This window comes from Aegilops tauschii, chromosome 1, assembly GCF_002575655.3.
Source record: "Aegilops tauschii subsp. strangulata cultivar AL8/78 chromosome 1, Aet v6.0, whole genome shotgun sequence".
NCBI classification, from domain to species: Eukaryota; Viridiplantae; Streptophyta; class Magnoliopsida; order Poales; family Poaceae; genus Aegilops; species Aegilops tauschii.
The window spans coordinates 283,478,923-283,617,298 of record NC_053035.3 but is presented as its reverse complement, the minus strand read 5'-3'; positions in this window follow the sequence as shown (position 1 = coordinate 283,617,298).

Genomic DNA, 138,376 nt, shown 5'->3' with positions numbered 1-138,376 from the left:
CTTAGCTGCAGGCCAGTGCTCGCCTAAGTTTGAAAAATCCTACCGAGTGGTGAGCAACCCTCCCACTCGGGGGCTTAGCTGCAGTCCAGTCCTCGCCTAAGTTTGAAAAATCCTACCGAGTGGTTAGCAACCCTCCCACTCGGGGGCTTAGCTGCAGTCCAGTACTCGCCTAAGTTTGAAAAATCCTACCGAGTGGTGAGCAACCCTCCCACTCGGGGGCTTAGGTGCAGTCGAGTACTCGCCTAAGTTTGAAAAATCCTACCGAGTGGTGAGCAACCCGCCCACTCGGGGGCTTAGCTGCAGCCGAGTGCTCCCCTAAGATTGAAAAATCCTACCGAGTGGTGAGCAACCCTCCCACTCGGGGGCTTAGCTGCAGTCCAGTACTCGCCTAAGTTTGAAAAATCCTACCGAGTGGTGAGCAAACCTCCCACTGTAGGCTTAGCTGCAGTCCAGTCCTCGCCTAAGTTTGAAAAATCCTACCGAGTGGTGAGCAACCCTCCCACTCGAGGGCTTAGCTGTAGTCCAGTACTCGCCTAAGTTTGAAAATCCTACCGAGTGGTGAGCAACCCTCCCACTCGGGGGCTTAGCTGCAGTCCAGTCCCCGCCTAAGTTTGAAAAATCCTACCGAGTGGTTAGCAACCCTCCCACTCGGGGGCTTAGCTGTAGTCCAGTACTCGCCTAAGTTTGAAAAATCCTACCGAGTGGTGAGCAACCCTCCCACTCGGGGGCTTAGGTGCAGTCGAGTACTCGCCTAAGTTTGAAAAATCCTACCGAGTGGTGAGCAACCCGCCCACTCGGGGGCTTAGCTGCAGCCGAGTGCTCCCCTAAGATTGAAAAATCCTACCGAGTGGTGAGCAACCCTCCCACTCGGTGGCTTAGCTGCAGTCCAGTGCTCGCCTAAGTTTGAAAAATCCTACCAAGTGATGAGCAAGCCTCTCACTCGAGGGCTTAGCTGTAGTCCAGTGCTCGCGTAAGTTCGAAAAATCCTACCGAGTGGTGAGCAACCCTCCCACTCGGGGGCTTAGCTGCAGTCAAGTACTCGCCTAACTTTGAAAAATCCTACCGAGAGGTGAGCAATCCTCCCACTCTGGGGCTCAGCTGCAGTCCAGTACTCCCGTAAGTTCGAAAAATCCTACCGAGTGGTGAGCAACCCTCCCACTCGGGGGCTTAGCTGCAGTCCAGTACTCGCCTAAGTTTGAAAAGTCCTACCGAGTGGTGAGCAACCCTCCCACTCGGGGGCTTAGCTGGAGTCCAGTACTTGCCTAAGTTTGAAAAATCTGACCGAGTGATGAGCAATCCTCTTAGTCGGGGGCTTAGCTACAGTCGAGTGCTCCCCTAAGTTCGAAAAATCCTACCGAGTGGTGAGCAACCCTCCCACTCGGGGGCTTAGCTGCAGTCCAGTACTCGCCTAAGTTTGAAAAATCCTACCGAGTGGTGAGCAACCCTCCCACTCGGGGGCTTAGCTGCAGTCCAGTGCTCGCCTAAGTTTGAAAATTCCTACCGAGTGGTGAGCAACCCTCCTACTCGAGGGCTTAGATGCAGGCCAGTGCTCGCCTAAGTTTGAAAAATCCTACCGAGTGGTGAGCAACCCTCCCACTCGGGGGCTTAGCTGCAGGCCAGTGCTCGCCTAAGTTTGAAAAATCCTACCGAGTGGTGAGCAACCCTCCCACTCGGGGGCTTAGCTGCAGTCCAGTCCCCGCCTAAGTTTGAAAAATCCTACCGAGTGGTTAGCAACCCTCCCACTCGGGGGCTTAGCTGTAGTCCAGTACTCGCCTAAGTTTGAAAAATCCTACCGAGTGGTGAGCAACCCTCCCACTCGGGGGCTTAGGTGCAGTCGAGTACTCGCCTAAGTTTGAAAAATCCTACCGAGTGGTGAGCAACCCGCCCACTCGGGGGCTTAGCTGCAGCCGAGTGCTCCCCTAAGATTGAAAAATCCTACCGAGTGGTGAGCAACCCTCCCACTCGGGGGCTTAGCTGCAGTCCAGTGCTCGCCTAAGTTTGAAAAATCCTACCAAGTGATGAGCAAGCCTCTCACTCGAGGGCTTAGCTGTAGTCCAGTGCTCGCGTAAGTTCGAAAAATCCTACCGAGTGGTGAGCAACCCTCCCACTCGGGGGCTTAGCTGCAGTCCAGTACTCGCCTAACTTTGAAAAATCCTACCGAGAGGTGAGCAATCCTCCCACTCTGGGGCTCAGCTGCAGTCCAGTACTCCCGTAAGTTCGAAAAATCCTACCGAGTGGTGAGCAACCCTCCCACTCGGGGGCTTAGGTGCAGTCCAGTACTCGCCTAAGTTTGAAAAGTCCTACCGAGTGGTGAGCAACCCTCCCACTCGGGGGCTTAGCTGCAGTCCAGTACTCGCTAAGTTTGAAAAATCCTACCGAGTGGTGAGCAACCCTCCCACTCGGGGGCTTAGCTGTAGTCCAGTACTCGCCTAAGTTTGAAAAATCCTACCGAGTGGTGAGCAACCCTCCCACTCGGGGGCTTAGCTGCAGTCCAGTACTCGCCTAAGTTTGAAAAATCCTACCGAGTGGTGAGCAACCCTCCCACTCGGGGGCTTAGCTGCAGTCCAGTGCTCGCCTAAGTTTGAAAATTCCTACCGAGTGGTGAGCAACCCTCCTACTCGAGGGCTTAGATGCAGGCCAGTGCTCGCCTAAGTTTGAAAAATCCTACCGAGTGGTGAGCAACCCTCCCACTCGGGGGCTTAGCTGCAGGCCAGTGCTCGCCTAAGTTTGAAAAATCCTACCGAGTGGTGAGCAACCCTCCCACTCGGGGGCTTAGCTGCAGTCCAGTCCTCGCCTAAGTTTGAAAAATCCTACCGAGTGGTTAGCAACCCTCCCACTCGGGGGCTTAGCTGCAGTCCAGTACTCGCCTAAGTTTGAAAAATCCTACCGAGTGGTGAGCAACCCTCCCACTCGGGGGCTTAGGTGCAGTCGAGTACTCGCCTAAGTTTGAAAAATCCTACCGAGTGGTGAGCAACCCGCCCACTCGGGGGCTTAGCTGCAGCCGAGTGCTCCCCTAAGATTGAAAAATCCTACCGAGTGGTGAGCAACCCTCCCACTCGGGGGCTTAGCTGCAGTCCAGTACTCGCCTAAGTTTGAAAAATCCTACCGAGTGGTGAGCAAACCTCCCACTGTAGGCTTAGCTGCAGTCCAGTCCTCGCCTAAGTTTGAAAAATCCTACCGAGTGGTGAGCAACCCTCCCACTCGAGGGCTTAGCTGTAGTCCAGTACTCGCCTAAGTTTGAAAATCCTACCGAGTGGTGAGCAACCCTCCCACTCGGGGGCTTAGCTGCAGTCCAGTCCCCGCCTAAGTTTGAAAAATCCTACCGAGTGGTTAGCAACCCTCCCACTCGGGGGCTTAGCTGTAGTCCAGTACTCGCCTAAGTTTGAAAAATCCTACCGAGTGGTGAGCAACCCTCCCACTCGGGGGCTTAGGTGCAGTCGAGTACTCGCCTAAGTTTGAAAAATCCTACCGAGTGGTGAGCAACCCGCCCACTCGGGGGCTTAGCTGCAGCCGAGTGCTCCCCTAAGATTGAAAAATCCTACCGAGTGGTGAGCAACCCTCCCACTCGGGGGCTTAGCTGCAGTCCAGTGCTCGCCTAAGTTTGAAAAATCCTACCAAGTGATGAGCAAGCCTCTCACTCGAGGGCTTAGCTGTAGTCCAGTGCTCGCGTAAGTTCGAAAAATCCTACCGAGTGGTGAGCAACCCTCCCACTCGGGGGCTTAGCTGCAGTCAAGTACTCGCCTAACTTTGAAAAATCCTACCGAGAGGTGAGCAATCCTCCCACTCTGGGGCTCAGCTGCAGTCCAGTACTCCCGTAAGTTCGAAAAATCCTACCGAGTGGTGAGCAACCCTCCCACTCGGGGGCTTAGGTGCAGTCCAGTACTCGCCTAAGTTTGAAAAGTCCTACCGAGTGGTGAGCAACCCTCCCACTCGGGGGCTTAGCTGCAGTCCAGTACTCGCTAAGTTTGAAAAATCCTACCGAGTGGTGAGCAACCCTCCCACTCGGGGGCTTAGCTGTAGTCCAGTACTCGCCTAAGTTTGAAAAATCCTACCGAGTGGTGAGCAACCCTCCCACTCGGGGGCTTAGCTGCAGTCCAGTACTCGCCTAAGTTTGAAAAATCCTACCGAGTGGTGAGCAACCCTCCCACTCGGGGGCTTAGCTGCAGTCCAGTGCTCGCCTAAGTTTGAAAATTCCTACCGAGTGGTGAGCAACCCTCCTACTCGAGGGCTTAGATGCAGGCCAGTGCTCGCCTAAGTTTGAAAAATCCTACCGAGTGGTGAGCAACCCTCCCACTCGGGGGCTTAGCTGCAGGCCAGTGCTCGCCTAAGTTTGAAAAATCCTACCGAGTGGTGAGCAACCCTCCCACTCGGGGGCTTAGCTGCAGTCCAGTCCTCGCCTAAGTTTGAAAAATCCTACCGAGTGGTTAGCAACCCTCCCACTCGGGGGCTTAGCTGCAGTCCAGTACTCGCCTAAGTTTGAAAAATCCTACCGAGTGGTGAGCAACCCTCCCACTCGGGGGCTTAGGTGCAGTCGAGTACTCGCCTAAGTTTGAAAAATCCTACCGAGTGGTGAGCAACCCGCCCACTCGGGGGCTTAGCTGCAGCCGAGTGCTCCCCTAAGATTGAAAAATCCTACCGAGTGGTGAGCAACCCTCCCACTCGGGGGCTTAGCTGCAGTCCAGTGCTCGCCTAAGTTTGAAAAATCCTACCAAGTGATGAGCAAGCCTCTCACTCGAGGGCTTAGCTGTAGTCCAGTGCTCGCGTAAGTTCGAAAAATCCTACCGAGTGGTGAGCAACCCTCCCACTCGGGGGCTTAGCTGCAGTCCAGTCCTCGCCTAACTTTGAAAAATCCTACCGAGAGGTGAGCAATCCTCCCACTCTGGGGCTCAGCTGCAGTCCAGTACTCCCGTAAGTTCGAAAAATCCTACCGAGTGGTGAGCAACCCTCCCACTCGGGGGCTTAGGTGCAGTCCAGTACTCGCCTAAGTTTGAAAAGTCCTACCGAGTGGTGAGCAACCCTCCCACTCGGGGGCTTAGCTGGAGTCCAGTACTCGCCTAAGTTTGAAAAATCTGACCGAGTGATGAGCAAGCCTCTTAGTCGGGGGCTTAGCTACAGTCCAGTGCTCGCCTAAGTTCGAAAAATCCTACCGAGTGGTGAGCAACCCTCCCACTCGGGGGCTTAACTGCAGTCCAGTACTCGCCTAAGTTTGAAAAATCCTACCGAGTGGTGAGCAACCCTCCCACTCGGGGGCTTAGCTGCAGCCTAGTGCTCCCCTAAGATTGAAAAATCCTACCGAGTGGTGAGCAACCCTCCCACTCGGGGGCTTAGCTGCAGTCCAGTGCTTGCCTAAGTTTGAAAAATCCTACCAAGTGATGAGCAGGCCTCTCACTCGGGGGCTTAGCTGCAGTCCAGTGCTCGCGTAAGTTCGAAAAATCGTACCGAGTGGTGAGCAACCCTCCCACCCGAGGGCTTAGCTGCAGGCCAGTGCTCGCCTAAGTTTGAAAAATCCTACCGAGTGGTGAGCAACCCTCCCACTCGGGGGCTTAGCTGCAGGCCAGTGCTCGCCTAAGTTTGAAAAATCCTACCGAGTGGTGAGCAACCCTCCCACTCGGGGGCTTAGCTGCAGTCCAGTCCTCGCCTAAGTTTGAAAAATCCTACCGAGTGGTTAGCAACCCTCCCACTCGGGGGCTTAGCTGCAGTCCAGTACTCGCCTAAGTTTGAAAAATCCTACCGAGTGGTGAGCAACCCTCCCACTCGGGGGCTTAGGTGCAGTCGAGTACTCGCCTAAGTTTGAAAAATCCTACCGAGTGGTGAGCAACCCGCCCACTCGGGGGCTTAGCTGTAGCCGAGTGCTCCCCTAAGATTGAAAAATCCTACCGAGTGGTGAGAAACCCTCCCACTCGGGGGCTTAGCTGCAGTCCAGTACTCGCCTAAGTTTGAAAAATCCTACCGAGTGGTGAGCAACCCTCCCACTCGGGGGCTTAGCTGCAGGCCAGTGCTCGCCTAAGTTTGAAAAATCCTACCGAGTGGTGAGCAACCCTCCCACTCGGGGGCTTAGCTGCAGTCCAGTCCTCGCCTAAGTTTGAAAAATCCTACCGAGTGGTTAGCAACCCTCCCACTCGGGGGCTTAGCTGCAGTCCAGTACTCGCCTAAGTTTGAAAAATCCTACCGAGTGGTGAGCAACCCTCCCACTCGGGGGCTTAGGTGCAGTCGAGTACTCGCCTAAGTTTGAAAAATCCTACCGAGTGGTGAGCAACCCGCCCACTCGGGGGCTTAGCTGCAGCCGAGTGCTCCCCTAAGATTGAAAAATCCTACCGAGTGGTGAGCAACCCTCCCACTCGGGGGCTTAGCTGCAGTCCAGTGCTCGCCTAAGTTTGAAAAATCCTACCAAGTGATGAGCAAGCCTCTCACTCGAGGGCTTAGCTGTAGTCCAGTGCTCGCGTAAGTTCGAAAAATCCTACCGAGTGGTGAGCAACCCTCCCACTCGGGGGCTTAGCTGCAGTCCAGTCCTCGCCTAACTTTGAAAAATCCTACCGAGAGGTGAGCAATCCTCCCACTCTGGGGCTCAGCTGCAGTCCAGTACTCCCGTAAGTTCGAAAAATCCTACCGAGTGGTGAGCAACCCTCCCACTCGGGGGCTTAGGTGCAGTCCAGTACTCGCCTAAGTTTGAAAAGTCCTACCGAGTGGTGAGCAACCCTCCCACTCGGGGGCTTAGCTGGAGTCCAGTACTCGCCTAAGTTTGAAAAATCTGACCGAGTGATGAGCAAGCCTCTTAGTCGGGGGCTTAGCTACAGTCCAGTGCTCGCCTAAGTTCGAAAAATCCTACCGAGTGGTGAGCAACCCTCCCACTCGGGGGCTTAACTGCAGTCCAGTACTCGCCTAAGTTTGAAAAATCCTACCGAGTGGTGAGCAACCCTCCCACTCGGGGGCTTAGCTGCAGCCTAGTGCTCCCCTAAGATTGAAAAATCCTACCGAGTGGTGAGCAACCCTCCCACTCGGGGGCTTAGCTGCAGTCCAGTGCTCGCCTAAGTTTGAAAAATCCTACCAAGTGATGAGCAGGCCTCTCACTCGGGGGCTTAGCTGCAGTCCAGTGCTCGCGTAAGTTCGAAAAATCGTACCGAGTGGTGAGCAACCCTCCCACCCGAGGGCTTAGCTGCAGGCCAGTGCTCGCCTAAGTTTGAAAAATCCTACCGAGTGGTGAGCAACCCTCCCACTCGGGGGCTTAGCTGCAGGCCAGTGCTCGCCTAAGTTTGAAAAATCCTACCGAGTGGTGAGCAACCCTCCCACTCGGGGGCTTAGCTGCAGTCCAGTCCTCGCCTAAGTTTGAAAAATCCTACCGAGTGGTTAGCAACCCTCCCACTCGGGGGCTTAGCTGCAGTCCAGTACTCGCCTAAGTTTGAAAAATCCTACCGAGTGGTGAGCAACCCTCCCACTCGGGGGCTTAGGTGCAGTCGAGTACTCGCCTAAGTTTGAAAAATCCTACCGAGTGGTGAGCAACCCGCCCACTCGGGGGCTTAGCTGTAGCCGAGTGCTCCCCTAAGATTGAAAAATCCTACCGAGTGGTGAGAAACCCTCCCACTCGGGGGCTTAGCTGCAGTCCAGTACTCGCCTAAGTTTGAAAAATCCTACCGAGTGGTGAGCAACCCTCCCACTCGGGGGCTTAGCTGCAGGCCAGTGCTCGCCTAAGTTTGAAAAATCCTACCGAGTGGTGAGCAACCCTCCCACTCGGGGGCTTAGCTGCAGTCCAGTCCTCGCCTAAGTTTGAAAAATCCTACCGAGTGGTTAGCAACCCTCCCACTCGGGGGCTTAGCTGCAGTCCAGTACTCGCCTAAGTTTGAAAAATCCAACCGAGTGGTGAGCAACCCTCCCACTCGGGGGCTTAGGTGCAGTCGAGTACTCGCCTAAGTTTGAAAAATCCTACCGAGTGGTGAGCAACCCGCCCACTCGGGGGCTTAGCTGCAGCCGAGTGCTCCCCTAAGATTGAAAAATCCTACCGAGTGGTGAGCAACCCTCCCACTCGGGGGCTTAGCTGCAGTCCAGTGCTCGCCTAAGTTTGAAAAATCCTACCAAGTGATGAGCAAGCCTCTCACTCGAGGGCTTAGCTGTAGTCCAGTGCTCGCGTAAGTTCGAAAAATCCTACCGAGTGGTGAGCAACCCTCCCACTCGGGGGCTTAGCTGCAGTCCAGTACTCGCCTAACTTTGAAAAATCCTACCGAGAGGTGAGCAATCCTCCCACTCTGGGGCTCAGCTGCAGTCCAGTACTCCCGTAAGTTCGAAAAATCCTACCGAGTGGTGAGCAACCCTCCCACTCGGGGGCTTAGGTGCAGTCCAGTACTCGCCTAAGTTTGAAAAGTCCTACCGAGTGGTGAGCAACACTCCCACTCGGGGGCTTAGCTGGAGTCCAGTACTCGCCTAAGTTTGAAAAATCTGACCGAGTGATGAGCAAGCCTCTTAGTCGGGGGCTTAGCTACAGTCCAGTGCTCGCCTAAGTTCGAAAAATCCTACCGAGTGGTGAGCAACCCTCCCACTCGGGGGCTTAACTGCAGTCCAGTACTCGCCTAAGTTTGAAAAATCCTACCGAGTGGTGAGCAACCCTCCCACTCGGGGGCTTAGCTGCAGCCTAGTGCTCCCCTAAGATTGAAAAATCCTACCGAGTGGTGAGCAACCCTCCCACTCGGGGGCTTAGCTGCAGTCCAGTGCTCGCCTAAGTTTGAAAAATCCTACCAAGTGATGAGCAGGCCTCTCACTCGGGGGCTTAGCTGCAGTCCAGTGCTCGCGTAAGTTCGAAAAATCGTACCGAGTGGTGAGCAACCCTCCCACCCGAGGGCTTAGCTGCAGGCCAGTGCTCGCCTAAGTTTGAAAAATCCTACCGAGTGGTGAGCAACCCTCCCACTCGGGGGCTTAGCTGCAGGCCAGTGCTCGCCTAAGTTTGAAAAATCCTACCGAGTGGTGAGCAACCCTCCCACTCGGGGGCTTAGCTGCAGTCCAGTCCTCGCCTAAGTTTGAAAAATCCTACCGAGTGGTTAGCAACCCTCCCACTCGGGGGCTTAGCTGCAGTCCAGTACTCGCCTAAGTTTGAAAAATCCTACCGAGTGGTGAGCAACCCTCCCACTCGGGGGCTTAGGTGCAGTCGAGTACTCGCCTAAGTTTGAAAAATCCTACCGAGTGGTGAGCAACCCGCCCACTCGGGGGCTTAGCTGTAGCCGAGTGCTCCCCTAAGATTGAAAAATCCTACCGAGTGGTGAGAAACCCTCCCACTCGGGGGCTTAGCTGCAGTCCAGTACTCGCCTAAGTTTGAAAAATCCTACCGAGTGGTGAGCAACCCTCCCACTCGGGGGCTTAGCTGCAGGCCAGTGCTCGCCTAAGTTTGAAAAATCCTACCGAGTGGTGAGCAACCCTCCCACTCGGGGGCTTAGCTGCAGTCCAGTCCTCGCCTAAGTTTGAAAAATCCTACCGAGTGGTTAGCAACCCTCCCACTCGGGGGCTTAGCTGCAGTCCAGTACTCGCCTAAGTTTGAAAAATCCTACCGAGTGGTGAGCAACCCTCCCACTCGGGGGCTTAGGTGCAGTCGAGTACTCGCCTAAGTTTGAAAAATCCTACCGAGTGGTGAGCAACCCGCCCACTCGGGGGCTTAGCTGCAGCCGAGTGCTCCCCTAAGATTGAAAAATCCTACCGAGTGGTGAGCAACCCTCCCACTCGGGGGCTTAGCTGCAGTCCAGTGCTCGCCTAAGTTTGAAAAATCCTACCAAGTGATGAGCAAGCCTCTCACTCGAGGGCTTAGCTGTAGTCCAGTGCTCGCGTAAGTTCGAAAAATCCTACCGAGTGGTGAGCAACCCTCCCACTCGGGGGCTTAGCTGCAGTCCAGTACTCGCCTAACTTTGAAAAATCCTACCGAGAGGTGAGCAATCCTCCCACTCTGGGGCTCAGCTGCAGTCCAGTACTCCCGTAAGTTTAAAAATCCTACCGAGTGGTGAGCAACCCTCCCACTCGGGGGCTTAGGTGCAGTCCAGTACTCGCCTAAGTTTGAAAAGTCCTACCGAGTGGTGAGCAACCCTCCCACTCGGGGGCTTAGCTGGAGTCCAGTACTCGCCTAAGTTTGAAAAATCTGACCGAGTGATGAGCAAGCCTCTTAGTCGGGGGCTTAGCTACAGTCCAGTGCTCGCCTAAGTTCGAAAAATCCTACCGAGTGGTGAGCAACCCTCCCACTCGGGGGCTTAACTGCAGTCCAGTACTCGCCTAAGTTTGAAAAATCCTACCGAGTGGTGAGCAACCCTCCCACTCGGGGGCTTAGCTGCAGCCTAGTGCTCCCCTAAGATTGAAAAATCCTACCGAGTGGTGAGCAACCCTCCCACTCGGGGGCTTAGCTGCAGTCCAGTGCTCGCCTAAGTTTGAAAAATCCTACCAAGTGATGAGCAGGCCTCTCACTCGGGGGCTTAGCTGCAGTCCAGTGCTCGCGTAAGTTCTAAAAATCGTAACGAGTGGTGAGCAACCCTCCCACCCGAGGGCTTAGCTGCAGGCCAGTGCTTGCCTAAGTTTGAAAAATCCTACCGAGTGGTGAGCAACCCTCCCACTCGGGGGCTTAGCTGCAGGCCAGTGCTCGCCTAAGTTTGAAAAATCCTACCGAGTGGTGAGCAACCCTCCCACTCGGGGGCTTAGCTGCAGTCCAGTCCTCGCCTAAGTTTGAAAAATCCTACCGAGTGGTTAGCAACCCTCCCACTCGGGGGCTTAGCTGCAGTCCAGTGCTCGCCTAAGTTTGAAAAATCCTACCGAGTGGTGAGCAACCCTCCCACTCGGGGGCTTAGCTGCAGTCCAGTACTCGCCTAAGTTTGAAAAATCCTACCGAGTGGTCAGCAACCCTCCCACTCGGGGGCTTAGCTGCAGTCCATTACTCGCCTAAGTTTGAAAAATCCTACCGAGTGGTGAGCAACCCTCCCACTCGGGGGCTTAGCTGCAGTCCAGTGCTCGCCTAAGTTTGAAAAATCCTACCGAGTGGTGAGCAACCCTCCCACTCGGGGGCTTAGCTGCAGCCTAGTGCTCCCCTAAGATTGAAAAATCCTACCGAGTGGTGAGCAACCCTCCCACTCGGGGGCTTAGCTGCAGTGCCTAAGTTTGAAAAATCCTACCAAGTGATGAGTAAGCCTCTCACTCGGGGGCTTAGCTGTAGTCCAGTGCTCGCGTAAGTTCAAAAAATCCTACCGAGTGGTGAGCAACCCTCCCACTCGGGGGCTTAGCTGCAGTCCATTACTCGCCTAAGTTTGAAAAATCCTACCGAGTGGTGAGCAACCCTCCCACTCGGGGGCTTAGCTGCAGTCCAGTGCTCGCCTAAGTTTGAAAAATCCTACCGAGTGGTGAGCAACCCTCCCACTCGGGGGCTTAGCTGCAGCCTAGTGCTCCCCTAAGATTGAAAAATCCTACCGACTGGTGAGCAACCCTCCCACTCGGGGGCTTAGCTGCCGTCCATTACTCGCCTAAGTTTGAAAAATCCTACCGAGTGGTGAGCAACCCTCCCACTCGGGGGCTTAGCTGCAGTCCAGTGCTCGCCTAAGTTTGAAAAATCCTACCGAGTGGTGAGCAACCCTCCCACTCGGGGGCTTAGCTGCAGCCTAGTGCTCCCCTAAGATTGAAAAATCCTACCGAGTGGTGAGCAACCCTCCCACTCGGGGGCTTAGCTCCAGTCCAGTGCTCGCCTAAGTTTGAAAAATCCTACCAAGTGATGAGCAAGCCTCTCACTCGGGGGCTTAGCTGTAGTCCAGTGCTCGCGTAAGTTCAAAAAATCCTACCGATTGGTGAGCAACCCTCCCACTCGGGGGCTTAGCTGCAGTCCAGTACTCGCCTAAGTTTGAAAAATCCTACCAAGTGGTGAGCAATCCTCCCACTCTGGGGCTCAGCTGCAGTCCAGTACTCCCGTAAGTTCGAAAAATCCTACCGAGTGGTGAGCAACCCTCCCACTCGGGGGCTTAGCTGCAGTCCAGTACTCGCCTAAGTTTGAAAAGTCCTACCGAGTGGTGAGCAACCCTCCCACTCGGGGGCTTAGCTGGAGTCCAGTACTTGCCTAAGTTTGAAAAATCTGACCGAGTGATGAGCAATCCTCTTAGTCGGGGGCTTAGCTACAGTCCAGTGCTCCCCTAAGTTCGAAAAATCCTACCGAGTGGTGAGCAACCCTCCCACTCGGGGGCTTAGCTGCAGTGCAGTACTCGCTAAGTTTGAAAAATCCTACCGAGTGGTGAGCAACCCTCCCACTCGGGGGCTTAGCTGTAGTCCAGTACTCGCCTAAGTTTGAAAAATCCTACCAAGTGATGAGTAAGCCTCTCACTCGGGGGCTTAGCTGTAGTCCAGTGCTCGCGTAAGTTCAAAAAATCCTACCGAGTGGTGAGCAACCCTCCCACTCGGGGGCTTAGCTGCAGTCCATTACTCGCCTAAGTTTGAAAAATCCTACCGAGTGGTGAGCAACCCTCCCACTCGGGGGCTTAGCTGCAGTCCAGTGCTCGCCTAAGTTTGAAAAATCCTACCGAGTGGTGAGCAACCCTCCCACTCGGGGGCTTAGCTGCAGCCTAGTGCTCCCCTAAGATTGAAAAATCCTACCGACTGGTGAGCAACCCTCCCACTCGGGGGCTTAGCTGCCGTCCATTACTCGCCTAAGTTTGAAAAATCCTACCGAGTGGTGAGCAACCCTCCCACTCGGGGGCTTAGCTGCAGTCCAGTGCTCGCCTAAGTTTGAAAAATCCTACCGAGTGGTGAGCAACCCTCCCACTCGGGGGCTTAGCTGCAGCCTAGTGCTCCCCTAAGATTGAAAAATCCTACCGAGTGGTGAGCAACCCTCCCACTCGGGGGCTTAGCTCCAGTCCAGTGCTCGCCTAAGTTTGAAAAATCCTACCGAATGGTGAGCAACCCTCCCACTCGGGGGCTTAGCTGCAGTCCATTACTCGCCTAAGTTTGAAAAATCCTACCGAGTGGTGAGCAACCCTCCCACTCGGGGGCTTAGCTGCAGCCTAGTGCTCCCCTAAGATTGAAAAATCCTACCGAGTGGTGAGCAACCCTCCCACTCGGGGGCTTAGCTCCAGTCCAGTGCTCGCCTAAGTTTGAAAAATCCTACCAAGTGATGAGCAAGCCTCTCACTCGGGGGCTTAGCTGTAGTCCAGTGCTCGCGTAAGTTCAAAAAATCCTACCGATTGGTGAGCAACCCTCCCACTCGGGGGCTTAGCTGCAGTCCAGTACTCGCCTAAGTTTGAAAAATCCTACCGAGTGGTGAGCAATCCTCCCACTCTGGGGCTCAGCTGCAGTCCAGTACTCCCGTAAGTTCGAAAAATCCTACCGAGTGGTGAGCAACCCTCCCACTCGGGGGCTTAGCTGCAGTCCAGTACTCGCCTAAGTTTGAAAAGTCCTACCGAGTGGTGAGCAACCCTCCCACTCGGGGGCTTAGCTGGAGTCCAGTACTTGCCTAAGTTTGAAAAATCTGACCGAGTGATGAGCAATCCTCTTAGTCGGGGGCTTAGCTACAGTCCAGTGCTCCCCTAAGTTCGAAAAATCCTACCGAGTGGTGAGCAACCCTCCCACTCGGGGGCTTAGCTGCAGTGCAGTACTCGCTAAGTTTGAAAAATCCTACCGAGTGGTGAGCAACCCTCCCACTCGGGGGCTTAGCTGTAGTCCAGTACTCGCCTAAGTTTGAAAAATCCTACCGAGTGGTGAGCAACCCTCCCACTCGGGGGCTTAGCTGCAGTCCAGTACTCGCCTAAGTTTGAAAAATCCTACCGAGTGGTGAGCAACCCTCCCACTCGGGGGCTTAGCTGCAGTCCAGTGCTCGCCTAAGTTTGAAAAATCCTACCGAGTGGTGAGCAACCCTCCCACCTGAGGGCTTAGCTGCAGGCCAGTGCTCGCCTAAGTTTGAAAAATCCTACCGAGTGGTGAGCAACCCTCCCACTCGGGGGCTTAGCTGCAGGCCAGTGCTCGCCTAAGTTTGAAAAATCCTACCGAGTGGTGAGCAACCCTCCCACTCGGGGGCTTAGCTGCAGTCCAGTCCTCGCCTAAGTTTGAAAAATCCTACCGAGTGGTTAGCAACCCTCCCACTCGGGGGCTTAGCTGCAGTCCAGTGCTCGCCTAAGTTTGAAAAATCCTACCGAGTGGTGAGCAACCCTCCCACTCGGGGGCTTAGCTGCAGTCCAGTACTCGCCTAAGTTTGAAAAATCCTACCGAGTGGTCAGCAACCCTCCCACTCGGGGGCTTAGATGTAGTCTAGTACTCGCCTAAGTTTGAAAAATCCTACCGAATGGTGAGCAACCCTCCCACTCGGGGGCTTAGCTGCAGTCCATTACTCGCCTAAGTTTGAAAAATCCTACCGAGTGGTGAGCAACCCTCCCACTCGGGGGCTTAGCTGCAGTCCAGTGCTCGCCTAAGTTTGAAAAATCCTACCGAGTGGTGAGCAACCCTCCCACTCGGGGGCTTAGCTGCAGTCCAGTGCTCGCCTAAGTTTGAAAAATCCTACCAAGTGATGAGCAAGCCTCTCACTCGGGGGCTTAGCTGCAGTACAGTGCTCGCATAAGTTCGAAAAATCGTACCGAGTGGTGAGCAACCCTCCCACTCGGGGGCTTAGCTGCAGTCCAGTACTCGCCTAAGTTTGAAAAATCCTACCGAGTGGTGAGCAATCCTCCCACTCTGGGGCTTAGCTGCAGTCCAGTACTACCCTAAGTTTGAAAAATCCTACCGAGTGGTGAGCAACCCTCCCACTCGGGGGCTTAGCTGCAGTCCAGTCCTCGCCTAAGTTTGAAAAATCCTACCGAGTGGTGGGCAACCCTCCCACTCTGGGGCTTAGCTGGAGTCTAGTACTCGCCTAAGTTTGAAAAATCTTACCGAGTGATGAGCAAGCCCCTTAGTCGGGGGCTTAGCTACAGTCCAGTGCTCGCTTAAGTTCGAAAAATCCTACCGAGTGGTGAGCAACCCTCCCACTCGGGGGCTTAGCTGCAGTCCTGTACTCGCTAAGTTTGAAAAATCCTACCGAGTGGTGAGCAACCCTCCCACTCGGCGGCTTAGCTGTAGTCCAGTACTCGCCTAAGTTTGAAAAATCCTACCGAGTGGTGAGCAACCCTCCCACTCGGGGGCTTAGCTGCAGTCCAGTACTCGCCTAAGTTTGAAAAATCCTACCGAGTGGTGAGCAACCCTCCCACTCGGGGGCTTAGCTGCAGTCCAGTGCTCGCCTAAGTTTGAAAAATCCTACCGAGTGGTGAGCAACCCTCCCACTCGGGGGCTTAGCTGCAGTCCAGTGCTCGCCTAAGTTTAAAAAATCCTACCGAGTGGTGAGCAACCCTCCCACTCGGGGGCTTAGCTGCAGTCCAGTCCTCTCCTAAGTTTGAAAAATCCTACCGAGTGGTGAGCAACCCTCCCACTCGGGGGCTTAGCTGCAGTCCAGTACTCACCTAAGTTTGAAAAATCCTACCGAGTGGTGAGCGACCCTCCCACTGGGGGCTTAGCTGCAGTCCAGTCCTCGCCTAAGTTTGAATAATCCTACCGAGTGGTGAGCAACCCTCCCACTCGGGGGCTTAGCTGTAGTGCAGTACTCGCCTAAGTTTGAAAAATCCTACCGAGTGGTGAGCAACCCTCCCACTCGGGGGCTTAGCTGCAGTCCAGTACTCCCCTAAGTTTGAAAAATCCTACCGAGTGGTGAGCAACCCTCCCACTCGGGGGCTTAGCTGCAGTCCAGTGCTCGCCTAAGTTTGAAAAATCCTACCGAGTGGTGAGCAACCCTCCCACTCGGGGGCTTAGCTGCAGTCCAGTGCTCGCCTAAGTTTGAAAAATCCTACCAAGTGATGAGCAAGCCTCTCACTCGGGGGCTTAGCTGCAGTCCAGTGCTCGCGTAATTTCAAAAAAATGTACCGAGTGGTGAGCAACCCTTCCACTCGGGGGCTTAGCTGCAGTCCAGTACTCGCCTATGTTTTAAAATTCCTACCGAGTGGTGAGCAATCCTCCCACTCTGGGGTTAGCTGCAGTCCAGTACTCCCCTAAGTTTGAAAAATTCTACCGAGTGGTGAGCAACCCTCCCACTCGGGGGCTTAGCTGCAGTCCAGTACTCGCCTAAGTTCGAAAAATCCTACCGAGTGGTGAGCAACCCTCCCACTCGGGGGCTTAGCTGGAGTCCAGTACTCGCCAAAGTTTGAAAAATCTTACCGAGTGATGAGCAAGCCTCTTAGTCGGGGGCTTAGCTACAGTCCAGTGCTCCCCTAAGTTCGAAAAATCCTACCGAGTGGTGAGCAACCCTCCCACTCGGGGGCTTAGCTGCAGTCCAGTACTCGCTATGTTTGAAAAATCCTACCCAGTGGTGAGCAACCCTCCCACTCGGGGGCTTAGCTGCAGTCCAGTACTCTCCTAAGTTTGAAAAATCCTACCGAGTGGTGAGCAACCCTCCCACTGGGGGCTTAGCTGCAGTCCAGTCCTCGACTATGTTTGAAAAATCCTACCGAGTGGTGAGCAACCCTCCCACTCGGGGGCTTAGCTGCAGTCCAGTACTCGCCTAAGTTTGAAAAATCCTACCGAGTGGTGAGCAACCCTCCCACTCGGGGGCTTAGCTGCAGTCCAGTACTCGCCTAAGTTTGAAAAATCCTACCGAGTGGTGAGCAACCCTCCCACTCGGGGGCTTAGCTGCAATCCAGTGCTCGCCTAAGTTTGAAAAATCCTACCGAGTGGTGAGAAACCCTCCCACTCGGGGGCTTAGCTGCAGTCCAGTGCTCGCCTAAGTTTGAAAAATCCTACCAAGTGATGAGCAAGCCACTCACTCGGGGGCTTACCTGCAGTCCAGTACTCGCCTAAGTTTGAAAAATCCTACCGAGTGGTGAGCAACCCTCCCACTCGGGGGCTTAGCTGCAGTCCAGTACTCCCCTAAGTTTGAAAAATCCTACCGAGTGGTGAGCAACCCTCCCACTCGGGGGCTTAGCTGCAGTCCAGTGCTCGCCTAAGTTTGAAAAATCCTACCGAGTGGTGAGCAACCCTCCCACTCGGGGGCTTAGCTGCAGTCCAGTGCTCGCCTAAGTTTGAAAAATCCTACCGAGTGGTGAGCAACCCTCCCACTCGGGGGCTTAGCTGTAGTCCAGTGCTCGCCTAAGTTTGAAAAATCCTACCAAGTGATGAGCAAGCCTCTCACTCGGGGGCTTAGCTGCAGTCCAGTGCTCACGTAATTTCGAAAAAATGTACCGAGTGGTGAGCAACCCTCCCACTCGGGGGCTTAGCTGCAGTCCAGTACTCGCCTAAGTTTTAAAATTCCTACCGAGTGGTGAGCAATCCTCCCACTCTGGGGCTTAGCTGCAGTCCAGTACTCCCCTAAGTTTGAAAAATTCTATCGAGTGGTGAGCAACCCTCCCACTCGGGGGCTTAGCTGCAGTCCAGTACTCGCCTAAGTTTGAAAAATCCTACCGAGTGGTCAGCAACCCTCCCACTCGGGGGCTTAGCTGCAGTCCAGTACTCCCCTAAGTTTGAAAAATCCTACCGAGTGGTGAGCAACCCTCCCACTCGGGGGCTTAGCTGCAGTCCAGTGCTCGCCTAAGTTTGAAAAATCCTACCGAGTGGTGAGCAACCCTCCCACTCGGGGGCTTAGCTGCAGTCCAGTGCTCGCCTAAGTTTGAAAAATCCTACCAAGTGATGAGCAAGCCTCTCACTCGGGGGCTTAGCTGCAGTCCAGTGCTCGCGTAATTTCGAAAAAATGTACCGAGTGGTGAGCAACCCTCCCACTCGGGGGCTTAGCTGCAGTCCAGTACTCGCCTAAGTTTTAAAATTCCTACCGAGTGGTGAGCGATCCTCCCACTCTGGGGTTAGCTGCAGTCCAGTACTCCCCTAAGTTTGAAAAATTCTACCGAGTGGTGAGCAACCCTCCCACTCGGGGGCTTAGCTGCAGTCCAGTACTCGCCTAAGTTTGAAAAATCCTACCGAGTGGTGAGCAACCCTCCCACTCGGGGGCTTAGCTGGAGTCCAGTACTCGCCTAAGTTTGAAAAATCATACCGAGTGATGAGCAAGCCTCTTAGTCGGGGGCTTAGCTACAGTCCAGTGCTCGCCTAAGTTCGAAAAATCATACCGAGTGGTGAGCAACCCTCCCACTCGGGGGCTTAGCTGCAGTCCAGTACTCGCTATGTTTGAAAAATCCTACCCAGTGGTGAGCAACCCTCCCACTCGGGGGCTTAGCTGCAGTCCAGTACTCTCCTAAGTTTGAAAAATCCTACCGAGTGGTGAGCAACCCTCCCACTGGGGGCTTAGCTGCAGTCCAGTCCTCGACTAAGTTTGAAAAATCCTTCCAAGTGGTGAGCAACCCTCCCACTCGGGGGCTTAGCTGCAGTCCAGTACTCGCCTAAGTTTGAAAAATCCTACCGAGTGGTGAGAACCCTCCCACTCGGGGGCTTAGGTGCAGTCCAGTACTCGCCTAAGTTTGAAAAATCCTACCGAGTGGTGAGCAACCCTCCCACTCGGGGGCTTAGCTGCAGTCCAGTGCTCGCCTCAGTTTGAAAAATCCTACCGAGTGGTGAGCAACCCTCCCACTCGGGGGCTTAGCTGCAGTCCAGTGCTCGCCTAAGTTTGAAAAATCCTACCAAGTGATGAGCAAGCCACTCACTCGGGGGCTTAGCTGCAGTCCAGTACTCGCCTAAGTTTGAAAAATCCTACCGAGTGGTGAGCAACCCTCCCACTCGGGGGCTTAGCTGCAGTCCAGTACTCCCCTATGTTTGAAAAATCCTACCGAGTGGTGAGCAACCCTCCCACTCGGGGGCTTAGCTGCAGTCCTGTGCTCGCCTAAGTTTGAAAAATCCTACCGAGTGGTGAGCAACCCTCCCACTCGGGGGCTTAGCTGCAGTCCAGTGCTCGCCTAAGTTTGAAAAATCCTACCAAGTGATGAGCAAGCCTCTCACTCGGGGGCTTAGCTGCAGTCCAGTGCTCACGTAATTTCGAAAAAAATGTACCGAGTGGTGAGCAACCCTCCCACTCGGGGGCTTAGCTGCAGTCAAGTACTCGCCTAAGTTTTAAAATTCCTACCGAGTGGTGAGCAATCCTCCCACTCTGGGGCTTAGCTGCAGTCCAGTACTCCCCTAAGTTTGAATAATTCTACCGAGTGGTGAGCAACCCTCCCACTCGGGGGCTTAGCTGCAGTCCAGTACTCGCCTAAGTTTGAAAAATCCTACCGAGTGGTGAGCAACCCTCCCACTCGGGGGCTTAGCTGCAGTCCAGTACTCCCCTAAGTTTGAAAAATCCTACCGAGTGGTGAGCAACCCTCCCACTCGGGGGCTTAGCTGCAGTCCAGTGCTCGCCTAAGTTTGAAAAATCCTACCGAGTGGTGAGCAACCCTCCCACTCGGGGGCTTAGCTGCAGTCCAGTGCTCGCCTAAGTTTGAAAAATCCTACCAAGTGATGAGCAAGCCTCTCACTCGGGGGCTTAGCTGCAGTCCAGTGCTCGCGTAATTTCGAAAAAATGTACCGAGTGGTGAGCAACCCTCCCACTCGGGGGCTTAGCTGCAGTCCAGTACTCGCCTAAGTTTTAAAATTCCTACCGAGTGGTGAGCAACCCTCCCACTCGGGGGCTTAGCTGAAGTCCAGTGCTCGCCTAAGTTTGAAAAATCCTACCGAGTGGTGAGCAACCCTCCCACTCGGGGGCTTAGCTGCAGTCCAGTGCTCGCCTAAGTTTAAAAAATCCTACCGAGTGGTGAGCAACCCTCCCACTCGGGGGCTTAGCTGCAGTCCAGTCCTCTCCTAAGTTTGAAAAATCCTACCGAGTGGTGAGCAACCCTCCCACTCGGGGGCTTAGCTGCAGTCCAGTACTCACCTAAGTTTGAAAAATCCTACCGAGTGGTGAGCGACCCTCCCACTGGGGGCTTAGCTGCAGTCCAGTCCTCGCCTAAGTTTGAATAATCCTACCGAGTGGTGAGCAACCCTCCCACTCGGGGGCTTAGCTGTAGTGCAGTACTCGCCTAAGTTTGAAAAATCCTACCGAGTGGTGAGCAACCCTCCCACTCGGGGGCTTAGCTGCAGTCCAGTACTCCCCTAAGTTTGAAAAATCCTACCGAGTGGTGAGCAACCCTCCCACTCGGGGGCTTAGCTGCAGTCCAGTGCTCGCCTAAGTTTGAAAAATCCTACCGAGTGGTGAGCAACCCTCCCACTCGGGGGCTTACCTGCAGTCCAGTGCTCGCCTAAGTTTGAAAAATCCTACCAAGTGATGAGCAAGCCTCTCACTCGGGGGCTTAGCTGCAGTCCAGTGCTCGCGTAATTTCAAAAAAATGTACCGAGTGGTGAGCAACCCTCCCACTCGGGGGCTTAGCTGCAGTCCAGTACTCGCCTATGTTTTAAAATTCCTACCGAGTGGTGAGCAATCCTCCCACTCTGGGGTTAGCTGCAGTCCAGTACTCCCCTAAGTTTGAAAAATTCTACCGAGTGGTGAGCAACCCTCCCACTCGGGGGCTTAGCTGCAGTCCAGTACTCGCCTAAGTTCGAAAAATCCTACCGAGTGGTGAGCAACCCTCCCACTCGGGGGCTTAGCTGGAGTCCAGTACTCGCCAAAGTTTGAAAAATCTTACCGAGTGATGAGCAAGCCTCTTAGTCGGGGGCTTAGCTACAGTCCAGTGCTCCCCTAAGTTCGAAAAATCCTACCGAGTGGTGAGCAACCCTCCCACTCGGGGGCTTAGCTGCAGTCCAGTACTCGCTATGTTTGAAAAATCCTACCCAGTGGTGAGCAACCCTCCCACTCGGGGGCTTAGCTGCAGTCCAGTACTCTCCTAAGTTTGAAAAATCCTACCGAGTGGTGAGCAACCCTCCCACTGGGGGCTTAGCTGCAGTCCAGTCCTCGACTATGTTTGAAAAATCCTACCGAGTGGTGAGCAACCCTCCCACTCGGGGGCTTAGCTGCAGTCCAGTACTCGCCTAAGTTTGAAAAATCCTACCGAGTGGTGAGCAACCCTCCCACTCGGGGGCTTAGCTGCAGTCCAGTACTCGCCTAAGTTTGAAAAATCCTACCGAGTGGTGAGCAACCCTCCCACTCGGGGGCTTAGCTGCAATCCAGTGCTCGCCTAAGTTTGAAAAATCCTACCGAGTGGTGAGAAACCCTCCCACTCGGGGGCTTAGCTGCAGTCCAGTGCTCGCCTAAGTTTGAAAAATCCTACCAAGTGATGAGCAAGCCACTCACTCGGGGGCTTACCTGCAGTCCAGTACTCGCCTAAGTTTGAAAAATCCTACCGAGTGGTGAGCAACCCTCCCACTCGGGGGCTTAGCTGCAGTCCAGTACTCCCCTAAGTTTGAAAAATCCTACCGAGTGGTGAGCAACCCTCCCACTCGGGGGCTTAGCTGCAGTCCAGTGCTCGCCTAAGTTTGAAAAATCCTACCGAGTGGTGAGCAACCCTCCCACTCGGGGGCTTAGCTGCAGTCCAGTGCTCGCCTAAGTTTGAAAAATCCTACCGAGTGGTGAGCAACCCTCCCACTCGGGGGCTTAGCTGCAGTCCAGTGCTCGCCTAAGTTTGAAAAATCCTACCAAGTGATGAGCAAGCCTCTCACTCGGGGGCTTAGCTGCAGTCCAGTGCTCACGTAATTTCGAAAAAATGTACCGAGTGGTGAGCAACCCTCCCACTCGGGGGCTTAGCTGCAGTCCAGTACTCGCCTAAGTTTTAAAATTCCTACCGAGTGGTGAGCAATCCTCCCACTCTGGGGCTTAGCTGCAGTCCAGTACTCCCCTAAGTTTGAAAAATTCTATCGAGTGGTGAGCAACCCTCCCACTCGGGGGCTTAGCTGCAGTCCAGTACTCGCCTAAGTTTGAAAAATCCTACCGAGTGGTCAGCAACCCTCCCACTCGGGGGCTTAGCTGCAGTCCAGTACTCCCCTAAGTTTGAAAAATCCTACCGAGTGGTGAGCAAACCTCCCACTCGGGGGCTTAGCTGCAGTCCAGTGCTCGCCTAAGTTTGAAAAATCCTACCGAGTGGTGAGCAACCCTCCCACTCGGGGGCTTAGCTGCAGTCCAGTGCTCGCCTAAGTTTGAAATATCCTACCAAGTGATGAGCAAGCCTCTCACTCGGGGGCTTAGCTGCAGTCCAGTGCTCGCGTAATTTCGAAAAAATGTACCGAGTGGTGAGCAACCCTCCCACTCGGGGGCTTAGCTGCAGTCCAGTACTCGCCTAAGTTTTAAAATTCCTACCGAGTGGTGAGCGATCCTCCCACTCTGGGGTTAGCTGCAGTCCAGTACTCCCCTAAGTTTGAAAAATTCTACCGAGTGGTGAGCAACCCTCCCACTCGGGGGCTTAGCTGCAGTCCAGTACTCGCCTAAGTTTGAAAAATCCTACCGAGTGGTGAGCAACCCTCCCACTCGGGGGCTTAGCTGGAGTCCAGTACTCGCCTAAGTTTGAAAAATCATACCGAGTGATGAGCAAGCCTCTTAGTCGGGGGCTTAGCTACAGTCCAGTGCTCGCCTAAGTTCGAAAAATCATACCGAGTGGTGAGCAACCCTCCCACTCGGGGGCTTAGCTGCAGTCCAGTACTCGCTATGTTTGAAAAATCCTACCCAGTGGTGAGCAACCCTCCCACTCGGGGGCTTAGCTGCAGTCCAGTACTCTCCTAAGTTTGAAAAATCCTACCGAGTGGTGAGCAACCCTCCCACTGGGGGCTTAGCTGCAGTCCAGTCCTCGACTAAGTTTGAAAAATCCTTCCAAGTGGTGAGCAACCCTCCCACTCGGGGGCTTAGCTGCAGTCCAGTACTCGCCTAAGTTTGAAAAATCCTACCGAGTGGTGAGCAACCCTCCCACTCGGGGGCTTAGGTGCAGTCCAGTACTCGCCTAAGTTTGAAAAATCCTACCGAGTGGTGAGCAACCCTCCCACTCGGGGGCTTAGCTGCAGTCCAGTGCTCGCCTCAGTTTGAAAAATCCTACCGAGTGGTGAGCAACCCTCCCACTCGGGGGCTTAGCTGCAGTCCAGTGCTCGCCTAAGTTTGAAAAATCCTACCAAGTGATGAGCAAGCCACTCACTCGGGGGCTTAGCTGCAGTCCAGTACTCGCCTAAGTTTGAAAAATCCTACCGAGTGGTGAGCAACCCTCCCACTCGGGGGCTTAGCTGCAGTCCAGTACTCCCCTAAGTTTGAAAAATCCTACCGAGTGGTGAGCAACCCTCCCACTCGGGGGCTTAGCTGCTGTCCTGTGCTCGCCTAAGTTTGAAAAATCCTACCGAGTGGTGAGCAACCCTCCCACTCGGGGGCTTAGCTGCAGTCCAGTGCTCGCCTAAGTTTGAAAAATCCTACCAAGTGATGAGCAAGCCTCTCACTCGGGGGCTTAGCTGCAGTCCAGTGCTCACGTAATTTCGAAAAAAATGTACCGAGTGGTGAGCAACCCTCCCACTCGGGGGCTTAGCTGCAGTCAAGTACTCGCCTAAGTTTTAAAATTCCTACCGAGTGGTGAGCAATCCTCCCACTCTGGGGCTTAGCTGCAGTCCAGTACTCCCCTAAGTTTGAATAATTCTACCGAGTGGTGAGCAACCCTCCCACTCGGGGGCTTAGCTGCAGTCCAGTACTCGCCTAAGTTTGAAAAATCCTACCGAGTGGTGAGCAACCCTCCACCTCGGGGGCTTAGCTGCAGTCCAGTACTCCCCTAAGTTTGAAAAATCCTACCGAGTGGTGAGCAACCCTCCCACTCGGGGGCTTAGCTGCAGTCCAGTGCTCGCCTAAGTTTGAAAAATCCTACCGAGTGGTGAGCAACCCTCCCACTCGGGGGCTTAGCTGTAGTCCAGTGCTCGCCTAAGTTTGAAAAATCCTACCAAGTGATGAGCAAGCCTCTCACTCGGGGGCTTAGCTGCAGTCCAGTGCTCGCGTAATTTCGAAAAAATGTACCGAGTGGTGAGCAACCCTCCCACTCGGGGGCTTAGCTGCAGTCCAGTACTCGCCTAAGTTTTAAAATTCCTACCGAGTGGTGAGCAATCCTCCCACTCTGGGGTTAGCTGCAGTCCAGTACTCCCCTAAGTTTGAAAAATTCTACCGAGTGGTGAGCAACCCTCCCACTCGGGGGCTTAGCTGCAGTCCAGTACTCGCCTAAGTTTGAAAAATCCTACCGAGTGGTGAGCAACCCTCCCACTCGGGGGCTTAGCTGCAGTCCAGTACTCGCCTAAGTTTGAAAAATCCTACCGAGTGGTGAGCAACCCTCCCACTCGGGGGCTTAGCTGCAATCCAGTGCTCGCCTAAGTTTGAAAAATCCTACCGAGTGGTGAGAAACCCTCCCACTCGGGGGCTTAGCTGCAGTCCAGTGCTCGCCTAAGTTTGAAAAATCCTACCAAGTGATGAGCAAGCCACTCACTCGGGGGCTTACCTGCAGTCCAGTACTCGCCTAAGTTTGAAAAATCCTACCGAGTGGTGAGCAACCCTCCCACTCGGGGGCTTAGCTGCAGTCCAGTACTCCCCTAAGTTTGAAAAATCCTACCGAGTGGTGAGCAACCCTCCCACTCGGGGGCTTAGCTGCAGTCCAGTGCTCGCCTATGTTTGAAAAATCCTACCGAGTGGTGAGCAACCGTCCCACTCGGGGGCTTAGCTGCAGTCCAGTGCTCGCCTAAGTTTGAAAAATCCTACCGAGTGGTGAGCAACCCTCCCACTCGGGGGCTTAGCTGCAGTCCAGTGCTCGCCTAAGTTTGAAAAATCCTACCAAGTGATGAGCAAGCCTCTCACTCGGGGGCTTAGCTGCAGTCCAGTGCTCACGTAATTTCGAAAAAATGTACCGAGTGGTGAGCAACCCTCCCACTCGGGGGCTTAGCTGCAGTCCAGTACTCGCCTAAGTTTTAAAATTCCTACCGAGTGGTGAGCAATCCTCCCACTCTGGGGCTTAGCTGCAGTCCAGTACTCCCCTAAGTTTGAAAAATTCTATCGAGTGGTGAGCAACCCTCCCACTCGGGGGCTTAGCTGCAGTCCAGTACTCGCCTAAGTTTGAAAAATCCTACCGAGTGGTCAGCAACCCTCCCACTCGGGGGCTTAGCTGCAGTCCAGTACTCCCCTAAGTTTGAAAAATCCTACCGAGTGGTGAGCAACCCTCCCACTCGGGGGCTTAGCTGCAGTCCAGTGCTCGCCTAAGTTTGAAAAATCCTACCGAGTGGTGAGCAACCCTCCCACTCGGGGGCTTAGCTGCAGTCCAGTGCTCGCCTAAGTTTGAAAAATCCTACCAAGTGATGAGCAAGCCTCTCACTCGGGGGCTTAGCTGCAGTCCAGTGCTCGCGTAATTTCGAAAAAATGTACCGAGTGGTGAGCAACCCTCCCACTCGGGGGCTTAGCTGCAGTCCAGTACTCGCCTAAGTTTTAAAATTCCTACCGAGTGGTGAGCAATCCTCCCACTCTGGGGTTAGCTGCAGTCCAGTACTCCCCTAAGTTTGAAAAATTCTACCGAGTGGTGAGCAACCCTCCCACTCGGGGGCTTAGCTGCAGTCCAGTACTCGCCTAAGTTTGAAAAATCCTACCGAGTGGTGAGCAACCCTCCCACTCGGGGGCTTAGCTGGAGTCCAGTACTCGCCTAAGTTTGAAAAATCTTACCGAGTGATGAGCAAGCCTCTTAGTCGGGGGCTTAGCTACAGTCCAGTGCTCGCCTAAGTTCGAAAAATCATACCGAGTGGTGAGCAACCCTCCCACTCGGGGGCTTAGCTGCAGTCCAGTACTCGCTATGTTTGAAAAATCCTACCCAGTGGTGAGCAACCCTCCCACTCGGGGGCTTAGCTGCAGTCCAGTACTCTCCTAAGTTTGAAAAATCCTACCGAGTGGTGAGCAACCCTCCCACTGGGGGCTTAGCTGCAGTCCAGTCCTCGACTAAGTTTGAAAAATCCTTCCAAGTGGTGAGCAACCCTCCCACTCGGGGGCTTAGCTGCAGTCCAGTACTCGCCTAAGTTTGAAAAATCCTACCGAGTGGTGAGCAACCCTCCCACTCGGGGGCTTAGGTGCAGTCCAGTACTCGCCTAAGTTTGAAAAATCCTACCGAGTGGTGAGCAACCCTCCCACTCGGGGGCTTAGCTGCAGTCCAGTGCTCGCCTCAGTTTGAAAAATCCTACCGAGTGGTGAGCAACCCTCCCACTCGGGGGCTTAGCTGCAGTCCAGTGCTCGCCTAAGTTTGAAAAATCCTACCAAGTGATGAGCAAGCCACTCACTCGGGGGCTTAGCTGCAGTCCAGTACTCGCCTAAGTTTGAAAAATCCTACCGAGTGGTGAGCAACCCTCCCACTCGGGGGCTTAGCTGCAGTCCAGTACTCCCCTAAGTTTGAAAAATCCTACCGAGTGGTGAGCAACCCTCCCACTCGGGGGCTTAGCTGCAGTCCTGTGCTCGCCTAAGTTTGAAAAATCCTACCGAGTGGTGAGCAACCCTCCCACTCGGGGGCTTAGCTGCAGTCCAGTGCTCGCCTAAGTTTGAAAAGCACATTGGGAGCGTAAATAATTGTAACCATATACATATAAAATGACAGCAATCCTACCAAGTGATGAGCAAGCCTCTCACTCGGGGGCTTAGCTGCAGTCCAGTGCTCACGTAATTTCGAAAAAAATGTACCGAGTGGTGAGCAACCCTCCCACTCGGGGGCTTAGCTGCAGTCAAGTACTCGCCTAAGTTTTAAAATTCCTACCGAGTGGTGAGCAATCCTCCCACTCTGGGGCTTAGCTGCAGTCCAGTACTCCCCTAAGTTTGAAAAATTCTACCGAGTGGTGAGCAGCCCTCCCACTCGGGGGCTTAGCTGCAGTCCAGTACTCGCCTAAGTTTGAATAATCCTACCGAGTGGTGAGCAACCCTCCCACTCGGGGGCTTAGCTGCAGTCCAGTACTCCCCTAAGTTTGAAAAATCCTACCGAGTGGTGAGCAACCCTCCCACTCGGGGGCTTAGCTGCAGTCCAGTGCTCGCCTAAGTTTGAAAAATCCTACCGAGTGGTGAGCAACCCTCCCACTCGGGGGCTTAGCTGCAGTCCAGTGCTCGCCTAAGTTTGAAAAATCCTACCAAGTGATGAGCAAGCCTCTCACTCGGGGGCTTAGCTGCAGTCCAGTGCTCGCGTAATTTCGAAAAAATGTACCGAGTGGTGAGCAACCCTCCCACTCGGGGGCTTAGCTGCAGTCCAGTACTCGCCTAAGTTTTAAAATTCCTACCGAGTGGTGAGCAATCCTCCCACTCTGGGGTTAGCTGCAGTCCAGTACTCCCCTAAGTTTGAAAAATTCTACCGAGTGGTGAGCAACCCTCCCACTCGGGGGCTTAGCTGCAGTCCAGTACTCGCCTAAGTTTGAAAAATCCTACCGAGTGGTGAGCAACCCTCCCACTCGGGGGCTTAGCTGGAGTCGAGTACTCGCCTATGTATTAAAAATCTTACCGAGTGATGAGCAAGCCTCTTAGTCGGGGGCTTAGCTACAGTCCAGTGCTCGCCTAAGTTCGAAAAATCCTACCGAGTGGTGAGCAACCCTCCCACTCGGGGGCTTAGCTGCAGTCCAGTACTCGCTATGTTTGAAAAATCCTACCCAGTGGTGAGCAACCCTCCCACTCGGGGGCTTAGCTGCAGTCCAGTACTCTCCTAAGTTTGAAAAATCCTACCGAGTGGTGAGCAACCCTCCCACTGGGGGCTTAGCTGCAGTCCAGTCCTCGACTAAGTTTGAAAAATCCTTCCAAGTGGTGAGCAACCCTCCCACTCGGGGGCTTAGCTGCAGTCCAGTACTCGCCTAAGTTTGAAAAATCCTACCGAGTGGTGAGCAACCCTCCCACTCAGGGGCTTAGCTGCAGTCCAGTGCTCGCCTAAGTTTGAAAAATCCTACCGAGTGGTGAGCAACCCTCCCACTCGGGGGCTTAGCTGTAGTCCAGTACTCGCCAAAGTTTGAAAAATCCTACCGAGTGGTGAGCAACCCTCCCACTCGGGGGCTTAGCTGCAGTCCAGTACTCGCTATGTTTGAAAAATCCTACCCAGTGGTGAGCAACCCTCCCACTCGGGGGCTTAGCTGCAGTCCAGTACTCTCCTAAGTTTGAAAAATCCTACCGAGTGGTGAGCAACCCTCCCACTGGGGGCTTAGCTGCAGTCCAGTCCTCGACTAAGTTTGAAAAATCCTTCCAAGTGGTGAGCAACCCTCCCACTCGGGGGCTTAGCTGCAGTCCAGTACTCGCCTAAGTTTGAAAAATCCTACCGAGTGGTGAGCAACCCTCCCACTCGGGGGCTTAGGTGCAGTCCAGTACTCGCCTAAGTTTGAAAAATCCTACCGAGTGGTGAGCAACCCTCCCACTCGGGGGCTTAGCTGCAGTCCAGTGCTCGCCTCAGTTTGGAAAATCCTACCGAGTGGTGAGCAACCCTCCCACTCGGGGGCTTAGCTGCAGTCCAGTGCTCGCCTAAGTTTGAAAAATCCTACCAAGTGATGAGCAAGCCACTCACTCGGGGGCTTAGCTGCAGTCCAGTACTCGCCTAAGTTTGAAAAATCCTACCGAGTGGTGAGCAACCCTCCCACTCGGGGGCTTAGCTGCAGTCCAGTACTCCCCTAAGTTTGAAAAATCCTACCGAGTGGTGAGCAACCCTCCCACTCGGGGGCTTAGCTGCAGTCCTGTGCTCGCCTAAGTTTGAAAAATCCTACCGAGTGGTGAGCAACCCTCCCACTCGGGGGCTTAGCTGCAGTCCAGTGCTCGCCTAAGTTTGAAAAATCCTACCAAGTGATGAGCAAGCCTCTCACTCGGGGGCTTAGCTGCAGTCCAGTGCTCACGTAATTTCGAAAAAAATGTACCGAGTGGTGAGCAACCCTCCCACTCGGGGGCTTAGCTGCAGTCAAGTACTCGCCTAAGTTTTAAAATTCCTACCGAGTGGTGAGCAATCCTCCCACTCTGGGGCTTAGCTGCAGTCCAGTACTCCCCTAAGTTTGAAAAATTCTACCGAGTGGTGAGCAACCCTCCCACTCGGGGGCTTAGCTGCAGTCCAGTACTCGCCAAAGTTTGAAAAATCCTACCGAGTGGTGAGCAACCCCCCCACTCGGGGGCTTAGCTGCAGTCCAGTACTCCCCTAAGTTTGAAAAATCCTACCGAGTGGTGAGCAACCCTCCCACTCGGGGGCTTAGCTGCAGTCCAGTACTCCCCTAAGTTTGAAAAATCCTACCGAGTGGTGAGCAACCCTCCCACTCGGGGGCTTAGCTGCAGTCCAGTGCTCGCCTAAGTTTGAAAAATCCTACCGAGTGGTGAGCAACCCTCCCACTCGGGGGCTTAGCTGCAGTCCAGTGCTCGCCTAAGTTTGAAAAATCCTACCAAGTGATGAGCAAGCCTCTCACTCGGGGGCTTAGCTGCAGTCCAGTACTCGCCTAAGTTTTAAAATTCCTACCGAGTGGTGAGCAATCCTCCCACTCTGGGGTTAGCTGCAGTCCAGTACTCCCCTAAGTTTGAAAAATTCTACCGAGTGGTGAGCAACCCTCCCACTCGGGGGCTTAGCTGCAGTCCAGTACACGCCTAAGTTTGAAAAATCCTACCGAGTGGTGAGCAACCCTCCCACTCGGGGGCTTAGCTGGAGTCCAGTACTCGCCTATGTATTAAAAATCTTACCGAGTGATGAGCAAGCCTCTTAGTCGGGGGCTTAGCTACAGTCCAGTGCTCGCCTAAGTTTGAAAAATCCTACCAAGTGATGAGCAACCCTCTCACTCGGGGGCTTAGCTGCAGTCCAGTACTCGCCTAAGTTTTAAAATTCCTACCGAGTGGTGAGCAATCCTCCCACTCTGGGGCTTAGCTGCAGTCCAGTACTCCCCTAAGTTTGAAAAATTCTACCGAGTGGTGAGCAACCCTCCCACTCGGGGGCTTAGCTGCAGTCCAGTACTCGCCAAAGTTTGAAAAATCCTACCGAGTGGTGAGCAACCCCCCCACTCGGGGGCTTAGCTGCAGTCCAGTACTCCCCTAAGTTTGAAAAATCCTACCGAGTGGTGAGCAACCCTCCCACTCGGGGGCTTAGCTGCAGTCCAGTACTCCCCTAAGTTTGAAAAATCCTACCGAGTGGTGAGCAACCCTCCCACTCGGGGGCTTAGCTGCAGTCCAGTGCTCGCCTAAGTTTGAAAAATCCTACCGAGTGGTGAGCAACCCTCCCACTCGGGGGCTTAGCTGCAGTCCAGTACTCCCCTAAGTTTGAAAAATCCTACCGAGTGGTGAGCAACCCTCCCACTCGGGGGCTTAGCTGCAGTCCTGTGCTCGCCTAAGTTTGAAAAATCCTACCGAGTGGTGAGCAACCCTCCCACTCGGGGGCTTAGCTGCAGTCCAGTGCTCGCCTAAGTTTGAAAAATCCTACCAAGTGATGAGCAAGCCTCTCACTCGGGGGCTTAGCTGCAGTCCAGTGCTCACGTAATTTCGAAAAAAATGTACCGAGTGGTGAGCAACCCTCCCACTCGGGGGCTTAGCTGCAGTCAAGTACTCGCCTAAGTTTTAAAATTCCTACCGAGTGGTGAGCAATCCTCCCACTCTGGGGCTTAGCTGCAGTCCAGTACTCCCCTAAGTTTGAAAAATTCTACCGAGTGGTGAGCAACCCTCCCACTCGGGGGCTTAGCTGCAGTCCAGTACTCGCCAAAGTTTGAAAAATCCTACCGAGTGGTGAGCAACCCCCCCACTCGGGGGCTTAGCTGCAGTCCAGTACTCCCCTAAGTTTGAAAAATCCTACCGAGTGGTGAGCAACCCTCCCACTCGGGGGCTTAGCTGCAGTCCAGTACTCCCCTAAGTTTGAAAAATCCTACCGAGTGGTGAGCAACCCTCCCACTCGGGGGCTTAGCTGCAGTCCAGTGCTCGCCTAAGTTTGAAAAATCCTACCGAGTGGTGAGCAACCCTCCCACTCGGGGGCTTAGCTGCAGTCCAGTGCTCGCCTAAGTTTGAAAAATCCTACCAAGTGATGAGCAAGCCTCTCACTCGGGGGCTTAGCTGCAGTCCAGTACTCGCCTAAGTTTTAAAATTCCTACCGAGTGGTGAGCAATCCTCCCACTCTGGGGTTAGCTGCAGTCCAGTACTCCCCTAAGTTTGAAAAATTCTACCGAGTGGTGAGCAACCCTCCCACTCGGGGGCTTAGCTGCAGTCCAGTACTCGCCTAAGTTTGAAAAATCCTACCGAGTGGTGAGCAACCCTCCCACTCGGGGGCTTAGCTGGAGTCCAGTACTCGCCTATGTATTAAAAATCTTACCGAGTGATGAGCAAGCCTCTTAGTCGGGGGCTTAGCTACAGTCCAGTGCTCGCCTAAGTTCGAAAAATCCTACCGAGTGGTGAGCAACCCTCCCACTCGGGGGCTTAGCTGCAGTCCAGAAATCGCTATGTTTGAAAAATCCTACCCAGTGGTGAGCAACCCTCCCACTCGGGGGCTTAGCTGCAGTCCAGTACTATCCTACCGAGTGGTGAGCAACCCTCCCACTGGGGGCTTAGCTGCAGTCCAGTCCTCGACTAAGTTTGAAAAATCCTTCCAAGTGGTGAGCAACCCTCCCACTCGGGGGCTTAGCTGCAGTCCAGTACTCGCCTAAGTTTGAAAAATCCTACCGAGTGGTGAGCAACCCTCCCACTCAGGGGCTTAGCTGCAGTCCAGTGCTCGCCTAAGTTTGAAAAATCCTACCGAGTGGTGAGCAACCCTCCCACTCAGGGGCTTAGCTGCAGTCCAGTGCTCGCCTAAGTTTGAAAAATCCTACCGAGTGGTGAGCAACCCTCCCACTCGGGGGCTTAGCTGTAGTCCAGTACTCGCCAAAGTTTGAAAAATCCTACCGAGTGGTGAGCAACCCTCCCACTCGGGGGCTTAGCTGCAGTCCAGTACTCGCTATGTTTGAAAAATCCTACCCAGTGGTGAGCAACCCTCCCACTCGGGGGCTTAGCTGCAGTCCAGTACTCTCCTAAGTTTGAAAAATCCTACCGAGTGGTGAGCAACCCTCCCACTGGGGGCTTAGCTGCAGTCCAGTCCTCGACTAAGTTTGAAAAATCCTTCCAAGTGGTGAGCAACCCTCCCACTCGGGGGCTTAGCTGCAGTCCAGTACTCGCCTAAGTTTGAAAAATCCTACCGAGTGGTGAGCAACCCTCCCACTCGGGGGCTTAGGTGCAGTCCAGTACTCGCCTAAGTTTGAAAAATCCTACCGAGTGGTGAGCAACCCTCCCACTCGGGGGCTTAGCTGCAGTCCAGTGCTCGCCTCAGTTTGAAAAATCCTACCGAGTGGTGAGCAACCCTCCCACTCGGGGGCTTAGCTGCAGTCCAGTGCTCGCCTAAGTTTGAAAAATCCTACCAAGTGATGAGCAAGCCACTCACTCGGGGGCTTAGCTGCAGTCCAGTACTCGCCTAAGTTTGAAAAATCCTACCGAGTGGTGAGCAACCCTCCCACTCGGGGGCTTAGCTGCAGTCCAGTACTCCCCTAAGTTTGAAAAATCCTACCGAGTGGTGAGCAACCCTCCCACTCGGGGGCTTAGCTGCAGTCCTGTGCTCGCCTAAGTTTGAAAAATCCTACCGAGTGGTGAGCAACCCTCCCACTCGGGGGCTTAGCTGCAGTCCAGTGCTCGCCTAAGTTTGAAAAATCCTACCAAGTGATGAGCAAGCCTCTCACTCGGGGGCTTAGCTGCAGTCCAGTGCTCACGTAATTTCGAAAAAAATGTACCGAGTGGTGAGCAACCCTCCCACTCGGGGGCTTAGCTGCAGTCAAGTACTCGCCTAAGTTTTAAAATTCCTACCGAGTGGTGAGCAATCCTCCCACTCTGGGGCTTAGCTGCAGTCCAGTACTCCCCTAAGTTTGAAAAATTCTACCGAGTGGTGAGCAACCCTCCCACTCGGGGGCTTAGCTGCAGTCCAGTACTCGCCTAAGTTTGAAAAATCCTACCGAGTGGTGAGCAACCCCCCCACTCGGGGGCTTAGCTGCAGTCCAGTACTCCCCTAAGTTTGAAAAATCCTACCGAGTGGTGAGCAACCCTCCCACTCGGGGGCTTAGCTGCAGTCCAGTACTCCCCTAAGTTTGAAAAATCCTACCGAGTGGTGAGCAACCCTCCCACTCGGGGGCTTAGCTGCAGTCCAGTGCTCGCCTAAGTTTGAAAAATCCTACCGAGTGGTGAGCAACCCTCCCACTCGGGGGCTTAGCTTCAGTCCAGTGCTCGCCTAAGTTTGAAAAATCCTACCAAGTGATGAGCAAGCCTCTCACTCGGGGGCTTAGCTGCAGTCCAGTACTCGCCTAAGTTTTAAAATTCCTACCGAGTGGTGAGCAATCCTCCCACTCTGGGGTTAGCTGCAGTCCAGTACTCCCCTAAGTTTGAAAAATTCTACCGAGTGGTGAGCAACCCTCCCACTCGGGGGCTTAGCTGCAGTCCAGTACTCGCCTAAGTTTGAAAAATCCTACCGAGTGGTGAGCAACCCTCCCACTCGGGGGCTTAGCTGGAGTCCAGTACTCGCCTATGTATTAAAAATCTTACCGAGTGATGAGCAAGCCTCTTAGTCGGGGGCTTAGCTACAGTCCAGTGCTCGCCTAAGTTCGAAAAATCCTACCGAGTGGTGAGCAACCCTCCCACTCGGGGGCTTAGCTGCAGTCCAGTACTCGCTATGTTTGAAAAATCCTACCCAGTGGTGAGCAACCCTCCCACTCGGGGGCTTAGCTGCAGTCCAGTACTATCCTACCGAGTGGTGAGCAACCCTCCCACTGGGGGCTTAGCTGCAGTCCAGTCCTCGACTAAGTTTGAAAAATCCTTCCAAGTGGTGAGCAACCCTCCCACTCGGGGGCTTAGCTGCAGTCCAGTACTCGCCTAAGTTTGAAAAATCCTACCGAGTGGTGAGCAACCCTCCCACTCAGGGGCTTAGCTGCAGTCCAGTGCTCGCCTAAGTTTGAAAAATCCTACCGAGTGGTGAGCAACCCTCCCACTCGGGGGCTTAGCTGTAGTCCAGTACTCGCCTAAGTTTGAAAAATCCAACCGAGTGGTGAGCAACCCTCCCACTCGGGGGCTTAGCTGCAGTCCAGTACTCGCCTAAGTTTGAAAAATCCTACCGAGTGGTGAGCAACCCTCCCACTCGGGGGCTTAGCTGCAGTCCAGTGCTCGCCTAAGTTTGAAAAATCCTACCGAGTGGTGAGAAACCCTCCCACTCGGGGGCTTAGCTGCAGTCCAGTGCTCGCCTAAGTTTGGAAAATCCTACCAAGTGATGAGCAAGCCACTCACTCGGGGGCTTAGCTGCAGTCCAGTACTCGCCTAAGTTTGAAAAATCCTACCGAGTGGTGAGCAACCCTCCCACTCGGGGGCTTAGCTGCAGTCCAGTACTCCCCTATGTTTGAAAAATCCTACCGAGTGGTGAGCAACCCTCCCACTAGGGGGCTTAGCTGCAGTCCAGTGCTCGCCTAAGTTTGGAAAATCCTACCGAGTGGTGAGCAACCCTCCCACTCGGGGGCTTAGCTGTAGTCCAGTACTCGCCAAAGTTTGAAAAATCCTACCGAGTGGTGAGCAACCCTCCCACTCGGGGGCTTAGCTGCAGTCCAGTACTCGCTATGTTTGAAAAATCCTACCGAGTGGTGAGCAACCCTCCCACTCGGGGGCTTAGCTGCAGTCCAGTACTCGCCTAAGTTTGAAAAATCCTACCGAGTGGTGAGCAACCCTCCCACTCGGGGGCTTAGCTGCAGTCCAGTGCTCGCCTAAGTTTGAAAAATCCTACCGAGTGGTGAGAAACCCTCCCACTCGGGAGCTTAGCTGCAGTCCAGTGCTCGCCTAAGTTTGGAAAATCCTACCAAGTGATGAGCAAGCCACTCACTCGGGGGCTTAGCTGCAGTCCAGTACTCGCCTAAGTTTGAAAAATCCTACCGAGTGGTGAGCAATCCTCCCACTCTGGGGCTTAGCTGCAGTCCAGTACTCCCCTAAGTTTGAAAAATCCTACTGAGTGGTGAGCAACCCTCCCACTCGGGGGCTTAGCTGCAGTCCAGTACTCTCCTAAGTTTGAAAAATCCTACCGAGTGGTGAGCAACCCTCCCACTGGGGGCTTAGCTGCAGTCCAGTACTCGCCTAAGTTTGAAAAATCCTTCCGAGTGGTGAGCAACCCTCCCACTCGGGGGCTTAGCTGCAGTCCAGTACTCGCCTAAGTTTGAAAAATCCTACCGAGTGGTGAGCAACCCTCCCACTCGGGGGCTTAGGTGCAGTCCAGTACTCGCCTAAGTTTGAAAAATCCTACCGAGTGGTGAGCAACCCTCCCACTCGGGGGCTTAGCTGCAGTCCAGTGCTCGCCTAAGTTTGAAAAATCCTACCAAGTGATGAGCAAGCCTCTCACTCGGGGGCTTAGCTGCAGTCCAGTGCTCGCGTAATTTCGAAAAAATGTACCGAGTGGTGAGCAACCCTCCCACTCGGGGGCTTAGCTGCAGTCCAGTACTCGCCTAAGTTTTAAAATTCCTACCGAGTGGTGAGCAATCCTCCCACTCTGGGGTTAGCTGCAGTCCAGTACTCCCCTATGTTTGAAAAATTCTACCGAGTGGTGAGCAACCCTCCCACTCGGGGGCTTAGCTGCAGTCCAGTACTCGCCTAAGTTTGAAAAATCCTACCGAGTGGTGAGCAACCCTCCCACTCGGGGGCATAGGTGGAGTCCAGTACTCGCCTATGTTTGAAAAATCTTACCGAGTGATGAGCAAGCCTCTTAGTCGGGGGCTTAGCTACAGTCCAGTGCTCGCCTAAGTTCGAAAAATCCTACCGAGTGGTGAGCAACCCTCCCACTCGGGGGCTTAGCTGTAGTCCAGTACTCGCCTAAGTTTGAAAAATCCTACCGAGTGGTGAGCAACCCTCCCACTCGGGGGCTTAGCTGCAGTCCAGTACTCGCCTAAGTTTGAAAAATCCTACCGAGTGGTGAGCAACCCTCCCACTCGGGGGCTTAGCTGCAGTCCAGTGCTCGCCTAAGTTTGAAAAATCCTACCGAGTGGTGAGAAACCCTCCCACTCGGGGGCTTAGCTGCAGTCCAGTGCTCGCCTAAGTTTGGAAAATCCTACCAAGTGATGAGCAAGCCACTCACTCGGGGGCTTAGCTGCAGTCCAGTACTCGCCTAAGTTTGAAAAATCCTACCGAGTGGTGAGCAACCCTCCCACTCGGGGGCTTAGCTGCAGTCCAGTACTCCCCTATGTTTGAAAAATCCTACCGAGTGGTGAGCAACCCTCCCACTCGGGGGCTTAGCTGCAGTCCAGTGCTCGCCTAAGTTTGGAAAATCCTACCGAGTGGTGAGCAACCCTCCCACTCGGGGGCTTAGCTGCAGTCCAGTGCTCGCCTAAGTTTGAAAAATCCTACCGAGTGGTGAGCAATCCTCCCACTCTGGGGCTTAGCTGCAGTCCAGTACTCGCCTAAGTTTTAAAATTCCTACCGAGTGGTGAGCAATCCTCCCACTCTGGGGCTTAGCTGCAGTCCAGTACTCCCCTAAGTTTGAAAAATTCTACCGAGTGGTGAGCAACCCTCCCACTCGGGGGCTTAGCTGCAGTCCAGTGCTCGCCTAAGTTCGAAAAATCCTACCGAGTGGTGAGCAACCCTCCCACTCGGGGCTTAGCTGCAGTCCAGTACTCGCTATGTTTGAAAAATCCTACTGAGTGGTGAGCAACCCTCCCACTCGGGGGCTTAGCTGCAGTCCAGTACTCTCCTAAGTTTGAAAAATCCTACCGAGTGGTGAGCAACCCTCCCACTGGGGGCTTAGCTGCAGTCCAGTACTCGCCTAAGTTTGAAAAATCCTTCCGAGTGGTGAGCAACCCTCCCACTCGGGGGCTTAGCTGCAGTCTAGTACTCGCCTAAGTTTGAAAAATCCTACCGAGTGGTGAGCAACCCTCCCACTCGGGGGCTTAGGTGCAGTCCAGTACTCGCCTAAGTTTGAAAAATCCTACCGAGTGGTGAGCAACCCTCCCACTCGGGGGCTTAGCTGCAGTCCAGTGCTCGCCTAAGTTTGAAAAATCCTACCAAGTGATGAGCAAGCCTCTCACTCGGGGGCTTAGCTGCAGTCCAGTGCTCGCGTAATTTCGAAAAAATGTACCGAGTGGTGAGCAACCCTCCCACTCGGGGGCTTAGCTGCAGTCCAGTACTCGCCTAAGTTTTAAAATTCCTACCGAGTGGTGAGCAATCCTCCCACTCTGGGGTTAGCTGCAGTCCAGTACTCCCCTATGTTTGAAAAATTCTACCGAGTGGTGAGCAACCCTCCCACTCGGGGGCTTAGCTGCAGTCCAGTACTCGCCTAAGTTTGAAAAATCCTACCGAGTGGTGAGCAACCCTCCCACTCGGGGGCTTAGGTGGAGTCCAGTACTCGCCTATGTTTGAAAAATCTTACCGAGTGATGAGCAAGCCTCTTAGTCGGGGGCTTAGCTACAGTCCAGTGCTCGCCTAAGTTCGAAAAATCCTACCGAGTGGTGAGCAACCCTCCCACTCGGGGGCTTAGCTGCAGTCCAGTACTCGCTATGTTTGAAAAATCCTACCCAGTGGTGAGCAACCCTCCCACTCGGGGGCTTAGCTGCAGTCCAGTACTCTCCTAAGTTTGAAAAATCCTACCGAGTGGTGAGCAACCCTCCCACTGGGGGCTTAGCTGCAGTCCAGTCCTCGACTAAGTTTGAAAAATCCTTCCAAGTGGTGAGCAACCCTCCCACTCGGGGGCTTAGCTGCAGTCCAGTACTCGCCTAAGTTTGAAAAATCCTACCGAGGGGTGAGCAACCCTCCCACTCGGGGGCTTAGGTGCAGTCCAGTACTCGCCTAAGTTTGAAAAATCCTACCGAGTGGTGAGCAACCCTCCCACTCAGGGGCTTAGCTGCAGTCCAGTACTCGCCTAAGTTTGAAAAATCCTACCGAGTGGTGAGCAATCCTCCCACTCTGGGGTTAGCTGCAGTCCAGTACTCCCCTAAGTTTGAAAAATTCTACCGAGTGGTGAGCAACCCTCCCACTCGGGGGCTTAGCTGCAGTCCAGTACTCGCCTAAGTTTGAAAAATCCTACCGAGTGGTGAGCAACCCTCCCACTCGGGGGCTTAGCTGGAGTCCAGTACTCGCCTATGTATTAAAAATCTTACCGAGTGATGAGCAAGCCTCTTAGTCGGGGGCTTAGCTACAGTCCAGTGCTCGCCTAAGTTCGAAAAATCCTACCGAGTGGTGAGCAACCCTCCCACTCGGGGGCTTAGCTGCAGTCCAGTACTCGCTATGTTTGAAAAATCCTACCCAGTGGTGAGCAACCCTCCCACTCGGGGGCTTAGCTGCAGTCCAGTACTATCCTACCGAGTGGTGAGCAACCCTCCCACTGGGGGCTTAGCTGCAGTCCAGTCCTCGACTAAGTTTGAAAAATCCTTCCAAGTGGTGAGCAACCCTCCCACTCGGGGGCTTAGCTGCAGTCCAGTACTCGCCTAAGTTTGAAAAATCCTACCGAGTGGTGAGCAACCCTCCCACTCAGGGGCTTAGCTGCAGTCCAGTGCTCGCCTAAGTTTGAAAAATCCTACCGAGTGGTGAGCAACCCTCCCACTCGGGGGCTTAGCTGTAGTCCAGTACTCGCCTAAGTTTGAAAAATCCTACCGAGTGGTGAGCAACCCTCCCACTCGGGGGCTTAGCTGCAGTCCAGTACTCGCCTAAGTTTGAAAAATCCTACCGAGTGGTGAGCAACCCTCCCACTCGGGGGCTTAGCTGCAGTCCAGTGCTCGCCTAAGTTTGAAAAATCCTACCGAGTGGTGAGAAACCCTCCCACTCGGGGGCTTAGCTGCAGTCCAGTGCTCGCCTAAGTTTGGAAAATCCTACCAAGTGATGAGCAAGCCACTCACTCGGGGGCTTAGCTGCAGTCCAGTACTCGCCTAAGTTTGAAAAATCCTACCGAGTGGTGAGCAACCCTCCCACTCGGGGGCTTAGCTGCAGTCCAGTACTCCCCTATGTTTGAAAAATCCTACCGAGTGGTGAGCAACCCTCCCACTCGGGGGCTTAGCTGCAGTCCAGTGCTCGCCTAAGTTTGGAAAATCCTACCGAGTGGTGAGCAACCCTCCCACTCGGGGGCTTAGCTGCAGTCCAGTGCTCGCCTAAGTTTGAAAAATCCTACCGAGTGGTGAGCAATCCTCCCACTCTGGGGCTTAGCTGCAGTCCAGTACTCGCCTAAGTTTTAAAATTTCTACCGAGTGGTGAGCAATCCTCCCACTCTGGGGCTTAGCTGCAGTCCAGTACTCCCCTAAGTTTGAAAAATTCTACCGAGTGGTGAGCAACCCTCCCACTCGGGGGCTTAGCTGCAGTCCAGTGCTCGCCTAAGTTCGAAAAATCCTACCGAGTGGTGAGCAACCCTCCCACTCGGGGGCTTAGCTGCAGTCCAGTACTCGCTATGTTTGAAAAATCCTACTGAGTGGTGAGCAACCCTCCCACTCGGGGGCTTAGCTGCAGTCCAGTACTCTCCTAAGTTTGAAAAATCCTACCGAGTGGTGAGCAACCCTCCCACTCGGGGGCTTAGCTGGAGTCCAGTACTCGCCTATGTATTAAAAATCTTACCGAGTGATGAGCAAGCCTCTTAGTCGGGGGCTTAGCTACAGTCCAGTGCTCGCCTAAGTTCGAAAAATCCTACCGAGTGGTGTGCAACCCTCCCACTCGGGGGCTTAGCTGCAGTCCAGTACTCGCTATGTTTGAAAAATCCTACCCAGTGGTGAGCAACCCTCCCACTCGGGGGCTTAGCTGCAGTCCAGTACTATCCTACCGAGTGGTGAGCAACCCTCCCACTGGGGGCTTAGCTGCAGTCCAGTCCTCGACTAAGTTTGAAAAATCCTTCCAAGTGGTGAGCAACCCTCCCACTCGGGGGCTTAGCTGCAGTCGAGTACTCGCCTATGTTTGAAAAATCCTACCGAGTGGTGAGCAACCCTCCCACTCAGGGGCTTAGCTGCAGTCCAGTGCTCGCCTAAGTTTGAAAAATCCTACCGAGTGGTGAGCAACCCTCCCACTCGGGGGCTTAGCTGTAGTCCAGTACTCGCCTAAGTTTGAAAAATCCTACCGAGTGGTGAGCTACCCTCCCACTCGGGGCCTTAGCTGCAGTCCAGTACTCGCCTAAGTTTGAAAAATCCTACCGAGTGGTGAGCAACCCTCCCACTCGGGGGCTTAGCTGCAGTCCAGTGCTCGCCTAAGTTTGAAAAATCCTACCGATTGGTGAGAAACCCTCCCACTCGGGGGCTTAGCTGCAGTCCAGTGCTCGCCTAAGTTTGGAAAATCCTACCAAGTGATGAGCAAGCCACTCACTCGGGGGCTTAGCTGCAGTCCAGTACTCGCCTAAGTTTGAAAAATCCTACCGAGTGGTGAGCAACCCTCCCACTCGGGGGCTTAGCTGCAGTCCAGTACTCCCCTATGTTTGAAAAATCCTACCGAGTGGTGAGCAACCCTCCCACTCGGGGGCTTAGCTGCAGTCCAGTGCTCGCCTAAGTTTGGAAAATCCTACCGAGTGGTGAGCAACCCTCCCACTCGGGGGCTTAGCTGCAGTCCAGTGCTCGCCTCAGTTTGAAAAATCCTACCGAGTGGTGAGCAATCCTCCCACTCTGGGGCTTAGCTGCAGTCCAGTACTCGCCTAAGTTTTAAAATTCCTACCGAGTGGTGAGCAATCCTCCCACTCTGGGGCTTAGCTGCAGTCCAGTACTCCCCTAAGTTTGAAAAATTCTACCGAGTGGTGAGCAACCCTCCCACTCGGGGGCTTAGCTGCAGTCCAGTGCTCGCCTAAGTTCGAAAAATCCTACCGAGTGGTGAGCAACCCTCCCACTCGGGGGCTTAGCTGCAGTCCAGTACTCGCTATGTTTGAAAAATCCTACTGAGTGGTGAGCAACCCTCCCACTCGGGGGCTTAGCTGCAGTCCAGTACTCTCCTAAGTTTGAAAAATCCTACCGAGTGGTGAGCAACCCTCCCACTGGGGGCTTAGCTGCAGTCCAGTACTCGCCTAAGTTTGAAAAATCCTTCCGAGTGGTGAGCAACCCTCCCACTCGGGGGCTTAGCTGCAGTCCAGTACTCGCCTAAGTTTGAAAAATCCTACCGAGTGGTGAGCAACCCTCCCACTCGGGGGCTTAGGTGCAGTCCAGTACTCGCCTAAGTTTGAAAAATCCTACCGAGTGGTGAGCAACCCTCCCACTCGGGGGCTTAGCTGCAGTCCAGTGCTCGCCTAAGTTTGAAAAATCCTACCAAGTGATGAGCAAGCCTCTCACTCGGGGGCTTAGCTGCAGTCCAGTGCTCGCGTAATTTCGAAAAAATGTACCGAGTGGTGAGCAACCTTCCCACTCGGGGGCTTAGCTGCAGTCCAGTACTCGCCTAAGTTTTAAAATTCCTACCGAGTGGTGAGCAATCCTCCCACTCTGGGGTTAGCTGCAGTCCAGTACTCCCCTATGTTTGAAAAATTCTACCGAGTGGTGAGCAACCCTCCCACTCGGGGGCTTAGCTGCAGTCCAGTACTCGCCTAAGTTTGAAAAATCCTACCGAGTGGTGAGCAACCCTCCCACTCGGGGGCTTAGGTGGAGTCCAGTACTCGCCTATGTTTGAATAATCTTACCGAGTGATGAGCAAGCCTCTTAGTCGGGGGCTTAGCTACAGTCCAGTGCTCGCCTAAGTTCGAAAAATCCTACCGAGTGGTGAGCAACCCTCCCACTCGGGGGCTTAGCTGCAGTCCAGTACTCGCTATGTTTGAAAAATCCTACCCAGTGGTGAGCAACCCTCCCACTCGGGGGCTTAGCTGCAGTCCAGTACTCTCCTAAGTTTGAAAAATCCTACCGAGTGGTGAGCAACCCTCCCACTGGGGGCTTAGCTGCAGTCCAGTCCTCGACTAAGTTTGAAAAATCCTTCCAAGTGGTGAGCAACCCTCCCACTCGGGGGCTTAGCTGCAGTCCAGTACTCGCCTAAGTTTGAAAAATCCTACCGAGGGGTGAGCAACCCTCCCACTCGGGGGCTTAGGTGCAGTCCAGTACTCGCCTAAGTTTGAAAAATCCTACCGAGTGGTGAGCAACCCTCCCACTCAGGGGCTTAGCTGCAGTCCAGTACTCGCCTAAGTTTGAAAAATCCTACCGAGTGGTGAGCAACCCTCCCACTCGGGGGCTTAGCTGTAGTCCAGTACTCGCCTATGTTTGAAAAATCCTACCGAGTGGTGAGCAACCCTCCCACTCGGGGGCTTAGCTGCAGTCCAGTACTCGCCTAAGTTTGAAAAATCCTACCGAGTGGTGAGCAACCCTCCCACTCGGGGGCTTAGCTGCAGTCCAGTGCTCGCCTAAGTTTGAAAAATCCTACCGAGTGGTGAGAAACCCTCCCACTCGGGGGCTTAGCTGCAGTCCAGTGCTCGCCTAAGTTTGGAAAATCCTACCAAGTGATGAGCAAGCCACTCACTCGGGGGCTTAGCTGCAGTCCAGTACTCGCCTAAGTTTGAAAAATCCTACCGAGTGGTGAGCAACCCTCCCACTCGGGGGCTTAGCTGCAGTCCAGTACTCCCCTATGTTTGAAAAATCCTACCGAGTGGTGAGCAACCCTCCCACTCGGGGTCTTAGCTGCAGTCCAGTGCTCGCCTAAGTTTGAAAAATCCTACCGAGTGGTGAGCAACCCTCCCACTCGGGGGCTTAGCTGCAGTCCAGTGCTCGCCTAAGTTTGAAAAATCCTACCAAGTGATGACCAAGCCTCTCACTCGGGGGCTTAGCTGCAGTCCAGTGCTCACGTAATTACGAAAAAATGTACCGAGTGGTGAGCAACCCTCCCACTCGGGGGCTTAGCTGCAGTCCAGTACTCGCCTAAGTTTTAAAATTCCTACCGAGTGGTGAGCAATCCTCCCACTCTGGGGCTTAGCTGCAGTCCAGTACTCCCCTAAGTTTGAAAAATTCTACCGAGTGGTGAGCAACCCTCCCACTCGGGGGCTTAGCTGCAGTCCAGTGCTCGCCTAAGTTCGAAAAATCCTACCGAGTGCTGAGCAACCCTCCCACTCGGGGGCTTAGCTGCAGTCCAGTACTCGCTATGTTTGAAAAATCCTACTGAGTGGTGAGCAACCCTCCCACTCGGGGGCTTAGCTGCAGTCCAGTACTCTCCTAAGTTTGAAAAATCCTACCGAGTGGTGAGCAACCCTCCCACTGGGGGCTTAGCTGCAGTCCAGTACTCGCCTAAGTTTGAAAAATCCTTCCGAGTGGTGAGCAACCCTCCCACTCGGGGGCTTAGCTGCAGTCCAGTACTCGCCTAAGTTTGAAAAATCCTACCGAGTGGTGAGCAACCCTCCCACTCGGGGGCTTAGGTGCAGTCCAGTACTCGCCTAAGTTTGAAAAATCCTACCGAGTGGTGAGCAACCCTCCCACTCGGGGGCTTAGCTGCAGTCCAGTGCTCGCCTAAGTTTGAAAAATCCTACCAAGTGATGAGCAAGCCTCTCACTCGGGGGCTTAGCTGCAGTCCAGTGCTCGCGTAATTTCGAAAAAATGTACCGAGTGGTGAGCAACCCTCCCACTCGGGGGCTTAGCTGCAGTCCAGTACTCGCCTAAGTTTTAAAATTCCTACCGAGTGGTGAGCAATCCTCCCACTCTGGGGTTAGCTGCAGTCCAGTACTCCCCTATGTTTGAAAAATTCTACCGAGTGGTGAGCAACCCTCCCACTCGGGGGCTTAGCTGCAGTCCAGTACTCGCCTAAGTTTGAAAAATCCTACCGAGTGGTGAGCAACCCTCCCACTCGGGGGCTTAGCTGGAGTCCAGTACTCGCCTATGTTTGAAAAATCTTACCGAGTGATGAGCAAGCCTCTTAGTCGGGGGCTTAGCTACAGTCCAGTGCTCGCCTAAGTTCGAAAAATCCTACCGAGTGGTGAGCAACCCTCCCACTCGGGGGTTTAGCTGCAGTCCAGTACTCGCTATGTTTGAAAAATCCTACCCAGTGGTGAGCAACCCTCCCACTCGGGGGCTTAGCTGCAGTCCAGTACTCTCCTAAGTTTGAAAAATCCTACCGAGTGGTGAGCAACCCTCCCACTGGGGGCTTAGCTGCAGTACAGTCCTCGACTAAGTTTGAAAAATCCTTCCAAGTGGTGAGCAACCCTCCCACTCGGGGGCTTAGCTGCAGTCCAGTACTCGCCTAAGTTTGAAAAATCCTACCGAGTGGTGAGCAACCCTCCCACTCGGGGGCTTAGGTGCAGTCCAGTACTCGCCTAAGTTTGAAAAATCCTACCGAGTGGTGAGCAACCCTCCCACTCAGGGGCTTAGCTGCAGTCCAGTGCTCGCCTAAGTTTGAAAAATCCTACCGAGTGGTGAGCAACCCTCCCACTCGGGGGCTTAGCTGTAGTCCAGTACTCGCCTAAGTTTGAAAAATCCTACCGAGTGGTGAGCAACCCTCCCACTCGGGGGCTTAGCTGCAGTCCAGTACTCGCCTAAGTTTGAAAAATCCTACCGAGTGGTGAGCAACCCTCCCACTCGGGGGCTTAGCTGCAGTCCAGTGCTCGCCTAAGTTTGAAAAATCCTACCGAGTGGTGAGAAACCCTCCCACTCGGGGGCTTAGCTGCAGTCCAGTGCTCGCCTAAGTTTGGAAAATCCTACCAAGTGATGAGCAATCCACTCACTCGGGGGCTTAGCTGCAGTCCAGTACTCGCCTAAGTTTGAAAAATTCTACCGAGTGGTGAGCAACCCTCCCACTCGGGGGCTTAGCTGCAGTCCAGTACTCCCCTATGTTTGAAAAATCCTACCGAGTGGTGAGCAACCCTCCCACTCGGGGGCTTAGCTGCAGTCCAGTGCTCGCCTAAGTTTGAAAAATCCTACCGAGTGGTGAGCAACCCTCCCACTCGGGGGCTTAGCTGCAGTCCAGTGCTCGCCTAAGTTTGAAAAATCCTACCAAGTGATGACCAAGCCTCTCACTCGGGGGCTTAGCTGCAGTCCAGTGCTCACGTAATTTCGAAAAAATGTACCGAGTGGTGAGCAACCCTCCCACTCGGGGGCTTAGCTGCAGTCCAGTACTCGCCTAAGTTTTAAAATTCCTACCGAGTGGTGAGCAATCCTCCCACTCTGGGGCTTAGCTGCAGTCCAGTACTCCCCTAAGTTTGAAAAATCCTACCAAGTGATGAGCAAGCCTCTCACTCGGGGGCTTAGCTGCAGTACAGTGCTCGCGTAAGTTCAAAAAATCGTACCGAGTGGTGAGCAACCCTCCCACTCGGGGGCTTAGCTGCAGTCCAGTACTCGCCTAAGTTTGAAAAATCCTACCGAGTGGTGAGCAATCCTCCCACTCTGGGGCTTAGCTGCAGTCCAGTACTGCCCTAAGTTTGAAAAATCCTACCGAGTGGTGTGCAACCCTCCCACTCGGGGGCTTAGCTGCAGTCCAGTACTCGCCTAAGTTTGAAAAATCCTACCGAGTGGTGGGCAACCCTCCCACTCTGGGGCTTAGCTGGACTCTAGTACTCGCCTAAGTTTGAAAAATCTTAAGGAGTGATGAGCAAGCCCCTTAGTCGGGGGCTTAGCTACAGTCCAGTGCTCGCTTAAGTTCGAAAAATCCTACCGATTGGTGAGCAACCCTCCCACTCGGGGGCTTAGCTGCAGTCCTGTACTCGCTAAGTTTGAAAAATCTTACCGAGAGGTGAGCAACCCTCCCACTCGGCGGCTTAGCTGTAGTCCAGTACTCGCCTAAGTTTGAAAAATCCTACCGAGTGGTGAGCAACCCTCCCACTCGGGGGCTTAGCTGCAGTCCAGTACTCGCCTAAGTTTGAAAAATCCTACCGAGTGGTGAGCAACCCTCCCACTCGGGGGCTTAGGTGCAGTCCAGTAGTCGCCTAAGTTTGAAAAATCCTACCGAGTGGTGAGCAACCCTCCCACTCGGGGGCTTAGCTGCAGTCCAGTGCTCGCCTAAGTTTGAAAAATCCTACCGAGTGGTGAGCAACCCTCCCACTCGGGGGCTTAGCTGTAGTCCAGTCCTCGCCTAAGTTTGAAAAATCCTACCAAGTGGTGAGCAACCCTCCCACTCGGGGGCTTAGCTGCAGTCCAGTACTCGCCTAAGTTTGAAAAATCCTACCGAGTGGTGAGCAACCCTCCCACTCGGGGGCTTAGCTGCACTCCAGTGCTCGCCTAAGTTTGAAAAATCCTACCGAGTGGTGAGAAACCCTCCCACTCGGGGGCTTAGCTGCAGTCCAGTGCTCGCCTACGTTTGAAAAATCCTACCAAGTGATGAGCAAGCCACTCACTCGGGGGCTTAGCTGCAGTCCAGTACTCGCCTAAGTTTGAAAAATCCTACCGAGTGGAGAGCAACCCTCCCACTCGGGGGCTTAGCTGCAGTCCAGTACTCCCCTAAGTTTGAAAAATCCTACCGAGTGGTGAGCAACCCTCCCACTCGGGGGCTTAGCTGCAGTCCAGTACTCGCCTAAGTTTGAAAAATCCTACCGAGTGGTGGGCAACCCTCCCACTCTGGGGCTTAGCTGGACTCTAGTACTCGCCTAAGTTTGAAAAATCTTAAGGAGTGATGAGCAAGCCCCTTAGTCGGGGGCTTAGCTACAGTCCAGTGCTCGCTTAAGTTCGAAAAATCCTACCGATTGGTGAGCAACCCTCCCACTCGGGGGCTTAGCTGCAGTCCTGTACTCGCTAAGTTTGAAAAATCCTACCGAGAGGTGAGCAACCCTCCCACTCGGCGGCTTAGCTGTAGTCCAGTACTCGCCTAAGTTTGAAAAATCCTACCGAGTGGTGAGCAACCCTCCCACTCGGGGGCTTAGCTGCAGTCCAGTACTCACCTAAGTTTGAAAAATCCTACCGAGTGGTGAGCAACCCTCCCACTCGGGGGCTTAGGTGCAGTCCAGTAGTCGCCTAAGTTTGAAAAATCCTACCGAGTGGTGAGCAACCCTCCCACTCGGGGGCTTAGCTGCAGTCCAGTGCTCGCCTAAGTTTGAAAAATCCTACCGAGTGGTGAGCAACCCTCCCACTCGGGGGCTTAGCTGTAGTCCAGTCCTCGCCTAAGTTTGAAAAATCCTACCAAGTGGTGAGCAACCCTCCCACTCGGGGGCTTAGCTGCAGTCCAGTACTCGCCTAAGTTTGAAAAATCCTACCGAGTGGTGAGCAACCCTCCCACTCGGGGGCTTAGCTGCACTCCAGTGCTCGCCTAAGTTTGAAAAATCCTACCGAGTGGTGAGAAACCCTCCCACTCGGGGGCTTAGCTGCAGTCCAGTGCTCGCCTACGTTTGAAAAATCCTACCAAGTGATGAGCAAGCCACTCACTCGGGGGCTTAGCTGCAGTCCAGTACTCGCCTAAGTTTGAAAAATCCTACCGAGTGGAGAGCAACCCTCCCACTCGGGGGCTTAGCTGCAGTCCAGTACTCCCCTAAGTTTGAAAAATCCTACCGAGTGGTGAGCAACCCTCCCACTCGGGGGCTTAGCTGCAGTCCAGTACTCGCCTAAGTTTGAAAAATCCTACCGAGTGGTGGGCAACCCTCCCACTCTGGGGCTTAGCTGGACTCTAGTACTCGCCTAAGTTTGAAAAATCTTAAGGAGTGATGAGCAAGCCCCTTAGTCGGGGGCTTAGCTACAGTCCAGTGCTCGCTTAAGTTCGAAAAATCCTACCGATTGGTGAGCAACCCTCCCACTCGGGGGCTTAGCTGCAGTCCTGTACTCGCTAAGTTTGAAAAATCCTACCGAGAGGTGAGCAACCCTCCCACTCGGCGGCTTAGCTGTAGTCCAGTACTCGCCTAAGTTTGAAAAATCCTACCGAGTGGTGAGCAACCCTCCCACTCGGGGGCTTAGCTGCAGTCCAGTACTCACCTAAGTTTGAAAAATCCTACCGAGTGGTGAGCAACCCTCCCACTCGGGGGCTTAGGTGCAGTCCAGTAGTCGCCTAAGTTTGAAAAATCCTACCGAGTGGTGAGCAACCCTCCCACTCGGGGGCTTAGCTGCAGTCCAGTGCTCGCCTAAGTTTGAAAAATCCTACCGAGTGGTGAGCAACCCTCCCACTCGGGGGCTTAGCTGTAGTCCAGTCCTCGCCTAAGTTTGAAAAATCCTACCAAGTGGTGAGCAACCCTCCCACTCGGGGGCTTAGCTGCAGTCCAGTACTCGCCTAAGTTTGAAAAATCCTACCGAGTGGTGAGCAACCCTCCCACTCGGGGGCTTAGCTGCACTCCAGTGCTCGCCTAAGTTTGAAAAATCCTACCGAGTGGTGAGAAACCCTCCCACTCGGGGGCTTAGCTGCAGTCCAGTGCTCGCCTACGTTTGAAAAATCCTACCAAGTGATGAGCAAGCCACTCACTCGGGGGCTTAGCTGCAGTCCAGTACTCGCCTAAGTTTGAAAAATCCTACCGAGTGGAGAGCAACCCTCCCACTCGGGGGCTTAGCTGCAGTCCAGTACTCCCCTAAGTTTGAAAAATCCTACCGAGTGGTGAGCAACCCTCCCACTCGGGGGCTTAGCTGCAGTCCAGTGCTCGCCTAAGTTTGAAAAATCCTACCGAGTGGTGAGCAACCCTCCCACTCGGGGGCTTAGCTGCCGTCCAGTGCTCGCCTAAGTTTGAAAAATCCTACCAAGTGATGACCAAGCCTCTCACTCGGGGGCTTAGCTGCAGTCCAGTGCTCACGTAATTTCGAAAAAATGTACCGAGTGGTGAGCAACCCTCCCACTCGGGGGCTTAGCTGCAGTCCAGTACTCGCCTAGGTTTTAAAATTCCTACCGAGTGGTGAGCAATCCTCCCACTCTGGGGCTTAGCTGCAGTCCAGTACTCCCCTAAGTTTGAAAAATCCTACCAAGTGATGAGCAAGCCTCTCACTCGGGGGCTTAGCTGCAGTACAGTGCTCGCGTAAGTTCAAAAAATCGTACCGAGTGGTGAGCAACCCTCCCACTCGGGGGCTTAGCTGCAGTCCAGTACTCGCCTAAGTTTGAAAAATCCTACCGAGTGGTGAGCAATCCTCCCACTCTGGGGCTTAGCTGTAGTCCAGTACTGCCCTAAGTTTGAAAAATCCTACCGAGTGGTGTGCAACCCTCCCACTCGGGGGCTTAGCTGCAGTCCAGTACTCGCCTAAGTTTGAAAAATCCTACCGAGTGGTGGGCAACCCTCCCACTATGGGGCTTAGCTGGAGTCTAGTACTCGCCTAAGTTTGAAAAATCTTAAGGAGTGATGAGCAAGCCCCTTAGTCGGGGGCTTAGCTACAGTCCAGTGCTCGCTTAAGTTCGAAAAATCCTACCGATTGGTGAGCAACCCTCCCACTCGGGGGCTTAGCTGCAGTCCTGTACTCGCTAAGTTTGAAAAATCCTACCGAGAGGTGAGCAACCCTCCCACTCGGCGGCTTAGCTGTAGTCCAGTACTCGCCTAAGTTTGAAAAATCCTACCGAGTGGTGAGCAACCCTCCCACTCGGGGGCTTAGCTGCAGTCCAGTACTCACCTAAGTTTGAAAAATCCTACCGAGTGGTGAGCAACCCTCCCACTCGGGGGCTTAGGTGCAGTCCAGTAGTCGCCTAAGTTTGAAAAATCCTACCGAGTGGTGAGCAACCCTCCCACTCGGGGGCTTAGCTGCAGTCCAGTGCTCGCCTAAGTTTGAAAAATCCTACCGAGTGGTGAGCAACCCTCCCACTCGGGGGCTTAGCTGTAGTCCAGTCCTCGCCTAAGTTTGAAAAATCCTACCAAGTGGTGAGCAACCCTCCCACTCGGGGGCTTAGCTGCAGTCCAGTACTCGCCTAAGTTTGAAAAATCCTACCGAGTGGTGAGCAACCCTCCCACTCGGGGGCTTAGCTGCACTCCAGTGCTCGCCTAAGTTTGAAAAATCCTACCGAGTGGTGAGAAACCCTCCCACTCGGGGGCTTAGCTGCAGTCCAGTGCTCGCCTACGTTTGAAAAATCCTACCAAGTGATGAGCAAGCCACTCACTCGGGGGCTTAGCTGCAGTCCAGTACTCGCCTAAGTTTGAAAAATCCTACCGAGTGGAGAGCAACCCTCCCACTCGGGGGCTTAGCTGCAGTCCAGTACTCCCCTAAGTTTGAAAAATCCTACCGAGTGGTGAGCAACCCTCCCACTCGGGGGCTTAGCTGCAGTCCAGTGCTCGCCTAAGTTTGAAAAATCCTACCGAGTGGTGAGCAACCCTCCCACTCGGGGGCTTAGCTGCCGTCCAGTGCTCGCCTAAGTTTGAAAAATCCTACCAAGTGATGACCAAGCCTCTCACTCGGGGGCTTAGCTGCAGTCCAGTGCTCACGTAATTTCGAAAAAATGTACCGAGTGGTGAGCAACCCTCCCACTCGGGGGCTTAGCTGCAGTCCAGTACTCGCCTAGGTTTTAAAATTCCTACCGAGTGGTGAGCAATCCTCCCACTCTGGGGCTTAGCTGCAGTCCAGTACTCCCCTAAGTTTGAAAAATCCTACCAAGTGATGAGCAAGCCTCTCACTCGGGGGCTTAGCTGCAGTACAGTGCTCGCGTAAGTTCAAAAAATCGTACCGAGTGGTGAGCAACCCTCCCACTCGGGGGCTTAGCTGCAGTCCAGTACTCGCCTAAGTTTGAAAAATCCTACCGAGTGGTGAGCAATCCTCCCACTCTGGGGCTTAGCTGTAGTCCAGTACTGCCCTAAGTTTGAAAAATCCTACCGAGTGGTGTGCAACCCTCCCACTCGGGGGCTTAGCTGCAGTCCAGTACTCGCCTAAGTTTGAAAAATCCTACCGAGTGGTGGGCAACCCTCCCACTATGGGGCTTAGCTGGAGTCTAGTACTCGCCTAAGTTTGAAAAATCTTAAGGAGTGATGAGCAAGCCCCTTAGTCGGGGGCTTAGCTACAGTCCAGTGCTCGCTTAAGTTCGAAAAATCCTACCGAGTGGTGAGCAACCCTCCCACTCGGGGGCTTAGCTGCAGTCCAGTGCTCGCCTAAGTTTGAAAAATCCTACCGAGTGGTGAGCAACCCTCCCACTCGGGGGCTTAGCTGTAGTCCAGTCCTCGCCTATGTTTGAAAAATCCTACCAAGTGGTGAGCAACCCTCCCACTCGGGGGCTTAGCTGCAGTCCAGTACTCGCCTAAGTTTGAAAAATCCTACCGAGTGGTGAGCAACCCTCCCACTCGGGGGCTTAGCTGCACTCCAGTGCTCGCCTAAGTTTGAAAAATCCTACCGAGTGGTGAGAAACCCTCCCACTCGGGGGCTTAGCTGCAGTCCAGTGCTCGCCTACGTTTGAAAATTCCTACCAAGTGATGAGCAAGCCACTCACTCGGGGGCTTAGCTGCAGTCCAGTACTCGCCTAAGTTTGAAAAATCCTACCGAGTGGAGAGCAACCCTCCCACTCGGGGGCTTAGCTGCAGTCCAGTACTCCCCTAAGTTTGAAAAATCCTACCGAGTGGTGAGCAACCCTCCCACTCGGGGGCTTAGCTGCAGTCTAGTGCTCGCCTAAGTTTGAAAAATCCTACCGAGTGGTGAGCAACCCTCCCACTCGGGGGCTTAGCTGTAGTCCAGTGCTCGCCTAAGTTTGAAAAATCCTACCAAGTGATGAGCAAGCCTCTCACTCGGGGGCTTAGCTGCAGTCCAGTGCTCACGTAATTTCGAAAAAATGTACCGAGTGGTGAGCAACCCTCCCACTCGGGGGCTTAGCTGCAGTCCAGTACTCGCCTAAGTTTTAAAATTCCTACCGAGTGGTGAGCAATCCTCCCACTCTGGGGCTTAGCTGCAGTCCAGTACTCCCCTAAGTTTGAAAAATCCTACCAAGTGATGAGCAAGCCTCTCACTCGGGGGCTTAGCTGCAGTACAGTGCTCGCGTAAGTTCGAAAAATCGTACCGAGTGGTGAGCAACCCTCCCACTCGGGGGCTTAGCTGCAGTCCAGTACTCGCCTAAGTTTGAAAAATCCTACCGAGTGGTGAGCAATCCTCCCACTCTGGGGCTTAGCTGCAGTCCAGTACTGCCCTAAGTTTGAAAAATCCTACCGAGTGGTGAGCAACCCTCCCACTCGGGGGCTTAGCTGCAGTCCAGTACTCGCCTAAGTTTGAAAAATCCTACCGAGTGGTGGGCAACCCTCCCACTATGGGGCTTAGCTGGAGTCTAGTACTCGCCTAAGTTTGAAAAATCTTAAGGAGTGATGAGCAAGCCCCTTAGTCGGGGGCTTAGCTACAGTCCAGTGCTCGCTTAAGTTCGAAAAATCCTACCGAGTGGTGAGCAACCCTCCCACTCGGGGGCTTAGCTGCAGTCCTGTACTCGCTAAGTTTGAAAAATCCTACCGAGTGGTGAGCAACCCTCCCACTCGGCGGCTTAGCTGTAGTCCAGTACTCGCCTAAGTTTGAAAAATCCTACCGAGTGGTGATTAACCCTCCCACTCGGGGGCTTAGCTGCAGTCCAGTACTCGCCTAAGTTTGAAAAATCCTACCGAGTGGTGAGCAACCCTCCCACTCGGGGGCTTAGGTGCAGTCCAGTACTCGCCTAAGTTTGAAAAATCCTACCGAGTGGTGAGCAACCCTCCCACTCGGGGGCTTAGCTGCAGCCAGTGCTCGCCTAAGTTTGAAAAATCCTACCGAGTGGTGAGCAACCCTCCCACTCGGGGGCTTAGCTGTAGTCCAGTCCTCGCCTAAGTTTGAAAAATCCTACCAAGTGGTGAGCAACCCTCCAACTCGGGGGCTTAGCTGCAGTCCAGTACTCGCCTAAGTTTGAAAAATCCTACCGAGTGGTGAGCAACCCTCCCACTCGGGGGCTTAGCTGCAGTCCTGTACTCGCTAAGTTTGAAAAATCCTATCGAGTGGTGAGCAACCCTCCCACTCGGCGGCTTAGCTGTAGTCCAGTACTCGCCTAAGTTTGAAAAATCCTACCGAGTGGTGATTAACCCTCCCACTCGGGGGCTTAGCTGCAGTCCAGTACTCGCCTAAGTTTGAAAAATCCTACCGAGTGGTGATTAACCCTCCCACTCGGGGGCTTAGCTGCAGTCCAGTACTCGCCTAAGTTTGAAAAATCCTACCGAGTGGTGAGCAACCCTCCCACTCGGGGGCTTAGGTGCAATCCAGTACTCGCCTAAGTTTGAAAAATCCTACCGAGTGGTGAGCAACCCTCCCACTCGGGGGCTTAGCTGCAGCCAGTGCTCGCCTAAGTTTGAAAAATCCTACCGAGTGGTGAGCAACCCTCCCACTCGGGGGCTTAGCTGTAGTCCAGTCCTCGCCTAAGTTTGAAAAATCCTACCAAGTGGTGAGCAACCCTCCAACTCGGGGGCTTAGCTGCAGTCCAGTACTCGCCTAAGTTTGAAAAATCCTACCGAGTGGTGAGCAACCCTCCCACTCGGGGGCTTAGCTGCAGTCCTGTACTCGCTAAGTTTGAAAAATCCTATCGAGTGGTGAGCAACCCTCCCACTCGGCGGCTTAGCTGTAGTCCAGTACTCGCCTAAGTTTGAAAAATCCTACCGAGTGGTGATTAACCCTCCCACTCGGGGGCTTAGCTGCAGTCCAGTACTCGCCTAAGTTTGAAAAATCCTACTGAGTGGTGAGCAACCCTCCCACTCGGGGGCTTAGGTGCAGTCCAGTACTCGCCTAAGTTTGAAAAATCCTACCGAGTGGTGAGCAACCCTCCCACTCGGGGGCTTAGCTGCAGTCCAGTGCTCGCCTAAGTTTGAAAAATCCTACCGAGTGGTGAGCAACCCTCCCACTCGGGGGCTTAGCTGTAGTCCAGTGCTCGCCTAAGTTTGAAAAATCCTACCAAGTGATGAGCAAGCCTCTCACTCGGGGGCTTAGCTGCAGTCCAGTGCTCACGTAATTTCGAAAAAATGTACCGAGTGGTGAGCAACCCTCCCACTCGGGGGCTTAGCTGCAGTCCAGTACTCGCCTAAGTTTTAAAATTCCTACCGAGTGGTGAGCAATCCTCCCACTCTGGGGCTTAGCTGCAGTCCAGTACTCCCCTAAGTTTGAAAAATCCTACCAAGTGTTGAGCAAGCCTCTCACTCGGGGGCTTAGCTGCAGTACAGTGCTCGCGTAAGTTCGAAAAATCGTACCGAGTGGTGAGCAACCCTCCCACTCGGGGGCTTAGCTGCAGTCCAGTACTCGCCTATGTTTGAAAAATCCTACCGAGTGGTGAGCAATCCTCCCACTCTGGGGCTTAGCTGCAGTCCAGTACTCGCCTAAGTTTGAAAAATCCTACCGAGTGGTGAGCAACCCTCCCACTCGGGGGCTTAGCTGCAGTCCAGTACTCGCCTAAGTTTGAAAAATCCTACCGAGTGGTGGGCAACCCTCCCACTATGGGGCTTAGCTGGAGTCTAGTACTCGCCTAAGTTTGAAAAATCTTAAGGAGTGATGAGCGAGCCCCTTAGTCGGGGGCTTAGCTACAGTCCAGTGCTCGCTTAAGTTCGAAAAATCCTACCGAGTGGTGAGCAACCCTCCCACTCGGGGGCTTAGCTGCAGTCCTGTACTCGCTAAGTTTGAAAAATCCTACCGAGTGGTGAGCAACCCTCCCACTCGGCGGCTTAGCTGTAGTCCAGTACTCGCCTAAGTTTGAAAAATCCTACCGAGTGGTGATTAACCCTCCCACTCGGGGGCTTAGCTGCAGTCCAGTACTCGCCTAAGTTTGAAAAATCCTACCGAGTGGTGAGCAACCCTCCCACTCGGGGGCTTAGGTGCAGTCCAGTACTCGCCTAAGTTTGAAAAATCCTACCGAGTGGTGAGCAACCCTCCCACTCGGGGGCTTAGCTGCAGCCAGTGCTCGCCTAAGTTTGAAAAATCCTACCGAGTGGTGAGCAACCCTCCCACTCGGGGGCTTAGCTGTAGTCCAGTCCTCGCCTAAGTTTGAAAAATCCTACCAAGTGGTGAGCAACCCTCCAACTCGGGGGCTTAGCTGCAGTCTAGTACTCGCCTAAGTTTGAAAAATCCTACCGAGTGGTGAGCAACCCTCCCACTCGGGGGCTTAGCTGCAGTCCTGTACTCGCTAAGTTTGAAAAATCCTATCGAGTGGTGAGCAACCCTCCCACTCGGCGGCTTAGCTGTAGTCCAGTACTCGCCTAAGTTTGAAAAATCCTACCGAGTGGTGATTAACCCTCCCACTCGGGGGCTTAGCTGCAGTCCAGTACTCGCCTAAGTTTGAAAAATCCTACTGAGTGGTGAGCAACCCTCCCACTCGGGGGCTTAGGTGCAGTCCAGTACTCGCCTAAGTTTGAAAAATCCTACCGAGTGGTGAGCAACCCTCCCACTCGGGGGCTTAGCTGCAGTCCAGTGCTCGCCTAAGTTTGAAAAATCCTACCGAGTGGTGAGCAACCCTCCCACTATGGGGCTTAGCTGGAGTCTAGTTCTCGCCTAAGTTTGAAAAATCTTAAGGAGTGATGAGCAAGCCCCTTAGTCGGGGGCTTAGCTACAGTCCAGTGCTCGCTTAAGTTCGAAAAATCCTACCGAGTGGTGAGCAACCCTCCCACTCGGGGGCTTAGCTGCAGTCCTGTACTCGCTAAGTTTGAAAAATCCTACCGAGTGGTGAGCAACCCTCCCACTCGGCGGCTTAGCTGTAGTCCAGTACTCGCCTAAGTTTGAAAAATCCTACCGAGTGGTGATTAACCCTCCCACTCGGGGGCTTAGCTGCAGTCCAGTACTCGCCTAAGTTTGAAAAATCCTACCGAGTGGTGAGCAACCCTCCCACTCGGGGGCTTAGGTGCAGTCCAGTACTCGCCTAAGTTTGAAAAATCCTACCGAGTGGTGAGCAACCCTCCCACTCGGGGGCTTAGCTGCAGCCAGTGCTCGCCTAAGTTTGAAAAATCCTACCGAGTGGTGAGCAACCCTCCCACTCGGGGGCTTAGCTATAGTCCAGTCCTCGCCTAAGTTTGAAAAATCCTACCAAGTGGTGAGCAACCCTCCCACTCGGGGGCTTAGGTGCAGTCCAGTACTCGCCTAAGTTTGAAAAATCCTACCAAGTGGTGAGCAACCCTCCAACTCGGGGGCTTAGCTGCAGTCCAGTACTCGCCTAAGTTTGAAAAATCCTACCGAGTGGTGAGCAACCCTCCCACTCGGGGGCTTAGCTGCACTCCAGTGCTCGCCTAAGTTTGAAAAATCCTACCGAGTGGTGAGAAACCCTCCCACTCGGGGGCTTAGCTGCAGTCCAGTGCTCGCCTACGTTTGAAAAATCCTACCAAGTGATGAGCAAGCCACTCACTCGGGGGCTTAGCTGCAGTCCAGTACTCGCCTAAGTTTGAAAAATCCTACCGAGTGGTGAGCAACCCTCCCACTCGGGGGCTTAGCTGCAGTCCAGTACTCCCCTAAGTTTGAAAAATCCTACCGAGTGGTGAGCAACCCTCCCACTCGGGGGCTTAGCTGCAGTCCTGTACTCGCTAAGTTTGAAAAATCCTACCGAGTGGTGAGCAACCCTCCCACTCGGCGGCTTAGCTGGAGTCCAGTACTCGCCTAAGTTTGAAAAATCCTACCGAGTGGTGAGCAACCCTCCCACTCGGGGGCTTAGCTGCAGTCCAGTACTCGCCTAAGTTTGAAAAATCCTACCGAGTGGTGAGCAACCCTCCCACTCGGGGGCTTAGGTGCAGTCCAGTACTCGCCTAAGTTTGAAAAATCCTACCGAGTGGTGAGCAACCCTCCCACTCGGGGGCTTAGCTGCAGTCCTGTACTCGCTAAGTTTGAAAAATCCTACCGAGTGGTGAGCAACCCTCCCACTCGGCGGCTTAGCTGTAGTCCAGTACTCGCCTAAGTTTGAAAAATCCTACCGAGTGGTGAGCAACCCTCCCACTCGGGGGCTTAGCTGCAGTCCAGTACTCGCCTAAGTTTGAAAAATCCTACCGAGTGGTGAGCAACCCTCCCACTCGGCGGCTTAGCTGTAGTCCAGTACTCGCCTAAGTTTGAAAAATCCTACCGAGTGGTGATTAACCCTCCCACTCGGGGGCTTAGCTGCAGTCCAGTACTCGCCTAAGTTTGAAAAATCCTACTGAGTGGTGAGCAACCCTCCCACTCGGGGGCTTAGGTGCAGTCCAGTACTCTCCTAAGTTTGAAAAATCCTACCGAGTGGTGAGCAACCCTCCCACTCGGGGGCTTAGCTGTAGTCCAGTCCTCGCCTATGTTTGAAAAATCCTACCAAGTGGTGAGCAACCCTCCAACTCGGGGGCTTAGCTGCAGTCCAGTACTCGCCTAAGTTTGAAAAATCCTACCGAGTGGTGAGCAACCCTCCCACTCGGGGGCTTAGCTGCACTCCAGTGCTCGCCTAAGTTTGAAAAATCCTACCGAGTGGTGAGAAACCCTCCCACTCGGGGGCTTAGCTGCAGTCCAGTGCTCGCCTACGTTTGAAAAATCCTACCAAGTGATGAGCAAGCCACTCACTCGGGGGCTTAGCTGCAGTCCAGTACTCGCCTAAGTTTGAAAAATCCTACCGAGTGGTGAGCAACCCTCCCACTCGGGGGCTTAGCTGCAGTCCAGTACTCCCCTAAGTTTGAAAAATCCTACCGAGTGGTGAGCAACCCTCCCACTCGGGGGCTTAGCTGCAGTCCTGTACTCGCTAAGTTTGAAAAATCCTACCGAGTGGTGAGCAACCCTCCCACTCGGCGGCTTAGCTGGAGTCCAGTACTCGCCTAAGTTTGAAAAATCCTACCGAGTGGTGAGCAACCCTCCCACTCGGGGGCTTAGCTGCAGTCCAGTACTCGCCTAAGTTTGAAAAATCCTACCGAGTGGTGAGCAACCCTCCCACTCGGGGGCTTAGCTGCAGTCCAGTACTCGCCTAAGTTTGAAAAATCCTACCGAGTGGTGAGCAACCCTCCCACTCGGGGGCTTAGCTGCAGTCCTGTACTCGCTAAGTTTGAAAAATCCTACCGAGTGGTGAGCAACCCTCCCACTCGGCGGCTTAGCTGTAGTCCAGTACTCGCCTAAGTTTGAAAAATCCTACCGAGTGGTGAGCAACCCTCCCACTCGGGGGCTTAGCTGCAGTCCAGTACTCGCCTAAGTTTGAAAAATCCTACCGAGTGGTGAGCAACCCTCCCACTCGGCGGCTTAGCTGTAGTCCAGTACTCGCCTAAGTTTGAAAAATCCTACCGAGTGGTGATTAACCCTCCCACTCGGGGGCTTAGCTGCAGTCCAGTACTCGCCTAAGTTTGAAAAATCCTACTGAGTGGTGAGCAACCCTCCCACTCGGGGGCTTAGGTGCAGTCCAGTACTCGCCTAAGTTTGAAAAATCCTACCGAGTGGTGAGCAACCCTCCCACTCGGGGGCTTAGCTGCAGTCCAGTACTCGCCTAAGTTTGAAAAATCCTACCGAGTGGTGAGCAACCCTCCCACTCGGGGGCTTAGCTGCAGTCCAGTACTCCCCTAAGTTTGAAAAATCCTACCGAGTGGTGAGCAACCCTCCCACTCGGGGGCTTAGCTGCAGTCCTGTACTCGCTAAGTTTGAAAAATCCTACCGAGTGGTGAGCAACCCACCCACTCGGCGGCTTAGCTGGAGTCCAGTACTCGCCTAAGTTTGAAAAATCCTACCGAGTGGTGAGCAACCCTCCCACTCGGGGGCTTAGCTGCAGTCCAGTACTCGCCTAAGTTTGAAAAATCCTACCGAGTGGTGAGCAACCCTCCCACTCGGGGGCTTAGGTGCAGTCCAGTACTCGCCTAAGTTTGAAAAATCCTACCGAGTGGTGAGCAACCCTCCCACTCGGGGGCTTAGCTGCAGTCCTGTACTCGCTAAGTTTGAAAAATCCTACCGAGTGGTGAGCAACCCTCCCACTCGGCGGCTTAGCTGTAGTCCAGTACTTGCCTATGTTTGAAAAATCCTACCGAGTGGTGAGCAACCCTCCCACTCGGGGGCTTAGCTGCAGTCCAGTACTCGCCTAAGTTTGAAAAATCCTACCGAGTGGTGAGCAACCCTCCCACTCGGCGGCTTAGCTGTAGTCCAGTACTCGCCTAAGTTTGAAAAATCCTACCGAGTGGTGATTAACCCTCCCACTCGGGGGCTTAGCTGCAGTCCAGTACTCGCCTAAGTTTGAAAAATCCTACTGAGTGGTGAGCAACCCTCCCACTCGGGGGCTTAGGTGCAGTCCAGTACTCGCCTAAGTTTGAAAAATCCTACCGAGTGGTGAGAAACCCTCCCACTCGGGGGCTTAGCTGCAGTCCAGTGCTCGCCTACGTTTGAAAAATCCTACCAAGTGATGAGCAAGCCACTCACTCGGGGGCTTAGCTGCAGTCCAGTACTCGCCTAAGTTTGAAAAATCCTACCGAGTGGTGAGCAACCCTCCCACTCGGGGGCTTAGCTGCAGTCCAGTACTCCCCTAAGTTTGAAAAATCCTACCGAGTGGTGAGCAACCCTCCCACTCGGCGGCTTAGCTGGAGTCCAGTACTCGCCTAAGTTTGAAAAATCCTACCGAGTGGTGAGCAACCCTCCCACTCGGGGGCTTAGCTGCAGTCCAGTACTCGCCTAAGTTTGAAAAATCCTACCGAGTGGTGAGCAACCCTCCCACTCGGGGGCTTAGCTGCAGTCCAGTACTCGCCTAAGTTTGAAAAATCCTACCGAGTGGTGAGCAACCCTCCCACTCGGGGGCTTAGCTGCAGTCCTGTACTCGCTAAGTTTGAAAAATCCTACCGAGTGGTGAGCAACCCTCCCACTCGGCGGCTTAGCTGTAGTCCAGTACTCGCCTAAGTTTGAAAAATCCTACCGAGTGGTGAGCAACCCTCCCACTCGGGGGCTTAGCTGCAGTCCAGTACTCGCCTAAGTTTGAAAAATCCTACCGAGTGGTGAGCAACCCTCCCACTCGGCGGCTTAGCTGTAGTCCAGTACTCGCCTAAGTTTGAAAAATCCTACCGAGTGGTGATTAACCCTCCCACTCGGGGGCTTAGCTGCAGTCCAGTACTCGCCTAAGTTTGAAAAATCCTACTGAGTGGTGAGCAACCCTCCCACTCGGGGGCTTAGGTGCAGTCCAGTACTCGCCTAAGTTTGAAAAATCCTACCGAGTGGTGAGCAACCCTCCCACTCGGGGGCTTAGCTGCAGTCCAGTACTCGCCTAAGTTTGAAAAATCCTACCGAGTGGTGAGCAACCCTCCCACTCGGGGGCTTAGCTGCAGTCCAGTACTCCCCTAAGTTTGAAAAATCCTACCGAGTGGTGAGCAACCCTCCCACTCGGGGGCTTAGCTGCAGTCCTGTACTCGCTAAGTTTGAAAAATCCTACCGAGTGGTGAGCAACCCACCCACTCGGCGGCTTAGCTGGAGTCCAGTACTCGCCTAAGTTTGAAAAATCCTACCGAGTGGTGAGCAACCCTCCCACTCGGGGGCTTAGCTGCAGTCCAGTACTCGCCTAAGTTTGAAAAATCCTACCGAGTGGTGAGCAACCCTCCCACTCGGGGGCTTAGGTGCAGTCCAGTACTCGCCTAAGTTTGAAAAATCCTACCGAGTGGTGAGCAACCCTCCCACTCGGGGGCTTAGCTGCAGTCCTGTACTCGCTAAGTTTGAAAAATCCTACCGAGTGGTGAGCAACCCTCCCACTCGGCGGCTTAGCTGTAGTCCAGTACTTGCCTATGTTTGAAAAATCCTACCGAGTGGTGAGCAACCCTCCCACTCGGGGGCTTAGCTGCAGTCCAGTACTCGCCTAAGTTTGAAAAATCCTACCGAGTGGTGAGCAACCCTCCCACTCGGCGGCTTAGCTGTAGTCCAGTACTCGCCTAAGTTTGAAAAATCCTACCGAGTGGTGATTAACCCTCCCACTCGGGGGCTTAGCTGCAGTCCAGTACTCGCCTAAGTTTGAAAAATCCTACTGAGTGGTGAGCAACCCTCCCACTCGGGGGCTTAGGTGCAGTCCAGTACTCGCCTAAGTTTGAAAAATCCTACCGAGTGGTGAGAAACCCTCCCACTCGGGGGCTTAGCTGCAGTCCAGTGCTCGCCTACGTTTGAAAAATCCTACCAAGTGATGAGCAAGCCACTCACTCGGGGGCTTAGCTGCAGTCCAGTACTCGCCTAAGTTTGAAAAATCCTACCGAGTGGTGAGCAACCCTCCCACTCGGGGGCTTAGCTGCAGTCCAGTACTCCCCTAAGTTTGAAAAATCCTACCGAGTGGTGAGCAACCCTCCCACTCGGCGGCTTAGCTGGAGTCCAGTACTCGCCTAAGTTTGAAAAATCCTACCGAGTGGTGAGCAACCCTCCCACTCGGGGGCTTAGCTGCAGTCCAGTGCTCGCCTAAGTTTGAAAAATCCTACCGAGTGGTGAGCAACCCTCCCACTCGGGGGCTTAGCTGTAGTCCAGTCCTCGCCTAAGTTTGAAAAATCCTACCAAGTGGTGAGCAACCCTCCCACTCGGGGGCTTAGCTGCAGTCCAGTACTCGCCTAAGTTTGAAAAATCCTACCGAGTGGTGAGCAACCCTCCCACTCGGGGGCTTAGCTGCACTCCAGTGCTCGCCTAAGTTTGAAAAATCCTACCGAGTGGTGAGAAACCCTCCCACTCGGGGGCTTAGCTGCAGTCAAGTGCTCGCCTACGTTTGAAAAATCCTACCAAGTGATGAGCAAGCCACTCACTCGGGGGCTTAGCTGCAGTCCAGTACTCGCCTAAGCTTGAAAAATCCTACCGAGTGGTGAGCAACCCTCCCACTCGGGGGCTTAGCTGCAGTCCAGTACTCGCTATGTTTGAAAAATCCTACCGAGTGGTGAGCAACCCTCCCACTCGGGGGCTTAGCTGCAGTCCAGTACTCCCATAAGTTTGAAAAATCCTACCGAGTGGTGAGCAACCCTCCCACTCGGGGGCTTAGCTGCAGTCCAGTGCTCGCCTAAGTTTGAAAAATCCTACCGAGTGGTGAGCAACCCTCCCACTCGGGGGCTTAGCTGCAGTCCAGTGCCCGCCTAAGTTTGAAAAATCCTACCAAGTGATGAGCAAGCCTCTCACTCGGGGGCTTAGCTGCAGTCCAGTGCTCACGTAATTTCGAAAAAATGTACCGAGTGGTGAGCAACCCTCCCACTCGGGGGCTTAGCTGCAGTCCAGTACTCCCCTAAGTTTGAAAAATTCTACCGAGTGGTGAGCAACCCTCCCACTCGGCGGCTTAGCTGTAGTCCAGTACTCGCCTAAGTTTGAAAAATCCTACCGAGTGGTGATTAACCCTCCCACTCGGGGGCTTAGCTGCAGTCCAGTACTCGCCTAAGTTTGAAAAATCCTACCGAGTGGTGAGCAACCCTCCCACTCGGGGGCTTAGGTGCAGTCCAGTACTCGCCTAAGTTTGAAAAATCCTACCGAGTGGTGAGCAACCCTCCCACTCGGGGGCTTAGCTGCAGTCCAGTGCTCGCCTAAGTTTGAAAAATCCTACCGAGTGGTGAGCAACCCTCCCACTCGGGGGCTTAGCTGTAGTCCAGTCCTCGCCTAAGTTTGAAAAATCCTACCAAGTGGTGAGCAACCCTCCAACTCGGGGGCTTAGCTGCAGTCCAGTACTCGCCTAAGTTTGAAAAATCCTACCGAGTGGTGAGCAACCCTCCCACTCGGGGGCTTAGCTGCACTCCAGTGCTCGCCTAAGTTTGAAAAATCCTACCGAGTGGTGAGAAACCCTCCCACTCGGGGGCTTAGCTGCAGTCCAGTGCTCGCCTACGTTTGAAAAATCCTACCAAGTGATGAGCAAGCCACTCACTCGGGGGCTTAGCTGCAGTCCAGTACTCGCCTAAGTTTGAAAAATCCTACCGAGTGGTGAGCAACCCTCCCACTCGGGGGCTTAGCTGCAGTCCAGTACTCCCCTAAGTTTGAAAAATCCTACCGAGTGGTGAGCAACCCTCCCACTCGGGGGCTTAGCTGCAGTCCTGTACTCGCTAAGTTTGAAAAATCCTACCGAGTGGTGAGCAACCCTCCCACTCGGGGGCTTAGCTGCACTCCAGTGCTCGCCTAAGTTTGAAAAATCCTACCGAGTGGTGAGAAACCCTCCCACTCGGGGGCTTAGCTGCAGTCCAGTGCTCGCCTACGTTTGAAAAATACTACCAAGTGATGAGCAAGCCACTCACTCGAGGGCTTAGCTGCAGTCCAGTACTCGCCTAAGTTTGAAAAATCCTACCGAGTGGTGAGCAACCCTCCCACTCGGGGGCTTAGCTGCAGTCCAGTACTCCCCTAAGTTTGAAAAATCCTACCGAGTGGTGAGCAACCCTCCCACTCGGGGGCTTAGCTGCAGTCCTGTACTCGCTAAGTTTGAAAAATCCTACCGAGTGGTGAGCAACCCTCCCACTCGGCGGCTTAGCTGGAGTCCAGTACTCGCCTAAGTTTGAAAAATCCTACCGAGTGGTGAGCAACCCTCCCACTCGGGGGCTTAGCTGCAGTCCAGTACTCGCCTAAGTTTGAAAAATCCTACCGAGTGGTGAGCAACCCTCCCACTCGGGGGCTTAGGTGCAGTCCAGTACTCGCCTAAGTTTGAAAAATCCTACCGAGTGGTGAGCAACCCTCCCACTCGGGGGCTTAGCTGCAGTCCTGTACTCGCTAAGTTTGAAAAATCCTACCGAGTGGTGAGCAACCCTCCCACTCGGCGGCTTAGCTGTAGTCCAGTACTCGCCTAAGTTTGAAAAATCCTACCGAGTGGTGAGCAACCCTCCCACTCGGGGGCTTAGCTGCAGTCCAGTACTCGCCTAAGTTTGAAAAATCCTACCGAGTGGTGAGCAACCCTCCCACTCGGGGGCTTAGGTGCAGTCCAGTACTCGCCTAAGTTTGAAAAATCCTACCGAGTGGTGAGCAACCCTCCCACTCGGGGGCTTAGCTGCAGTCCAGTGCTCGCCTAAGTTTGAAAAATCCTACCGAGTGGTGAGCAACCCTCCCACTCGGGGGCTTAGCTGTAGTCCAGTCCTCGCCTAAGTTTGAAAAATCCTACCAAGTGGTGAGCAACCCTCCCACTCGGGGGCTTAGCTGCAGTCCAGTACTCGCCTAAGTTTGAAAAATCCTACCGAGTGGTGAGCAACCCTCCCACTCGGGGGCTTAGCTGCACTCCAGTGCTCGCCTATGTTTGAAAAATCCTACCGAGTGGTGAGAAACCCTCCCACTCGGGGGCTTAGCTGCAGTCCAGTGCTCGCCTACGTTTGAAAAATCCTACCAAGTGATGAGCAAGCCACTCACTCGGGGGCTTAGCTGCAGTCCAGTACTCGCCTAAGTTTGAAAAATCCTACCGAGTGGTGAGCAACCCTCCCACTCGGGGGCTTAGCTGCAGTCCAGTACTCCCCTAAGTTTGAAAAATCCTACCGAGTGGTGAGCAACCCTCCCACTCGGGGGCTTAGCTGCAGTCCTGTACTCGCTAAGTTTGGAAAATCCTACCGAGTGGTGAGCAACCCTCCCACTCGGCGGCTTAGCTGTAGTCCAGTACTCGCCTAAGTTTGAAAAATCCTACCGAGTGGTGAGCAACCCTCCCACTCGGGGGCTTAGCTGCAGTCCAGTGCTCGCCTAAGTTTGAAAAATCCTACCGAGTGGTGAGCAACCATCCCACTCGGGGGCTTAGGTGCAGTCCAGTACTCGCCTAAGTTTGAAAAATCCTACCGAGTGGTGAGCAACCCTCCCACTCGGGGGCTTAGCTGCAGTCCAGTGCTCGCCTAAGTTTGAAAAATCCTACCGAGTGGTGAGCAACCCTCCCACTCGGGGGCTTAGCTGTAGTCCAGTCCTCGCCTAAGTTTGAAAAATCCTACCAAGTGGTGAGCAACCCTCCCACTCGGGGGCTTAGCTGCAGTCCAGTACTCGCCTAAGTTTGAAAAATCCTACCGAGTGGTGAGCAACCCTCCCACTCGGGGGCTTAGCTGCACTCCAGTGCTCGCCTAAGTTTGAAAAATCCTACCAAGTGATGAGCAAGCCACTCACTCGGGGGCTTAGCTGCAGTCCAGTACTCGCCTAAGCTTGAAAAATCCTACCGAGTGGTGAGCAACCCTCCCACTCGGGGGCTTAGCTGCAGTCCAGTACTCGCTATGTTTGAAAAATCCTACCGAGTGGTGAGCAACCCTCCCACTCGGGGGCTTAGCTGCAGTCCAGTACTCCCATAAGTTTGAAAAATCCTACCGAGTGGTGAGCAACCCTCCCACTCGGGGGCTTAGCTGCAGTCCAGTGCTCGCCTAAGTTTGAAAAATCCTACCGAGTGGTGAGCAACCCTCCCACTCGGGGGCTTAGCTGCAGTCCAGTGCTCGCCTAAGTTTGAAAAATCCTACCAAGTGATGAGCAAGCCTCTCACTCGGGGGCTTAGCTGCAGTCCAGTGCTCACGTAATTTCGAAAAAATGTACCGAGTGGTGAGCAACCCTCCCACTCGGGGGCTTAGCTGCAGTCCAGTACTCCCCTAAGTTTGAAAAATTCTACCGAGTGGTGAGCAACCCTCCCACTCGGCGGCTTAGCTGTAGTCCAGTACTCGCCTAAGTTTGAAAAATCCTACCGAGTGGTGATTAACCCTCCCACTCGGGGGCTTAGCTGCAGTCCAGTACTCGCCTAAGTTTGAAAAATCCTACCGAGTGGTGAGCAACCCTCCCACTCGGGGGCTTAGGTGCAGTCCAGTACTCGCCTAAGTTTGAAAAATCCTACCGAGTGGTGAGCAACCCTCCCACTCGGGGGCTTAGCTGCAGTCCAGTGCTCGCCTAAGTTTGAAAAATCCTACCGAGTGGTGAGCAACCCTCCCACTCGGGGGCTTAGCTGTAGTCCAGTCCTCGCCTAAGTTTGAAAAATCCTACCAAGTGGTGAGCAACCCTCCAACTCGGGGGCTTAGCTGCAGTCCAGTACTCGCCTAAGTTTGAAAAATCCTACCGAGTGGTGAGCAACCCTCCCACTCGGGGGCTTAGCTGCACTCCAGTGCTCGCCTAAGTTTGAAAAATCCTACCGAGTGGTGAGAAACCCTCCCACTCGGGGGCTTAGCTGCAGTCCAGTGCTCGCCTACGTTTGAAAAATCCTACCAAGTGATGAGCAAGCCACTCACTCGGGGGCTTAGCTGCAGTCCAGTACTCGCCTAAGTTTGAAAAATCCTACCGAGTGGTGAGCAACCCTCCCACTCGGCGGCTTAGCTGTAGTCCAGTACTCGCCTAAGTTTGAAAAATCCTACCGAGTGGTGATTAACCCTCCCACTCGGGGGCTTAGCTGCAGTCCAGTACTCGCCTAAGTTTGAAAAATCCTACTGAGTGGTGAGCAACCCTCCCACTCGGGGGCTTAGGTGCAGTCCAGTACTCGCCTAAGTTTGAAAAATCCTACCGAGTGGTGAGCAACCCTCCCACTCGGGGGCTTAGCTGCAGTCCAGTACTCCCCTAAGTTTGAAAAATCCTACCGAGTGGTGAGCAACCCTCCCACTCGGGGGCTTAGCTGCAGTCCTGTACTCGCTAAGTTTGAAAAATCCTACCGAGTGGTGAGCAACCCTCCCACTCGGCGGCTTAGCTGGAGTCCAGTACTCGCCTAAGTTTGAAAAATCCTACCGAGTGGTGAGCAAACCTCCCACTCGGGGGCTTAGCTGCAGTCCAGTACTCGCCTAAGTTTGAAAAATCCTACCGAGTGGTGAGCAACCCTCCCACTCGGGGGCTTAGGTGCAGTCCAGTACTCGCCTAAGTTTGAAAAATCCTACCGAGTGGTGAGCAACCCTCCCACTCCGGGGCTTAGCTGCAGTCCTGTACTCGCTAAGTTTGAAAAATCCTACCGAGTGGTGAGCAACCCTCCCACTCGGCGGCTTAGCTGTAGTCCAGTACTCGCCTAAGTTTGAAAAATCCTACCGAGTGGTGAGCAACCCTCCCACTCGGGGGCTTAGCTGCAGTCCAGTACTCGCCTAAGTTTGAAAAATCCTACCGAGTGGTGAGCAACCCTCCCACTCGGGGGCTTAGGTGCAGTCCAGTACTCGCCTAAGTTTGAAAAATCCTACCGAGTGGTGAGCAACCCTCCCACTCGGGGGCTTAGCTGCAGTCCAGTGCTCGCCTAAGTTTGAAAAATCCTACCGAGTGGTGAGCAACCCTCCCACTCGGGGGCTTAGCTGTAGTCCAGTCCTCGCCTAAGTTTGAAAAATCCTACCAAGTGGTGAGCAACCCTCCCACTCGGGGGCTTAGCTGCAGTCCAGTACTCGCCTAAGTTTGAAAAATCCTACCGAGTGGTGAGCAACCCTCCCACTCGGGGGCTTAGCTGCACTCCAGTGCTCGCCTATGTTTGAAAAATCCTACCGAGTGGTGAGAAACCCTCCCACTCGGGGGCTTAGCTGCAGTCCAGTGCTCGCCTACGTTTGAAAAATCCTACCAAGTGATGAGCAAGCCACTCACTCGGGGGCTTAGCTGCAGTCCAGTACTCGCCTAAGTTTGAAAAATCCTACCGAGTGGTGAGCAACCCTCCCACTCGGGGGCTTAGCTGCAGTCCAGTACTCCCCTAAGTTTGAAAAATCCTACCGAGTGGTGAGCAACCCTCCCACTCGGGGGCTTAGCTGCAGTCCTGTACTCGCTAAGTTTGAAAAATCCTACCGAGTGGTGAGCAACCCTCCCACTCGGCGGCTTAGCTGTAGTCCAGTACTCGCCTAAGTTTGAAAAATCCTACCGAGTGGTGAGCAACCCTCCCACTCGGGGGCTTAGCTGCAGTCCAGTACTCGCCTAAGTTTGAAAAATCCTACCGAGTGGTGAGCAACCATCCCACTCGGGGGCTTAGGTGCAGTCCAGTACTCGCCTAAGTTTGAAAAATCCTACCGAGTGGTGAGCAACCCTCCCACTCGGGGGCTTAGCTGCAGTCCAGTGCTCGCCTAAGTTTGAAAAATCCTACCGAGTGGTGAGCAACCCTCCCACTCGGGGGCTCAGCTGTAGTCCAGTCCTCGCCTAAGTTTGAAAAATCCTACCAAGTGGTGAGCAACCCTCCCACTCGGGGGCTTAGCTGCAGTCCAGTACTCGCCTAAGTTTGAAAAATCCTACCGAGTGGTGAGCAACCCTCCCACTCGGGGGCTTAGCTGCACTCCAGTGCTCGCCTAAGTTTGAAAAATCCTACCGAGTGGTGAGAAACCCTCCCACTCGGGGGCTTAGCTGCAGTCCAGTGCTCGCCTACGTTTGAAAAATCCTACCAAGTGATGAGCAAGCCACTCACTCGGGGGCTTAGCTGCAGTCCAGTACTCGCCTAAGCTTGAAAAATCCTACCGAGTGGTGAGCAACCCTCCCACTCGGGGGCTTAGCTGCAGTCCAGTACTCGCTATGTTTGAAAAATCCTACCGAGTGGTGAGCAACCCTCCCACTCGGGGGCTTAGCTGCAGTCCAGTACTCGCCTAAGTTTGAAAAATCCTACCGAGTGGTGAGCAACCCTCCCACTCGGGGGCTTAGCTGCACTCCAGTGCTCGCCTATGTTTGAAAAATCCTACCGAGTGGTGAGAAACCCTCCCACTCGGGGGCTTAGCTGCAGTCCAGTGCTCGCCTACGTTTGAAAAATCCTACCAAGTGATGAGCAAGCCACTCACTCGGGGGCTTAGCTGCAGTCCAGTCCTCGCCTAAGTTTGAAAAATCCTACCGAGTGGTGAGCAACCCTCCCACTCGGGGGCTTAGCTGCAGTCCAGTACTCCCCTAAGTTTGAAAAATCCTACCGAGTGGTGAGCAACCCTCCCACTCGGGGGCTTAGCTGCAGTCCTGTACTCGCTAAGTTTGAAAAATCCTACCGAGTGGTGAGCAACCCTCCCACTCGGCGGCTTAGCTGTAGTCCAGTACTCGCCTAAGTTTGAAAAATCCTACCGAGTGGTGAGCAACCCTCCCACTCGGGGGCTTAGCTGCAGTCCAGTACTCGCCTAAGTTTGAAAAATCCTACCGAGTGGTGAGCAACCATCCCACTCGGGGGCTTAGGTGCAGTCCAGTACTCGCCTAAGTTTGAAAAATCCTACCGAGTGGTGAGCAACCCTCCCACTCGGGGGCTTAGCTGCAGTCCAGTGCTCGCCTAAGTTTGAAAAATCCTACCGAGTGGTGAGCAACCCTCCCACTCGGGGGCTCAGCTGTAGTCCAGTCCTCGCCTAAGTTTGAAAAATCCTACCAAGTGGTGAGCAACCCTCCCACTCGGGGGCTTAGCTGCAGTCCAGTACTCGCCTAAGTTTGAAAACTCCTACCGAGTGGTGAGCAACCCTCCCACTCGCGGGCTTAGCTGCACTCCAGTGCTCGCCTAAGTTTGAAAAATCCTACCGAGTGGTGAGAAACCCTCCCACTCGGGGGCTTAGCTGCAGTCCACTGCTCGCCTACGTTTGAAAAATCCTACCAAGTGATGAGCAAGCCACTCACTCAGGGGCTTAGCTGCAGTCCAGTACTCGCCTAAGCTTGAAAAATCCTACCGAGTGGTGAGCAACCCTCCCACTCGGGGGCTTAGCTGCAGTCCAGTACTCGCTATGTTTGAAAAATCCTACCGAGTGGTGAGCAACCCTCCCACTCGGGGGCTTAGCTGCAGTCCAGTACTCCCCTAAGTTTGAAAAATCCTACCGAGTGGTGAGCAACCCTCCCACTCGGGGGCTTAGCTGCAGTCCAGTGCTCGCCTAAGTTTGAAAAATCCTACCGAGTGGTGAGCAACCCTCCCACTCGAGGGCTTAGCTGCAGTCCAGTGCTCGCCTAAGTTTGAAAAATCCTACCAAGTGATGAGCAAGCCTCTCACTCGGGGGCTTAGCTGCAGTCCAGTGCTCACGTAATTTCGAAAAAATGTACCGAGTGGTGAGCAACCCTCCCACTCGGGGGCTTAGCTGCAGTCCAGTACTCCCCTAAGTTTGAAAAATTCTACCGAGTGGTGAGCAACCCTCCCACTCGGGGGCTTAGCTGCAGTCCTGTACTCGCCTAAGTTTGAAAAATCCTACCGAGTGGTGAGCAACCCTCCCACTCGGGGGCTTAGGTGCAGTCCAGTACTCGCCTAAGTTTGAAAAATCCTACGGAGTGGTGAGCAACCCTCCCACTCAGGGGCTTAGCTGCAGTCCAGTGCTCGCCTAAGTTTGAAAAATCCTACCGAGTGGTGAGCAACCCTCCCACTCGGGGGCTTAGCTGTAGTCCAGTGCTCGCCTAAGTTTGAAAAATCCTACCGAGTGGTGAGCAACCCTCCCACTCGGGGGCTTAGCTGCAGTCCAGTACTCGCCTAAGTTTGAAAAATCCTACCGAGTGGTGAGCAACCCTCCCACTCGGGGGCTTAGCTGCAGTCCAGTGCTCGCCTAAGTTTGAAAAATCCTACCGAGTGGTGATAAACCCTCCCACTCGGGGGCTTAGCTGCAGTCCAGTGCTCGCCTAAGTTTGGAAAATCCTACCAAGTGATGAGCAAGCCACTCACTCGGGGGCTTAGCTGCAGTCCAGTACTCGCCTAAGTTTGAAAAATCCTACCGAGTGGTGAGCAACCCTCCCACTCGGGGGCTTAGCTGCAGTCCAGTACTCCCCTATGTTTGAAAAATCCTACCGAGTGGTGAGCAACCCTCCCACTCGGGGGCTTAGCTGCAGTCCAGTGCTCGCCTAAGTTTGAAAAATCCTACCGAGTGGTGAGCAACCCTCCCACTCGGGGGCTTAGCTGCAGTCCAGTGCTCGCCTAAGTTTGAAAAATCCTACCAAGTGATGAGCAAGCCTCTCACTCGGGGGCTTAGCTGCAGTCCAGTGCTCACGTAATTTCGAAAAAATGTACCGAGTGGTGAGCAACCCTCCCACTCGGGGGCTTAGCTGCAGTCCAGTACTCGCCTAAGTTTTAAAATTCCTACCGAGTGGTGAGCAATCCTCCCACTCTGGGGCTTAGCTGCAGTCCAGTACTCCCCTAAGTTTGAAAAATTCTACCGAGTGGTGAGCAACCCTCCCACTCGGGGGCTTAGCTGCAGTCCAGTGCTCGCCTAAGTTCGAAAAATCCTACCGAGTGGTGAGCAACCCTCCCACTCGGGGGCTTAGCTGCAGTCCAGTACTCGCTATGTTTGAAAAATCCTACCCAGTGGTGAGCAACCCTCCCACTCGGGGGCTTAGCTGCAGTCCAGTACTCTCCTAAGTTTGAAAAATCCTACCGAGTGGTGAGCAACCCTCCCACTGGGGGCTTAGCTGCAGTCCAGTCCTCGACTAAGTTTGAAAAATCCTTCCAAGTGGTGAGCAACCCTCCCACTCGGGGGCTAAGCTGCAGTCCAGTACTCGCCTAAGTTTGAGAAATCCTACCGAGTGGTGAGCAACCCTCCCACTCGGGGGCTTAGGTGCAGTCCAGTACTCGCCTAAGTTTGAAAAATCCTACCGAGTGGTGAGCAACCCTCCCACTCAGGGGCTTAGCTGCAGTCCAGTGCTCGCCTAAGTTTGAAAAATCCTACCGAGTGGTGAGCAACCCTCCCACTCGGGGGCTTAGCTGTAGTCCAGTACTCACCTAAGTTTGAAAAATCCTACCGAGTGGTGAGCAACCCTCCCACTCGGGGGCTTAGCTGCAGTCCAGTACTCGCCTAAGTTTGAAAAATCCTACCGAGTGGTGAGCAACCCTCCCACTCGGGGGCTTAGCTGCAGTCCAGTGCTCGCCTAAGTTTGAAAAATCCTACCGAGTGGTGAGAAACCCTCCCACTCGGGGGCTTAGCTGCAGTCCAGTGCTCGCCAAAGTTTGGAAAATCCTACCAAGTGATGAGCAAGCCACTCACTCGGGGGCTTAGCTACAGTCCAGTACTCGCCTAAGTTTGAAAAATCCTACCGAGTGGTGAGCAACCCTCCCACTCGGGGGCTTAGCTGCAGTCCAGTACTCCCCTATGTTTGAAAAATCCTACCGAGTGGTGAGCAACCCTCCCACTCGGGGGCTTAGCTGCAGTCCAGTGCTCGCCTAAGTTTGAAAAATCCTACCGAGTGGTGAGCAACCCTCCCACTCGGGGGCTTAGCTGCAGTCCAGTGCTCGCCTAAGTTTGAAAAATCCTACCAAGTGATGAGCAAGCCTCTCACTCGGGGGCTTAGCTGCAGTCCAGTGCTCACGTAATTTCGAAAAAATGTACCGAGTGGTGAGCAACCCTCCCACTCGGGGGCTTAGCTGCAGTCCAGTACTCGCCTAAGTTTTAAAATTCCTACCGAGTGGTGAGCAATCCTCCCACTCTGGGGCTTAGCTGCAGTCCAGTACTCCCCTAAGTTTGAAAAATTCTACCGAGTGGTGAGCAACCCTCCCACTCGGGGGCTTAGCTGCAGTCCAGTGCTCGCCTAAGTTCGAAAAATCCTATCGAGTGGTGAGCAACCCTCCCACTCGGGGGCTTAGCTGCAGTCCAGTACTCGCTATGTTTGAAAAATCCTACTGAGTGGTGAGCAACCCTCCCACTCGGGGGCTTAGCTGCAGTCCAGTACTCGCCTAAGTTTGAAAAATCCTACCAAGTGGTGAGCAACCCTCCCACTCGGGGGCTTGGCTGCACTCAAGTGCTCGCCTAACTTTGAAAAATCCTACCGAGTGGTGAGAAACCCTCCCACTCGGGGGCTTAGCTGCAGTCCAGTGCTCGCCTACGTTTGAAAAATCCTACCAAGTGATGAGCAAGCCACTCACTCGGGGGCTTAGCTGCAGTCCAGTACTCGCCTAAGCTTGAAAAATCCTACCGAGTGGTGAGCAACCCTCCCACTCGGGGGCTTAGCTGCAGTCCAGTACTCCCCTAAGTTTGAAAAATCCTACCGAGTGGTGAGCAACCCTCCCACTCGGGGGCTTAGCTGCAGTCCAGTGCTCGCCTAAGTTTGAAAAATCCTACCGAGTGGTGAGCAACCCTCCCACTCGGGGGCTTAGCTGCAGTCCAGTGCTCGCCTAAGTTTGAAAAATCCTACCAAGTGATGAGCAAGCCTCTCACTCGGGGGCTTAGCTGCAGTCCAGTGCTCACGTAATTTCGAAAAAATGTACCGAGTGGTGAGCAACCCTCCCACTCGGGGGCTTAGCTGCAGTCCAGTACTCCCCTAAGTTTGAAAAATTCTACCGAGTGGTGAGCAACCCTCCCACTCGGGGGCTTAGCTGCAGTCCAGTACTCGCCTAAGTTTGAAAAATCCTACCGAGTGGTGAGCAACCCTCCCACTCGGGGGCTTAGGTGCAGGCCAGTACTCGCCTAAGTTTGAAAAATCCTACCGAGTGGTGAGCAACCCTCCCACTCAGGGGCTTAGCTGCAGTCCAGTGCTCGCCTAAGTTTGAAAAATACTACCGAGTGGTGAGCAACCCTCCCACTCGGGGGCTTAGCTGTAGTCCAGTGCTCGCCTAAGTTTGAAAAATCCTACCGAGTGGTGAGCAACCCTCCCACTCGGGGGCTTAGCTGCAGTCCAGTACTCGCCTAAGTTTGAAAAATCCTACCGAGTGGTGAGCAACCCTCCCACTCGGGGGCTTAGCTGCAGTCCAGTGCTCGCCTAAGTTTGAAAAATCCTACCGAGTGGTGATAAACCCTCCCACTCGGGGGCTTAGCTGCAGTCCAGTGCTCGCCTAAGTTTGGAAAATCCTACCAAGTGATGAGCAAGCCACTCACTCGGGGGCTTAGCTGCAGTCCAGTACTCGCCTAAGTTTGAAAAATCCTACCGAGTGGTGAGCAACCCTCCCACTCGGGGGCTTAGCTGCAGACCAGTACTCCCCTATGTTTGAAAAATCCTACCGAGTGGTGAGCAACCCTCCCACTCGGGGGCTTAGCTGCAGTCCAGTGCTCGCCTAAGTTTGAAAAATCCTACCGAGTGGTGAGCAACCCTCCCACTCGGGGGCTTAGCTGCAGTCCAGTGCTCGCCTAAGTTTGAAAAATCCTACCAAGAGATGAGCAAGCCTCTCACTCGGGGGCTTAGCTGCAGTCCAGTGCTCACGTAATTTCGAAAAAATGTACCGAGTGGTGAGCAACCCTCCCACTCGGGGGCTTAGCTGCAGTCCAGTACTCGCCTAAGTTTTAAAATTCCTACCGAGTGGTGAGCAATCCTCCCACTCTGGGGCTTAGCTGCAGTCCAGTACTCCCCTAAGTTTGAAAAATTCTACCGAGTGGTGAGCAACCCTCCCACTCGGGGGCTTAGCTGCAGTCCAGTGCTCGCCTAAGTTCGAAAAATCCTACCGAGTGGTGAGCAACCCTCCCACTCGGGGGCTTAGCTGCAGTCCAGTACTCGCTATGTTTGAAAAATCCTACCCAGTGGTGAGCAACCCTCCCACTCGGGGGCTTAGCTGCAGTCCAGTACTCTCCTAAGTTTGAAAAATCCTACCGAGTGGTGAGCAACCCTCCCACTGGGGGCTTAGCTGCAGTCCAGTCCTCGACTAAGTTTGAAAAATCCTTCCAAGTGGTGAGCAACCCTCCCACTCGGGGGCTTAGCTGCAGTCCAGTACTCGCCTAAGTTTGAAAAATCCTACCGAGTGGTGAGCAACCCTCCCACTCGGGGGCTTAGGTGCAGTCCAGTACTCGCCTAAGTTTGAAAAATCCTACCGAGTGGTGAGCAACCCTCCCACTCAGGGGCTTAGCTGCAGTCCAGTGCTCGCCTAAGTTTGAAAAATCCTACCGAGTGGTGAGCAACCCTCCCACTCGGGGGCTTAGCTGTAGTCCAGTACTCACCTAAGTTTGAAAAATCCTACCGAGTGGTGAGCAACCCTCCCACTCGGGGGCTTAGCTGCAGTCCAGTACTCGCCTAAGTTTGAAAAATCCTACCGAGTGGTGAGCAACCCTCCCACTCGGGGGCTTAGCTGCAGTCCAGTGCTCGCCTAAGTTTGAAAAATCCTACCGAGTGGTGAGAAACCCTCCCACTCGGGGGCTTAGCTGCAGTCCGGTGCTCGCCTAAGTTTGGAAAATCCTACCAAGTGATGAGCAAGCCACTCACTCGGGGGCTTAGCTGCAGTCCAGTACTCGCCTAAGTTTGAAAAATCCTACCGAGTGGTGAGCAACCCTCCCACTCGGGGGCTTAGCTGCAGTCCAGTACTCCCCTATGTTTGAAAAATCCTACCGAGTGGTGAGCAACCCTCCCACTCGGGGGCTTAGCTGCAGTCCAGTGCTCGCCTAAGTTTGAAAAATCCTACCGAGTGGTGAGCAACCCTCCCACTCGGGGGCTTAGCTGCAGTCCAGTGCTCGCCTAAGTTTGAAAATTCCTACCAAGTGATGAGCAAGCCTCTCACTCGGGGGCTTAGCTGCAGTCCAGTGCTCACGTAATTTCGAAAAAATGTACCGAGTGGTGAGCAACCCTCCCACTCGGGGGCTTAGCTGCAGTCCAGTACTCGCCTATGTTTTAAAATTCCTACCGAGTGGTGAGCAATCTTCCCACTCTGGGGCTTAGCTGCAGTCCAGTACTCCCCTAAGTTTGAAAAATTCTACCGAGTGGTGAGCAACCCTCCCACTCGGGGGCTTAGCTGCAGTCCAGTGCTCGCCTAAGTTCGAAAAATCCTATCGAGTGGTGAGCAACCCTCCCACTCGGGGGCTTAGCTGCAGTCCAGTACTCGCTATGTTTGAAAAATCCTACTGAGTGGTGAGCAACCCTCCCACTCGGGGGCTTAGGTGCAGGCCAGTACTCGCCTAAGTTTGAAAAATCCTACCGAGTGGTGAGCAACCCTCCCACTCAGGGGCTTAGCTGCAGTCCAGTGCTCGCCTAAGTTTGAAAAATACTACCGAGTGGTGAGCAACCCTCCCACTCGGGGGCTTAGCTGTAGTCCAGTGCTCGCCTAAGTTTGAAAAATCCTACCGAGTGGTGAGCAACCCTCCCACTCGGGGGCTTAGCTGCAGTCCAGTACTCGCCTAAGTTTGAAAAATCCTACCGAGTGGTGAGCAACCCTCCCACTCGGGGGCTTAGCTGCAGTCCAGTGCTCGCCTAAGTTTGAAAAATCCTACCGAGTGGTGATAAACCCTCCCACTCGGGGGCTTAGCTGCAGTCCAGTGCTCGCCTAAGTTTGGAAAATCCTACCAAGTGATGAGCAAGCCACTCACTCGGGGGCTTAGCTGCAGTCCAGTACTCGCCTAAGTTTGAAAAATCCTACCGAGTGGTGAGCAACCCTCCCACTCGGGGGCTTAGCTGCAGTCCAGTACTCCCCTATGTTTGAAAAATCCTACCGAGTGGTGAGCAACCCTCCCACTCGGGGGCTTAGCTGCAGTCCAGTGCTCGCCTAAGTTTGAAAAATCCTACCGAGTGGTGAGCAACCCTCCCACTCGGGGGCTTAGCTGCAGTCCAGTGCTCGCCTAAGTTTGAAAAATCCTACCAAGTGATGAGCAAGCCTCTCACTCGGGGGCTTAGCTGCAGTCCAGTGCTCACGTAATTTTGAAAAAATGTACCGAGTGGTGAGCAACCCTCCCACTCGGGGGCTTAGCTGCAGTCCAGTACTCGCCTAAGTTTTAAAATTCCTACCGAGTGGTGAGCAATCCTCCCACTCTGGGGCTTAGCTGCAGTCCAGTACTCCCCTAAGTTTGAAAAATTCTACCGAGTGGTGAGCAACCCTCCCACTCGGGGGCTTAGCTGCAGTCCAGTGCTCGCCTAAGTTCGAAAAATCCTACCGAGTGGTGAGCAACCCTCCCACTCGGGGGCTTAGCTGCAGTCCAGTACTCGCTATGTTTGAAAAATCCTACCCAGTGGTGAGCAACCCTCCCACTCGGGGGCTTAGCTGCAGTCCAGTACTCTCCTAAGTTTGAAAAATCCTACCGAGTGGTGAGCAACCCTCCCACTCGGGGGCTTAGGTGCAGTCCAGTACTCGCCTAAGTTTGAAAAATCCTACCGAGTGGTGAGCAACCCTCCCACTCAGGGGCTTAGCTGCAGTCCAGTGCTCGCCTAAGTTTGAAAAATCCTACCGAGTGGTGAGCAACCCTCCCACTCGGGGGCTTAGCTGTAGTCCAGTACTCACCTAAGTTTGAAAAATCCTACCGAGTGGTGAGCAACCCTCCCACTCGGGGGCTTAGCTGCAGTCCAGTACTCGCCTAAGTTTGAAAAATCCTACCGAGTGGTGAGCAACCCTCCCACTCGGGGGCTTAGCTGCAGTCCAGTGCTCGCCTAAGTTTGAAAAATCCTACCGAGTGGTGAGAAACCCTCCCACTCGGGGGCTTAGCTGCAGTCCGGTGCTCGCCTAAGTTTGGAAAATCCTACCAAGTGATGAGCAAGCCACTCACTCGGGGGCTTAGCTGCAGTCCAGTACTCGCCTAAGTTTGAAAAATCCTACCGAGTGGTGAGCAACCCTCCCACTCGGGGGCTTAGCTGCAGTCCAGTACTCCCCTATGTTTGAAAAATCCTACCGAGTGGGGAGCAACCCTCCCACTCGGGGGCTTAGCTGCAGTCCAGTGCTCGCCTAAGTTTGAAAAATCCTACCGAGTGGTGAGCAACCCTCCCACTCGGGGGCTTAGCTGCAGTCCAGTGCTCGCCTAAGTTTGAAAAATCCTACCAAGTGATGAGCAAGCCTCTCACTCGGGGGCTTAGCTGCAGTCCAGTGCTCACGTAATTTCGAAAAAATGTACCGAGTGGTGAGCAACCCTCCCACTCGGGGGCTTAGCTGCAGTCCAGTACTCGCCTATGTTTTAAAATTCCTACCGAGTGGTGAGCAATCTTCCCACTCTGGGGCTTAGCTGCAGTCCAGTACTCCCCTAAGTTTGAAAAATTCTACCGAGTGGTGAGCAACCCTCCCACTCGGGGGCTTAGCTGCAGTCCAGTGCTCGCCTAAGTTCGAAAAATCCTATCGAGTGGTGAGCAACCCTCCCACTCGGGGGCTTAGCTGCAGTCCAGTACTCGCTATGTTTGAAAAATCCTACTGAGTGGTGAGCAACCCTCCCACTCGGGGCTTAGCTGCAGTCCAGTACTCGCCTAAGTTTGAAAAATCCTTCCGAGTGGTGAGCAACCCTCCCACTCGGGGGCTTAGCTGCAGTCCAGTACTCGCCTAAGTTTGAAAAATCCTACCGAGTGGTGAGCAACCCTCCCACTCGGGGGCTTAGGTGCAGTCCAGTACTCGCCTAAGTTTGAAAAATCCTACCGAGTGGTGAGCAACCCTCCCACTCGAGGGCTTAGCTGCAGTCCAGTGCCTGCCTAAGTTTGAAAAATCCTACCGAGTGGTGAGCAACCCTCCCACTCGGGGGCTTAGCTGTAGTCCAGTCCTCGCCTAAGTTTGAAAAATCCTACCAAGTGGTGAGCAACCCTCCCACTCGGGGGCTTAGCTGCAGTCCAGTACTCGCCTAAGTTTGAAAAATCCTACCGAGTGGTGAGCAACCCTCCCACTCGGGGGCTTAGCTGCACTCCAGTGCTCGCCTAAGTTTGAAAAATCCTACCGAGTGGTGAGAAACCCTCCCACTCGGGGGCTTAGCTGCAGTCCAGTGCTCGCCTACGTTTGAAAAATCCTACCAAGTGATGAGCAAGCCACTCACTCGGGGGCTTAGCTGCAGTCCAGTACTCGCCTAAGTTTGAAAAATCCTACCGAGTGGTGAGCAACCCTCCCACTCGGGGGCTTAGCTGCAGTCCAGTACTCCCCTAAGTTTGAAAAATCCTACCGAGTGGTGAGCAACCCTCCCACTCGGGGGCTTAGCTGCAGTCCAGTGCTCGCCTAAGTTTGAAAAATCCTACCGAGTGGTGAGCAACCCTCCCACTCGGGGGCTTAGCTGCAGTCCAGTGCTCGCCTAAGTTTGAAAAATCCTACCAAGTGATGAGCAAGCCTCTCACTCGGGGGCTTAGCTGCAGTCCAGTGCTCACGTAATTTCGAAAAAATGTACCGAGTGGTGAGCAACCCTCCCACTCGATGGCTTAGCTGCAGTCCAGTACTCCCCTAAGTTTGAAAAATTCTACCGAGTGGTGAGCAACCCTCCCACTCGGGGGCTTAGCTGCAGTCCAGTACTCGCCTAAGTTTGAAAAATCCTACCGAGTGGTGAGCAACCCTCCCACTCGGGGGCTTAGGTGCAGTCCAGTACTCGCCTAAGTTTGAAAAATCCTACCGAGTGGTGAGCAACCCTCCCACTCAGGGGCTTAGCTGCAGTCCAGTGCTCGCCTAAGTTTGAAAAATCCTACCGAGTGGTGAGCAACCCTCCCACTCGGGGGCTTAGCTGTAGTCCAGTGCTCGCCTAAGTTTGAAAAATCCTACCGAGTGGTGAGCAACCCTCCCACTCGGGGGCTTAGCTGCAGTCCAGTACTCGCCTAAGTTTGAAAAATCCTACCGAGTGGTGAGCAACCCTCCCACTCGGGGGCTTAGCTGCAGTCCAGTGCTCGCCTAAGTTTGAAAAATCCTACCGAGTGGTGATAAACCCTCCCACTCGGGGGCTTAGCTGCAGTCCAGTGCTCGCCTAAGTTTGGAAAATCCTACCAAGTGATGAGCAAGCCACTCACTCGGGGGCTTAGCTGCAGTCCAGTACTCGCCTAAGTTTGAAAAATCCTACCGAGTGGTGAGCAACCCTCCCACTCGGGGGCTTAGCTGCAGTCCAGTACTCCCCTATGTTTGAAAAATCCTACCGAGTGGTGAGCAACCCACCCACTCGGGGGCTTAGCTGCAGTCCAGTGCTCGCCTAAGTTTGAAAAATCCTACCGAGTGGTGAGCAACCCTCCCACTCGGGGTCTTAGCTGCAGTCCAGTGCTCGCCTAAGTTTGAAAAATCCTACCAAGTGATGAGCAAGCCTCTCACTCGGGGGCTTAGCTGCAGTCCAGTGCTCACGTAATTTCGAAAAAATGTACCGAGTGGTGAGCAACCCTCCCACTCGGGGGCTTAGCTGCAGTCCAGTACTCGCCTAAGTTTTAAAATTCCTACCGAGTGGTGAGCAATCCTCCCACTCTGGGGCTTAGCTGCAGTCCAGTACTCCCCTAAGTTTGAAAAATTCTACCGAGTGGTGAGCAACCCTCCCACTCGGGGGCTTAGCTGCAGTCCAGTGCTCGCCTAAGTTCGAAAAATCCTACCGAGTGGTGAGCAACCCTCCCACTCGGGGGCTTAGCTGCAGTCCAGTACTCGCTATGTTTGAAAAATCCTACCCAGTGGTGAGCAACCCTCCCACTCGGGGGCTTAGCTGCAGTCCAGTACTCTCCTAAGTTTGAAAAATCCTACCGAGTGGTGAGCAACCCTCCCACTGGGGGCTTAGCTGCAGTCCAGTCCTCGACTAAGTTTGAAAAATCCTTCCAAGTGGTGAGCAACCCTCCCACTCGGGGGCTTAGCTGCAGTCCAGTACTCGCCTAAGTTTGAAAAATCCTACCGAGTGGTGAGCAACCCTCCCACTCGGGGGCTTAGGTGCAGTCCAGTACTCGCCTAAGTTTGAAAAATCCTACCGAGTGGTGAGCAACCCTCCCACTCAGGGGCTTAGCTGCAGTCCAGTGCTCGCCTAAGTTTGAAAAATCCTACCGAGTGGTGAGCAACCCTCCCACTCGGGGGCTTAGCTGTAGTCCAGTACTCACCTAAGTTTGAAAAATCCTACCGAGTGGTGAGCAACCCTCCCACTCGGGGGCTTAGCTGCAGTCCAGTACTCGCCTAAGTTTGAAAAATCCTACCGAGTGGTGAGCAACCCTCCCACTCGGGGGCTTAGCTGCAGTCCAGTGCTCGCCTAAGTTTGAAAAATCCTACCGAGTGGTGAGAAACCCTCCCACTCGGGGGCTTAGCTGCAGTCCAGTGCTCGCCTAAGTTTGGAAAATCCTACCAAGTGATGAGCAAGCCACTCACTCGGGGGCTTAGCTGCAGTCCAGTACTCGCCTAAGTTTGAAAAATCCTACCGAGTGGTGAGCAACCCTCCCACTCGGGGGCTTAGCTGCAGTCCAGTACTCCCCTATGTTTGAAAAATCCTACCGAGTGGTGAGCAACCCTCCCACTCGGGGGCTTAGCTGCAGTCCAGTGCTCGCCTAAGTTTGAAAAATCCTACCGAGTGGTGAGCAACCCTCCCACTCGGGGGCTTAGCTGCAGTCCAGTGCTCGCCTAAGTTTGAAAAATCCTACCAAGTGATGAGCAAGCCTCTCACTCGGGGGCTTAGCTGCAGTCCAGTGCTCACGTAATTTCGAAAAAATGTACCGAGTGGTGAGCAACCCTCCCACTCGGGGGCTTAGCTGCAGTCCAGTACTCGCCTAAGTTTTAAAATTCCTACCGAGTGGTGAGCAATCCTCCCACTCTGGGGCTTAGCTGCAGTCCAGTACTCCCCTAAGTTTGAAAAATTCTACCGAGTGGTGAGCAACCCTCCCACTCGGGGGCTTAGCTGCAGTCCAGTGCTCGCCTAAGTTCGAAAAATCCTATCGAGTGGTGAGCAACCCTCCCACTCGGGGGCTTAGCTGCAGTCCAGTACTCGCTATGTTTGAAAAATCCTACTGTGTGGTGAGCAACCCTCCCACTCGGGGGCTTAGCTGCAGTCCAGTACTCTCCTAAGTTTGAAAAATCCTACCGAGTGGTGAGCAACCCTCCCACTGGGGGCTTAGCTGCAGTCCAGTACTCGCCTAAGTTTGAAAAATCCTTCCGAGTGGTGAGCAACCCTCCCACTCGGGGGCTTAGCTGCAGTCCAGTACTCGCCTAAGTTTGAAAAATCCTACCGAGTGGTGAGCAACCCTCCCACTCGGGGGCTTAGCTGCAGTCCAGTGCTTGCCTAAGTTTGAAAAATCCTACCGAGTGGTGAGCAACCCTCCCACTCGGGGGCTTAGCTGTAGTCCAGTCCTCGCCTAAGTTTGAAAAATCCTACCCAGTGGTGAGCAACCCTCCCACTCGGGGGCTTAGCTGCAGTCCAGTACTCGCCTAAGTTTGAAAAATCCTACCGAGTGGTGAGCAACCCTCCCACTCGGGGGCTTAGCTGCACTCCAGTGCTCGCCTAAGTTTGAAAAATCCTACCGAGTGGTGAGAAACCCTCCCACTCGGGGGCTTAGCTGCAGTCCAGTACTCCCCTACGTTTGAAAAATCCTACCGAGTGGTGAGCAACCCTCCCACTCGGGGGCATAGCTGCAGTCCAGTGCTCGCCTAAGTTTGAAAAATCCTACCGAGTGGTGAGCAACCCTCCCACTCGGGGGCTTAGCTGCAGTCCAGTGCTCGCCTAAGTTTGAAAAATCCTACCAAGTGATGAGCAAGCCTCTCACTCGGGGGCTTAGCTGCAGTCCAGTGCTCACGTAATTTCGAAAAAATGTACCGAGTGGTGAGCAACCCTCCCACTCGGGGGCTTAGCTGCAGTCCAGTACTCCCCTAAGTTTGAAAAATTCTACCGAGTGGGGAGCAACCCTCCCACTCGGGGGCTTAGCTGCAGTCCAGTACTCGCCTAAGTTTGAAAAATCCTACCGAGTGGTGAGCAACCCTCCCACTCGGGGGCTTAGGTGCAGTCCAGTACTCGCCTAAGTTTGAAAAATCCTACCGAGTGGTGAGCAACCCTCCCACTCAGGGGCTTAGCTGCTGTCCAGTGCTCGCCTAAGTTTGAAAAATCCTACCGAGTGGTGAGCAACCCTCCCACTCGGGGGCTTAGCTGTAGTCCAGTACTCGCCTAAGTTTGAAAAATCCTACCGAGTGGTGAGCAACCCTCCCACTCGGGGGCTTAGCTGCAGTCCAGTACTCGCCTAAGTTTGAAAAATCCTACCGAGTGGTGAGCAACCCTCCCACTCGGGGGCATAGCTGCAGTCCAGTGCTCGCCTAAGTTTGAAAAATCCTACCGAGTGGTGAGCAACCCTCCCACTCGGGGGCTTAGCTGCAGTCCAGTGCTCGCCTAAGTTTGAAAAATCCTACCAAGTGATGAGCAAGCCTCTCACTCGGGGGCTTAGCTGCAGTCCAGTGCTCACGTAATTTCGAAAAAATGTACCGAGTGGTGAGCAACCCTCCCACTCGGGGGCTTAGCTGCAGTCCAGTACTCCCCTAAGTTTGAAAAATTCTACCGAGTGGGGAGCAACCCTCCCACTCGGGGGCTTAGCTGCAGTCCAGTACTCGCCTAAGTTTGAAAAATCCTACCGAGTGGTGAGCAACCCTCCCACTCGGGGGCTTAGGTGCAGTCCAGTACTCGCCTAAGTTTGAAAAATCCTACCGAGTGGTGAGCAACCCTCCCACTCAGGGGCTTAGCTGCAGTCCAGTGCTCGCCTAAGTTTGAAAAATCCTACCGAGTGGTGAGCAACCCTCCCACTCGGGGGCTTAGCTGTAGTCCAGTACTCGCCTAAGTTTGAAAAATCCTACCGAGTGGTGAGCAACCCTCCCACTCGGGGGCTTAGCTGCAGTCCAGTACTCGCCTAAGTTTGAAAAATCCTACCGAGTGGTGAGCAACCCTCCCACTCGGGGGCTTAGCTGCAGTCCAGTGCTCGCCTAAGTTTGAAAAATCCTACCGAGTGGTGAGAAACCCTCCCACTCGGGGGCTTAGCTGCAGTCCAGTGCTCGCCTAAGTTTGGAAAATCCTACCAAGTGATGAGCAAGCCACTCACTCGGGGGCTTAGCTGCAGTCAAGTACTCGCCTAAGATTGAAAAATCCTACCGAGTGGTGAGCAACCCTCCCACTCGGGGGCTTAGCTGCAGTCCAGTACTCCCCTATGTTTGAAAAATCCTACCGAGTGGTGAGCAACCCTCCCACTCGGGGACTTAGCTGCAGTCCAGTGCTCGCCTAAGTTTGGAAAATCCTACCAAGTGATGAGCAAGCCACTCACTCGGGGGCTTAGCTGCAGTCAAGTACTCGCCTAAGATTGAAAAATCCTACCGAGTGGTGAGCAACCCTCCCACTCGGGGGCTTAGCTGCAGTCCAGTACTCCCCTATGTTTGAAAAATCCTACCGAGTGGTGAGCAACCCTCCCACTCGGGGACTTAGCTGCAGTCCAGTGCTCGCCTAAGTTTGAAAAATCCTACCGAGTGGTGAGCAACCCTCCCACTCGGGGGCTTAGCTGCAGTCCACTGCTCGCCTAAGTTTGAAAAATCCTACCAAGTGATGAGCAAGCCTCTCACTCGGGGGCTTAGCTGCAGTCCAGTGCTCACGTAATTTCGAAAAAATGTACCGAGTGGTGAGCAACCCTCCCACTCGGGGGCTTAGCTGCAGTCCAGTACTCGCCTAAGTTTTAAAATTCCTACCGAGCGGTGAGCAATCCTCCCACTCTGGGGCTTAGCTGCAGTCCAGTACTCCCCTAAGTTTGAAAAATTCTACCGAGTGGTGAGCAACCCTCCCACTCGGGGGCTTAGCTGCAGTCCAGTGCTCGCCTAAGTTCGAAAAATCCTACCGAGTGGTGAGCAACCCTCCCACTCGGGGGCTTAGCTGCAGTCCAGTACTCGCTATGTTTGAAAAATCCTACTGAGTGGTGAGCAACCCTCCCACTCGGGGGCTTAGCTGCAGTCCAGTACTCGCCTAAGTTTGAAAAATCCTACCGAGTGGTGAGCAACCCTCCCACTCGGGGGCTTAGCTGCAGTCCAGTACTCCCCTAAGTTTGAAAAATCCTACCGAGTGGTGAGCAACCCTCCCACTCGGGGGCTTAGGTGCAGTCCAGTGCTCGCCTAAGTTTGAAAAATCCTACCGAGTGGTGAGCAACCCTCCCACTCGGGGGCTTAGCTGCAGTCCAGTGCTCGCCTAAGTTTTAAAAATCCTACCAAGTGATGAGCAAGCCTCTCACTCGGGGGCTTAGCTGCAGTCCAGTGCTCACGTAATTTCGAAAAAATGTATCGAGTGGTGAGCAACCCTCCCACTCGGGGGCTTAGCTGCAGTCCAGTACTCCCCTAAGTTTGAAAAATTCTACCGAGTGGTGAGCAACCCTCCCACTCGGGGGCTTAGGTGCAATCCAGTACTCGCCTAAGTTTGAAAAATCCTACCGAGTGGTGAGCAACCCTCCCACTCAGGGGCTTAGCTGCAGTCCAGTGCTCGCCTAAGTTTGAAAAATCCTACCGAGTGGTGAGCAACCCTCCCACTCGGGGGCTTAGCTGTAGTCCAGTACTCGCCTAAGTTTGAAAAATCCTACCGAGTGGTGAGCAACCCTCCCACTTGGGGGCTTAGCTGCAGTCCAGTACTCGCCTAAGATTGAAAAATCCTACCGAGTGGTGAGCAACCCTCCCACTCGGGGGCTTAGCTGCAGTCCAGTGCTCGCCTAAGTTTGAAAAATCCTACCGAGTGGTGAGAAACCCTCCCACTCGGGGGCTTAGCTGCAGTCCAGTGCTCGCCTAAGTTTGGAAAATCCTACCAAGTGATGAGCAAGCCACTCACTCGGGGGCTTAGCTGCAGTCAAGTACTCGCCTAAGTTTGAAAAATACTACCGAGTGGTGAGCAACCCTCCCACTCGGGGGCTTAGCTGCAGTCCAGTACTCCCCTATGTTTGAAAAATCCTACCGAGTGGTGAGCAACCCTCCCACTCGGGGGCTTAGCTGCAGTCCAGTGCTCGCCTAAGTTTGAAAAATCCTACCGAGTGGTGAGCAACCCTCCCACTCGGGGGCTTAGCTGCAGTCCACTGCTCGCCTAAGTTTGAAAAATCCTACCAAGTGATGAGCAAGCCTCTCACTCGGGGGCTTAGCTGCAGTCCAGTGCTCACGTAATTTCGAAAAAATGTACCGAGTGGTGAGCAACCCTCCCACTCGGGGGCTTAGCTGCAGTCCAGTACTCGCCTAAGTTTTAAAATTCCTACCGAGTGGTGAGCAATCCTCCCACTCTGGGGCTTAGCTGCAGTCCAGTCCTCCCCTAAGTTTGAAAAATCCTACCAAGTGATGAGCAAGCCTCCCACTCGGGGGCTTAGCTGCAGTCCAGTGCTCGCCTAAGTTTGGAAAATCCTACCAAGTGATGAGCAAGCCACTCACTCGGGGGCTTAGCTGCAGTCCAGTACTCCCCTATGTTTGAAAAATCCTACCGAGTGGTGAGCAACCCTCCCACTCGGGGGCTTAGCTGCAGTCCAGTGCTCGCCTTAGTTTGAAAAATCCTACCGAGTGGTGAGCAACCCTCCCACTCGGGGGCTTAGCTGCAGTCCACTGCTCGCCTTAGTTTGAAAAATCCTACCAAGTGATGAGCAAGCCTCTCACTCGGGGGCTTAGCTGCAGTCCAGTGCTCACGTAATTTCGAAAAAATGTACCGAGTGGTGAGCAACCCTCCCACTCGGGGGCTTAGCTGCAGTCCAGTACTCGCCTAAGTTTTAAAATTCCTACCGAGTGGTGAGCAATCCTCCCACTCTGGGGCTTAGCTGCAGTCCAGTACTCCCCTAAGTTTGAAAAATTCTACCGAGTGGTGAGCAACCCTCCCACTCGGGGGCTTAGCTGCAGTCCAGTGCTCGCCTAAGTTCGAAAAATCCTACCGAGTGGTGAGCAACCCTCCCACTCGGGGGCTTAGCTGCAGTCCAGTACTCGCTATGTTTGAAAAATCCTACTGAGTGGTGAGCACCCCTCCCACTCGGGGGCTTAGCTGCAGTCCAGTACTCTCCTAAGTTTGAAAAATCCTACCGAGTGGTGAGCAACCCTCCCACTGGGGGCTTAGCTGCAGTCCAGTACTCGCCTAAGTTTGAAAAATCCTTCCGAGTGGTGAGCAACCCTCCCACTCGGGGGCTTAGCTGCAGTCCAGTACTCGCCTAAGTTTGAAAAATCCTACCGAGTGGTGAGCAACCCTCCCACTCGGGGGCTTAGGTGCAGTCCAGTACTCGCCTAAGTTTGAAAAATCCTACCGAGTGGTGAGCAACCCTCCCACTCGGGGGCTTAGCTGCAGTCCAGTGCTCGCCTAAGTTTGAAAAATCCTACCGAGTGGTGAGCAACCCTCCCACTCGGGGGCTTAGCTGCAGTCCAGTCCTCGCCTAAGTTTGAAAAATCCTACCGAGTGGTGAGCAACCCTCCCACTCGGGGGCTTAGCTGCACTCCAGTGCTCGCCTAAGTTTGAAAAATCCTACCGAGTGGTGAGAACCCTCACACTCGGGGGCTTAGCTGCAGTCCAGTGCTCGCCTACGTTTGAAAAATCCTACCAAGTGATGAGCAAGCCACTCACTCGGGGGCTTAGCTGCAGTCCAGTACTCGCCTAAGTTTGAAAAATCCTACCGAGTGGTGAGCAACCCTCCCCCTCGGGGGCTTAGCTGCAGTCCAGTACTCCCCTAAGTTTGAAAAATCCTACCGAGTGGTGAGCAACCCTCCCACTCGGGGGCTTAGCTGCAGTCCAGTACTCCCCTATGTTTGAAAAATCCTACCGAGTGGTGAGCAACCCTCCCACTCGGGGGCTTAGCTGCAGTCCAGTGCTCGCCTAAGTTTGAAAAATCCTACCGAGTGGTGAGCAACCCTCCCACTCGGGGGCTTAGCTGCAGTCCACTGCTCGCCTAAGTTTGAAAAATCCTACCAAGTGATGAGCAAGCCTCTCACTCGGGGGCTTAGCTGCAGTCCAGTGCTCACGTAATTTCGAAAAAATGTACCGAGTGGTGAGCAACCCTCCCACTCGGGGGCTTAGCTGCAGTCCAGTACTCGCCTAAGTTTTAAAATTCCTACCGAGTGGTGAGCAATCCTCCCACTCTGGGGCTTAGCTGCAGTCCAGTACTCCCCTAAGTTTGAAAAATCCTACCAAGTGATGAGCAAGCCTCCCACTCGGGGGCTTAGCTGCAGTCCAGTGCTCGCCTATGTTTGGAAAATCCTACCAAGTGATGAGCAAGCCACTCACTCGGGGGCTTAGCTGCAGTCCAGTACTCCCCTATGTTTGAAAAATCCTACCGAGTGGTGAGCAACCCTCCCACTCGGGGGCTTAGCTGCAGTCCAGTGCTCGCCTAAGTTTGAAAAATCCTACCGAGTGGTGAGCAACCCTCCCACTCGGGGGCTTAGCTGCAGTCCACTGCTCGCCTAAGTTTGAAAAATCCTACCAAGTGATGAGCAAGCCTCTCACTCGGGGGCTTAGCTGCAGTCCAGTGCTCACGTAATTTCGAAAAAATGTACCGAGTGGTGAGCAACCCTCCCACTCGGGGGCTTAGCTGCAGTCCAGTACTCGCCTAAGTTTTAAAATTCCTACCGAGTGGTGAGCAATCCTCCCACTCTGGGGCTTAGCTGCAGTCCAGTACTCCCCTAAGTTTGAAAAATTCTACCGACTGGTGAGCAACCCTCCCACTCGGGGGCTTAGCTGCAGTCCAGTGCTCGCCTAAGTTCGAAAAATCCTACCGAGTGGTGAGCAACCCTCCCACTCGGGGGCTTAGCTGCAGTCCAGTACTCGCTATGTTTGAAAAATCCTACTGAGTGGTGAGCACCCCTCCCACTCGGGGGCTTAGCTGCAGTCCAGTACTCTCCTAAGTTTGAAAAATCCTACCGAGTGGTGAGCAACCCTCCCACTGGGGGCTTAGCTGCAGTCCAGTACTCGCCTAAGTTTGAAAAATCCTTCCGAGTGGTGAGCAACCCTCCCACTCGGGGGCTTAGCTGCAGTCCAGTACTCGCCTTAGTTTGAAAAATCCTACCGAGTGGTGAGCAACCCTCCCACTCGGGGGCTTAGGTGCAGTCCAGTACTCGCCTAAGTTTGAAAAATCCTACCGAGTGGTGAGCAACCCTCCCACTCGGGGGCTTAGCTGCAGTCCAGTGCTCGACTAAGTTTGAAAAATCCTACCGAGTGGTGAGCAACCCTCCCACTCGGGGGCTTAGCTGCAGTCCAGTCCTCGCCTAAGTTTGAAAAATCCTACCGAGTGGTGAGCAACCCTCCCACTCGGGGGCTTAGCTGCACTCCAGTGCTCGCCTAAGTTTGAAAAATCCTACCGAGTGGTGAGAACCCTCCCACTCGGGGGCTTAGCTGCAGTCCAGTGCTCGCCTATGTTTGAAAAATCCTACCAAGTGATGAGCAAGCCACTCACTCGGGGGCTTAGCTGCAGTCCAGTACTCGCCTAAGTTTGAAAAATCCTACCGAGTGGTGAGCAACCCTCCCCCTCGGGGGCTTAGCTGTAGTCCAGTACTCCCCTAAGTTTGAAAAATCCTACCGAGTGGTGAGCAACCCTCCCACTCGGGGGCTTAGCTGCAGTCCAGTGCTCGCCTAAGTTTGAAAAATCCTACCGAGTGGTGAGCAACCCTCCCACTCGGGGGCTTAGCTGCAGTCCAGTGCTCGCCTAAGTTTGAAAAATCCTACCGAGTGGTGAGCAAGCCTCCCACTCGGGGGCTTAGCTGCAGTCCAGTGCTCGCCTAAGTTTGAAAAATCCTACCAAGTGATGAGCAAGCCTCTCACTCGGGGGCTTAGCTGCAGTCCAGTACTCACGTAGTTTCGAAAAAATGTACCGAGTGGTGAGCAACCCTCCCACTCGGGGGCTTAGCTGCAGTCCAGTACTCCCCTAAGTTTGAAAAATTCTACCGAGTGGTGAGCAACCCTCCCACTCGGGGGCTTAGCTGCAGTCCAGTACTCGCCTAAGTTTGAAAAATCCTACCGAGTGGTGAGCAACCCTCCCACTCGGGGGCTTAGCTGCAGTCCAGTGCTCGCCTAAGTTTGAAAAATCCTACCGAGTGGTGAGCAACCCTCCCACTCGGGGGCTTAGCTGCAGTCCAGTGCTCGCCTAAGTTTGAAAAATCCTACCGAGTGGTGAGCAAGCCTCCCACTCGGGGGCTTAGCTGCAGTCCAGTGCTCGCCTAAGTTTGAAAAATCCTACCAAGTGATGAGCAAGCCTCTCACTCGGGGGCTTAGCTGCAGTCCAGTACTCACGTAGTTTCGAAAAAATGTACCGAGTGGTGAGCAACCCTCCCTCTCGGGGGCTTAGCTGCAGTCCAGTACTCCCCTAAGTTTGAAAAATTCTACCGAGTGGTGAGCAACCCTCCCACTCGGGGGCTTAGCTGCAGTCCAGTACTCGCCTAAGTTTGAAAAATCCTACCGAGTGGTGAGCAACCCTCCCACTCGGGGGCTTAGGTGCAGTCCAGTACTCGCCTAAGTTTGAAAAATCCTACCGAGTGGGGAGCAACCCTCCCACTCAGGGGCTTAGCTGCAGTCCAGTGCTCGCCTAAGTTTGAAAAATCCTACCGAGTGGCGAGCAACCCTCCCACTCGGGGGCTTAGCTGTAGTCCAGTACTCGCCTAAGTTTGAAAAATCCTACCGAGTGGTGAGCAACCCTCCCACTCGGGGGCTTAGCTGCAGTCCAGTACTCGCCTAAGTTTGAAAAATCCTACCGAGTGGTGAGCAACCCTCCCACTCGGGGGCTTAGCTGCAGTCCAGTGCTCGCCTAAGTTTGAAAAATCCTACCGAGTGGTGAGAAACCCTCCCACTCGGGGCTTAGCTGCAGTCCAGTGCTCGCCTAAGTTTGGAAAATCCTACCAAGTGATGAGCAAGCCACTCACTCGGGGGCTTAGCTGCAGTCCAGTACTCGCCTAAGTTTGAAAAATCCTACCGAGTGGTGAGCAACCCTCCCACTCGGGGGCTTAGCTGCAGTCCAGTACTCCCCTATGTTTGAAAAATCCTACCGAGTGGTGAGCAACCCTCCCACTCGGGGGCTTAGCTGCACTCCAGTGCTCGCCTAAGTTTGAAAAATCCTACCGAGTGGTGAGAACCCTCCCACTCGGGGGCTTAGCTGCAGTCCAGTGCTCGCCTACGTTTGAAAAATCCTACCAAGTGATAAGCAAGCCACTCACTCGGGGGCTTAGCTGCAGTCCAGTACTCGCCTAAGTTTGAAAAATCCTACCGAGTGGTGAGCAACCCTCCCCCTCGGGGGCTTAGCTGCAGTCCAGTACTCCCCTAAGTTTGAAAAATCCTACCGAGTGGTGAGCAACCCTCCCACTCGGGGGCTTAGCTGCAGTCCAGTGCTCGCCTAAGTTTGAAAAATCCTACCGAGTGGTGAGCAACCCTCCCACTCGGGGGCTTAGCTCCAGTCCAGTGCTCGCCTAATTTTGAAAAATCCTACCGAGTGGTGAGCAAGCCTCCCACTCGGGGGCTTAGCTGCAGTCCAGTGCTCGCCTAAGTTTGAAAAATCCTACCAAGTGATGAGCAAGCCTCTCACTCGGGGGCTTAGCAGCAGTCCAGTACTCACGTAATTTCGAAAAAATGTACCGAGTGGTGAGCAACCCTCCCACTCGGGGGCTTAGCTGCAGTCCAGTACTCCCCTAAGTTTGAAAAATTCTACCGAGTGGTGAGCAACCCTCCCACTGGGGGGCTTAGCTGCAGTCCAGTACTCGCCTAAGTTTGAAAAATCCTACCGAGTGGTGAGCAACCCTCCCACTCGGGGGCTTAGGTGCAGTCCAGTACTCGCCTAAGTTTGAAAAATCCTACCGAGTGGTGAGCAACCCTCCCACTCAGGGGCTTAGCTGCAGTCCAGTGCTCGCCTAAGTTTGAAAAATCCTACCGAGTGGCGAGCAACCCTCCCACTCGGGGGCTTAGCTGTAGTCCAGTACTCGCCTAAGTTTGAAAAATCCTACCGAGTGGTGAGCAACCCTCCCACTCGGGGGCTTAGCTGCAGTCCAGTACTCGCCTAAGTTTGAAAAATCCTACCGAGTGGTGAGCAACCCTCCCACTCGGGGGCTTAGCTGCAGTCCAGTGCTCGCCTAAGTTTGAAAAATCCTACCGAGTGGTGAGAAACCCTCCCACTCGGGGGCTTAGCTGCAGTCCAGTGCTCGCCTAAGTTTGGAAAATCCTACCAAGTGATGAGCAAGCCACTCACTCGGGGGCTTAGCTGCAGTCCAGTACTCGCCTAAGTTTGAAAAATCCTACCGAGTGGTGAGCAACCCTCCCACTCGGGGGCTTAGCTGCAGTCCAGTACTCCCCTATGTTTGAAAAATCCTACCGAGTGGTGAGCAACCCTCCCACTCGGGGGCTTAGCTGCAGTCCAGTGCTCGCCTAAGTTTGAAAAATCCTACCGAGTGGTGAGCAACCCTCCCACTCGGGGGCTTAGCTGCAGTCCACTGCTCGCCTAAGTTTGAAAAATCCTACCAAGTGATGAGCAAGCCTCTCACTCGGGGGCTTAGCTGCAGTCCAGTGCTCACGTAATTTCGAAAAAATGTACCGAGTGGTGAGCAACCCTCCCACTCGGGGGCTTAGCTGCAGTCCAGTACTCGCCTAAGTTTTAAAATTCCTACCGAGTGGTGAGCAATCCTCCCACTCTGGGGCTTAGCTGCAGTCCAGTACTCCCCTAAGTTTGAAAAATTCTACCGAGTGGTGAGCAACCCTCCCACTCGGGGGCTTAGCTGCAGTCCAGTACTCGCCTTAGTTTGAAAAATCCTACCGAGTGGTGAGCAACCCTCCCACTCGGGGGCTTAGGTGCAGTCCAGTACTCGCCTAAGTTTGAAAAATCCTACCGAGTGGTGAGCAACCCTCCCACTCGGGGGCTTAGCTGCAGTCCAGTGCTCGCCTAAGTTTGAAAAATCCTACCGAGTGGTGAGCAACCCTCCCACTCGGGGGCTTAGCTGCAGTCCAGTCCTCGCCTAAGTTTGAAAAATCCTACCGAGTGGTGAGCAACCCTCCCACTCGGGGGCTTAGCTGCACTCCAGTGCTCGCCTAAGTTTGAAAAATCCTACCGAGTGGTGAGAACCCTCCCACTCGGGGGCTTAGCTGCAGTCCAGTGCTCGCCTACGTTTGAAAAATCCTACCAAGTGATGAGCAAGCCACTCACTCGGGGGCTTAGCTGCAGTCCAGTACTCGCCTAAGTTTGAAAAATCCTACCGAGTGGTGAGCAACCCTCCCCCTCGGGGGCTTAGCTGCAGTCCAGTACTCCCCTAAGTTTGAAAAATCCTACCGAGTGGTGAGCAACCCTCCCACTCGGGGGCTTAGCTGCAGTCCAGTGCTCGCCTAAGTTTGAAAAATCCTACCGAGTGGTGAGCAACCCTCCCACTCGGGGGCTTAGCTGCAGTCCAGTGCTCGCCTAAGTTTGAAAAATCCTACCGAGTGGTGAGCAAGCCTCCCACTCGGGGGCTTAGCTGCAGTCCAGTGCTCGCCTAAGTTTGAAAAATCCTACCAAGTGATGAGCAAGCCTCTCACTCGGGGGCTTAGCTGCAGTCCAGTACTCACGTAATTTCGAAAAAATGTACCGAGTGGTGAGCAACCCTCCCACTCGGGGGCTTAGCTGCAGTCCAGTACTCCCCTAAGTTTGAAAAATTCTACCGAGTGGTGAGCAACCCTCCCACTCGGGGGCTTAGCTGCAGTCCAGTACTCGCCTAAGTTTGAAAAATCCTACCGAGTGGTGAGCAACCCTCCCACTCGGGGGCTTAGGTGCAGTCCAGTACTCGCCTAAGTTTGAAAAATCCCACCGAGTGGTGAGCAACCCTCCCACTCAGGGGCTTAGCTGCAGTCCAGTGCTCGCCTAAGTTTGAAAAATCCTACCGAGTGGCGAGCAACCCTCCCACTCGGGGGCTTAGCTGTAGTCCAGTACTCGCCTAAGTTTGAAAAATCCTACCGAGTGGTGAGCAACCCTCCCACTCGGGGGCTTAGCTGCAGTCCAGTGCTCGCCTAAGTTTGAAAAATCCTACCGAGTGGTGAGCAACCCTCCCACTCGGGGGCTTAGCTGCAGTCCACTGCTCGCCTAAGTTTGAAAAATCCTACCAAGTGATGAGCAAGCCTCTCACTCGGGGGCTTAGCTGCAGTCCAGTGCTCACGTAATTTCGAAAAAATGTACCGAGTGGTGAGCAACCCTCCCACTCGGGGGCTTAGCTGCAGTCCAGTACTCGCCTAAGTTTTAAAATTCCTACCGAGTGGTGAGCAATCCTCCCACTCTGGGGCTTAGCTGCAGTCCAGTACTCCCCTAAGTTTGAAAAATTCTACCGAGTGGTGAGCAACCCTCCCACTCGGGGGCTTAGCTGCAGTCCAATACTCGCCTTAGTTTGAAAAATCCTACCGAGTGGTGAGCAACCCTCCCACTCGGGGGCTTAGGTGCAGTCCAGTACTCGCCTAAGTTTGAAAAATCCTACCGAGTGGTGAGCAACCCTCCCACTCGGGGGCTTAGCTGCAGTCCAGTGCTCGCCTAAGTTTGAAAAATCCTACCGAGTGGTGAGCAACCCTCCCACTCGGGGGCTTAGCTGCAGTCCAGTCCTCGCCTAAGTTTGAAAAATCCTACCAAGTGATGAGCAACCCTCCCACTCAGGGGCTTAGCTGCAGTCCAGTGCTCGCCTAAGTTTGAAAAATCCTACCGAGTGGCGAGCAACCCTCCCACTCGGGGGCTTAGCTGTAGTCCAGTACTCGCCTAAGTTTGAAAAATCCTACCGAGTGGTGAGCAACCCTCCCACTCGGGGGCTTAGCTGCAGTCCAGTACTCGCCTAAGTTTGAAAAATCCTACCGAGTGGTGAGCAACCCTCCCACTCGGGGGCTTAGCTGCAGTCCAGTGCTCGCCTAAGTTTGAAAAATCCTACCGAGTGGTGGGAAACCCTCCCACTCGGGGGCTTAGCTGCAGTCCAGTGCTCGCCTAAGTTTGGAAAATCCTACCAAGTGATGAGCAAGCCACTCACTCGGGGGCTTAGCTGCAGTCCAGTACTCGCCTAAGTTTGAAAAATCCTACCGAGTGGTGAGCAACCCTCCCACTCGGGGGCTTAGGTGCAGTCCAGTACTCGCCTAAGTTTGAAAAATCCTACCGAGTGGTGAGCAACCCTCCCACTCGGGGGCTTAGGTGCAGTCCAGTGCTCGCCTAAGTTTGAAAAATCCCACCGAGTGGCGAGCAACCCTCCCACTCGGGGGCTTAGCTGTAGTCCAGTACTCGCCTAAGTTTGAAAAATCCTACCGAGTGGTGAGCAACCCTCCCACTCGGGGGCTTAGCTGCAGTCCAGTACTCGCCTAAGTTTGAAAAATCCTACCGAGTGGTGAGCAACCCTCCCACTCGGGGGCTTAGCTGCAGTCCAGTGCTCGCCTAAGTTTGAAAAATCCTACCGAGTGGTGAGAAACCCTCCCACTCGGGGGCTTAGCTGCAGTCCAGTGCTCGCCTAAGTTTGGAAAATCCTACCAAGTGATGAGCAAGCCACTCACTCGGGGGCTTAGCTGCAGGCCAGTACTCGCCTAAGTTTGAAAAATCCTACCGAGTGGTGAGCAACCCTCCCACTCGGGGGCTTAGCTGCAGTCCAGTGCTCGCCTAAGTTTGAAAAATCCTACCGAGTGGTGAGCAACCCTCCCACTCGGGGGCTTAGCTGCAGTCCAGTACTCGCCTAAGTTTGAAAAATCCTACCGAGTGGTGAGCAACCCTCCCACTCGGGGGCTTAGCTGCACTCCAGTGCTCGCCTATGTTTGAAAAATCCTACCGAGTGGTGAGAAACCCTCCCACTCGGGGGCTTAGCTGCAGTCCAGTGCTCGCCTACGTTTGAAAAATCCTACCAAGTGATGAGCAAGCCACTCACTCGGGGGCTTAGCTGCAGTCCAGTACTCGCCTAAGTTTGAAAAATCCTACCGAGTGGTGAGCAACCCTCCCCCTCGGGGGCTTAGCTGCAGTCCAGTACTCCCCTAAGTTTGAAAAATCCTACCGAGTGGTGAGCAACCCTCCCACTCGGGGGCTTAGCTGCAGTCCAGTGCTCGCCTAAGTTTGAAAAATCCTACCGAGTGGTGAGCAACCCTCCCACTCGGGGGCTTAGCTGCAGTCCAGTACTCGCCTAAGTTTGAAAAATCCTACCGAGTGGTGAGCAACCCTCCCACTCGGGGGCTTAGCTGCAGTCCAGTGCTCGCCTAAGTTTGAAAAATCCTACCGAGTGGTGAGAAACCCTCCCACTCGGGGGCTTAGCTGCAGTCCAGTGCTCGCCTAAGTTTGGAAAATCCTACCAAGTGATGAGCAAGCCACTCACTCGGGGGCTTAGCTGCAGTCCAGTACTCGCCTAAGTTTGAAAAATCCTACCGAGTGGTGAGCAACCCTCCCACTCGGGGGCTTAGGTGCAGTCCAGTACTCGCCTAAGTTTGAAAAATCCTACCGAGTGGTGAGCAACCCTCCCACTCGGGGGCTTAGCTGCAGTCCAGTGCTCGCCTAAGTTTGAAAAATCCTACCGAGTGGTGAGCAATCCTCCCACTCGGGGGCTTAGCTGCAGTCCAGTACTCGCCTAAGTTTGAAAAATCCTACCGAGTGGTGAGCAACCCTCCCACTCGGGGGCTTAGCTGCACTCCAGTGCTCGCCTATGTTTGAAAAATCCTACCGAGTGGTGAGAAACCCTCCCACTCGGGGGCTTAGCTGCAGTCCAGTGCTCGCCTACGTTTGAAAAATCCTACCAAGTGATGAGCAAGCCACTCACTCGGGGGCTTAGCTGCAGTCCAGTACTCGCCTAAGTTTGAAAAATCCTACCGAGTGGTGAGCAACCCTCCCCCTCGGGGGCTTAGCTGCAGTCCAGTACTCCCCTAAGTTTGAAAAATCCTACCGAGTGGTGAGCAACCCTCCCACTCGGGGGCTTAGCTGCAGTCCAGTGCTCGCCTAAGTTTGAAAAATCCTACCGAGTGGTGAGCAACCCTCCCACTCGGGGGCTTAGCTGCAGTCCAGTGCTCGCCTAAGTTTGAAAAATCCTACCAAGTGATGAGCAAGCCTCTCACTCGGGGGCTCAGCTGCAGTCCAGTGCTCACGTAATTTCGAAAAAATGTACCGAGTGGTGAGCAACCCTCCCACTCGGGGGCTTAGCTGCAGTCCAGTACTCCCCTAAGTTTGAAAAATTCTACCGAGTGGTGAGCAACCCTCCCACTCGGGGGCTTAGCTGCAGTCCAGTACTCGCCTAAGTTTGAAAAATCCTACCGAGTGGTGAGCAACCCTCCCACTCGGGGGCTTAGGTGGAGTCCAGTACTCGCCTAAGTTTGAAAAATCTTACCGAGTGATGAGCAAGCCTCTTAGTCGGGGGCTTAGCTACAGTCCAGTGCTCGCCTAAGTTCGAAAAATCCTACCGAGTGGTGAGCAACCCTCCCACTCGGGGGCTTAGCTGCAGTCCAGTGCTCGCCTAAGTTTGAAAAATCCTACCAAGTGATGAGCAAGCCTCTCACTCGGGGGCTTAGCTGCAGTATAGTGCTCCCGTAAGTTCGAAAAATCGTACCGAGCGGTGAGCAACCCTCCCACTTGGGGGCTTAGCTGCAGTCCAGTACTCGCCTAAGTTTGAAAAATCCTACCAAGTGGTGAGCAATCCTCCCACTCTGGGGCTTAGCTGCAGTCCAGTACTCCCCTAAGTTTGAAAAATCCTACCGAGTGGTGAGCAACCCTCCCACTCGGGGGCTTAGCTGCAGTCCAGTACTCGCCTAAGTTTGAAAAATCCTACCGAGTGGTGGGCAACCCTCCCACTCTGGGGCTTAGCTGGAGTCTAGTACTCGCCTAAGTTTGAAATATCTTACCGAGTGATGAGCAAGCCTCTTAGTCGGGGGCTTAGCTACAGTCCAGTGCTCGCTTAAGTTCGAAAAATCCTACCGAGTGGTGAGCAACTCTCCCACTCGGGGGCTTAGCTGCAGTCCTGTACTCGCTAAGTTTGAAAAATCCTACCGAGTGGTGAGCAACCCTCCCACTCGGTGGCTTAGCTGTAGTCCAGTACTCGCCTAAGTTTGAAAAATCCTACCGAGTGGTGAGCAACCCTCCCACTCGGGGGCTTAGCTACAATCCAGTACTCGCCTAAGTTTGAAAAATCCTACCGAGTGGTGAGCAACCCTCCCACTCGGGGGCTTAGCTGCAGTCCAGTGCTCGCCTAAGTTTGAAAAATCCTACCGAGTGGTGAGCAACCCTCCCACTCGGGGGCTTAGCTGCAGTACAGTGCTCGCCTAAGTTTGAAAAATCCTACCGAGTGGTGAGCAACCCTCCCACTCGGGGGCTTAGCTGCAGTCCAGTCCTCTCCTAAGTTTGAAAAATCCTACCGAGTGGTGAGCAACCCTCCCACTCGGGGGCTTAGCTGCAGTCCAGTACTCGCCTAAGTTTGAAAAATCCTACCGAGTGGTGAGCAACCCTCCCACAGGGGGCTTAGCTGCAGTCCAGTCCTCGCCTAAGTTTGAATAATCCTACCAAGTGGTGAGCAACCCTCCCACTCGGGGGCTTAGCTGCAGTGCAGTACTCGCCTAAGTTTGAAAAATCCTACCGAGTGGTGAGCAACCCTCCCACTCGGGGGCTTAGCTGCAGTCCAGTACTCCCCTAAGTTTGAAAAATCCTACCGAGTGGTGAGCAACCCTCCCACTCGGGGGCTTAGCTGCAGTCCAGTACTCGCCTAAGTTTGAAAAATCCTACCGAGTGGTGGGCAACCCTCCCACTCTGGGGCTTAGCTGGAGTCTAGTACTCGCCTAAGTTTGAAAAATCTTACCGAGTGATGAGCAAGCCTCTTAGTCGGGGGCTTAGCTACAGTCCAGTGCTCGCTTAAGTTCGAAAAATCCTACCGAGTGGTGAGCAACCCTCCCACTCGGGGGCTTAGCTGCAGTCCTGTACTCGCTAAGTTTGAAAAATCCTACCGAGTGGTGAGCAACCCTCCCACTCGGCGGCTTAGCTGTAGTCCAGTACTCGCCTAAGTTTGAAAAATCCTACCGAGTGGTGAGCAACCCTCCCACTCGGGGGCTTAGCTGCACTCCAGTACTCGCCTAAGTTTGAAAAATCCTACCGAGTGGTGAGCAACCCTCCCACTCGGGGGCTTAGCTGCAGTCCAGTGCTCGCCTAAGTTTGAAAAATCCTACCGAGTGGTGAGCAACCCTCCCACTCGGGGGCTTAGCTGCAGTCCAGTGCTCCCCTAAGTTTGAAAAATCCTACCGAGTGGTGAGCAACCCTCCCACTCGGGGGCTAGCTGCAGTCCAGTGCTCTCCTAAGTTTGAAAAATCCTACCGAGTGGTGAGCAACCCTCCCACTCGGGGGCTTAGCTGCAGTCCAGTACTCGCCTAAGTTTGAAAAATCCTACCGAGTGGTGAGCAACCCTCCCACTGGGGGCTTAGCTGCAGTCCAGTCCTCGCCTAAGTTTGAATAATCCTACCGAGTGGTGAGCAACCCTGCCACTCGGGGGCTTAGCTGCAGTGCAGTACTCGCCTAAGTTTGAAAAATCCTACCGAGTGGTGAGCAACCCTCCCACTCGGGGGCTTAGCTGCAGTCCAGTACTCCCCTAAGTTTGAAAAATCCTACCGAGTGGTGAGCAACCCTCCCACTCGGGGGCTTAGCTGCAGTCCAGTGCTCGCCTAAGTTTGAAAAATCCTACCGAGTGGTGAGCAACCCCCCCCCCCACTCGGGGGCTTAGCTGCAGTCCAGTGCTCGCCTAAGTTTGAAAAATCCTACCAAGTGATGAGCAAGCCTCTCACTTGGGGGCTTAGCTGCAGTCCAATGCTCGCGTAATTTCGAAAAAATGTACCGAGTGGTGAGCAACCCTCCCACTCGGGGGCTTAGCTGCAGTCCAGTACTCGCCTAAGTTTTAAAATTCCTACCGAGTGGTGAGCAATCCTCCCACTCTGGGGTTAGCTGCAGTCCAGTACTCCCCTAAGTTTGAAAAATTCTACCGAGTGGTGAGAAACCCTCCCACTCGGGGGCTTAGCTGGAGTCCAGTACTCGCCTAAGTTTGAAAAATCTTACCTAGTGATGAGCAAGCCTCTTAGTCGGGGGCTTAGCTACAGTCCAGTGCTCGCCTAAGTTCGAAAAATCCTACCGAGTGGTGAGCAACCCTCCCACTCAGGGGCTTAGCTGCAGTCCAGTACTCGCTATGTTTGAAAAATCCTACCGAGTGGTGAGCAACCCTCCCACTCGGGGGCTTAGCTGCAGTCCAGTACTCTCCTAAGTTTGAAAAATCCTACCGAGTGGTGAGCAACCCTCCCACTGGGGGCTTAGCTGCAGTCCAGTCCTCGACTAAGTTTGAAAAATCCTTCCGAGTGGTGAGCAACCCTCCCACTCGGGGGCTTAGCTGCAGTCCAGTACTCGCCTAAGTTTGAAAAATCCTACCGAGTGGTGAGCAACCCTCCCACTCGGGGGCTTAGGTGCAGTCCAGTACTCGCCTAAGTTTGAAAAATCCTACCGAGTGGTGAGCAACCCTCCCACTCGGGGGCTTAGCTGCAGTCCAGTGCTCGCCTAAGTTTGAAAAATCCTACCGAGTGGTGAGCAACCCTCCCACTCGGGGGCTTAGCTGTAGTCCAGTACTCGACTAAGTTTGAAAAATCCTACCGAGTGGTGAGCAACCCTCCCACTCGGGGGCTTAGCTGCAGTCTAGTACTCGCCTAAGTTTGAAAAATCCTACCGAGTGGTGAGCAACCCTCCCACTCGGGGGCTTAGCTGCAGTCCAGTGCTCGCCTAAGTTTGAAAAATCCTACCGAGTGGTGAGAAACCCTCCCACTCGGGGGCTTAGCTGCAGTCCAGTACTCTCCTAAGTTTGAAAACTCCTACCGAGTGGTGAGCAACCCTCCCACTGGGGGCTTAGCTGGAGTCCAGTACTCGCCTAAGTTTGAAAAATCTTACCTAGTGATGAGCAAGCCTCTTAGTCGGGGGCTTAGCTACAGTCCAGTGCTCGCCTAAGTTCGAAAAATCCTACCGAGTGGTGAGCAACCCTCCCACTCGGGGGCTTAGCTGCAGTCCAGTACTCGCTATGTTTGAAAAATCCTACCGAGTGGTGAGCAACCCTCCCACTCGGGGGCTTAGCTGCAGTCCAGTACTCTCCTAAGTTTGAAAAATCCTACCGAGTGGTGAGCAACCCTCCCACTGGGGGCTTAGCTGCAGTCCAGTCCTCGACTAAGTTTGAAAAATCCTTCCGAGTGGTGAGCAACCCTCCCACTCGGGGGCTTAGCTGCAGTCCAGTACTCGCCTAAGTTTGAAAAATCCTACCGAGTGGTGAGCAACCCTCCCACTCGGGGGCTTAGGTGCAGTCCAGTACTCGCCTAAGTTTGAAAAATCCTACCGAGTGGTGAGCAACCCTCCCACTCGGGGGCTTAGCTGCAGTCCAGTGCTCGCCTAAGTTTGAAAAATCCTACCGAGTGGTGAGCAACCCTCCCACTCGGGGGCTTAGCTGTAGTCCAGTACTCGCCTAAGTTTGAAAAATCCTACCGAGTGGTGAGCAACCCTCCCACTCGGGGGCTTAGCTGCAGTCTAGTACTCGCCTAAGTTTGAAAAATCCTACCGAGTGGTGAGCAACCCTCCCACTCGGGGGCTTAGCTGCAGTCCAGTGCTCGCCTAAGTTTGAAAAATCCTACCGAGTGGTGAGAAACCCTCCCACTCGGGGGCTTAGCTGCAGTCCAGTGCTCGCCTAAGTTTGAAAATTCCTACCAAGTGATGAGCTAGCCACTCACTCGGGGGCTTAGCTGCAGTCCAGTACTCGCCTAAGTTTGAAAAATCCTACCGAGTGGTGAGCAACCCTCCCACTCGGGGGCTTAGCTGCAGTCCAGTACTCCCCTAAGTTTGAAAAATCCTACCGAGTGGTGAGCAACCCTCCCACTCGGGGGCTTAGCTGCAGTCCAGTGCTCGCCTAAGTTTGAAAAATCCTACCGAGTGGTGAGCAACCCTCCCACTCGGGGCTTAGCTGCAGTCCAGTGCTCGCCTAAGTTTGAAAAATCCTACCAAGTGATGAGCAAGCCTCTGACTCGGGGGCTTAGCTGCAGTCCAGTGCTCACGTAATTTCGAAAAAATGTACCGAGTGGTGAGCATCCCTCCCACTCGGGGGCTTAGCTGCAGTCCAGTACTCGCCTAAGTTTTAAAATTCCTACCGAGTGGTGAGCAATCCTCCCACTCTGGGGCTTAGCTGCAGTCCAGTACTCCCCTAAGTTTGAAAAATTCTACCGAGTGGTGAGAAACCCTCCCACTCGGGGGCTTAGCTGGAGTCCAGTACTCGCCTAAGTTTGAAAAATCTTACCTAGTGATGAGCAAGCCTCTTAGTCGGGGGCTTAGCTACAGTCCAGTGCTCGCCTAAGTTCGAAAATCCTACCGAGTGGTGAGCAACCCTCCCACTCAGGGGCTTAGCTGCAGTCCAGTACTCGCTATGTTTGAAAAATCCTACCGAGTGGTGAGCAACCCTCCCACTCGGGGGCTTAGCTGCAGTCCAGTACTCTCCTAAGTTTGAAAAATCCTACCGAGTGGTGAGCAACCCTCCCACTGGGGGCTTAGCTGCAGTCCAGTCCTCGACTAAGTTTGAAAAATCCTTCCGAGTGGTGAGCAACCCTCCCACTCGGGGGCTTAGCTGCAGTCCAGTACTCGCCTAAGTTTGAAAAATCCTACCGAGTGGTGAGCAACCCTCCCACTCGGGGGCTTAGGTGCAGTCCAGTACTCGCCTAAGTTTGAAAAATCCTACCGAGTGGTGAGCAACCCTCCCACTCGGGGGCTTAGCTGCAGTCCAGTGCTCGCCTAAGTTTGAAAAATCCTACCGAGTGGTGAGCAACCCTCCCACTCGGGGGCTTAGCTGTAGTCCAGTACTCGACTAAGTTTGAAAAATCCTACCGAGTGGTGAGCAACCCTCCCACTCGGGGGCTTAGCTGCAGTCTAGTACTCGCCTAAGTTTGAAAAATCCTACCGAGTGGTGAGCAACCCTCCCACTCGGGGGCTTAGCTGCAGTCCAGTGCTCGCCTAAGTTTGAAAAATCCTACCGAGTGGTGAGAAACCCTCCCACTCGGGGGCTTAGCTGCAGTCCAGTACTCCCCTAAGTTTGAAAAATTCTACCGAGTGGTGAGCAACCCTCCCACTCGGGGGCTTAGCTGCAGTCCAGTGCTCGCCTAAGTTTGAAAAATCCTACCGAGTGGTGAGCAACCCTCCCACTCGGGGGCTTAGCTGTAGTCCAGTACTCGACTAAGTTTGAAAAATCCTACCGAGTGGTGAGCAACCCTCCCACTCGGGGGCTTAGCTGCAGTCTAGTACTCGCCTAAGTTTGAAAAATCCTACCGAGTGGTGAGCAACCGTCCCACTCGGGGGCTTAGCTGCAGTCCAGTGCTCGCCTAAGTTTGAAAAATCCTACCGAGTGGTGAGAAACCCTCCCACTCGGGGGCTTAGCTGCAGTCCAGTACTCTCCTAAGTTTGAAAAATCCTACCGAGTGGTGAGCAACCCTCCCACTGGGGGCTTAGCTGGAGTCCAGTACTCGCCTAAGTTTGAAAAATCTTACCTAGTGATGAGCAAGCCTCTTAGTCGGGGGCTTAGCTACAGTCCAGTGCTCGCCTAAGTTCGAAAAATCCTACCGAGTGGTGAGCAACCCTCCCACTCGGGGGCTTAGCTGCAGTCCAGTACTCGCTATGTTTGAAAAATCCTACCGAGTGGTGAGCAACCCTCCCACTCGGGGGCTTAGCTGCAGTCCAGTACTCTCCTAAGTTTGAAAAATCCTACCGAGTGGTGAGCAACCCTCCCACTGGGGGCTTAGCTGCAGTCCAGTCCTCGACTAAGTTTGAAAAATCCTTCCGAGTGGTGAGCAACCCTCCCACTCGGGGGCTTAGCTGCAGTCCAGTACTCGCCTAAGTTTGAAAAATCCTACCGAGTGGTGAGCAACCCTCCCACTCGGGGGCTTAGGTGCAGTCCAGTACTCGCCTAAGTTTGAAAAATCCTACCGAGTGGTGAGCAACCCTCCCACTCGGGGGCTTAGCTGCAGTCCAGTGCTCGCCTAAGTTTGAAAAATCCTACCGAGTGGTGAGCAACCCTCCCACTCGGGGGCTTAGCTGTAGTCCAGTACTCGCCTAAGTTTGAAAAATCCTACCGAGTGGTGAGCAACCCTCCCACTCGGGGGCTTAGCTGCAGTCTAGTACTCGCCTAAGTTTGAAAAATCCTACCGAGTGGTGAGCAACCCTCCCACTCGGGGGCTTAGCTGCAGTCCAGTGCTCGCCTAAGTTTGAAAAATCCTACCGAGTGGTGAGAAACCCTCCCACTCGGGGGCTTAGCTGCAGTCCAGTGCTCGCCTAAGTTTGAAAATTCCTACCAAGTGATGAGCTAGCCACACACTCGGGGGCTTAGCTGCAGTCCAGTACTCGCCTAAGTTTGAAAAATCCTACCGAGTGGTGAGCAACCCTCCCACTCGGGGGCTTAGCTGCAGTCCAGTACTCCCCTAAGTTTGAAAAATCCTACCGAGTGGTGAGCAACCCTCCCACTCGGGGGCTTAGCTGCAGTCCAGTGCTCGCCTAAGTTTGAAAAATCCTACCGAGTGGTGAGCAACCCTCCCACTCGGGGCTTAGCTGCAGTCCAGTGCTCGCCTAAGTTTGAAAAATCCTACCAAGTGATGAGCAAGCCTCTGACTCGGGGGCTTAGCTGCAGTCCAGTGCTCACGTAATTTCGAAAAAATGTACCGAGTGGTGAGCATCCCTCCCACTCGGGGGCTTAGCTGCAGTCCAGTACTCGCCTAAGTTTTAAAATTCCTACCGAGTGGTGAGCAATCCTCCCACTCTGGGGCTTAGCTGCAGTCCAGTACTCCCCTAAGTTTGAAAAATTCTACCGAGTGGTGAGAAACCCTCCCACTCGGGGGCTTAGCTGGAGTCCAGTACTCGCCTAAGTTTGAAAAATCTTACCTAGTGATGAGCAAGCCTCTTAGTCGGGGGCTTAGCTACAGTCCAGTGCTCGCCTAAGTTCGAAAATCCTACCGAGTGGTGAGCAACCCTCCCACTCAGGGGCTTAGCTGCAGTCCAGTACTCGCTATGTTTGAAAAATCCTACCGAGTGGTGAGCAACCCTCCCACTCGGGGGCTTAGCTGCAGTCCAGTACTCTCCTAAGTTTGAAAAATCCTACCGAGTGGTGAGCAACCCTCCCACTGGGGGCTTAGCTGCAGTCCAGTCCTCGACTAAGTTTGAAAAATCCTTCCGAGTGGTGAGCAACCCTCCCACTCGGGGGCTTAGCTGCAGTCCAGTACTCGCCTAAGTTTGAAAAATCCTACCGAGTGGTGAGCAACCCTCCCACTCGGGGGCTTAGGTGCAGTCCAGTACTCGCCTAAGTTTGAAAAATCCTACCGAGTGGTGAGCAACCCTCCCACTCGGGGGCTTAGCTGCAGTCCAGTGCTCGCCTAAGTTTGAAAAATCCTACCGAGTGGTGAGCAACCCTCCCACTCGGGGGCTTAGCTGTAGTCCAGTACTCGACTAAGTTTGAAAAATCCTACCGAGTGGTGAGCAACCCTCCCACTCGGGGGCTTAGCTGCAGTCTAGTACTCGCCTAAGTTTGAAAAATCCTACCGAGTGGTGAGCAACCCTCCCACTCGGGGGCTTAGCTGCAGTCCAGTGCTCGCCTAAGTTTGAAAAATCCTACCGAGTGGTGAGAAACCCTCCCACTCGGGGGCTTAGCTGCAGTCCAGTACTCCCCTAAGTTTGAAAAATTCTACCGAGTGGTGAGCAACCCTCCCACTCGGGGGCTTAGCTGCAGTCCAGTGCTCGCCTAAGTTTGAAAAATCCTACCGAGTGGTGAGCAACCCTCCCACTCGGGGGCTTAGCTGTAGTCCAGTACTCGACTAAGTTTGAAAAATCCTACCGAGTGGTGAGCAACCCTCCCACTCGGGGGCTTAGCTGCAGTCTAGTACTCGCCTAAGTTTGAAAAATCCTACCGAGTGGTGAGCAACCCTCCCACTCGGGGGCTTAGCTGCAGTCCAGTGCTCGCCTAAGTTTGAAAAATCCTACCGAGTGGTGAGAAACCCTCCCACTCGGGGGCTTAGCTGCAGTCCAGTACTCTCCTAAGTTTGAAAAATCCTACCGAGTGGTGAGCAACCCTCCCACTGGGGGCTTAGCTGGAGTCCAGTACTCGCCTAAGTTTGAAAAATCTTACCTAGTGATGAGCAAGCCTCTTAGTCGGGGGCTTAGCTACAGTCCAGTGCTCGCCTAAGTTCGAAAAATCCTACCGAGTGGTGAGCAACCCTCCCACTCGGGGGCTTAGCTGCAGTCCAGTACTCGCTATGTTTGAAAAATCCTACCGAGTGGTGAGCAACCCTCCCACTCGGGGGCTTAGCTGCAGTCCAGTACTCTCCTAAGTTTGAAAAATCCTACCGAGTGGTGAGCAACCCTCCCACTGGGGGCTTAGCTGCAGTCCAGTCCTCGACTAAGTTTGAAAAATCCTTCCGAGTGGTGAGCAACCCTCCCACTCGGGGGCTTAGCTGCAGTCCAGTACTCGCCTAAGTTTGAAAAATCCTACCGAGTGGTGAGCAACCCTCCCACTCGGGGGCTTAGGTGCAGTCCAGTACTCGCCTAAGTTTGAAAAATCCTACCGAGTGGTGAGCAACCCTCCCACTCGGGGGCTTAGCTGCAGTCCAGTGCTCGCCTAAGTTTGAAAAATCCTACCGAGTGGTGAGCAACCCTCCCACTCGGGGGCTTAGCTGTAGTCCAGTACTCGCCTAAGTTTGAAAAATCCTACCGAGTGGTGAGCAACCCTCCCACTCGGGGGCTTAGCTGCAGTCTAGTACTCGCCTAAGTTTGAAAAATCCTACCGAGTGGTGAGCAACCCTCCCACTCGGGGGCTTAGCTGCAGTCCAGTGCTCGCCTAAGTTTGAAAAATCCTACCGAGTGGTGAGAAACCCTCCCACTCGGGGGCTTAGCTGCAGTCCAGTGCTCGCCTAAGTTTGAAAATTCCTACCAAGTGATGAGCTAGCCACACACTCGGGGGCTTAGCTGCAGTCCAGTACTCGCCTAAGTTTGAAAAATCCTACCGAGTGGTGAGCAACCCTCCCACTCGGGGGCTTAGCTGCAGTCCAGTACTCCCCTAAGTTTGAAAAATCCTACCGAGTGGTGAGCAACCCTCCCACTCGGGGGCTTAGCTGCAGTCCAGTGCTCGCCTAAGTTTGAAAAATCCTACCGAGTGGTGAGCAACCCTCCCACTCGGGGCTTAGCTGCAGTCCAGTGCTCGCCTAAGTTTGAAAAATCCTACCAAGTGATGAGCAAGCCTCTGACTCGGGGGCTTAGCTGCAGTCCAGTGCTCACGTAATTTCGAAAAAATGTACCGAGTGGTGAGCATCCCTCCCACTCGGGGGCTTAGCTGCAGTCCAGTACTCGCCTAAGTTTTAAAATTCCTACCGAGTGGTGAGCAATCCTCCCACTCTGGGGCTTAGCTGCAGTCCAGTACTCCCCTAAGTTTGAAAAATTCTACCGAGTGGTGAGAAACCCTCCCACTCGGGGGCTTAGCTGGAGTCCAGTACTCGCCTAAGTTTGAAAAATCTTACCTAGTGATGAGCAAGCCTCTTAGTCGGGGGCTTAGCTACAGTCCAGTGCTCGCCTAAGTTCGAAAAATCCTACCGAGTGGTGAGCAACCCTCCCACTCAGGGGCTTAGCTGCAGTCCAGTACTCGCTATGTTTGAAAAATCCTACCGAGTGGTGAGCAACCCTCCCACTCGGGGGCTTAGCTGCAGTCCAGTACTCTCCTAAGTTTGAAAAATCCTACCGAGTGGTGAGCAACCCTCCCACTGGGGGCTTAGCTGCAGTCCATTCCTCGACTAAGTTTGAAAAATCCTTCCGAGTGGTGAGCAACCCTCCCACTCGGGGGCTTAGCTGCAGTCCAGTACTCGCCTAAGTTTGAAAAATCCTACCGAGTGGTGAGCAACCCTCCCACTCGGGGGCTTAGGTGCAGTCCAGTACTCGCCTAAGTTTGAAAAATCCTACCGAGTGGTGAGCAACCCTCCCACTCGGGGGCTTAGCTGCAGTCCAGTGCTCGCCTAAGTTTGAAAAATCCTACCGAGTGGTGAGCAACCCTCCCACTCGGGGGCTTAGCTGTAGTCCAGTACTCGACTAAGTTTGAAAAATCCTACCGAGTGGTGAGCAACCCTCCCACTCGGGGGCTTAGCTGCAGTCTAGTACTCGCCTAAGTTTGAAAAATCCTACCGAGTGGTGAGCAACCCTCCCACTCGGGGGCTTAGCTGCAGTCCAGTGCTCGCCGAAGTTTGAAAAATCCTACCGAGTGGTGAGAAACCCTCCCACTCGGGGTCTTAGCAGCAGTCCAGTACTCTCCTAAGTTTGAAAAATCCTACCGAGTGGTGAGCAACCCTCCCACTGGGGGCTTAGCTGGAGTCCAGTACTCGCCTAAGTTTGAAAAATCTTACCTAGTGATGAGCAAGCCTCTTAGTCGGGGGCTTAGCTACAGTCCAGTGCTCGCCTAAGTTCGAAAAATCCTACCGAGTGGTGAGCAACCCTCCCACTCGGGGGCTTAGCTGCAGTCCAGTACTCGCTATGTTTGAAAAATCCTACCGAGTGGTGAGCAACCCTCCCACTCGGGGGCTTAGCTGCAGTCCAGTACTCTCCTAAGTTTGAAAAATCCTACCGAGTGGTGAGCAACCCTCCCACTGGGGGCTTAGCTGCAGTCCAGTCCTCGACTAAGTTTGAAAAATCCTTCCGAGTGGTGAGCAACCCTCCCACTCGGGGGCTTAGCTGCAGTCCAGTACTCGCCTAAGTTTGAAAAATCCTACCGAGTGGTGAGCAACCCTCCCACTCGGGGGCTTAGGTGCAGTCCAGTACTCGCCTAAGTTTGAAAAATCCTACCGAGTGGTGAGCAACCCTCCCACTCGGGGGCTTAGCTGCAGTCCAGTGCTCGCCTAAGTTTGAAAAATCCTACCGAGCGGTGAGCAACCCTCCCACTCGGGGGCTTAGCTGTAGTCCAGTACTCGCCTAAGTTTGAAAAATCCTACCGAGTGGTGAGCAACCCTCCCACTCGGGGGCTTAGCTGCAGTCTAGTACTCGCCTAAGTTTGAAAAATCCTACCGAGTGGTGAGCAACCCTCCCACTCGGGGGCTTAGCTGCAGTCCAGTGCTCGCCTAAGTTTGAAAAATCCTACCGAGTGGTGAGAAACCCTCCCACTCGGGGGCTTAGCTGCAGTCCAGTGCTCGCCTAAGTTTGATAATTCCTACCAAGTGATGAGCTAGCCACTCACTCGGGGGCTTAGCTGCAGTCCAGTACTCGCCTAAGTTTGAAAAATCCTACCGAGTGGTGAGCAACCCTCCGACTCGGGGGCTTAGCTGCAGTCCAGTACTCCCCTAAGTTTGAAAAATCCTACCGAGTGGTGAGCAACCCTCCCACTCGGGGGCTTAGCTGCAGTCCAGTGCTCGCCTAAGTTTGAAAAATCCTACCGAGTGGTGAGCAACCCTCCCACTCGGGGCTTAGCTGCAGTCCAGTGCTCGCCTAAGTTTGAAAAATCCTACCAAGTGATGAGCAAGCCTCTGACTCGGGGGCTTAGCTGCAGTCCAGTGCTCACGTAATTTCGAAAAAATGTACCGAGTGGTGAGCATCCCTCCCACTCGGGGGCTTAGCTGCAGTCCAGTACTCGCCTAAGTTTTAAAATTCCTACCGAGTGGTGAGCAATCCTCCCACTCTGGGGCTTAGCTGCAGTCCAGTACTCCCCTAAGTTTGAAAAATTCTACCGAGTGGTGAGCAACCTCCCACTCGGGGGCTTAGCTGGAGTGCAGTACTCGCCTAAGTTTGAAAAATCCTACCGAGTGGTAAGCAACCCTCCCACTCGGGGGCTTAGCTGGAGTCCAGTACTCGCCTAAGTTTGAAAAATCTTACCGAGTGATGAGCAAGCCTCTTAGTCGGGGGCTTAGCTACAGTCCAGTGCTCGCCTAAGTTCGAAAAATCCTACCGAGTGGTGAGCAACCCTCCCACTCGGGGGCTTAGCTGCAGTCCAGTACTCGCTATGTTTGAAAAATCCTACTGAGTGGTGAGCAACCCTCCCACTCGGGGGCTTAGCTGCAGTCCAGTACTCGCCTAAGTTTGAAAAATCCTACCGAGTGGTGAGCAACCCTCCCACTCGGGGGCTTAGCTGCAGTCCAGTCCTCCCCTAAGTTTGAAAAATCCTACCGAGTGGAGAGCAACCCTCCCACTCGGGGGCTTAGCTGCAGTCCAGTGCTAGCGTAAGTTTGAAAAATCCTACCGAGTGGTGAGCAACCCTCCCACTCGGGGGCTTAGCTGCAGTCCAGTGCTCGCCTAAGGTTGAAAAATCCTACCAAGTGATGAGCAAGCCTCTCACTCGGGGGCTTAGCTGCAGTCCGGTGCTCACGTAATTTCGAAAAAATGTACCGAGTGGTGAGCAACCCTCCCACTCGGGGGCTTAGCTGCAATCCAGTACTCGCCTAAGTTTCAAAATTCCTACCGAGTGGTGAGCAATCCTCCCACTCTGGGGCTTAGCTGCAGTCCAGTACTCGCCTAAGTTTGAAAAATCCTACCGAGTGGTGAGCAACCCTCCCACTAGGGGCTTAGCTGCAGTCCAGTCCTCGCCTAAGTTTGAATAATCCTACCGAGTGGTGAGCAACCCTCCCACTCGGGGGCTTAGCTGCAGTGCAGTACTCGCCTAAGTTTGAAAAATCCTACCGAGTGGTGAGCAACCCTCCCACTCGGGGGCTTAGCTGCAGTCCAGTACTCCCCTAAGTTTGAAAAATCCTACCGAGTGGTGAGCAACCCTCCCACTCGGGGGCTTAGCTGCAGTCCAGTGCTCGCCTAAGTTTGAAAAATCCTACCGAGTGGTGAGCAACCCCCCCCACTCGGGGGCTTAGCTGCAGTCCAGTGCTCGCCTAAGTTTGAAAAATCCTACCAAGTGATGAGCAAGCCTCTCACTCGGGGGCTTAGCTGCAGTCCAATGCTCGCGTAATTTCGAAAAAATGTACCGAGTGGTGAGCAACCCTCCCACTCGGGGGCTTAGCTGCAGTCCAGTACTCGCCTAAGTTTTAAAATTCCTACCGAGTGGTGAGCAATCCTCCCACTCTGGGGTTAGCTGCAGTCCAGTACTCCCCTAAGTTTGAAAAATTCTACCGAGTGGTGAGAAACCCTCCCACTCGGGGGCTTAGCTGCAGTCCAGTGCTCGCCTAAGTTTGAAAAATCCTACCGAGTGGTGAGCAACCCTCCCACTCGGGGCTTAGCTGCAGTCCAGTGCTCGCCTAAGTTTGAAAAATCCTACCAAGTGATGAGCAAGCCTCTGACTCGGGGGCTTAGCTGCAGTCCAGTGCTCACGTAATTTCGAAAAAATGTACCGAGTGGTGAGCATCCCTCCCACTCGGGGGCTTAGCTGCAGTCCAGTACTCGCCTAAGTTTTAAAATTCCTACCGAGTGGTGAGCAATCCTCCCACTCTGGGGCTTAGCTGCAGTCCAGTACTCCCCTAAGTTTGAAAAATTCTACCGAGTGGTGAGCAACCTCCCACTCGGGGGCTTAGCTGGAGTCCAGTACTCGCCTAAGTTTGAAAAATCCTACCGAGTGGTAAGCAACCCTCCCACTCGGGGGCTTAGCTGGAGTCCAGTACTCGCCTAAGTTTGAAAAATCTTACCGAGTGATGAGCAAGCCTCTTAGTCGGGGGCTTAGCTACAGTCCAGTGCTCGCCTAAGTTCGAAAAATCCTACCGAGTGGTGAGCAACCCTCCCACTCGTGGGCTTAGCTGCAGTCCAGTACTCGCTATGTTTGAAAAATCCTACTGAGTGGTGAGCAACCCTCCCACTCGGGGGCTTAGCTGCAGTCCAGTACTCGCCTAAGTTTGAAAAATCCTACCGAGTGGTGAGCAACCCTCCCACTCGGGGGCTTAGCTGCAGTCCAGTCCTCCCCTAAGTTTGAAAAATCCTACCGAGTGGAGAGCAACCCTCCCACTCGGGGGCTTAGCTGCAGTCCAGTGCTAGCCTAAGTTTGAAAAATCCTACCGAGTGGTGAGCAACCCTCCCACTCGGGGGCTTAGCTGCAGTCCAGTGCTCGCCTAAGGTTGAAAAATCCTACCAAGTGATGAGCAAGCCTCTCACTCGGGGGCTTAGCTGCAGTCCGGTGCTCACGTAATTTCGAAAAAATGTACCGAGTGGTGAGCAACCCTCCCACTCGGGGGCTTAGCTGCAATCCAGTACTCGCCTAAGTTTCAAAATTCCTACCGAGTGGTGAGCAATCCTCCCACTCTGGGGCTTAGCTGCAGTCCAGTACTCGCCTAAGTTTGAAAAATCCTACCGAGTGGTGAGCAACCCTCCCACTAGGGGCTTAGCTGCAGTCCAGTCCTCGCCTAAGTTTGAATAATCCTACCGAGTGGTGAGCAACCCTCCCACTCGGGGGCTTAGCTGCAGTGCAGTACTCGCCTAAGTTTGAAAAATCCTACCGAGTGGTGAGCAACCCTCCCACTCGGGGGCTTAGCTGCAGTCCAGTACTCCCCTAAGTTTGAAAAATCCTACCGAGTGGTGAGCAACCCTCCCACTCGGGGGCTTAGCTGCAGTCCAGTGCTCGCCTAAGTTTGAAAAATCCTACCGAGTGGTGAGCAACCCCCCCCACTCGGGGGCTTAGCTGCAGTCCAGTGCTCGCCTAAGTTTGAAAAATCCTACCAAGTGATGAGCAAGCCTCTCACTCGGGGGCTTAGCTGCAGTCCAATGCTCGCGTAATTTCGAAAAAATGTACCGAGTGGTGAGCAACCCTCCCACTCGGGGGCTTAGCTGCAGTCCAGTACTCGCCTAAGTTTTAAAATTCCTACCGAGTGGTGAGCAATCCTCCCACTCTGGGGTTAGCTGCAGTCCAGTACTCCCCTAAGTTTGAAAAATTCTACCGAGTGGTGAGAAACCCTCCCACTCGGGGGCTTAGCTGCAGTCCAGTGCTCGCCTAAGTTTGAAAAATCCTACCGAGTGGTGATCAACCCTCCCACTCGGGGCTTAGCTGCAGTCCAGTGCTCGCCTAAGTTTGAAAAATCCTACCAAGTGATGAGCAAGCCTCTGACTCGGGGGCTTAGCTGCAGTCCAGTGCTCACGTAATTTCGAAAAAATGTACCGAGTGGTGAGCATCCCTCCCACTCGGGGGCTTAGCTGCAGTCCAGTACTCGCCTAAGTTTTAAAATTCCTACCGAGTGGTGAGCAATCCTCCCACTCTGGGGCTTAGCTGCAGTCCAGTACTCCCCTAAGTTTGAAAAATTCTACCGAGTGGTGAGCAACCTCCCACTCGGGGGCTTAGCTGGAGTCCAGTACTCGCCTAAGTTTGAAAAATCCTACCGAGTGGTAAGCAACCCTCCCACTCGGGGGCTTAGCTGGAGTCCAGTACTCGCCTAAGTTTGAAAAATCTTACCGAGTGATGAGCAAGCCTCTTAGTCGGGGGCTTAGCTACAGTCCAGTGCTCGCCTAAGTTCGAAAAATCCTACCGAGTGGTGAGCAACCCTCCCACTCGGGGGCTTAGCTGCAGTCCAGTACTCGCTATGTTTGAAAAATCCTACTGAGTGGTGAGCAACCCTCCCACTCGGGGGCTTAGCTGCAGTCCAGTACTCGCCTAAGTTTGAAAAATCCTACCGAGTGGTGAGCAACCCTCCCACTCGGGGGCTTAGCTGCAGTCCAGTCCTCCCCTAAGTTTGAAAAATCCTACCGAGTGGAGAGCAACCCTCCCACTCGGGGGCTTAGCTGCAGTCCAGTGCTAGCCTAAGTTTGAAAAATCCTACCGAGTGGTGAGCAACCCTCCCACTCGGGGGCTTAGCTGCAGTCCAGTGCTCGCCTAAGGTTGAAAAATCCTACCAAGTGATGAGCAAGCCTCTCACTCGGGGGCTTAGCTGCAGTCCGGTGCTCACGTAATTTCGAAAAAATGTACCGAGTGGTGAGCAACCCTCCCACTCGGGGGCTTAGCTGCAATCCAGTACTCGCCTAAGTTTCAAAATTCCTACCGAGTGGTGAGCAATCCTCCCACTCTGGGGCTTAGCTGCAGTCCAGTACTCGCCTAAGTTTGAAAAATCCTACCGAGTGGTGAGCAACCCTCCCACTAGGGGCTTAGCTGCAGTCCAGTCCTCGCCTAAGTTTGAATAATCCTACCGAGTGGTGAGCAACCCTCCCACTCGGGGGCTTAGCTGCAGTGCAGTACTCGCCTAAGTTTGAAAAATCCTACCGAGTGGTGAGCAACCCTCCCACTCGGGGGCTTAGCTGCAGTCCAGTACTCCCCTAAGTTTGAAAAATCCTACCGAGTGGTGAGCAACCCTCCCACTCGGGGGCTTAGCTGCAGTCCAGTGCTCGCCTAAGTTTGAAAAATCCTACCGAGTGGTGAGCAACCCCCCCCACTCGGGGGCTTAGCTGCAGTCCAGTGCTCGCCTAAGTTTGAAAAATCCTACCAAGTGATGAGCAAGCCTCTCACTCGGGGGCTTAGCTGCAGTCCAATGCTCGCGTAATTTCGAAAAAATGTACCGAGTGGTGAGCAACCCTCCCACTCGGGGGCTTAGCTGCAGTCCAGTACTCGCCTAAGTTTTAAAATTCCTACCGAGTGGTGAGCAATCCTCCCACTCTGGGGTTAGCTGCAGTCCAGTACTCCCCTAAGTTTGAAAAATTCTACCGAGTGGTGAGAAACCCTCCCACTCGGGGGCTTAGCTGCAGTCCAGTACTCTCCTAAGTTTGAAAAATCCTACCGAGTGGTGAGCAACCCTCCCACTCGGGGGCTTAGCTGGAGTCCAGTACTCGCCTAAGTTTGAAAAATCTTACCTTGTGATGAGCAAGCCTCTTAGTCGGGGGCTTAGCTACAGTCCAGTGCTCGCCTAAGTTCGAAAAATCCTACCGAGTGGTGAGCAACCCTCCCACTCGGGGGCTTAGCTACTGTCCAATACTCGCTATGTTTGAAAAATCCTACCGAGTGGTGAGCAACCCTCCCACTCGGGGGCTTAGCTGCAGTCCAGTACTCTCCTAAGTTTGAAAAATCCTACCGAGTGGTGAGCAACCCTCCCACTGGGGGCTTAGCTGCAGTCCAGTCCTCGACTAAGTTTGAAAAATCCTTCCGAGTGGTGAGCAACCCTCCCACTCGGGGGCTTAGCTGCAGTCCAGTACTCGCCTAAGTTTGAAAAATCCTACCGAGTGGTGAGCAACCCTCCCACTCGGGGGCTTAGGTGCAGTCCAGTACTCGCCTAAGTTTGAAAAATCCTACCGAGTGGTGAGCAACCCTCCCACTCGGGGGCTTAGCTGCAGTCCAGTGCTCGCCTAAGTTTGAAAAATCCTACCAAGTGATGAGCAAGCCACTCACTCGGGGGCTTAGCTGCAGTCCAGTGCTCACGTAATTTCGAAAAAATGTACCGAGTGGTGAGCAACCCTCCCACTCGGGGGCTTAGCTGCAGTCCAGTACTCGCCTAAGTTTTAAAATTCCTACCGAGTGGTGAGCAATCCTCCCACTCTGGGGCTTAGCTGCAGTCCAGTACTCCCCTAAGTTTGAAAAAATTCTACCGAGTGGTGAGCAACCTCCCACTCGGGGGCTTAGCTGCAGTCCAGTACTCGCCTAAGTTTGAAAAATCCTACCGAGTGGTGAGCAACCCTCCCACTCGGGGGCTTAGCTGGAGTCCAGTACTCGCCTAAGTTTGAAAAATCCTACCGAGTGGTGAGCAACCCTCCCACTCGGGGGCTTAGCTGCAGTCCAGTGCTCGCCTAAGTTTGAAAAATCCTACCGAGTGGTGAGCAACCCTCCCACTCGGGGGCTTAGCTGCAGTCCAGTCCTCCCCTAAGTTTGAAAAATCCTACCGAGTGGAGAGCAACCCTCCCACTCGGGGGCTTAGCTGCAGTCCAGTGCTAGCCTAAGTTTGAAAAATCCTACCGAGTGGTGAGCAACCCTCCCACTCGGGGGCTTAGCTGCAGTCCAGTGCTCGCCTAAGGTTGAAAAATCCTACCAAGTGATGAGCAAGCCTCTCACTCGGGGGCTTAGCTGCAGTCCGGTGCTCACGTAATTTCGAAAAAATGTACCGAGTGGTGAGCAACCCTCCCACTCGGGGGCTTAGCTGCAATCCAGTACTCGCCTAAGTTTCAAAATTCCTACCGAGTGGTGAGCAATCCTCCCACTCTGGGGCTTAGCTGCAGTCCAGTACTCGCCTAAGTTTGAAAAATCCTACCGAGTGGTGAGCAACCCTCCCACTAGGGGCTTAGCTGCAGTCCAGTCCTCGCCTAAGTTTGAATAATCCTACCGAGTGGTGAGCAACCCTCCCACTCGGGGGCTTAGCTGCAGTGCAGTACTCGCCTAAGTTTGAAAAATCCTACCGAGTGGTGAGCAACCCTCCCACTCGGGGGCTTAGCTGCAGTCCAGTACTCCCCTAAGTTTGAAAAATCCTACCGAGTGGTGAGCAACCCTCCCACTCGGGGGCTTAGCTGCAGTCCAGTGCTCGCCTAAGTTTGAAAAATCCTACCGAGTGGTGAGCAACCCCCCCCACTCGGGGGCTTAGCTGCAGTCCAGTGCTCGCCTAAGTTTGAAAAATCCTACCAAGTGATGAGCAAGCCTCTCACTCGGGGGCTTAGCTGCAGTCCAATGCTCGCGTAATTTCGAAAAAATGTACCGAGTGGTGAGCAACCCTCCCACTCGGGGGCTTAGCTGCAGTCCAGTACTCGCCTAAGTTTTAAAATTCCTACCGAGTGGTGAGCAATCCTCCCACTCTGGGGTTAGCTGCAGTCCAGTACTCCCCTAAGTTTGAAAAATTCTACCGAGTGGTGAGAAACCCTCCCACTCGGGGGCTTAGCTGCAGTCCAGTGCTCGCCTAAGTTTGAAAAATCCTACCGAGTGGTGAGCAACCCTCCCACTCGGGGCTTAGCTGCAGTCCAGTGCTCGCCTAAGTTTGAAAAATCCTACCAAGTGATGAGCAAGCCTCTGACTCGGGGGCTTAGCTGCAGTCCAGTGCTCACGTAATTTCGAAAAAATGTACCGAGTGGTGAGCATCCCTCCCACTCGGGGGCTTAGCTGCAGTCCAGTACTCGCCTAAGTTTTAAAATTCCTACCGAGTGGTGAGCAATCCTCCCACTCTGGGGCTTAGCTGCAGTCCAGTACTCCCCTAAGTTTGAAAAATTCTACCGAGTGGTGAGCAACCTCCCACTCGGGGGCTTAGCTGGAGTCCAGTACTCGCCTAAGTTTGAAAAATCCTACCGAGTGGTAAGCAACCCTCCCACTCGGGGGCTTAGCTGGAGTCCAGTACTCGCCTAAGTTTGAAAAATCTTACCGAGTGATGAGCAAGCCTCTTAGTCGGGGGCTTAGCTACAGTCCAGTGCTCGCCTAAGTTCGAAAAATCCTACCGAGTGGTGAGCAACCCTCCCACTCGGGGGCTTAGCTGCAGTCCAGTACTCGCTATGTTTGAAAAATCCTACTGAGTGGTGAGCAACCCTCCCACTCGGGGGCTTAGCTGCAGTCCAGTACTCGCCTAAGTTTGAAAAATCCTACCGAGTGGTGAGCAACCCTCCCACTCGGGGGCTTAGCTGCAGTCCAGTCCTCCCCTAAGTTTGAAAAATCCTACCGAGTGGAGAGCAACCCTCCCACTCGGGGGCTTAGCTGCAGTCCAGTGCTAGCCTAAGTTTGAAAAATCCTACCGAGTGGTGAGCAACCCTCCCACTCGGGGGCTTAGCTGCAGTCCAGTGCTCGCCTAAGGTTGAAAAATCCTACCAAGTGATGAGCAAGCCTCTCACTCGGGGGCTTAGCTGCAGTCCGGTGCTCACGTAATTTCGAAAAAATGTACCGAGTGGTGAGCAACCCTCCCACTCGGGGGCTTAGCTGCAATCCAGTACTCGCCTAAGTTTCAAAATTCCTACCGAGTGGTGAGCAATCCTCCCACTCTGGGGCTTAGCTGCAGTCCAGTACTCGCCTAAGTTTGAAAAATCCTACCGAGTGGTGAGCAACCCTCCCACTAGGGGCTTAGCTGCAGTCCAGTCCTCGCCTAAGTTTGAATAATCCTACCGAGTGGTGAGCAACCCTCCCACTCGGGGGCTTAGCTGCAGTGCAGTACTCGCCTAAGTTTGAAAAATCCTACCGAGTGGTGAGCAACCCTCCCACTCGGGGGCTTAGCTGCAGTCCAGTACTCCCCTAAGTTTGAAAAATCCTACCGAGTGGTGAGCAACCCTCCCACTCGGGGGCTTAGCTGCAGTCCAGTGCTCGCCTAAGTTTGAAAAATCCTACCGAGTGGTGAGCAACCCCCCCCACTCGGGGGCTTAGCTGCAGTCCAGTGCTCGCCTAAGTTTGAAAAATCCTACCAAGTGATGAGCAAGCCTCTCACTCGGGGGCTTAGCTGCAGTCCAATGCTCGCGTAATTTCGAAAAAATGTACCGAGTGGTGAGCAACCCTCCCACTCGGGGGCTTAGCTGCAGTCCAGTACTCGCCTAAGTTTTAAAATTCCTACCGAGTGGTGAGCAATCCTCCCACTCTGGGGTTAGCTGCAGTCCAGTACTCCCCTAAGTTTGAAAAATTCTACCGAGTGGTGAGAAACCCTCCCACTCGGGGGCTTAGCTGCAGTCCAGTACTCTCCTAAGTTTGAAAAATCCTACCGAGTGGTGAGCAACCCTCCCACTCGGGGGCTTAGCTGGAGTCCAGTACTCGCCTAAGTTTGAAAAATCTTACCTTGTGATGAGCAAGCCTCTTAGTCGGGGGCTTAGCTACAGTCCAGTGCTCGCCTAAGTTCGAAAAATCCTACCGAGTGGTGAGCAACCCTCCCACTCGGGGGCTTAGCTACTGTCCAATACTCGCTATGTTTGAAAAATCCTACCGAGTGGTGAGCAACCCTCCCACTCGGGGGCTTAGCTGCAGTCCAGTACTCTCCTAAGTTTGAAAAATTCTACCGAGTGGTGAGAAACCCTCCCACTCGGGGGCTTAGCTGCAGTCCAGTACTCTCCTAAGTTTGAAAAATCCTACCGAGTGGTGAGCAACCCTCCCACTCGGGGGCTTAGCTGGAGTCCAGTACTCGCCTAAGTTTGAAAAATCTTACCTTGTGATGAGCAAGCCTCTTAGTCGGGGGCTTAGCTACAGTCCAGTGCTCGCCTAAGTTCGAAAAATCCTACCGAGTGGTGAGCAACCCTCCCACTCGGGGGCTTAGCTACTGTCCAATACTCGCTATGTTTGAAAAATCCTACCGAGTGGTGAGCAACCCTCCCACTCGGGGGCTTAGCTGCAGTCCAGTACTCTCCTAAGTTTGAAAAATCCTACCGAGTGGTGAGCAACCCTCCCACTGGGGGCTTAGCTGCAGTCCAGTCCTCGACTAAGTTTGAAAAATCCTTCCGAGTGGTGAGCAACCCTCCCACTCGGGGGCTTAGCTGCAGTCCAGTACTCGCCTAAGTTTGAAAAATCCTACCGAGTGGTGAGCAACCCTCCCACTCGGGGGCTTAGGTGCAGTCCAGTACTCGCCTAAGTTTGAAAAATCCTACCGAGTGGTGAGCAACCCTCCCACTCGGGGGCTTAGCTGCAGTCCAGTGCTCGCCTAAGTTTGAAAAATCCTACCAAGTGATGAGCAAGCCACTCACTCGGGGGCTTAGCTGCAGTCCAGTGCTCACGTAATTTCGAAAAAATGTACCGAGTGGTGAGCAACCCTCCCACTCGGGGGCTTAGCTGCAGTCCAGTACTCGCCTAAGTTTTAAAATTCCTACCGAGTGGTGAGCAATCCTCCCACTCTGGGGCTTAGCTGCAGTCCAGTACTCCCCTAAGTTTGAAAAAATTCTACCGAGTGGTGAGCAACCTCCCACTCGGGGGCTTAGCTGCAGTCCAGTACTCGCCTAAGTTTGAAAAATCCTACCGAGTGGTGAGCAACCCTCCCACTCGGGGGCTTAGCTGGAGTCCAGTACTCGCCTAAGTTTGAAAAATCCTACCGAGTGGTGAGCAACCCTCCCACTCGGGGGCTTAGCTGCAGTCCAGTGCTCGCCTAAGTTTGAAAAATCCTACCGAGTGGTGAGCAACCCTCCCACTAGGGGCTTAGCTGCAGTCCAGTCCTCGCCTAAGTTTGAATAATCCTACCGAGTGGTGAGCAACCCTCCCACTCGGGGGCTTAGCTGCAGTGCAGTACTCGCCTAAGTTTGAAAAATCCTACCGAGTGGTGAGCAACCCTCCCACTCGGGGGCTTAGCTGCAGTCCAGTACTCCCCTAAGTTTGAAAAATCCTACCGAGTGGTGAGCAACCCTCCCACTCGGGGGCTTAGCTGCAGTCCAGTGCTCGCCTAAGTTTGAAAAATCCTACCGAGTGGTGAGCAACCCCCCCCCACTCGGGGGCTTAGCTGCAGTCCAGTGCTCGCCTAAGTTTGAAAAATCCTACCAAGTGATGAGCAAGCCTCTCACTCGGGGGCTTAGCTGCAGTCCAATGCTCGCGTAATTTCGAAAAAATGTACCGAGTGGTGAGCAACCCTCCCACTCGGGGGCTTAGCTGCAGTCCAGTACTCGCCTAAGTTTTAAAATTCCTACCGAGTGGTGAGCAACCCTCCCACTCGGGGGCTTAGCTGCAGTCCAGTACTCGCCTAAGTTTTAAAATTCCTACCGAGTGGTGAGCAACCCTCCCACTCGGGGGCTTAGCTGCAATCCAGTACTCGCCTAAGTTTGAAAAATCCTACCGAGTGGTGAGCAATCCTCCCACTCTGGGGTTAGCTGCAGTCCAGTACTCCCCTAAGTTTGAAAAATTCTACCGAGTGGTGAGAAACCCTCCCACTCGGGGGCTTAGCTGCAGTCCAGTACTCTCCTAAGTTTGAAAAATCCTACCGAGTGGTGAGCAACCCTCCCACTCGGGGGCTTAGCTGGAGTCCAGTACTCGCCTAAGTTTGAAAAATCTTACCTTGTGATGAGCAAGCCTCTTAGTCGGGGGCTTAGCTACAGTCCAGTGCTCGCCTAAGTTCGAAAAATCCTACCGAGTGGTGAGCAACCCTCCCACTCGGGGGCTTAGCTGCTGTCCAATACTCGCTATGTTTGAAAAATCCTACCGAGTGGTGAGCAACCCTCCCACTCGGGGGCTTAGCTGCAGTCCAGTACTCTCCTAAGTTTGAAAAATCCTACCGAGTGGTGAGCAACCCTCCCACTGGGGGCTTAGCTGCAGTCCAGTCCTCGACTAAGTTTGAAAAATCCTTCCGAGTGGTGAGCAACCCTCCCACTCGGGGGCTTAGCTGCAGTCCAGTACTCGCCTAAGTTTGAAAAATCCTACCGAGTGGTGAGCAACCCTCCCACTCGGGGGCTTAGGTGCAGTCCAGTACTCGCCTAAGTTTGAAAAATCCTACCGAGTGGTGAGCAACCCTCCCACTCGGGGGCTTAGCTGCAGTCCAGTGCTCGCCTAAGTTTGAAAAATCCTACCGAGTGGTGAGCAACCCTCCCACTCGGGGGCTTAGCTACAGTCCAGTGCTCGCCTAAGTTTGAAAAATCCTACCGAGTGGTTAGCAACCCTCCCACTCGGGGGCTTAGCTACAGTCCAGTGCTCGCCTAAGTTTGAAAAATCCTACCGAGTGGTGAGCAACCCTCCCACTCGGGGGCTTAGCTGCAGTCCAGTACTCGCCTAAGTTTGAAAAATCCTACCGAGTGGTGAGCAACCCTCCCACTCGGGGGCTTAGCTGCAGTCCAGTGCTCGCCTAAGTTTGAAAAATCCTACCGAGTGGTGAGAAACCCTCCCACTCGGGGGCTAAGCTGCAGTCCAGTGCTCGCCTAAGTTTGAAAAATCCTACCAAGTGATGAGCAAGCCACTCACTCGGGGGCTTAGCTGCAGTCCAGTGCTCACGTAATTTCGAAAAAATGTACCGAGTGGTGAGCAACCCTCCCACTCGGGGGCTTAGCTGCAGTCCAGTACTCGCCTAAGTTTTAAAATTCCTACCGAGTGGTGAGCAATCCTCCCACTCTGGGGCTTAGCTGCAGTCCAGTGCTCGCCTAAGTTTGAAAAATCCTACCAAGTGATGAGCAAGCCACTCACTCGGGGGCTTAGCTGCAGTCCAGTGCTCACGTAATTTCGAAAAAATGTACCGAGTGGTGAGAAACCCTCCCACTCGGGGGCTTAGCTGCAGTCCAGTACTCTCCTAAGTTTGAAAAATCCTACCGAGTGGTGAGCAACCCTCCCACTCGGGGGCTTAGCTGGAGTCCAGTACTCGCCTAAGTTTGAAAAATCTTACCTTGTGATGAGCAAGCCTCTTAGTCGGGGGCTTAGCTACAGTCCAGTGCTCGCCTAAGTTCGAAAAATCCTACCGAGTGGTGAGCAACCCTCCCACTCGGGGGCTTAGCTACTGTCCAATACTCGCTATGTTTGAAAAATCCTACCGAGTGGTGAGCAACCCTCCCACTCGGGGGCTTAGCTGCAGTCCAGTACTCTCCTAAGTTTGAAAAATCCTACCGAGTGGTGAGCAACCCTCCCACTGGGGGCTTAGCTGCAGTCCAGTCCTCGACTAAGTTTGAAAAATCCTTCCGAGTGGTGAGCAACCCTCCCACTCGGGGGCTTAGCTGCAGTCCAGTACTCGCCTAAGTTTGAAAAATCCTACCGAGTGGTGAGCAACCCTCCCACTCGGGGGCTTAGGTGCAGTCCAGTACTCGCCTAAGTTTGAAAAATCCTACCGAGTGGTGAGCAACCCTCCCACTCGGGGGCTTAGCTGCAGTCCAGTGCTCGCCTAAGTTTGAAAAATCCTACCAAGTGATGAGCAAGCCACTCACTCGGGGGCTTAGCTGCAGTCCAGTGCTCACGTAATTTCGAAAAAATGTACCGAGTGGTGAGCAACCCTCCCACTCGGGGGCTTAGCTGCAGTCCAGTACTCGCCTAAGTTTTAAAATTCCTACCGAGTGGTGAGCAATCCTCCCACTCTGGGGCTTAGCTGCAGTCCAGTACTCCCCTAAGTTTGAAAAAATTCTACCGAGTGGTGAGCAACCTCCCACTCGGGGGCTTAGCTGCAGTCCAGTACTCGCCTAAGTTTGAAAAATCCTACCGAGTGGTGAGCAACCCTCCCACTCGGGGGCTTAGCTGGAGTCCAGTACTCGCCTAAGTTTGAAAAATCCTACCGAGTGGTGAGCAACCCTCCCACTCGGGGGCTTAGCTGCAGTCCAGTGCTCGCCTAAGTTTGAAAAATCCTACCGAGTGGTGAGCAACCCTCCCACTAGGGGCTTAGCTGCAGTCCAGTCCTCGCCTAAGTTTGAATAATCCTACCGAGTGGTGAGCAACCCTCCCACTCGGGGGCTTAGCTGCAGTGCAGTACTCGCCTAAGTTTGAAAAATCCTACCGAGTGGTGAGCAACCCTCCCACTCGGGGGCTTAGCTGCAGTCCAGTACTCCCCTAAGTTTGAAAAATCCTACCGAGTGGTGAGCAACCCTCCCACTCGGGGGCTTAGCTGCAGTCCAGTGCTCGCCTAAGTTTGAAAAATCCTACCGAGTGGTGAGCAACCCCCCCCCACTCGGGGGCTTAGCTGCAGTCCAGTGCTCGCCTAAGTTTGAAAAATCCTACCAAGTGATGAGCAAGCCTCTCACTCGGGGGCTTAGCTGCAGTCCAATGCTCGCGTAATTTCGAAAAAATGTACCGAGTGGTGAGCAACCCTCCCACTCGGGGGCTTAGCTGCAGTCCAGTACTCGCCTAAGTTTTAAAATTCCTACCGAGTGGTGAGCAACCCTCCCACTCGGGGGCTTAGCTGCAGTCCAGTACTCGCCTAAGTTTTAAAATTCCTACCGAGTGGTGAGCAACCCTCCCACTCGGGGGCTTAGCTGCAATCCAGTACTCGCCTAAGTTTGAAAAATCCTACCGAGTGGTGAGCAATCCTCCCACTCTGGGGTTAGCTGCAGTCCAGTACTCCCCTAAGTTTGAAAAATTCTACCGAGTGGTGAGAAACCCTCCCACTCGGGGGCTTAGCTGCAGTCCAGTACTCTCCTAAGTTTGAAAAATCCTACCGAGTGGTGAGCAACCCTCCCACTCGGGGGCTTAGCTGGAGTCCAGTACTCGCCTAAGTTTGAAAAATCTTACCTTGTGATGAGCAAGCCTCTTAGTCGGGGGCTTAGCTACAGTCCAGTGCTCGCCTAAGTTCGAAAAATCCTACCGAGTGGTGAGCAACCCTCCCACTCGGGGGCTTAGCTGCTGTCCAATACTCGCTATGTTTGAAAAATCCTACCGAGTGGTGAGCAACCCTCCCACTCGGGGGCTTAGCTGCAGTCCAGTACTCTCCTAAGTTTGAAAAATCCTACCGAGTGGTGAGCAACCCTCCCACTGGGGGCTTAGCTGCAGTCCAGTCCTCGACTAAGTTTGAAAAATCCTTCCGAGTGGTGAGCAACCCTCCCACTCGGGGCTTAGCTGCAGTCCAGTACTCGCCTAAGTTTGAAAAATCCTACCGAGTGGTGAGCAACCCTCCCACTCGGGGGCTTAGGTGCAGTCCAGTACTCGCCTAAGTTTGAAAAATCCTACCGAGTGGTGAGCAACCCTCCCACTCGGGGGCTTAGCTGCAGTCCAGTGCTCGCCTAAGTTTGAAAAATCCTACCGAGTGGTGAGCAACCCTCCCACTCGGGGGCTTAGCTACAGTCCAGTGCTCGCCTAAGTTTGAAAAATCCTACCGAGTGGTTAGCAACCCTCCCACTCGGGGGCTTAGCTACAGTCCAGTGCTCGCCTAAGTTTGAAAAATCCTACCGAGTGGTGAGCAACCCTCCCACTCGGGGGCTTAGCTGCAGTCCAGTACTCGCCTAAGTTTGAAAAATCCTACCGAGTGGTGAGCAACCCTCCCACTCGGGGGCTTAGCTGCAGTCCAGTGCTCGCCTAAGTTTGAAAAATCCTACCGAGTGGTGAGAAACCCTCCCACTCGGGGGCTAAGCTGCAGTCCAGTGCTCGCCTAAGTTTGAAAAATCCTACCAAGTGATGAGCAAGCCACTCACTCGGGGGCTTAGCTGCAGTCCAGTGCTCACGTAATTTCGAAAAAATGTACCGAGTGGTGAGCAACCCTCCCACTCGGGGGCTTAGCTGCAGTCCAGTACTCGCCTAAGTTTTAAAATTCCTACCGAGTGGTGAGCAATCCTCCCACTCTGGGGCTTAGCTGCAGTCCAGTACTCCCCTAAGTTTGAAAAAATTCTACCGAGTGGTGAGCAACCTCCCACTCGGGGGCTTAGCTGCAGTCCAGTACTCGCCTAAGTTTGAAAAATCCTACCGAGTGGTGAGCAACCCTCCCACTCGGGGGCTTAGCTGGAGTCCAGTACTCGCCTAAGTTTGAAAAATCCTACCGAGTGGTGAGCAACCCTCCCACTCGGGGGCTTAGCTACAGTCCAGTGCTCGCCTAAGTTCGAAAAATCGTACCGAGTGGTGAGCAACCCTCCCACTCGGGGGCTTAGCTGCAGTCCAGTACTCGCTATGTTTGAAAAATCCTACCGAGTGGTGAGCAACCCTCCCACTCGGGGGCTTAGCTGCAGTCCAGTACTCGCCTAAGTTTGAAAAATCCTACCGAGTGGTGAGCAACCCTCCCACTCAGGGGCTTCGCTGCAGTCCAGTACTCGCCTAAGTTTGAAAAATCCTACCGAGTGGTGAGCAACCCTCCCACTCGGGGGCTTAGCTGCAGTCCAGTGCTCGCCTAAGGTTGAAAAATCCTACCAAGTGATGAGCAAGCCTCTCACTCGGGGGCTTAGCTGCAGTCCAGTGCTCACGTAATTTCGAAAAAATGTACCGAGTGGTGAGCAACCCTCCCACTCGGGGGCTTAGCTGCAATCCAGTACTCGCCTAAGTTTTAAAATTATTACCGAGTGGTGAGCAATCCTCCGACTCGGGGGCTTAGCTGCAGTCCAGTGCTCGCCTAAGTTTGAAAAATCCAACCGAGTGGTGAGAAACCCTCCCACTCGGGGGCTTAGCTGCAGTCCAGTGCTCGCCTAAGTTTGAAAATTCCTACCAAGTGATGAGCTAGCCACTCACTCGGGGGCTTAGCTGCAGTCCAGTACTCGCCTAAGTTTGAAAAATCTTACCGGGTGATGAGCAAGCCTCTTAGTCGGGGGCTTAGCTACAGTCCAGTGCTCGCCTAAGTTCGAAAAATCCTACCGAATGGTGAGCAACCCTCCCACTCGGGGGCTTAGCTGCAGTCCAGTACTCGCCTAAGTTTGAAAAATCCTACCGAGTGGTGAGCAACCCTCCCACTCGGGGGCTTAGCTGCAGTCCAGTACTCGCCTAAGTTTGAAAAATCCTACCGAGTGGTGAGCAACCCTCCCACTCGGGGGCTTAGCTGCAGTCCAGTGCTCGCCTAAGTTTGAAAAATCCTACCGAGTGGTGAGCAACCCTCCCACTCGGGGGCTTAGCTGCAGTCCAGTGCTCGCCTAAGTTTGAAAAATCCTACCGAGTGGTGAGCAACCCCCCCCCACTCGGGGGCTTAGCTGCAGTCCAGTGCTCGCCTAAGTTTGAAAAATCCTACCAAGTGATGAGCAAGCCTCTCACTCGGGGGCTTAGCTGCAGTCCAATGCTCGCGTAATTTCGAAAAAATGTACCGAGTGGTGAGCAACCCTCCCACTCGGGGGCTTAGCTGCAGTCCAGTACTCGCCTAAGTTTTAAAATTCCTACCGAGTGGTGAGCAACCCTCCCACTCGGGGGCTTAGCTGCAGTCCAGTACTCGCCTAAGTTTTAAAATTCCTACCGAGTGGTGAGCAACCCTCCCACTCGGGGGCTTAGCTGCAATCCAGTACTCGCCTAAGTTTGAAAAATCCTACCGAGTGGTGAGCAATCCTCCCACTCTGGGGTTAGCTGCAGTCCAGTACTCCCCTAAGTTTGAAAAATTCTACCGAGTGGTGAGAAACCCTCCCACTCGGGGGCTTAGCTGCAGTCCAGTACTCTCCTAAGTTTGAAAAATCCTACCGAGTGGTGAGCAACCCTCCCACTCGGGGGCTTAGCTGGAGTCCAGTACTCGCCTAAGTTTGAAAAATCTTACCTTGTGATGAGCAAGCCTCTTAGTCGGGGGCTTAGCTACAGTCCAGTGCTCGCCTAAGTTCGAAAAATCCTACCGAGTGGTGAGCAACCCTCCCACTCGGGGGCTTAGCTGCTGTCCAATACTCGCTATGTTTGAAAAATCCTACCGAGTGGTGAGCAACCCTCCCACTCGGGGGCTTAGCTGCAGTCCAGTACTCTCCTAAGTTTGAAAAATCCTACCGAGTGGTGAGCAACCCTCCCACTGGGGGCTTAGCTGCAGTCCAGTCCTCGACTAAGTTTGAAAAATCCTTCCGAGTGGTGAGCAACCCTCCCACTCGGGGGCTTAGCTGCAGTCCAGTACTCGCCTAAGTTTGAAAAATCCTACCGAGTGGTGAGCAACCCTCCCACTCGGGGGCTTAGGTGCAGTCCAGTACTCGCCTAAGTTTGAAAAATCCTACCGAGTGGTGAGCAACCCTCCCACTCGGGGGCTTAGCTGCAGTCCAGTGCTCGCCTAAGTTTGAAAAATCCTACCGAGTGGTGAGCAACCCTCCCACTCGGGGGCTTAGCTACAGTCCAGTGCTCGCCTAAGTTTGAAAAATCCTACCGAGTGGTTAGCAACCCTCCCACTCGGGGGCTTAGCTACAGTCCAGTGCTCGCCTAAGTTTGAAAAATCCTACCGAGTGGTGAGCAACCCTCCCACTCGGGGGCTTAGCTGCAGTCCAGTACTCGCCTAAGTTTGAAAAATCCTACCGAGTGGTGAGCAACCCTCCCACTCGGGGGCTTAGCTGCAGTCCAGTGCTCGCCTAAGTTTGAAAAATCCTACCGAGTGGTGAGAAACCCTCCCACTCGGGGGCTAAGCTGCAGTCCAGTGCTCGCCTAAGTTTGAAAAATCCTACCAAGTGATGAGCAAGCCACTCACTCGGGGGCTTAGCTGCAGTCCAGTGCTCACGTAATTTCGAAAAAATGTACCGAGTGGTGAGCAACCCTCCCACTCGGGGGCTTAGCTGCAGTCCAGTACTCGCCTAAGTTTTAAAATTCCTACCGAGTGGTGAGCAATCCTCCCACTCTGGGGCTTAGCTGCAGTCCAGTACTCCCCTAAGTTTGAAAAAATTCTACCGAGTGGTGAGCAACCTCCCACTCGGGGGCTTAGCTGCAGTCCAGTACTCGCCTAAGTTTGAAAAATCCTACCGAGTGGTGAGCAACCCTCCCACTCGGGGGCTTAGCTGGAGTCCAGTACTCGCCTAAGTTTGAAAAATCCTACCGAGTGGTGAGCAACCCTCCCACTCGGGGGCTTAGCTACAGTCCAGTGCTCGCCTAAGTTCGAAAAATCCTACCGAGTGGTGAGCAACCCTCCCACTCGGGGGCTTAGCTGCAGTCCAGTACTCGCTATGTTTGAAAAATCCTACCGGGTGGTGAGCAACCCTCCCACTCGGGGGCTTAGCTGCAGTCCAGTACTCGCCTAAGTTTGAAAAATCCTACCGAGTGGTGAGCAACCCTCCCACTCAGGGGCTTCGCTGCAGTCCAGTACTCGCCTAAGTTTGAAAAATCCTACCGAGTGGTGAGCAACCCTCCCACTCGGGGGCTTAGCTGCAGTCCAGTGCTCGCCTAAGGTTGAAAAATCCTACCAAGTGATGAGCAAGCCTCTCACTCGGGGGCTTAGCTGCAGTCCAGTGCTCACGTAATTTCGAAAAAATGTACCGAGTGGTGAGCAACCCTCCCACTCGGGGGCTTAGCTGCAATCCAGTACTCGCCTAAGTTTTAAAATTATTACCGAGTGGTGAGCAATCCTCCGACTCGGGGGCTTAGCTGCAGTCCAGTGCTCGCCTAAGTTTGAAAAATCCAACCGAGTGGTGAGAAACCCTCCCACTCGGGGGCTTAGCTGCAGTCCAGTGCTCGCCTAAGTTTGAAAATTCCTACCAAGTGATGAGCTAGCCACTCACTCGGGGGCTTAGCTGCAGTCCAGTACTCGCCTAAGTTTGAAAAATCTTACCGGGTGATGAGCAAGCCTCTTAGTCGGGGGCTTAGCTACAGTCCAGTGCTCGCCTAAGTTCGAAAAATCCTACCGAATGGTGAGCAACCCTCCCACTCGGGGGCTTAGCTGCAGTCCAGTACTCGCCTAAGTTTGAAAAATCCTACCGAGTGGTGAGCAACCCTCCCACTCGGGGGCTTAGCTGCAGTCCAGTGCTCGCCTAAGTTTGAAAAATCCTACCGAGTGGTGAGCAACCCTCCCACTCGGGGGCTTAGCTGCAGTCCAGTGCTCGCCTAAGTTTGAAAAATCCTACCGAATGGTGAGCAACCCTCCCACTCGGGGGCTTAGCTGCAGTCGAGTCCTCTCCTAAGTTTGAAAAATCCTACCGAGTGGTGAGCAACCATCCCACTCGGGGGCTTAGCTGCAGTCCAGTACTCGCCTAAGTTTGAAAAATCCTACCGAGTGGTGAGCAACCATCCCACTCGGGGGCTTAGCTGCAGTCCAGTACTCGCCTAAGTTTGAAAAATCCTACCGAGTGGTGAGCAACCCTCCCACTCGGGGGCTTAGGTGCAGTCCAGTACTCGCCTAAGTTTGAAAAATCCTACCGAGTGGTGAGCAACCCTCCCACTCGGGGGCTTAGCTGCAGTCCAGTGCTCGCCTAAGTTCGAAAAATCCTACCGAGTGGTGAGCAACCCTCCCACTCGGGGGCTTAGCTGTAGTCCAGTGCTCGCCTAAGTTTGAAAACTCCTACCGAGTGGTGAGCAACCCTCCCACTCGGGGGCTTAGCTGCAGTCCAGTGCTCGCCTAAGTTTGAAAAATCCTACCAAGTGATGAGCAAGCCTCTCACTCGGGGGCTTAGCTGCAGTCCAGTGCTCGCGTAATTTCGAAAAAATGTACCGAGTGGTGAGCAACCCTCCCACTCGGGGGCTTAGCTGCAGTCCAGTATTCGCCTAAGTTTTAAAAATCCTACCGAGTGGTGAGCAATCCTCCCACTCTGGGGCTTAGCTGCAGTCCAGTACTCGCCTAAGTTTGAAAAATCCTACCGAGTGGTGAGCAATCCTCCCACTCTGGGGCTTAGCTGCAGTCCAGTACTCGCCTAAGTTTTAAAAATCCTACCGAGTGGTGAGCAATCCTCCCACTCTGGGGCTTAGCTGCAGTCCAGTACTCGCCTAAGTTTGAAAAATCCTACCGAGTGGTGAGCAACCCTCCCACTCGGGGGCTTAGCTGCAGTCCAGTGCTCGCCTAAGTTTGAAAAATCCTACCAAGTGATGAGCAAGCCTCTCACTCGGGGGCTTAGCTGCAGTCCAGTGCTCGCGTAATTTCAAAAAAATGTACCGAGTGGTGAGCAACCCTCCCACTCGGGGGCTTAGCTGCAGTCCAGTACTCGCCTAAGTTTTAAAAATCCTACCGAGTGGTGAGCAACCCTCCCACTCGGGGGCTTAGCTGCAGTCCAGTGCTCGCCTAAGTTCGAAAAATCCTACCGAGTGGTGAGCAACCCTCCCACTCGGGGGCTTAGCTGTAGTCCAGTGCTCGCCTAAGTTTGAAAACTCCTACCGAGTGGTGAGCAACCCTCCCACTCGGGGGCTTAGCTGCAGTCCAGTGCTCGCCTATGTTTGAAAAATCCTACCAAGTGATGAGCAAGCCTCTCACTCGGGGGCTTAGCTGCAGTCCAGTGCTCGCGTAATTTCGAAAAAATGTACCGAGTGGTGAGCAACCCTCCCACTCGGGGGCTTAGCTGCAGTCCAGTATTCGCCTAAGTTTTAAAAATCCTACCGAGTGGTGAGCAATCCTCCCACTCTGGGGCTTAGCTGCAGTCCAGTACTCGCCTAAGTTTGAAAAATCCTACCGAGTGGTGAGCAATCCTCCCACTCTGGGGCTTAGCTGCAGTCCAGTACTCGCCTAAGTTTTAAAAATCCTACCGAGTGGTGAGCAATCCTCCCACTCTGGGGCTTAGCTGCAGTCCAGTACTCGCCTAAGTTTGAAAAATCCTACCGAGTGGTGAGCAACCCTCCCACTCGGGGGCTTAGCTGCAGTCCAGTGCTCGCCTAAGTTTGAAAAATCCTACCAAGTGATGAGCAAGCCTCTCACTCGGGGGCTTAGCTGCAGTCCAGTGCTCGCGTAATTTCAAAAAAATGTACCGAGTGGTGAGCAACCCTCCCACTCGGGGGCTTAGCTGCAGTCCAGTACTCGCCTAAGTTTTAAAAATCCTACCGAGTGGTGAGCAATCCTCCCACTCTGGGGCTTAGCTGCAGTCCAGTACTCCCCTAAGTTTGAAAAATTCTACCGAGTGGTGAGCAACCCTCCCACTCGGGGGCTTAGCTGCAGTCCAGTACTCGCCTAAGTTTGAAAAATCCTACCGATTGGTGAGCAAGCCTCTTAGTCGGGGGCTTAGCTACAGTCCAGTGCTCGTCTAAGTTTGAAAAATCCTACCGAGTGGTGAGCAACCCTCCCACTCGGGGGCTTAGCTGGAGTCCAGTACTCGCCTAAGTTTGAAAAATCTTACCGAGTGATGAGCAAGCCTCTTAGTCGGGGGCTTAGCTACAGTCCAGTGCTCGCCTAAGTTCGAAAAATCCTACCGAGTGGTGAGCAACCCTCCCACTCGGGGGCTTAGCTGCAGTCCAGTACTCGCTATGTTTGAAAAATCCTACCGAGTGGTGAGCAACCCTCCCACTCGGGGGCTTAGCTGCAGTCCAGTACTCTCCTAAGTTTGAAAAATCCTACCGAGTTGTGAGCAACCCTCCCACTGGGGGCTTAGCTGCAGTCCAGTCCTTGACTAAGTTTGAAAAATCGTTCCGAGTGGTGAGCAACCCTCCCACTCGGGGGCTTAGTTGCAGTCCAGTACTCGCCTAAGTTCGAAAAATCCTACCGAGTGGTGAGCAACCCTCCCACTCGGGGGCTTAGGTGCAGTCCAGTACTGGCCTAAGTTTGAAAAATCCTACCGAGTGGTGAGCAACCCTCCCACTCGGGGGCTTAGCTGCAGTCCAGTGCTCGCCTAAGTTCGAAAAATCCTACCGAGTGGTGAGCAACCCTCCCACTCGGGGGCTTAGCTGTAGTCCAGTACTCGCCTAAGTTTGAAAACTCCTACCGAGTGGTGAGCAACCCTCCCACTCGGGGGCTTAGCTGCAGTCCAGTGCTCCCCTAAGTTTGAAAAATCCTACCGAGTGGTGAGCAACCCTCCCACTCGGAAGCTAAGCTGCAGTCCAGTGGTCGCCTAAGTTTGAAAAATCCTACCGAGTGGTGAGCAACCCTCCCACTCGGGGGCTTAGCTGCAGTCCAGTGCTCGCCTAAGTTTGAAAAATCCTACCGAGTGGTGAGCAACCCCCCACTCGGGGGCTTAGCTGAGGTCTAGTCCTCTCCTAAGTTTGAAAAATCCTACCGAGTGGTGAGCAACCCTCCCACTCGGGGGCTTAGCTGCAGTCCAGTACTCGCCTAAGTTTGAAAAATCCTACCGAGTAGTGAGCAACCCTCCCACTGGGGCTTAGCTGCAGTCCAGTCCTCGCCTAAGTTTGAATAATTCTACCGTGTGGTGAGCAACCCTCCCACTCCGGGGCTTAGCTGCAGTCCAGTACTCGCTATCTTTGAAAAATCCTACCGAGTGGTGAGCAACCCTCCCACTCGGGGGCTTAGCTGCAGTCCAGTACTCTCCTAAGTTTGAAAAATCCTACCGAGTGGTGAGCAACCCTCCCACTGGGGGCTTAGCTGCAGTCCAGTCCTCGACTAAGTTTGAAAAATCCTACCGAGTGGTGAGCAACCCTCCCACTCGGGGGCTTAGCTGTAGTCCAGTACTCGCCTAAGTTTGAAAAATCCTACCGAGTGGTGAGCAACCCTCCCACTCGGGGGCTTAGCTGCAGTCCAGTACTCGCCTAAGTTTGAAAAATCCTACCGAGTGGTGAGCAATCCTCCCACTCGGGGGCTTAGCTGCAGTCCAGTGCTCGCCTAAGTTTGAAAAATCCTACCGAGTGGTGAGCAACCCTCCCACTCGGGGGCTTAGCTGGAGTCCAGTCCTCGCCTAAGTTTGAAAAATCCTACCGAGTGGTGAGCAACCCTCCCACTCGGGGGCTTAGCTGTAGTCCAGTACTCGCCTAAGTTTGAAAAATCCTACCGAGTGGTGAGCAACCCTCCCACTCGGGGGCTTAGCTGCAGTCCAGTGCTCGCCTAAGTTTGAATAATCCTACCGAGTGGTGAGCAACCCTACCACTCGGGGGCTTAGCTACAGTCCAGTGCTCGCCTAAGTTCGAAAAATCCTACCGAGTGGTGAGCAACCCTCCCACTCGGGGGCTTAGCTGCAGTCCAGTACTCGCTATGTTTGAAAAATCCTACCTAGTGGTGAGCAACCCTCCCACTCGGGGGCTTAGCTGCAGTCAAGTACTCTCCTAAGTTTGAAAAATCCTACCGAGTTGTGAGCAACCCTCCCACTGGGGGCTTAGCTGCAGTCCAGTCCTCGACTAAGTTTGAAAAATCCTTCCGAGTGGTGAGCAACCCTCCCACTCGGGGGCTTAGCTGGAGTCCAGTCCTCGCCTAAGTTTGAAAAATCCTACCGAGTGGTGAGCAACCCTCCCACTCGGGGGCTTAGCTGTAGTCCAGTACTCGCCTAAGTTTGAAAAATCCTACCGAGTGGTGAGCAACCCTCCCACTCGGGGGCTTAGCTGGAGTCCAGTACTCGCCTATGTTTGAAAAATCCTACCGAGTGGTGAGCAATCCTCCCACTCGGGGGCTTAGCTGCAGTCCAGTGCTCGCCTAAGTTTGAAAAATCCTACCGAGTGGTGAGCAACCCTCCCACTCGGGGGCTTAGCTGGAGTCCAGTCCTCGCCTAAGTTTGAAAAATCCTACCGAGTGGTGAGCAACCCTCCCACTCGGGGGCTTAGCTGTAGTCCAGTACTCGCCTAAGTTTGAAAAATCCTACCGAGTGGTGAGCAACCCTCCCACTCGGGGGCTTAGCTGCAGTCCAGTGCTCGCCTAAGTTTGAATAATCCTACCGAGTGGTGAGCAACCCTACCACTCGGGGGCTTAGCTACAGTCCAGTGCTCGCCTAAGTTCGAAAAATCCTACCGAGTGGTGAGCAACCCTCCCACTCGGGGGCTTAGCTGCAGTCCAGTACTCGCTATGTTTGAAAAATCCTACCTAGTGGTGAGCAACCCTCCCACTCGGGGGCTTAGCTGCAGTCAAGTACTCTCCTAAGTTTGAAAAATCCTACCGAGTTGTGAGCAACCCTCCCACTGGGGGCTTAGCTGCAGTCCAGTCCTCGACTAAGTTTGAAAAATCCTTCCGAGTGGTGAGCAACCCTCCCACTCGGGGGCTTAGCTGCAGTCCAGTACTCGCCTAAGTTCGAAAAATCCTACCGAGTGGTGAGCAACCCTCCCACTCGGGGGCTTAGGTGCAGTCCAGTACTCGCCTAAGTTTGAAAAATCCTACCGAGTGGTGAGCAACCCTCCCACTCGGGGGCTTAGCTGCAGTCCAGTGCTCGCCTAACTATGAAAAATCCTACCGAGTGGTGAGCAACCCTCCCACTCGGGGCCTTAGCTGTAGTCCAGTACTCGCCTAAGTTTGAAAAATCCTACCGAGTGGTGAGCAACCCTCCCACTCGGGGGCTTAGCTGCAGTCCAGTACTCGCCTAAGTTTGAAAAATCCTACCGAGTGGTGAGCAACCCTCCCACTCGGGTGCTTAGCTGCAGTCCAGTGCTCGCCTAAGTTTGAAAAATCCTACCGAGTGGTGAGCAACCCTCCCACTCGGGGGCTTAGCTGAAGTCTAGTCCTCTCCTAAGTTTGAAAAATCCTACCGAGTGGTGAGCAACCCTCCCACTCGGGGGCTTAGCTGTAGTCCAGTGCTCGCCTAAGTTTGAAAAATCCTTCCGAGTGGTGAGCAACCCTCCCACTCGGGGGCTTAGGTGCAGTCCAGTACTCGCCTAAGTTTGAAAAATCCTACCGAGTGGTGAGCAACCCTCCCACTCGGGGGCTTAGCTGCAGTCCAGTACTCGCCTAAGTTTGAAAAATCCTACCGAGTGGTGAGCAACCCTCCCACTAGGGGCTTAGCTGCAGTCCAGTCCTCGCCTAAGTTTGAATAATCCTACCGAGTGGTGAGCAACCCTCCCACTCGGGGGCTTAGCTGCAGTCCAGTACTCGCTATGTTTGAAAAATCCTACCGAGTGGTGAGCAACCCTCCCACTCGGGGGCTTAGCTGCAGCCCAGTACTCTCCTAAGTTTGAAAAATCCTACCGAGTGGTGAGCAACCCTCCCACTGGGGGCTTAGCTGCAGTCCAGTCCTCGCCTAAGTTTGAAAAATCCTACCGAGTGGTGAGCAACCCTCCCAGTCGGGGGCTTAGCTGCAGTCCAGTACTCGCCTAAGTTTGAAAAATCCTACCGAGTGGTGAGCAACCCTCCCACTCGGGGACTTAGCTGCAGTCCAGTACTAGCCTAAGTTCGTTCAATCCTACCGAGTGGTGAGCAACCCTCCCACTCGGGGGCTTAGCTGCAGTCCAGTACTCGCTATGTTTGAAAAATCCTACCGAGTGGTGAGCAACCCTCCCACTCGGGGGCTTAGCTGCAGTCCAGTACTCTCGTAAGTTTGAAAAATCCTACCGAGTTGTGAGCAACCCTCCCACTGGGGGCTTAGCTGCAGTCCAGTCCTCGACTAAGTTTGAAAAATCCTTCCGAGTGGTGAGCAACCCTCCCACTCGGGGGCTTAGGTGCAGTCCAGTACTCGCCTAAGTTTGAAAAATCCTACCGAGTGGTGAGCAACCCTCCCACTCGGGGGCTTAGCTGCAGTCCAGTGCTCGCCTAAGTTTGAAAAATCCTACCGAGTGGTGAGCAACCCTCCCACTCGGGGGCTTAGCTGCAGTCCAGTACTCGCCTAAGTTTGAAAAATCCTACCGAGTGGTGAGCAACCCTCCCACTCGGGGGCTTAGCTGCAGTCCAGTACTCGCCTAAGTTTGAAAAATCCTACCGAGTGGTGAGCAACCCTCCCACTCGGGGGCTTAGCTGCAGTCCAGTGCTCGCCTAAGATTGAAAAATCCTACCGAGTGGTGAGCAACCCTCCCACTCGGGGGCTTAGCTGCAGTCCAGTACTCGCCTAAGTTCGAAAAATCCTACCGAGTGGTGAGCAACCCTCCCACTCGGGGGCTTAGCTGCAGTCCAGTACTCGCCTAAGTTTGAAAAATCCTACCGAGTGGTGAGCAACCCTCCCACTGGGGGCTTAGCTGCAGTCCAGTCCTCGCCTAAGTTTGAAAAATCCTACCGAGTGGTGAGCAACCCTCCCAGTCGGGGGCTTAGCTGCAGTCCAGTACTCGCCTAAGTTTGAAAAATCCTACCCAGTGGTGAGCAACCCTCCCACTCGGGGGCTTAGCTGCAGTCCAGTACTAGCCTAAGTTCGAAAAATCCTACCGAGTGGTGAGCAACCCTCCCACTCGGGGGCTTAGCTGCAGTCCAGTACTCGCTATGTTTGAAAAATCCTACCGAGTGGTGAGCAACCCTCCCACTCGGGGGCTTAGCTGCAGTCCAGTACTCTCGTAAGTTTGAAAAATCCTACCGAGTTGTGAGCAACCCTCCCACTGGGGGCTTAGCTGCAGTCCAGTCCTCGACTAAGTTTGAAAAATCCTTCCGAGTGGTGAGCAACCCTCCCACTCGGGGGCTTAGGTGCAGTCCAGTACTCGCCTAAGTTTGAAAAATCCTACCGAGTGGTGAGCAACCCTCCCACTCGGGGGCTTAGCTGCAGTCCAGTGCTCGCCTAAGTTTGAAAAATCCTACCGAGTGGTGAGCAACCCTCCCACTCGGGGGCTTAGCTGCAGTCCAGTACTCGCCTAAGTTTGAAAAATCCTACCGAGTGGTGAGCAACCCTCCCACTCGGGGGCTTAGCTGCAGTCCAGTACTCGCCTAAGTTTGAAAAATCCTACCGAGTGGTGAGCAACCCTCCCACTCGGGGGCTTAGCTGCAGTCCAGTGCTCGCCTAAGATTGAAAAATCCTACCGAGTGGTGAGCAACCCTCCCACTCGGGGGCTTAGCTGCAGTCCAGTACTCGCCTAAGTTCGAAAAATCCTACCGAGAGGTGAGCAACCCTCCCACTCGGGGGCTTAGCTGCAGTCCAGTACTCGCTATGTTTGAAAAATCCTACCGAGTGGTGAGCAACGCTCCCACTCGGGGGCTTAGCTGCAGTCCAGTACTCTCCTAAGTTTGAAAAATCCTACCGAGTGGTGAGCAACCCTCCCACTCGGGGGCTTAGCTGCAGTCCAGTGCTCGCCTAAGTTTGAAAAATCCTACCGAGTGGTGAGCAACCCTCCCACTCGGGGGCTTAGCTGCAGTCCAGTACTCGCCTAAGTTTGAAAAATCCTACCGAGTGGTGAGCAACCCTCCCACTCGGGGGCTTAGCTGCAGTCCAGTGCTCGCCTAAGATTGAAAAATCCTACCGAGTGGTGAGCAACCCTCCCACTCGGGGGCTTAGCTGCAGTCCAGTCCTCGCCTAAGTTCGAAAAATCCTACCGAGAGGTGAGCAACCCTCCACTCGGGGGCTTAGCTGCAGTCCAGTACTCGCTATGTTTGAAAAATCCTACCGAGTGGTGAGCAACGCTCCCACTCGGGGGCTTAGCTGCAGTCCAGTACTCTCCTAAGTTTGAAAAATCCTACCGAGTGGTGAGCAACCCTCCCACTCGGGGGCTTAGCTGCAGTCCAGTACTCGCCTAAGTTCGAAAAATCCTATCGAGTGGTGAGCAACCCTCCCACTCGGGGGCTTAGCTGCAGTCCAGTACTCGCTATGTTTGAAAAATCCTACCGAGTGGTGAGCAACGCTCCCACTCGGGGTCTTAGCTGCAGTCCAGTACTCTCCTAAGTTTGAAAAATCCTACCGAGTTGTGAGCCACCCTCCCACTGGGGGCTTAGCTGCAGTCCAGTCCTCGACTAAGTTTGAAAAATCCTTCCGAGTGGTGAGCAACCCTCCCACTCGGGGGCTTAGCTGCAGTCCAGTACTCGCCTAAGTTCGAAAAATCCTACCGAGTGGTGAGCAACCCTCCCACTCGGGGGCTTAGGTGGAGTCCAGTACTCGCCTAAGTTTGAAAAATCCTACCGAGTGGTGAGCAACCCTCCCACTCAGGGGCTTAGCTGCAGTCCAGTGCTCGCCTAACTATGAAAAATCCTACCGAGTGGTGAGCAACCCTCCCACTCGGGGGCTTAGCTGCAGTCCAGTACTCGCCTAAGTTTGAAAAATCCTACCGAGTGGTGAGCAACCCTCCCACTCGGGGGCTTAGCTGCAGTCCAGTACTCGCCTAAGTTTGAAAAATCCTACCGAGTGGTGAGCAACCCTCCCACTCGGGGGCTTAGCTGCAGTCCAGTGCTCGCCTAAGTTTGAAAAATCCTACCGAGTGGTGAGCAACCCTCCCACTCGGGGGCTTAGCTGCAGTCCAGTGCTCGCCTAAGTTTGAAAAATCCTACCGAGTGGTGAGCAACCCTCCCACTCGGGGGCTTAGCTGAAGTCTAGTGCTCTCCTAAGTTTGAAAAATCCTACCGAGTGGTGAGCAACCCTCCCACTCGGGGGCTTAGCTGCAGTCCAGTGCTCGCCTAAGTTTGAAAAATCGTATCGAGTGGTGAGCAACCCTCCCACTCGGGGGCTTAGCTGCAGTCCAGTCCTCGCCTAAGTTTGAAAAATCCTACTGAGTGGTGAGCAACCCTCCCACTCGGGGGCTTAGCTGCAGTCCAGTACTCGCCTAAGTTTGAAAAATCCTACCGAGTGGTGAGCAACCCTCCCACTAGGGGCTTAGCTGCAGTCCAGTCCTCGCCTAAGTTTGAATAATCCTACCGAGTGGTGAACAACCCTCCCACTCGGGGGCTTAGCTGCAGTCCAGACTCGCTATGTTTGAAAAATCCTACCGAGTGGTGAGCAACCCTCCCACTCAGGGGCTTAGCTGCAGTTCAGTACTCGCCTAAGTTTGAAAAATCCTACCGAGTGGTGAGCAACCCTCCCACTCGGGGGCTTAGCTGCAGTCCAGTACTCGCCTAAGTTTGAAAAATCCTACCGAGTGGTGAGCAACCCTCCCACTCGGGGGCTTAGCTGCAGTCCAGTGCTCGCCTAAGATTGAAAAATCCTACCGAGTGGTGAGTAACCCTCCCACTCGGGGGCTTAGCTGCAGTCCAGTACTCGCCTAAGTTCGAAAAATCCTACCGAGTGGTGAGCAACCCTCCCACTCGGGGGCTTAGCTGCAGTCCAGTACTCGCTATGTTTGAAAACTCCTACCGAGTGGTGAGCAACGCTCCCACTCGGGGGCTTAGCTGCAGTCCAGTACTCTCCTAAGTTTGAAAAATCCTACCGAGTTGTGAGCAACCCTCCCACTGGGGGCTTAGCTGCAGTCCAGTCCTCGACTAAGTTTGAAAAATCCTTCCGAGTGGTGAGCAACCCTCCCACTCGGGGGCTTAGCTGCAGTCCAGTACTCGCCTAAGTTCGAAAAATCCTACCGAGTGGTGAGCAACCCTCCCACTCGGGGCTTAGGTGCAGTCCAGTACTCGCCTAAGTTTGAAAAATCCTACCGAGTGGTGAGCAACCCTCCCACTCGGGGGCTTAGCTGCAGTCCAGTGCTCGCCTAAGTTTGAAATATCCTACCGAGTGGTGAGCAACACTCCCACTCGGGGGATTAGCTGCAGTCCAGTACTCGCCTAAGTTTGAAAAATCCTACCGAGTGGTGAGCAACCCTCCCACTCGGGGGCTTAGCTGCAGTCCAGTACTCGCCTAAGTTTGAAAAATCCTACCGAGTGGTGAGCAACCCTCCCACTCGGGGGCTTAGCTGCAGTCCAGTGCTCGCCTAACTATGAAAAATCCTACCGAGTGGTGAGCAACCCTCCCACTCGGGGGCTTAGCTGCAGTCCAGTACTCGCCTAAGTTTGAAAAATCCTACCGAGTGGTGAGCAACCCTCCCACTCGGGGGCTTAGCTGCAGTCCAGTACTCGCCTAAGTTTGAAAAATCCTACCGAGTGGTGAGCAACCCTCCCACTCGGCGGCTTAGCTGCAGTCTAGTGCTCGCCTAAGTTTGAAAAATCCTACCGAGTGGTGA